Source organism: Aedes albopictus, chromosome 2, assembly GCF_035046485.1.
Source record: "Aedes albopictus strain Foshan chromosome 2, AalbF5, whole genome shotgun sequence".
Classification (NCBI taxonomy): Eukaryota; Metazoa; Arthropoda; class Insecta; order Diptera; family Culicidae; genus Aedes; species Aedes albopictus.
This window is the reverse complement of record NC_085137.1, coordinates 262,192,840-262,337,018: the sequence shown is the minus strand read 5'-3', so window position 1 is coordinate 262,337,018 and position 144,179 is coordinate 262,192,840. Positions and strand designations below refer to the sequence as shown.

The window sequence follows — 144,179 nt, the reverse complement described above, 5'->3', positions numbered from 1 at the left end:
AGCCACTCAGGAGATTATTATTAAAAAAACTCTAAATTTGAATGGACATTGGAACAGGCAAGATCTTTCGAAGAGGTCAAACGAGCTATGGGTGATGTGAAACGCTTAGGGTTCTACAAAGTCGAAGATCGTACAGCAATTATTACGGATGCTAGCCCTGTAGGACTCGGGGCATTATTGGTACAGTTCGATCAAACCGGTTCACATCGGGTCATCAGTGCAGCTTCCAAATCGTTAACGGAAACAGAACGTCGGTACTGTCAAACCGAAAAAGAAGCTCTCGCGATTGTGTGGGGTGTGGAACGTTTTCAAAATTACGTACTTGGTAAAATGTTCGACATATTTACCGATTGTAAAGCTTTAAGTTTTCTTTTCACAAAACGTTCTAAGCCTTGCGCCCGCATAGAGCGCTGGGTTCTAAGACTGCAGATGTTTGACTACAGAGTCATTCATATTTCGGGACAAGACAATGTTGCCGATAGTCTTTCGCGATTGGCTGTTTTAGAGCCTAAACCGTTTGATTCCTCCGAAGAAATTTGGATACAGGAAGTCGCTCTACAGGCGGCAAAGTCTTCTGCTCTTTCTTGGAAGAATATTGTTGAAGCTTCAAGAGAGGATCCCGATATTCAACAAGTACTGGAAATCTTATTGCAGGGAGATTTACAGAAACTTCCTTTAGAATTTCGAGTTGTTGCCAATGAACTATGCGAAGTAGAAAATGTGCTTTTGAGAGCAGACAGAATTGTCATTCCACGACAATTACGTGAAAAAGTTTTGGAAACTGCCCACGAAGGTCATCCAGGTATAACTATGATGAAAAATCATCTTCGTTCTAACGTATGGTGGCCAAAGATGGATTCGGACGTTGAAAAACTAGTGAAACATTGCCGAGGGTGTACTCTGGTGGCAGCACCTGAACGACCTGAACCAATGCTCCGCAGCGAACTACCGATGGCGCCATGGGTAACCATTGCTTTGGATTTCCTGGGACCGTTACCGGAAGGGCAATACTTGCTGGTCGTCATCGATTGTTACAGTCGTTTTATGGAAGTGTGTGAAATGACGAGCATCACAGCAAAAGACGTCATTAGAGAATTGTCTGTAATGTTCAGTCGATACGGTATTCCAAATGTGCTGAAGGCAGATAATGCCCCACAACTCAGTTCGGAATGTATTGAGTTTAAAGAATTTTGCAATGCAAATGGAACTAAACTAAGTAATACCATACCATATTGGCCACAATCGAACGGCGAAGTGGAGAGACAAAACCGGTCAATTCTTAAACGTTTACGAATCGCCCAAGAGCTAGGGCAGGATTGGAGAAAAGAGCTGTCCAGCTACTTACTAACGTATCATTCAACAAAGCATACTACGACTGGAAAATCTCCCGGTGAACTTATGTTCGGCCGAAAAATCAAGAGCAAGTTACCAACAATATCAACATTTCTCGAAGACGACAGTGTACGTGAAAAGGATCGATTAATCAAGGAGAAAGGGAAGCTGTATAGTGACAAAAGGCGAGGAGCAAAAGAAAGTGAATTGGAAGTTGGAGATCGAGTGTTGGCGAAACGAATGAAGAAGAGCAATAAACTTGATACTGATTATGCTGATGAAGATTTCATTGTGGTGAAGAAAACGGGAACGGATACGATTGTCAAATCTACGAATTCTGGCAAAGAATACCGACGGAGTTCGGCTCATTTGAAAAGAGTACTGAATCCAGAAGACTCCTCAGTTTTGACACCGTTGGAAGAAGCAGTATCAGAAGATCCAATTGAAGGGTGCAGCAGCGAGACAAGATTCAAACAATCTACGAGGACAAGACAAGCACCAGTTAAATTTAAAGATTTTGTATCGCACTAACTTAGAATACAAGTAATTAGAAATAAATGTATATTATATGGGGTTTTATTTCTTTTAAATGTAAAAGGGGGATTGTAGCATTGTGCTATAAAATATTGAGAAGAGATTGTCTTGGTTATGCTCGACTAAACGAACGCAACCAATCACTAAGTAGGCTATGGGTTTGGGTGAGGTGAACGGAGGCAGAAAGTGTACGACGACTGTCGAGGACGGACGCGAGTTACAGCTGCTCGGAGATACTACATTCATAATGCAACTCATTTGAGTTGCATTATAAACATTATGCATAAAATGGGTTGCATTATGAAAAAATCATTGCATAAAATTTTGTATGGAACTCTTTGCAAAACTCGATTTTTTTCAGCACTCTTCGTATTTATCTAACTCGGCAAGCCTCGTTGGATAAATGTTCGACTCGTGCTGAAAAAATCAACTTTTTGCAACTCGGCGAAACTACTGGGGGTGCCGGGGGTGCCAGGCACCCCCTGGAATTTGAATGCATTGCTGTGAGATATGAGACGGTGAATGATGAATGGATGAACTAATGAATATTGATTTGTAGTGCACCCCCTGACAAAAAACCGTAGTTTCGCCCATGCTCGTTACATAAATAACTATAAACGTATCATAGAGAAAGAGAGAGCTTAAAACTCTGATGTTGCCTACCTACTTTGTTTTTAGTTTGTAATATTTTTGAATGATCTCAATGAATGTCTCTTTCCCCTACTCCACAGTGGTGCAGGAAGCGGTCTGATCCGACGATGCCAACATCCTCGCCACTGCTCTGGAGGTCTTCGAAATGCAGTACCTCATCCGGTACCTAAGTGTTCAACGTCTGGCAGCTGCTGCAGCAGGACACGCCAGACTTCTACACGTTGAGATGAAGTGGAAATTCACGAACTAGGCACCGTTGATGTTTCGTCAAACGTATAGATCGACAACCACGCTACTGTAATTCAATAACAATACCTGGAAGCACGGAAACAGGAGCTGAGTTTGTAAAGGTCAGTCGAAGTCTGCTACCCTGATCGAGATCGATCACGATATTTACCGGCGAGATGTCGATAGAGCATATGCGAAACATCGAATCGCAAGACATCAATGGAATTACACCGTTGAAGCAATCGGTGGCTCTACGGTTGCAGTCTCTCATGATCTGTAACCACATCGACATGGACAAGATAAGTTTTGAACGAAAAAAAAAAACCCCGGATTCTGGGGATGGCATAGCGAGAAGGTCGAGAACATCAACGGGTACGATTGTAAGGTGTACGAACTACGAAGCGAGCAATATGGTATTTCATAGCCCGAATTCATAACCCGTACGAGCAACGAACACTTAAATGGGGGAAAAGTCCGCATATAGAGATCGCATACATCGCTGCAGCTTTTCCTAACAGTGACCAAAGAGGATTATGACCATGTGGGATTCAACGTCCTCAAAGATTATGGTGCGTCGCCTTGGTTGGGTAAGGATAACGATCAGAATAAGTAGTTCCAAAAATGGCCCTGTACATGTACCCAGCGTTGCGTAATACTACTCGCCGGGAGTGGATCTCTAGGACCGAAATGTTGGAAAACCGGAACCGATATCCGCCAAACTGTAGCGCTTCAAGCAAACATCTAGTTAAGCGAACAGTTCCCCATCAAGCTTCAGGAACAGGTGCTGGCCATTTCGGACCTGATGTCCGCAAGTTTCCACAATGAAGGCCATGACAATCACCATGTAGCTTTCTGCATGATTTCCTGTCAAGATCGGTAAGCATGCAGACTTATTTTATCCTTATGATAAATATGATACCAGATTTTTGATCGCCCATTTGTCCCCCATTTTAGAGATTCCGCTCTTCCACGTGCTGAACACGATGGTAACACTTCGACATGTTGATGATGGAAGCGCCGTTGACAAACGTGAGCATTCTGCAGGGGAGCCTTAGACCGCACCACGTACATATCGACAATAATAATTGCGACGTGCAAGCCGAGTACGTGCAAAATATGACAACGATGCCTAGGAAGAATAAATTATGCTATTTTATGTGCAAACATGTATATTGTGAAAAGGAAATAAATATTTCAAACCTTGTACACATTTTCATCCATTTACCATCGACTTGTCCTCAATGGCTGAATAAATTGGTTTTTATCCTTTTTCGACTGGAATTTAGTATAGTTCTAGTGTTTTCTACAACTATACGGAATTCTGAGCGAAAAATGGCAAAAACACAATTTAATCAACCATTCGGGGAGCTCTGGGCAATAGCTTTTATTTTACATCGCTTCCATTACATCATGAAAAGTACGTCATATTTATTACATTGCGATAATTACATCGGATCTGTTTATTACATCAACAGCCGTCGAGTACATCGGGCTGTGTAATATTAATCAATCGATGTAACGACCTGGTTGCAGCGATTTCGATGTAATATTCAACAACTTTTTTTGCTGTGTGGCGTCGCGGACAACAAATTTGAATTTATTTGTTCTAGCTGTCACGTCGGTTCGTCGGTGTTACTAGTGTGCACCTTAGCTAAAACTGTTTTGCAGCCGCCGGGTGGAGCTGTCAGCCGCCGTGTACGAATCAAACGAGCGCAATCTTATGGCGGCTGACTCAGATCAGCAGGATCTGAGTGATTAAGCTAGGATGAGGTCATTTGAATAAACCTAACCTCAAACTGCAAAAACGTTCCCGGAACAAAGGGGTATTTTTACCCATTTTCTATTTCAAGACCAAGTGTAATAAATACCCATTTTTTTTAAGTTCGAGACGAATACTCATTTTAGGGTAAACGGCAAATACCCATTAAATGGGTTAAGCTTTTAGTTCGAGTACCCATTAATGGGTATTTCTGAACTAACGTGTGGATGTGGAGCGCTTTCAAATTGGGTTTTTGTTTACCTCTGTCGTCAGCATCTATCAACTAGTGCAACCAAAATCTTCGCTTGGAAAAGTGTTTAATTTAATTAATACTCTCGTTGTTTATCTGAAATATATAACTAACACGATGGCTACGCTAGAAGATAAAATTCTCGGTGAAAAACTAGAGTATTATTGCAGTAGCAGTGAAGGTGAAAGTGACAATGAAGACGCTGACTCCAAAGATGCACCCAAGGGTGGTAAATCTGGCTCCGATCTGAAATTTACACCAGAGAGCCAAATCATGGAGCAATCGCACTGGTCCGGAAGCACCACAAACACCGGGCCGAAGGGCGTAATCAAGGATTGGCAACGCTTCAAGCAGCTCGAAACAGAAAAACGGGAAACTCAGGAGCGCGAAAAGTTGAACCTCATTAAAAAGCTCAGCATCACCGCACGCACCACCGCGGAAGATGAGAAAGCCAAAGAGCAGGAACAGTTAGACGAAGAACTAGCAGAGCTAATGAGCGATGATTTTCTGATGCAGTACCAGAAAAAACGTATGGCAGAGATGCTGGCTTTAGCGGGCAAATTGCCAACTTTCGGTACCCTGGTGGACATCCAGAACGGAGATGACTTTTTGAAATCGGTTGATGAGGAACAAAAGACGGTCACGGTCATTATCCACATCTATGATCGTTTCGATACGGCTTGCAAAAACATGAACAAATCCCTCGGAGAGCTCGCTCTGGAGTACAAGAACGTTAAGTTTTGCAAGTTTATGAGTTCTATGGCCGGCTTGAGCAGCTTTTTCAAATCGAACGGAGTTCCTGCTCTGCTGGTGTACAAGGGAGGCCAAATGATTGGCAACTTCGTGCGGGTTACCGACGATCTCAGCGACGAATTCGACAGCTCCGACGTGGAAGGTTTCCTGATCGAGGCTGGAATGCTACCGGATAAATCATGTGTTCCTGCAATAGTGACTGGGGTAGCTGGAATTGCAAACTAATATTCTTAATTAAGCATTGCGTTCGAAAATAAGGTATTTTTAAGTTATATAGTACATCTATGTCTAGCTTAATGTGGAATTATTATAAAGATTTTTATATCCTTCCAAGTTTTGTTTTCTTAGAGTTAGGTGATATGATTCATCCTTAATCTCACATTAAAAAAACTGCAATCAGTGATGGGAAATGTTGCGGAATTCCGCCATTGCCGATGTGAATTTCCATCCGTGTGCGTCATCTATTCAAAATAAGTAATGGAAAATTAATTATGACGTCTAATAATAGTGAGAAGCAAAAAATAGCTTATCAAACCGTCAAACTGGTATCCTAATGAACAAAATCAACAAACCTTGACGATTACGGCATAAGTAAAGATAAGTATTGTATTCGTTTCAAACATATTTTTACCTATAAGTTTCCAAATATTCTAAGCGTATTTGTAACTTTGCAAAATAATTAACTGCTTTTTAAGGAAACTAGGAGACGATTTTTCCAACGTTGTCCTCAGCTCATTCAAAAACATCGCGAGTTAGGTCGCGTCGCGACTTGATTGTGCGACGTTCGATTTGGTGGCGGCCCGACAATATTAGATTAAAATTTAAAGAGACTTTGTTGCAAAGTGGCGAGGTTTGTTGAATCAAAAAAGAAAATATTTTTTTTTTGTTTTCAATATTGCAGCATGCATATTGCCAATATGAGCAAGGTGATTCAGTTTTACCTTCAGATTTTCAAGGGCAGATTTGGTCGTGAACGTTAACTCGCTATCAGTATAGCATATAGAGCTTGCTGACGTTTATTCACCTTTCTCTTTCAAACATGCACGCGGAATAGGATTTGTTGTCATCAGGAAAGGTTTCCCGATGAAAACAAATCCTATCCCGCCTGCAAGCTTGAAAGAGAGAGGTGAATAAACGTCAGCAAGCTCTATTAGCAGTATCCGTGTTCGATTCTCGCCTGCCTTTTACCCTTTTCACACCCATAAGAAGGGTTTAAATACCGCTTGGAAAACCGAATCCTTGTGTGTGTGTGTGTGTGTGTGTGTGTGTGTGTGTGTGTGTGTGTGTGTGTGTGTGTGTGTGTGTGTGTGTGTGTGTGTGTGTGTGTGTTTTGACGTAAACTACGTCTATGGGGAAGGTACGGTACTGTACCACGGCACCGGGTGTAAAATGAAAATCTAAATTTTGCGACCGTCACGAAATTATGAAAGATTTTGCACGCTAATAACTCAGCCATTTATTGACCGATTTTTAAAATTTTGCCATCAAACAATCGCAAAACTATGTCCCTTTCATGTCAAATAGAGAAAACTATTGATTTTCAACAGTAAACTATTGAAAATTGCAGAAAAGTGAACCTATGTTTTAATTTAATCCAGCCAATCAGGAGCGAGCACATTTTTTGGGGTTTCTCGCTTGGTATATAAGTTATTGTCTTCTTCTCATCTTCCATCATTCTTCCGCGACACCTCGAGGGGGACGCATCGGAGGACTGCTAGCCAGTTTCTCCGCTTGCTTCTCACTTCAGTATGCTTTGGCTAGCCGAGCGTGGTGGTCGTCGGCTGTTGCCACTTGCTTTACCAGTCGTCGTCGCGTCGCCGTGCGCGGTACCAGTGGGGCCGCCAACCAGACCGGATCGGATCTGCGAAAACTTTCTTCATTCTGGCTTCATCGGGCGTCCGGGCAGCACAAGCCAACATCGGAATCAACAAAATTATGGAACGCGCTTGCATTAATACTGCAAGTAAATTAAAACAGCCCTTGAAAGGGCTACGAAAATGTCCCACGGCAGTGAACCGAATAATTTCAGTATGTTTTGTCTAGGCGTGCGCGGTGGTCGTCGGCTGGGCTGATGCTAGTCGTCATGGCAACGCCGTGCGCGGTACCAGTGGGGCCGCCAGCCAGTTCACACCGGATCGGATCTCTGCTAAAATTTTCTTCATCGGGCGTCCGGGCAGCACAAGCCAACATCGGAATTAACAAAATCATGAAACGCCATTGTAAAAGCTACGAAAATGTCCTACGGGAGTGAACCAAATAATTAATTCTCAGGAGGAAAGCCCGGGACACATTAGTGTCAATCACTATGAGCGCTGTGTGAAAATTGAACTGAGATATTCAATTCAAAATTTAATGTGCGAAAACTGTGCTAGTTGTTTGGCAATTGGTAAACATTTTCTTCAACTCAGATGATGAAGAAATTTTCATCTTGATGAAATGTATTACTCAGTGTTGCCATATTTCAATATGTGTAGGTCTTCGCAAAATTCTTAAATGTTATTTACAATTTTGCCGAAAAATTTGCATGATTTATAGAAATTATTTGTTAAACATTATAATTGTGCTGATCGATTTGCAAAAGTTCAATGAGATAATTATAATTCGAAAGCAATTGGTATGCATTGTGCAAAAATCTGTATGGCATCACTAATTTTCACCCCTCTTTCATCTAACCAATCACGTGCGAGAGGGGAATTTGAACCTCTTTGCCGTACAGCCGTCTAGTATATAAGTTATTGTCTTCTTCTCATCTTCCACCATTCTTTCGTGAAACCTCGAGGGGAACGCATCGGAGGACAGCTAGCCAGTTTCTCCGTTTGCTTTTCCCTTCAGTATGCTTTGGCAAGCCAAGCGCGGTGGTTGTCGGTCTGTGAGGGCTTGCTGTCCCGTCACGCAAAGCAAACGCTGCCGTTCTGGATTTGATTGTCATAACTACCGGATTTTACCTCATGTACGCAATAATTGAACAATTATTGTTCAGCGTAAGCATATAGATTTAAACAGCCCTTCTAAGGGCTTCGAAAATATTTTCCACAAGAGAGAACCGAATAATTTTCCAAGAAAGACGCCGGGTCACACAAACTTCTTCTTATCTTTCATCATTCTTTCACACCTCGAGGGGAACGCATCGGAGGACTGCTAGCCAGTTTCTCCGTTTGCTTCCCCCTTCAGTATGCTTCAGCTAGCCGGGCGCGGTGGTTGTTGGCTGTTGCTAGTCGTCTTCGCATCGCTGTACGCTGTACCAGTGGGACTGCTAACCAGTTCACACCGGATCAGATCTCTGGTGCGGTAGGAGCGGCAAACTTTCTTCATGCTGGCTTCATCGGGCGTCTGGGCAGCTTTGCAGAAGCCAACAAAATTACACCGCTGAATCGCGCTTGTAGTAAAACAGCCCTTGTAAGGGCTACGAAAATGTCCCACAGGAGTGAAAGAATAATTTTCTTAGGACGAAATCCCGGGACACAAGTGTCAATCACTATGAGCGCTGTGTGAAAATTGAATAGTGTTCCGTCGCAACCATGAGATATTCAATACAAATTTGTTAAAACTGTGCTAGTTGATTGGCAATTTCGAAAACATTTTCTTCTTTTCAGATGATGAAGAAAATTTCATTTTGATGAAATGTATTACTTAGTGTTGCCATATTTCAGTGTGTGTAAGTCTTCGCAAAATTCGTAAATCTGAAGAAGAAAGTTGCTACCGCCAAGAATTTGAAACCAACTACATCAAAAGCATTCTGTGAAAATCAAACCGCATCTTGTCGCAGAAAAGGTAACATTGCTCTAGTGCGCCCTTTGCACTATTGCATTCCTTTTCATCATAACAAGTGTTTGAAAATTGAGACTATCAAACCAATTATTCTTACAAAGCCAATCATTGTTGCTGTTCTGACATTTGCTGGCAGAACAACGAAATTATTGATGACACATGCAATATTTTTAACAAATTCTTGTTCAAACAGCCCTTTTGAGAGCAGTTTCAAAAAAGAGTAAACGGTAGATTTTCTGACAAAGTGACGCTGGTCACATAAGTGTCAAAACCGCCGAATTTCGAAAACTACTCCTAAACTAAATGCAACAGCTTGTCTTATCATCTGGTCGTGTCACCGAATCTGGCGAGTACGCTTTCTTCTTGTGTGTACAGTGTATAGCTATAAAGGAATTTCTTCAGGCTTTGCTTATGTTTTAAACTTTGTTATAAATATTTCCAACACAAATCCCCAGAATCCACCAAAATCTTGTAGAATTTATATTGTTAAAATTAACGATTTTCAAAACCATTAGCCACTACAAATTCGATTATTGATCCAAACAAATTGCATACACACTAAGATCAGCTCGGTATTTTCCCCATCTTTTTACTGAGTTCTCAACAGCAGATTTAACTCGGTACGCTCGGTTATTTATTTTGCGGATATTCTGTTAATGAGTTACCGAGCTCAGCTCACAAACTGTCAAAAGTTACTGAAGCACGGTAAATATCGTTACTGGTGAACGGTAAATACGATTACCGAGTGTACCGAAATAAATCTGCTGTTGAAAACTCAGTAAAAATATGGAAAAAATACTGAACTCAGTGAAAAAATTACTGAGCTGGAACATCTGAATCTTAGTGTGTAGTAGTCCTTTGTCGTTCATAACAAACTGCTTTACGTAGTTTACGTCATGCGGTTGTGTCTTGTACACACCCCTCTGATTTTTTTTTTTCGTTCCCGTGACGGAATGTGCGGTGGTGTTATACATCATAAGGTAGTGAAGCAAATCCGTTATCCAGTCACGATTCATTGAATGACTGATCTTGAGCCGCTTCAAAAGGGAACTGTTTTGTCTTTCGACTTCACCATTCGCCTGCGGCCAGTATGGAGCTGTGTGGTTCAAGGATATATTTCTTGAATGACAATATTCTGTAGCCTCTCGGCTGCTCAGTGGGGGAAAATGTAGGAGGGAAATTTCATAGAGCATGCACGGAAAAATATTAAAACCCAAAGAATAAGTTTTAAAAACTCAAATTTGGCTAAACTGCTTTTAGTTTTAACTCAAAGTTGGGTTGTTTTCTCCCTCGCCCCACCGCAATGTTGTCGAAAACAAAGAGAGAAGCACCGACGCATCCGCTGCTCTTCCGTGGAAGAAGCCAAATTTGAGTTTTCTTGAGTTAACCCAAATTTGCGTCATTTGAGGCCTCCGTTGGATGAAAATAACTTACCAGTGGGTTAATTTTTTTGCCGCTCTCAAACGAGAACTACTCACTCACCACTTTCGCTGTTTGACGCAAATTTGAGTTATTCCACGGAAGACCGGGATAAGGCAATCCATGACGACTTTTCGCGATGGGGGTGACAGCCAAAAATGTAAACATAGTGTGAGTACAACTTAACAAAGTTTCGTTAAGTGTCGTCGGTGCTTAACAAAAGCCTTTGTGTTCAACTGTCACCCCGATCATCGGATGTCAAATATACATGATAAACCAAAAAATCAGCTGATCGCATCTGTCTCATGGATTGCCTTATTGCGTCAAAACAACTTAAATTTGGGTTGATTTGTAGTTCCGTGTGGGGTCGTTTACTATGATTAACACCGCCGCGAATACTAACAGCACTCCTTCGCCACTCACCTAAACGGGAGATGGATTTGTTTGCCAATGGATCATTGAAACCGACTTTTCCGCTACTCACCGCATCAAAACAACAGTGCCACCGTATATGGACGGTAACACAGTGACAGCAGTCGAGTTACGTCAAACACACAAGGCTACGGTGCCGCTATCTGTTCATTTCATAGCGGTCGTTTTAGTTATTTCAGTGATCCATTATCAGATCCGGGGTACTTCAATACTCAAGGTCAGGGATGCCAGGTGAAATTTTCGAATGTCTTCGCAAGGCACGTTGAAATGTCTTCACATGTCTTCACACACCATATTGTGGCTTTGGTATAAAACTAATGTTAAAAATCAAAATTTATGATATGTTCTCACTGCGCTCTATATTAAGTAATAATGCGTGATGACCTTAATGATGACTTCTTATATCAAGAAAGGCGTTGTAATTCCTCCAAGAGTCTGAAATCCTTTCAAGAGTTTCTTCTGGGATTCCTCCAGTTTTTTTTTGTGATTCCTGACAAATTTATTAAGTTCACCGGGAAGTCTCTTCAGACATTCCAACAGAAGTACCTCGGGAATTACTTTCCAAGTATCCAGATATACTTTTCCAGGAGTCTTCGAGAAATTCTCCAGGAGTTTCTCGGGAATTCTTCCATGGCTTCCCCAAGAATACCATGCAAATTCCTTAAGAACCTTCGAAAAATTCTTGCAGCATTTGGGGTAGAATTCCTCCAGGATTACGCAGGGAATTTCACCATGATTTTACTGAAAATATTAACATAAATTATTCGAAAATTCCCTCCTGAACTTCCATGAAATTTACTTCGAGTTTCCCAAGAAGTCTTCCAGCAATAATGCATGGTTTCCTCTGGATTTCCCTCGAATATTTCAAGGATTTTCCAAAAAATCCTCAAGAAGTTCCTCGGATTTATTTCTACAAAAAATCCTTCACAATATCCTCGCGAATTCATCCATGAATCACTTGGAAATTTCTCCAAGAGTTCCTTGGAAATTCCACCATCAGTTCTTTAGAAATTCCTGCAAAAAATTCCAGGTAATTTCTATAAAAGTCCCAGAGAGTGTAGTGTATCTTGGAACTCCAAAGAAATTCCTTAATGAGTTTCATGGAAATTTCTCCACGAGTCTTAGAGAATTTCTCCAGGAATTTCCCGGAAATCCCTTCATGAATTCCCCAAGAATATTACGGAAATCCCCTTAGAAGCAATCGAAGTATTGCTGCAGTAATTGTGGTAGAGTCCCTCCGGGATTTCCCAGGGAATTTCTCAACGATTTTTTTTATTAACTACATAAATTATCCGGAAATTTCATCTACAACTTCCACGAAATTTACTTCAGAAGTCTTCCGAATACTCCTCCAGCAATAATGCATGATTCCTCGGATTTATATCCAAGAGTCCGGAAATTCTTCCAGAAGATCCTCGGGAATTCATTCTTGAGCTCATAAGAAATTCCTCAAAGAGTTCTTCGGGAATTCCTCCAGAAGATAATTGAGAATTTCTGTAACCGGCGGTTCCAATTGCTACTTGCAGCTCCACCGCAAGGTATTTTCCTCCTCCCGCAAGCCCACCGTGTCTACCACTCACCTATGCGGGCGGGTGTTTTCCTCTTGTCGGCATAAAGAGTGAGTACCGATTGGGTCTCAACACCAATACGCTACAGAGTCGCACTTTATTTGCAGTAGTGTGAGCGCGAGCAAAAAAATAAAAGCTCGCCAGACGTTCATCATGTGCCCATGGATGAATCATGGTGGAAGTGTTGCCAAACTGGAAGAGCATTACTATGTTCGGTTTTTTTCGTGCTCGGTCGGACCATTTAGATTATTAAAAAACCTCAGCTATCGGCGCGAAGAGATTATTCTGTCCGAAACACTAGTCGGAATAGCAGTGCGCGTCGGAAAAGTAATAGTTAAATTTTTTGTAAGTTGTGAAAAATTGTTAGTGGTGAAGATTTCTAATTTTAGTTTAATCTTTTCAGAATCGCATGCATAGTTAAGTAAAAAAAATACGGCATGCAAGGTTAGAAGAAGTTAGTGGTGAAAAAATTATTGTATAAGGTTAGTGGGAAGAAGAAAATGGAAATTAGGTGTGAAGAAGAATTATTAAAAGGGTTATTGTTTCTATTGTACTTGAATAGGTATTGTTAAACTTTTTGTTAATTTGTGAGAAGCAGATTTCGTGTGAAGAAAATTGTGAAGAAAAAGGTAATTAAGCGGTTACATTGAGCCTTTTGGTAAAAACGTGAAAGTGACGTCACTAGAGATTAATGATGGGGTAGGTCCTTCTGGTGGGCCTTTTTCTTTTCTATTACTTCTTGGCGGAGCAAGAGCGCCGTTTTCTTCGACAGGATCCCCTCGGCCATTTTCCCGAAAGAGCGCACCGAAAAGTGACCCGACACGCCAGTTTTAGGACAGAATTGGGGAAAGCGCCCGACACGTGGCTCGCCGGCCGTGTATTCCATTGTTCGGCCACTGTGGAGAGCCGAATCACCACCATCCTGTCGACCCTTCGCATATCCTGCCAAGTTGCCTCGCTCCCCGCCAACTACGCCCCGCCATTATCATCGACCATTGTCCGGTCGATCGAGAAACCACACCAACCAAGCAGTTCTCCTACGAATATCCTGTGATCCGATTGGGACCATTGGATTCACGCTGGAACTCGCGGATTCAGCCTCTAAAGAAACACCAGCCAACTGTCAGTCACCGTCATCCGCCCGACGGCGGTTTCCAGAAGTGCCTCTAGTGTTAACTGCCCCGACGGCGGCCACCGAGAGCTCGCCTCCCCCAAGCGGCGGTTTCCAGAAGTGCCTCTAGTGTTAACTGCCCCGACGGCGGCCACCGAGAGCTCGCCCCCCCCCCCCAAGCGGCGGTTTCCAGAAGTGATCTGCAGCCTCGACTTTCATCCCGCACCAACGGCGGCCACCAAGAGCTTCCATCTACGCCCCGCTGTCGGTGGACACGCCAGCGACCATCAGAAACCCACCACCACCGCTACCTCCGCCATTCACCGCCATTCCAGAACCGGCAAGTACCCCATTCATACGTTGTGACGTCACTCAAAATGCCATAATTGGCCAATAAATAGCATGTAAACTAAATTGATTTGTAGGTAGCACATTCCGTTCAAGATTCAACTGTCCATTAGATTTCTCCACCACTTTTTCCCTTTGTTTCGCCAAATCGGACTCAAAAGGGAGTCATCAGGCCTCGCCTACTGTGTTTCGGTAAAACATCTTTTCTTCCGCCAGCTTTTGAGCCCCCCCTAGGTACGGCACTGTTTGGCAATTCATTCCACCTTGTCTCATTGGTGGGCACGTGTCGCGCAACACACGTGCATGTGTAGCTCCTACTACAGGTGAGTACCTCTGCGAGCGTGTAGTGTTGAGATCTAAGGTAAACGACCCTGTAATTGTCACCTTTTCCTAGCCTCGGTGAGCTAGCGGGTAACAACCCGAATAAAAAATACAGTAGAAAAACCGAATGTTGTATTGTAACAGTACTATTTAGAACCATATTGTTACAATAAACACCACTGTAAAAATAAAAAATACAAAAACAATAAGATGTAATGTAGACACCATACAGTGAATTGTAAATAAGATTTTTACAATATACTATACGGGTTGTTAAGTATCGTAACAATATAAAAAAATATTTTTCTCCATATATATTTTTTTACAAAACCATACATTTTATTGTAAATGAATTGTCTGAAATACTGATACGTGGGCTTTAATATACCGTACATTGTATGGTACACGTATGGTTTCAAACAATAAAATGTACCGTAAATATATTGTTTTTAATTGTAATTTCACTACTGGTTATAAATTTAATCATGGTTTTGGAATGATTCTCTTTTGTTATGTTGTATTGTTTTACATTAGGCAGCGTCCATTTATTACGTAACGCTAAAATCGAACTTTTTCGACCCCCCTCCCCCCTCCGTAACGCTTTTTTGTATGAAACCCCGAAAATTTTTGTATGGGCCGTAACGCTTGGCCGTACTCCCCCCCTCCCCCTAGAGCGTTACGTAATTTGTGGACGGCGCCTTAGATAAACCATATAATGTTATATTATCTCGTCAAGTTCCTTCGATAATGGCAGTTCTAGCCAAACTAACCTAAACTTGTCTAAGTCTGAGTAGCCTCTGATTGCATTAACAGTTGAAGCTTAGGCTCCCATGTCCCACCAGCCAGATAACTGGGTTTTGCAAACTAAGCATTATTTGTGGCTACACTTTGAGCGGCATAATGGAACTATGCCTAGCGCGCTAAGTGTTATTAGACCACTAATGTAGTTGCGTTTAGTGGGTGACGAGGTACATAAGTATCATTACAGCGTGCTTAACCGTTATTGCAATATTGAGGCTCCAGTTTGACTGAACTATGAAATATGTACATAACAACTCATGAGAAAACTGTCAAGTTCGATTCAACTATAAGTTAGGTTAAAAAGCGAAGACGAACTTATATCACAAGTCGTTTCAGTGTCCAGTCCAGTCCTTATGTTAAAAATGTCAAAGATAAATCGCATTTAATTCGGTTGTTGTACAAGGCAATTTCACATGAGAGAAGAAGAGAAAGAATAGTGTTGAACTCATCCACTGATTTACGGTAATCTGGCCTGCGTCTTTCTGGGTTGACCTACATTCGTATTCCTCTCATCGCACTCTACATACCTAGCCCACCATATCTCTTGGATATGCAGTCCTTAGGACACCTGGCTTACCACTTTATTTAAACATTTTATTGACTTTAAATAGATGTTTCAACTTATTCACTTTTTCCTCTTTCATTTCCTTTGCAACAAAAATGTCACGAACATCAACAAAACAAAGCACGGAATAAATCATAAACTGAATAAATAATTAAAAATGCGCGGAAAAAGATTGTTTCAGAATAGTGAATGGTTCAAACGTAAGAAAAACAGTATAATATATTGTTACATAAAGATCGGATGTAAATGTATAGTAGCTACCAATGTGCAAAGCTTTTAGCGAACCATTCCATTACAATACACTATATTGTAGCTGGTACACTGTATGGTACAGGAATGGTTTTCACCAAATACCCTATGGTTAGTTTTTATCCGGGAATTTGGCGCCCAACTAAAATTTAAAATTTCCTACATTACCACCCCCTCCAGTAGGGGCAGTAAAACAGTGCCCTGTTTTAGTTTTCACCTTCGTCCTCCAAACGAAGAGTTTGGGTTGGTTGAGAACTGTTGAATCGTCCGGAATCGCAAGATGGACGTGGAATTTGATTTACTTTATCAGAATTTATCGCTGCATCATCTCGAGCGAGAAGAACTAGAACATGAACTTCTCATTCGAGGTCTGCCATTCACGGAGACAGAAACGCGCGCGGCTTTAATGAGACGGTTAAAGGACCTTTTCAAGACCGATTGGAGTGCGAAGATTGATATCGCTCAGTGTGACTTGGTGGTCGACACTGAGATAAGAAGAATTGATTTAAAGGTCAAAGAAATTCGAGATTTCCTTACGCACAGAAACAAATACGAAGGAATACGAGAGAGTCTCAAAACGCGGCTCGCTCACTATTTCAAGCGCGCGAAACGGTTAACAGAAATTACGGAAAAAGATGAAGATCTTTCGGATATCGACGGTTTGATTGCGAGTATTCGGGGAACTTTTAATAACAATTTTTCAATGTACGCACCACTGGGACAACGCGATATTATGGAGAAACTGAATCAATCGATCTCGAATCTGATAATTAACAATCAAAACGCGTCGGGTACCGAGCAACATCAGAACAAAACTTCCACTCCAAATGAAGAAGAAGTAGATTTGGCAGAAGCTGCGACGAACTCACGTACGCGTCGGTTAAAATCGGTAGTAGATCAAAGAGAGCCAACTAACATGCCGGATTTGGGATCCAATATCATGCCACTGCTTTTTCAACAGTGGGTAATGCGTGATCCACAAATGCGGAACTGGGTTCAGCAGATGGTGAGAGATCAAGCTTCCGAGTATTTTGAAAATGTAGTCCGATCGAATTCGCGTACCGTTCACCAAGAATCTGTTAAAGTTACGGGAGATCAGAGAAAAGTGTCGCGTCAACCGACTAATCGTATTCGTCGGTCAATCTCAAGGTCAAGCTCTGAATCACGAAAGTCCTCTAGTACGGAAGCTGGGTGGTCTTCGGGGGAACCACGGAATTCTTCGCGCGGTAGCAAACGGTCCCACAAGTCGAGCAAACGGCGACCAGTTTCAGATTGGAAGCTGAAATACGACGGGTCGGATAATGGGTTAGCGTTGATGATATTCCTCCGTGAGGTAGAATTTTATGCGAAGTCGGAGAAGATGTCGAATAAGGATTTATTTCAGTCCGCGATTCACCTGTTTAACGGCGCCGCGAAAACATGGTTCATGACAGGCTTTGATAACGAGGACTTCACCTCGTGGGAAGAGCTAAAAGAGGAGCTTAAGAAGGAATTCTTAAGCCCCGACCACGATCATTCCACTGAAATACGGGCGATCGCAAGAAAGCAGGGACCCCGCGAGACATTCCATGATTATTTCTTAGAATTGCAAAAAATCTTTAACTCATTAACCAAACCAATGACAGAGCGACGGAAATTTGAAATCGTATTCCGGAACATGCGCGCGGACTACAAAGGCCACGCGGTGTCCTCAGAAATTGATAATTTGGCCGATTTGAAAAAGTTCGGCAGGCGTTTGGATGCGACATATTGGTTCAAATACCAAAACTCGTCGAACGATTCCACTAACACGCGCGGAAAACCTTCTCAAGTGAATGAAATCGCTGCGGGCGCGAAGCAAAAACCGAAAACGAAAAATGAACCCGGGAAGCAGAGATCGCGAACATTTCACAATTCGTCATTCCCTGCTCGTGGGTCGGATAATGACGAGAAACCCGATGAGAAACCGCCGCGAAAAACCGCTGAAACCGGGGCGCGACCGAAAGAACGAGGTGGTTCTCCAACTCCTCCTCAGCATAATCAAGCTCCTCCCAAGTATTGTTTGAATTGTCGCGCCAAAGGACATCACGCACGGGATTGTGATCGTCCGAGACAAAAATGTTGTCAGAAGTGTGGTTTCTACAACGTGGACACAGCCTCATGCCCAAATTGTGCAAAAAACGAATTGAAAACTGTCGCAGAGGGCCGACAGTTCAACCAAAACTGAAGTCCCTTAGCAACCTAGTCGATGTTCCGGATGCCCTTCGAAGTAAAGGGTATGATAGGGTGTCACCATCTGAATATGTCCATACGCACCACTACCAGGTGAATGAAACTATAATTAGCCTGGAAAATGACGATAGACCATATGTTAAAATTTCCGTTTTCGAAACTCCTCTCCTAGGCTTGTTGGACAGTGGAGCCCATCTAAGCATATTGGGAATGGGAGCCCTAAATTTCATACGCAAGTGTGGCCTGACAATCTTTCCCACAGATGTGACTCTCCGAACCGCGAGCGGAGAAGATTTGGGAGTCACTGGCCTAGTCTACCTGCCAATTACTTTTAATAGGACTACTAAAATTATTGACACATTAGTGGTTCCTTCGCTAAAAAGGAGAATTCTGTTAGGAATCAACTTTTGGCGGGCTTTTGAAATCCATCCCACAGTGGGTGAATTTCAAGTGGAAGAAGTAATATCCGAAGATAGGGAGACGTTAGATCCTCCTACCCTCGAGGAAATAGAATTGGAGTTAACCGAGGAGCAGTTAGCTCGCTTGGATATTGTTAAATCCCAATTTAAGGCAGCCACTGATGGAATTCTAGACACCACATCCTGGATTAGCCATCGAATTGAGCTCACGGAGGAGGCCAAGAAACTTTCACCGGCGAGGGTTAATCCATTTCCTATTTCGCCAAAGAAGCAAGAGCAGATCAACGAAGAGTTGGACAGAATGTTGGAGGCGAAAATTATTGAAAAATCCTACAGTGACTGGGCTTTACGTCTAGTCCCGGTAGAGAAAACGGACGGGTCGGTACGCCTTTGCCTAGATGCCCGAAAACTAAACGAACGTACGGTAAGGGACTCCTATCCCCTCCCACACGCGGACCGTATCTTAAGCAGACTAGGACATGCGAACTTCATATCCACTATAGACCTCTCAAAAGCTTTCTTACAAGTCCCTCTGCACCCTAGATCTCGAAAATATACGGCGTTCTCCGTGTTGGGCAGGGGATTGTTCCAGTTCACCCGCATGCCCTTCGGCCTGGTCAACAGCCCAGCGACTCTATCGCGATTGATGGATCGTGTGTTGGGTGCGGGTGAGCTGGAACCAAATGTATTCGTCTATCTTGACGATATAATTGTCGTTAGCAAAACATTTGAGGAGCACTTGGCCCTTCTTCAGGAGGTGGCTGCCCGGCTTAGAGCGGCTAATCTGTCGATCAACATAGATAAATCCCATTTCTGTGTGCCCGAGGTAACTTACCTAGGCTACATTCTAGGCCGCAACGGTCTAAGACCAAATCCAGATCGGGTGGCCGCGATCGTAAACTATGAACGCCCATCTTCATTGCGGGCTCTTCGCAGGTTTCTGGGAATGTGTAACTATTATAGAAGGTTTCTGGCCAACTATAGCGCTTACACTCAGCCCTTGACGGATTTGCTTAGGAATAAGCCAAAGACCGTAAACTGGAACGACAAAGCAGACGTGGCGTTCAGAAGGATCAAGGAACTTCTCATAAGCGCCCCAATTTTAACAAATCCGGACTTTAACCTCCCCTTTTCGATTCACTGCGACGCCAGCGATGCGGCGATCGCCGGCGTGCTGACGCAGACGCAGGAGGGGGTCGAGAAGCCTATAGCATACTACTCGCAAAAACTATCAACCACCCAACAACGGTATTGCGCAACCGAGAAGGAGGGCCTTGCGGTCCTCAATTCGATTGAAAAATTCCGCTGTTATGTGGAGGGAAGTAAATTTACAGTCTATACGGATGCATCTGCACTAACGTACATCATGCGTAGTAGCTGGCGTACCTCTTCGCGTCTATGCCGTTGGAGTATTGAATTGCAAAAGTTCGAAATGACGATTCTACACCGCCGAGGAGTAGATAACGTGATTGCCGATGCCCTGTCTAGATCGGTGGAGGAGATACAGATCACCTCCGAAGGCAACGACTGGTATGCTAATCTCAAAAGAAAGGTTCATTCCGATCCGGAAAACTACAAAGATTTCAGGATCGATCATGGTATCCTCAAGACGCTTGTTTCAACACAAGACGACCTTCTAGATTACCGATTCTCGTGGAAAACATGTGTTCCAGAATCGCTTCGAGAGTCTATATTGGTCCAAGAGCACGACGACAAGTTGCATTTGGGAGCCGAAAAGACCTTGGCCTTAACCCTTTATAAGGCCTAGAAAACTAGAAGAGTTGTCAACGCATACTATTATGGAAATGATTATATACATGGTTACATGTACAAAACAATTTTTGTTTGAAAGAAACTCTCAAAAATCTAGGTGGCAATATAGTTGCCACTGCCCGGTTAGGCCAAAAACGCTGGTGGCAATATAGTTGCCACTGCCCGTTAACCCCAAAAACGAGCTTTTGAGGTGGCAATATAGTTGCCACTGCCCGTTTAGGCCACCAGCGCTGGTGGCAATATTCTTGCCACTGCCCGTTTAGGGTACTTTTCTTCTTTTGACTTCGACAAAAAGTCGGGAAAGAGATTTTAAAGTGGATTAGGGGTTAACCCATAATATAAACTGCGTAGTTCAGCTCATGTCAACCCATAATTTAATTATTTCTTAAAATATTTACCAAATCTATAATTTTACAATAAGTTTGAGCTAATTTTCTTCACGCGGTCAAATTTAACCATTTTTGAAACTACAAATGGCTCCCAAATTGTTGTAAAAGCTTTGTTTAGTACCAAAAAAAATTCCAGGCGTTGTTACTAATCCCAATTTCAAGTAAACCAAAAAAAAAAGTTCGAAATAAATTGTCATAAAACAGAAAAAAATACAAACAAAAGGTGGCAATATAGTTGCCACTGCCTTATAAAGGGTTAATAAAGAAGAAGTACTTCTGGCCTAAAATGCTCGAAGATGTTAGAAATTACGTCAGAAAGTGTTCCATTTGCCGACAGAATAAACCAGCAAACAGGTCTCAAATACCAGAGCCAGGTCGCCAAAGATTGACCAATAAGCCCTTCCAAATAGTGGCATTAGATTTTATTCAATCCCTCCCCCGTAGTAAGAAAGGAAATTCTCACCTGCTGGTCATAATGGACCTCTTCTCCAAGTGGTGTATACTTACCCCGGTGAAGAAAATCTCTGCTCCGCTGGTTACAAGAACTCTGGAAGAATCCTGGTTCCGAAGGTATTCGGTGCCAGAATTCATAATTACGGATAATGCTTCAACTTTCCTAAGCTCAGAATTCAAGGCTCTGTTGGAAAAATACCAGGTCCAGCATTGGAGGAATGCCCGGCATCATAGCCAAGCAAACCCGGTCGAGCGCTTAAATCGCACAATTAATTCGTGCATTAGATCCTACGTTAAGGACAACCAGAAGCTTTGGGACACCAAAGTTTCCGAAATTGAATACTGCCTCAATACAACCCCCCATACTGCGACAGGGTTTTCACCCTATCGAGTGCTTTTCGGACACGAAATAGTCGGGACTGGGGAAGAACACAGGATGGATAGGGAAAAGGATGATGTTTCAGAGGAAGGACGGGTGGAAAGGAAGGGAGCAATCGACCAGTGTATTTATTCCACCGTTCAGAAAAATCTGAGAAAGATGCATGACAAAAATGTAAAAAATTACAATCTTCGTTCTAGTCACTCTGCTCCGGTTTACGCTGTCGGCGAGAGAGTATTTCGTCGGAACTTCCGCCAGTCATCTGCCGCGAACTTCTACAACTCTAAATTGGATGCGCTTTACATTCCATGCACCGTGCTGGCCCGAGTGGGAACGAGCTCATATGAGCTAGCAGACGAATCAGGCCGATCCATAGGCATCTTTTCCGTCTGCGACTTGAAGCCCGAAGCCTAAACAAAAATATATTCACTTTTTGATAAATTTCTTCAGGTGGGTCGTTGTATTTGAGAACCACTTACCACTCATAACTTGTCCGGACAATTTTTCTCGATTGATCACCGAGATCCTAAAATATAAGTACATTAAACGTTAAACATCAAGGTCAAGTTCGAGGTCGATGATTTACCACCAAAACAACAGAACAATACCGTGCGAATCTTTGAAATTATCTCCTCCAGAAGCTTTTTCTCTCCCTCAGCTGATCCACGAAACGTCCAGTGAAACGTTGACCGGTAATTGAAATTTAGATCGCTGAATATCGCGCGTTCCGAGAATCTGCTCTTAGATGACAATAATTTTAGGAAAACGTCGGGAAACTCGCGGAAAACGTAAGAAAATCGCGGCGAAACAAACACTGCATGCGTAACGAGTCTGGAATAACACCAATACGCTACAGAGTCGCACTTTATTTGCAGTAGTGTGAGCGCGAGCAAAAAAATAAAAGCTCGCCAGACGTTCATCATGTGCCCATTAGAAATCCTCTACATAGAGATAAGCGGAAGTTACATATGTCGATTCGGCAACACTGTTCATTTTGTTTACATCAGCTGCCAACACTTGCTGCAAAGCTAGATGTTCAAACTTTGTGCGTGACTTCGTAGTGGTTCAAGTTGTTTTGTTTACATTTTCTAATTATAATAGATTTTTTTTTTAAATTTTGAAAAAAAAATAGCGGAGCAATCGATGAAATCTGAAATTTATTGTAAAGTGTTAAGCTAAACATATCGGCAGAACTGAAGCAAGAAGCAGCAATGAAAGTTTTTTCGAGAAGTGCAGCAACAAAAGTTTCGTCATAAGCTTGAGCTTTTGAAAGCAGAATTAATTAAATTCTATCTTTTTACTAAACTTACATATACCGTCAATTTCTCGATATTAAAAATAAATAATTTTAATTTATTTAGCTCGGATTGCAATACCGTTCAATCGACGCCTTCTTACGAACGATCAGCCTGTTCATTTGGCTCACACTTTGACAGTTCTTTCTGCACGATTGGCTTACAATGGCCGCCTCCGCAGATCTCTATAATGTAGGATTACTAGTGCCCATGGATGAATCATGGTGGAAGTGTTGCCAAACTGGAAGAGCATTACTATGTTCGGTTTTTTTCGTGCTCGGTCGGACCATTTAGATTATTAAAAAACCTCAGCTATCGGCGCGAAGAGATTATTCTGTCCGAAACACTAGTCGGAATAGCAGTGCGCGTCGGAAAAGTAATAGTTAAATTTTTTGTAAGTTGTGAAAAATTGTTAGTGGTGAAGATTTCTAATTTTAGTTTAATCTTTTCAGAATCGCATGCATAGTTAAGTAAAAAAAATACGGCATGCAAGGTTAGAAGAAGTTAGTGGTGAAAAAATTATTGTATAAGGTTAGTGGGAAGAAGAAAATGGAAATTAGGTGTGAAGAAGAATTATTAAAAGGGTTATTGTTTCTATTGTACTTGAATAGGTATTGTTAAACTTTTTGTTAATTTGTGAGAAGCAGATTTCGTGTGAAGAAAATTGTGAAGAAAAAGGTAATTAAGCGGTTACATTGAGCCTTTTGGTAAAAACGTGAAAGTGACGTCACTAGAGATTAATGATGGGGTAGGTCCTTCTGGTGGGCCTTTTTCTTTTCTATTACTTCTTGGCGGAGCAAGAGCGCCGTTTTCTTCGACAGGATCCCCTCGGCCATTTTCCCGAAAGAGCGCACCGAAAAGTGACCCGACACGCCAGTTTTAGGACAGAATTGGGGAAAGCGCCCGACACGTGGCTCGCCGGCCGTGTATTCCATTGTTCGGCCACTGTGGAGAGCCGAATCACCACCATCCTGTCGACCCTTCGCATATCCTGCCAAGTTGCCTCGCTCCCCGCCAACTACGCCCCGCCATTATCATCGACCATTGTCCGGTCGATCGAGAAACCACACCAACCAAGCAGTTCTCCTACGAATATCCTGTGATCCGATTGGGACCATTGGATTCACGCTGGAACTCGCGGATTCAGCCTCTAAAGAAACACCAGCCAACTGTCAGTCACCGTCATCCGCCCGACGGCGGTTTCCAGAAGTGCCTCTAGTGTTAACTGCCCCGACGGCGGCCACCGAGAGCTCGCCTCCCCCAAGCGGCGGTTTCCAGAAGTGCCTCTAGTGTTAACTGCCCCGACGGCGGCCACCGAGAGCTCGCCCCCCCCAAGCGGCGGTTTCCAGAAGTGATCTGCAGCCTCGACTTTCATCCCGCACCAACGGCGGCCACCAAGAGCTTCCATCTACGCCCCGCTGTCGGTGGACACGCCAGCGACCATCAGAAACCCACCACCACCGCTACCTCCGCCATTCACCGCCATTCCAGAACCGGCAAGTACCCCATTCATACGTTGTGACGTCACTCAAAATGCCATAATTGGCCAATAAATAGCATGTAAACTAAATTGATTTGTAGGTAGCACATTCCGTTCAAGATTCAACTGTCCATTAGATTTCTCCACCACTTTTTCCCTTTGTTTCGCCAAATCGGACTCAAAAGGGAGTCATCAGGCCTCGCCTACTGTGTTTCGGTAAAACATCTTTTCTTCCGCCAGCTTTTGAGCCCCCCCTAGGTACGGCACTGTTTGGCAATTCATTCCACCTTGTCTCATTGGTGGGCACGTGTCGCGCAACACACGTGCATGTGTAGCTCCTACTACAGGTGAGTACCTCTGCGAGCGTGTAGTGTTGAGATCTAAGGTAAACGACCCTGTAATTGTCACCTTTTCCTAGCCTCGGTGAGCTAGCGGGTAACATTTCTGCAATAGGTTTTCGGATATTCCTTTAGAAGTTCCTCGGGAATTCCTCCAGCAGTCTCTCGGGATTTCTGGGGAATTCATCAGGAAATTTTCGCGAATTCTTCCACAATTTCTTCTTGAATTCTTCCAGGAGTTTTACGGGAGCTCTTCCAGAAGTATTTCGGGAATTCCTCCAGGAGTTCTTTGGGAATTCCTCCAAGAGTTCTTCGGGAATTCCTCCAGAAGTTCCTCGGACTTACCTCTAGGAGTTCTTCGGGAATTCCGCCATGAGTTCTTCGGAAAATTTATCCAGGAAATCCACGGGGAGTTTCAGGAGTTTCATGGAAATTTCTCCAAGAGTCCCCGAGAATTTCTTCAGGAATTTCTCAGGAAATTCCCTCCAGAATTTCCATGAAATTTACTTCAGAAATTCATCAAGAACTGCTCCAGCAATTATGCATGATTCTCTCCAGGTGTTCCCTAGTACTTTTCGTGGTTTTTCTCGAAAGTTCCTAAAGAAGTTTCTCGTATCTATTACCACGAATTCTACAAAGAAATCCGAAAAATCATCCAGGAGTTGCACGGGTATTCCTCCCGGAATCTCTCGAAAATTCCTCCAGTATATCCTCGGAAATACCTCCAGAAGATCCTCGGGAAATCATTCTGAAGTTCATCGGAAAATCCTCCAGGAGTTATTCAAGAATTCTTCCAGGAGGTCCTCGGGAATTCATGCAGGAGATCCTCGAGAATTATTCAAGAAGATCTTCGGGTAATCCTTCAAGAAGATCTTCGGGTAATTCTTCAGAAGATCCTTGGGGATTCCTCCTGGAAATCGTCAATAGTTCCTCCAGGATTTCCTCAGAAATTCCTCCAGAAATTCCTCGGGAACTCCACTTCGGGAATTCCTCCATAAGTTTCCAAAAATTTCTCCAGGAGTTCCTCAGAAATTTCGTCAGGAGTAACTGGAGGTATCCATAGGAACATCCAGTTGAACTTCTGATAAACTCCTGAAAGTCCTCCTCCGTGTAAGTTTCCCCATGAAAATGCTAGAGGGATTCTCGAGGATCTCCTGGAGAAATTCCCAAGTAGCTCCTGGAGAAATTCCCAAGGAGCTCTTGGAGGAATTCCTAAGGAGCTGTTGGAGGATCCCAAGGATATTCTTTAGGAAGTCTCGAGAAACTCCTGGAGATCAACCCGTGAATCTTCTGGAGAGATTCCCGAAGAACTCCTGGAAGAAATCGCGAGGAACTCGTTGAGAATTCCCGAGTATCTCGTAAAGGAGTTCTGAGAGGAATTCCCGAGTGTTTCGTAAAGGAGATCTTAGAGGAATTCCCAGGTAATCTCTGAAGGAATTTGTAAGTATTGGGTAGACAGTCGGGAGTACTACAGAGACTCCCCGACTCAATGGCCTCAGGGTCGGCACGTTCACTATACAAATTAACTCGCGGGCAGGTAACTTCCGTACAAAATGGAGGAAAACCACAGCACTTTTACACTTTCTACACCAGTTTATTGCTTCAACAACGCTTCATTCCTAGGCTATTCCTGGCACTTTCTACTCCCACTTTCTTAATTCTATCTGACCTTTTCTGTTGCGGGGCCCCTTCTCCTTCTGCTCCACCACCTCTCCTTCCTTGTCTCCAACGGCGACTCGCGTACGGGCGTGGAACCTCGGCTCGCTATCCACGGTTCCAGGGGGTGGCTTATTCGGACTCGCGCTGCTCCGAATTCCGGCCTGCTACTCGTCCGCGTCCTACCGATATTATAACGGATCGGTCTTCGGCTTTTGCCGGAATGGCTCACGGACTCACGGGCTTCGTAGGGCGCTGCACGGGGTTTTAAACCAAAAAAACGGCGGGGTTCTGATGTCCTCTTCGCCTCCTTTCCACCTCTTCACACTCCTTCTGTAACTTTTCACTTTTCAAGCTATCGCTTCTAATATCACCAACTTTTCCAATTCCAAACGTTCTCAACTTTTAAACTATCCTGATCAACGGACTTCAGATAAGTGAGCCTGAAACATGGAGTCATCGACCGCTTCGAGGTTCATGACCTCGTACCTCGGTCATCGCCCCTAATCCCATTTTATATTTCTTAATGGCCCCGTTACGCCACCCCTCATGGCCGCCCAAGGATGGTAACCGTCCATCTGGCGGTGGGTTTTGGTACTTCGGTGGGTGGATGATGGCGATCATCTCGTAGGGTGGTGGAGCCTGATCCTAGCTAACCCTATCGCTGTCGGGAGTTAAGCTGGGAAAAACCTACATTCATGACGAATACTACCTGCTTTTTTAAACATTCACGGTTTTCACAAAATCACACAAAATTCTCGGTAGTACATACGACACGAATTATACAACACTTACACTCTCCCCCAGCTCGGGTAAAAAATATTTACGTAGTAAATATTTTTTAATCCCACAAATCATATTAGTCTTCACCGACTACACCTAACTCTGAACCTGCACAACACGAAAAATCATCACTAGACCGTATTAACTTCCTTGACAGTAGACCACGCAACATTTCACTCATGACGTACTAGATTAAACATAGACCAATTAACAGTAAAAATGTGAATTTGGCATTAAATTATGATGAGTATCGGGGTCATAAGTTATCATCATTGACTTTTTGTCAACTCCACTCAGTTTCATGACATTTTGCCACTAATGACCATCAGCGTCATAGACTCCGGTCTCCTGCGATCAAATACCGTGAGATTTTACCCCGGTAACCTCTGAAAAAATAAGCCATTGATTCACCGGTTGATTGGAAAACACATTAAAACAAATTACAATACTACTTTTCATCATCTTCAATAAAACATGCAATAAAATAAAATAATGAACTAATTTTGAATTTGGAGCGTTTTTGTGTAATCATCAAGTCATGTGAAGCTCTAGTGAAATATTTCACCGGCTTGTCGGAGTTGCATTCTAGTACGTTGCATCAGGCAACATTATCGTTCTTCATGTGTGTGCGTGGATTGGATCTGAATAAACAACATCTAATCATGCCGAAAAGATGCGGAAAAAATGTGGTAAGTACCGATGAGGTTTTAATAAGGAATTTTAATGATTTGCCGGCTAGGAAAAATCTTAATCGTGGTTTCAATTGCTCGGACTAGTATTGAGCATATTGAACAATCATTAGGTTTTGATTTTTCGCTAAATAATTCATATGAAATTCCTTAATAGAAGTTCATCTTATCTCTATTATTGAACGCGTAAGTATGGCGGGTATGCTTCACCAAGTGATGGATAAATGGATCTATTGAGGCTAAGTGACTTCTAAAAACGACAAATTTAGTGACAAAGTGCTGATTTATTGGACAATGGACTTGACTAATCATTTCTACTATCTGTCTACCCGTATGATCTTACACAGACACATGGACATTCTGTTTTATATATCTGCATTATTGCTTCTGATGCAACTTGTGTGCAACTTTGTATTCAAGATCGAAACTAGGTCAATCTTATGAGATGCATTTCTGCATTTCATTCTTTTTTCACACGCTTCCTAAACAAATTAAAATGACAAATACTAATAAAATCTAATTAAAACATGCGATAAAAACAACTTTTAAAAATATTTCAGGCAAACATGCGGCTTTTTAATGACTACTACGAATAAACTACATACTACGATGCGACGTCGACTACTTGACCATGGACATAAATATTTACAGGACGAGACCAAATGCACTTGCAGATGACTCTTCATCGATCTACTTCTTTTACTTGTTTTACCCCGGGGCTACTATACCATGGCGCGACCGATTCTAACGAAATGAACAGGCTAAGTACTTGAAACGACGTTTTTATCAAAACCTTTTCTGTTATTCATTTCTGATTAACTTATCGGACTTGCTGAATGGTGTAATGAATCCATACAATAATGGTACCTATACTTTTAGATCCGCTGCTGAAAAAATCCCTAACGATTTACCCTGCAAATCCGACACCTCGTACGAACTGGTGCCGAGTTTTCGCAGGATGACACAGGGTGTGTACTGCGGTCCTAGTTTGGCGTTGAACTGATCGCCTGCCGATGACTGTCGGAAACTACGTTTAAATACGCGCTGACCCACGTCAAACGACGGTGAGTACCGTTTATGTCGGAGATCGTACCGTTTCTTAGTTTCTTCATGAGCTTTTCGCAAGTGCTCTCCTACCAATTCACTTATTCTCTTGCTTACTCCTCTCAGCTTTTCTACTCTTTGCTCTTCTGTTTGATCGCTATCCTCTTCTAATTTATGATCCGAACCTTTACTTACTATCTCGTGACCGAAAATCACGCAATGTGGACTGAATCTCGTTGTGGAATGGATTGTGTTGTTAAGAACAAATTCCATTTCCGAAATTTTCGTATCCCATAGCTTTTGGTCATGTTTAACGTAGGAGCGTATCATAGAGTTGATAGTGCGGTTCAGTCGCTCAGCTGGGTTAGCTTGACTTCTATGTCGAGCGTTAGCCCAGTGCTGAACTTCATACTTTTCAAGTAGATGCTGAAAGTCTTTAGACATAAACGTAGTTGCATTGTCTGTTATTACGATCTGTGGCGTGGAGAATCTTCTAAACCACTGCTCTTCTAATAATTTGCATAGGGAGGTACTAGCAATCTTCTTCACAGGACTAAGCAGGCAATACTTAGAAAACAGGTCCATGACCACCAATAAGTGAGCGTTGCCCTGCTTGCTTCTGGGGAGGGATTGTATGTAATCCATACAAATTATTTGGAAGGGTCGCGTAGAGATTCTCTGCTTGCCCATTTCTGGAGCTGTCGACACAGTTGAGTGCTTATTTTCTTTGCACGGCTCGCATTTGGCGATGTACTTTTTAATGTCACCGCTCATGCGTGGCCAGTAATATCGCTTCTTAATTTGCTCGACACATTTGGCAAAGCCAATGTGGAGATTATTGTCATGCTCTTGCTCCAGGATTCGGGTACGTATGGAAGCAGGTACGCACTGTTTCCATTCGAAGCGATAATCGAGAAGGTCGGATCGTGCTGCTACAAACTTGTAGAGCAATCCGTCTACAATTTTAAAATCGGGGTAGGTTTCAGGATCGTTTTCAACCGCAGAAAGAAGGTTTTTATACCAACTATCTTCGGGTTCCTCGTCGAGAGATTCCATCGATCGGGAGAGCGCATCTGGAACGATGTTCTCTTTACCCTTTCGGTGGCGAATCTCCATGTCATATTGCTGGAGTTCGAGACTCCAACGACTCAACCGAGAGGACGATCGCCATTTCGCTCTCATAATGAAGGTCAGAGCGGAGGAGTCCGTGACCAGGGTGAACTTTGTCCCTTCTAAATAGCCACGGAACTTTTCTATGCAGCGAAGTGCAGCAAGTCCTTCCTTTTCTGCCGCATGGTAGTTCAACTCTGCTCCTTTAAGTTTCTCGGAGTGGAAAGCTATTACCTTTTCTAGCCCATTGTGAACCTGTGTAAGTACGCCTGCGATAGCGTTGTCGCTTGCGTCCGTCTGGACCGTGAAGGGAAGCGTAAAGTTGGGATTCGCCATCACAGGAGCGGAAATTAGCTTCTCCTTGATGACGTTGAATGCATTATCAGCTGCCGTGTTCCAGTGCACCCTCTTTGGCTTGTTTTTCAACAAGTCAGTGAGAGGGGCAGTGATTTCACTGTAGTTTGCGATGAACCTACGGTAATAATTAATCATACCGAGGAATCGACGAAGTTGTCTAACCGATTTAGGAACCATATATCCAAGAATCGCTTGTACGCGATCCGGATTAGGCCGTAACCCATCTTGGGACAGGATGTACCCAAGATACGGCAATTCCTGGCAGCAAAATTTTGATTTTTTGATATTAATGCACAAGTTTGCTTCCCGCAAACGCTTTGCAAGGTCTCGTAACTTTTCCACATGTTCTTCAAAGGTTTGGCTGACTATAACAATATCGTCAAGATAGACAAATATTGCCGGTTCTAGGGCACCGTGACTCAATACTCTATCCATTAGTTTGCTCAGTGTAGCAGGACTATTGACCAACCCAAACGGAAGCCGTGTAAATTGGAATAGCCCTCTACCTGGAATCGAAAAAGCTGTCAATTTTCTTGAGTCCGGGCTTAAAGGAATTTGCAAGAATGCTTGCGACAAATCGATGGTGGTAATATACTTTACTGTCCCTAAGTGACTTAGAATCCTATTCTGATGGGGCAACGGATAAGCGTCTCTCTTCGTTCTCTCATTTAGTTTTCTCGCGTCTAAGCACAGTCTAATCTCTTCGCTATCTCTCTTTTTGATTGGAACTACTGGGAGTGCCCAGTCCGAATTAGATTCCTCCACTATTCCGTCTCGAAGCATGTTATCTAACGCTATGTGAATTTTTCTTTGGATTTCAGGGCTCCACGGATAAGGATTCTTCCTTATTGGGTCCGCTCCCCTGAACTCCTCTTTGATTTCTATAAAATGCTCTATTAGACCTGTTTTGTTGAACTCTCCTGGTTGGGCAACTAAAAACTCTCTCTTCACGCATTCTATCTGCTCTTTCTGATCTGCGGTAAGCTCTTCCTCTTTCCCTAACTCATCACACACACCATCATCAAGCACTTCGATAGAGTCATTCTGGATCGTTGGCTGTATGCCGAACTTTACCCAGAAATCGTACCCTAGCACACATCTGCGCTTCAGTCTCGGAGCGATTATTACTGGCAAGATTTTCGTTGTGCCATTGAAAGTTATTGGTATGTTTGCACAACCTAAAACTTCCAAATCATCTCCGGTCGCTGTCTGTAAAGTGACAAAAGTGGGTTCAAGTTTCAAATTAAGCTGTTTTATAATTTTTGTAGCTCCGATGCCTAGAACCGTCCGTGCGGCACCACTGTCTAGAAGACCGATCAGTTCAATCCCCATCAATTCGATTTTCGTGAATGGTCTGGTGTCCCCGCTAAGCTTGACGAGCAACGTAGCAATCTCTTCGTGCTTTTTGGGCTTACCTTCCACCCTTGAATATCCCAATTGGTGAAGAATGACTGTAGGTTCTTCTGACAATTCAGCCTGAGGACTTTCGGAGACTATTAGACTGCTTTGCCTCACTGAGCAGTCTTTTCCAAGTTTTTTGATTGGCAGAATGGGCAAAGGTTTGTGAGAAAGCCTGGAAATCCGCATTTCTCGCAGAAATCACGTTTTTCTTCAGGACAGTCCCGGAAATTATGCCCCTCATCATGGCAATTCAAACATAAACCACGCTTGATAGGGGTGTATGCTTTAACAATTCTCTGAAGAGCACTAGTACCACTTGAAGAAGGTTTCGGATCATCTTGCCTCTTGTTTTGCGACTGACTATTTCCCTGGCTAGTTCTTGGTTTCGATTGAAATTTTTGGTGATTACTCGTTTCCTCTTTTCTGTGTGTTGTGGGTTCATATTGGTTGGGAGGTTTTTTGTAATTGGGATTGTAATTTCGACCTTGGTATCCCCCTGGCTTGAAACCAGACTGGAACCTATTAACCGACTCATTACGACCTCGAAACTGTGACTGCTGACTGATCTCCTCAATATTATGCTTGGGTTTCTCAAATCTACTCTCCTTTCTCACGTAGAACTGCCAATTGATAGAATCAAATTTTTTACCGAACTCTCTCATTCTAGGAATGGAATTCACGTTTGCTGCAAGCATCGCAGTTCTACAGTCTGCTCTCGTGTTGCGGAAAAGCACGTTAAACTTCCTATCTGTTGGAATAGTGTAGTGGCAGCCCCCTGGTAAGATGACAATGACAGATGCTCGTGAGTGTCCATGAATGTGTGCGTATGAGTTTGACAGCTGACGAAGCATAAATGCTGATGTGTGTTATGAGTGAATGTTGTTTATAAACATACTTGTTAGTCCGTACTAGTCCGTAGATGTAAATAGATGTGTAAAAACGTAGTCCGTGGAATTCCTTTCTTCCGTATCACGAGAATCCCGGGACGGGTAATTTGTCCGGTTGAGATAATCACTGCGCTGGGATTTCATCAGGTTATGGCCCAGGTTTCGTGAAGAAAGTGAATTAAAAATGCACTCTGTTCGAAGAGGCATTTAATGAACGTTTTGTGAAAGAAGTTTGCTTGCCCCCGGAGGGTACACCCGAGTACTGCTGTCGAATAGCAGATTTGGAAACAAGTTTGAAAGAAAGTGTATCGGAAAAGTGCTGTTGGAGTTATTTTGGACGGCCACTGAGCGGAATAAATCGATTACGGACGGTACGGGGCGAAAATATTTCGAAGAGGAGCGATTGCAACCGTTGCGCCGATGGTGTTTCGACAGGACAGATTGAAAAAGTGACACCATTGTTTTGAAGAAAAACGATAGCGGAGTGTTGCACAGTGGTTCAGAGTGGTGATTTTGTTAGTGCAAAATAGCGACTAATTAGAAAAATGACTGAAACGAGAATAACTTTCGACCGGTTAAACGACTCCAACTGGAGTACATGGCGGTTCAGGATGGAGTTATTGCTGATGAGGGAGGAGTTGTGGTCGATCGTGAAGAAATCCAAGCCACAAACAGAGAACATAACGACAGAATGGATAAGGAAAGACGAAAAGGCTAGAGCAATAATAGGATTGGCACTGGAGGATAACCAGTTGAGCCACATCATGGGAGCGGCTAGTGCGAATGAAATGTGGGATATTCTCAAAGGATATCACGAACGAGGGTCACTTTCCAACAAGGTCCATATTTTGCGGAAACTGTGTTCGATGCGCCTGACCGAAGAAGCTAGTATGTCTTGTCATCTAATGGAAGCTGCAGAGCTAGTTCACCGTTTAGCGAGGATGGGGGAAGTATTAAAGGAGCATCTAGTGGTGTCGATTCTTTTGTCCAGTCTACCCGAGTCATACAACCCTCTCGTCACCGCACTTGAAGGTCGTCCGGAGGAAGATTTGAAGCTAGAGTATGTGAAGGGGAAGCTTCTGGATGAATGGCGGAGAAAATGTGAAGATAAAAGCCAAAAGATTGTTCCAGAGAGAGCCATGGTGACCACAACGCTGCCCGAAAAACGAAGAAATGTGAGGATGTGTTATCATTGCAATGCGAAAGGCCATCTGTGGAGAAATTGTTCTGTATTGCAAGAGGAAGTACAAGCTAAGATGAATACACAAGAGGATAGAGTAACGTCGAAGGTCTTTCGGCGCCCAGATCCAGGAGGAGTGTGTTTTACGACGACGACGACTGGAGCAGACGTGTTGACTAGTCCGAAGTGGATTTTGGATACCGGTTGTACAAAGCATATGACTGGTTCGGAGGAAAGTTTTGTGAGAAAATCTTTGTGGAAAGAGAAGGTAACATTGGCGGATGGCAGAACAGTGAAGGCCAAAGGAAGAGGCCAAGGAAGAATTATAGGACGTGGACTAGAGGGGGCATCCATAGACATGAAGCTGAAGGAGCTGCTGTATGTGCCTGAATTGTCCGGTAATGTATTGTCTGTCAGCCGTATCACCGACGAGGGGTATTCAGTGGTGTTTGGACCAACAAGTTGCCGAATCCTGGATGGTAATAAGGTCATTGCTATTGGTGAGAAAAATGAAGGGTTGTACTACCTGAAGCAGTAAGTGCGCCCTAAGGTCTCGGCTTTGAGCCAGGAGGAGTATATTCGTGTACTTGAGGGGCTGCACTAAGGAGGAGTGTTGGAATAGTGTAGTGGCAGCCCCCTGGTAAGATGACAATGACAGATGCTCGTGAGTGTCCATGAATGTGTGCGTATGAGTTTGACAGCTGACGAAGCATAAATGCTGATGTGTGTTATGAGTGAATGTTGTTTATAAACATACTTGTTAGTCCGTACTAGTCCGTAGATGTAAATAGATGTGTAAAAACGTAGTCCGTGGAATTCCTTTCTTCCGTATCACGAGAATCCCGGGACGGGTAATTTGTCCGGTTGAGATAATCACTGCGCTGGGATTTCATCACTATCATCATCCCATTGCCTGGACATACTACGAAAAATCCGTACCATGTCAAGATAGTAGTCCTGGAATTTCTCCCTCGGACCCTGTCGCCGTGCGTTGGCTAGACGTTCATATTGGAAATCGATATCAACAGGTAGGAACTCACTTTTCAGTTCTCTCACGAGATTCCCCCACGTATGCAACTCATTATTCCCGTTAACCTCCATGAACCACGACCTAGCCTTACGCGTAAAAAGGTGATGCGCCGACACGAACAGCTCTGCTTCTGAAAAACCTTCCGATCTCGCGTTGAATTCTACCTCTTTGAGAAATTCGTTTAACCTTCTCCCGTTATCCATCCCATCGTACCTAACCGACCATTTATGTACTGGTAATCGACTGGTTTTCGGTCTATCTACGTCTATCTCTCTAACTCTCTGGATCTCTTGATGGGATGACTGTGGAAGTTTACTTCTCTCAGCTACGCTCTCTATGGAACCGTATTTTGATTTAACCCATTCATAAAAATCCTGCTCATTATGAACTCTCCCACACGCATCATCCTCACTTTGAATCGATCTACGTTCTACCGGTGTACTGATCTTTGGTTCTACCACGCGCGGCTTTGGAACCGACGAAGTTTCCAAAGCGTGAATCCGCTGAATCAGCTGATTCACAAACTCCTTCAATTTCGCATTTTCTTCTGCAAGTTCCGTCACTTTTTCCTTCTCGCTACTACTAACACCTCCTACCGCGCCTTCTGGTTCTATATCACCATTCTCATTCTCCTGCTCTCTATTCGGCTCATTATTCTCATATTCATTCGTCTCACCGGTCGCGATCTGGGCTAACGGATTACCTAAATCTTGTCCACCTATTTGCTCACGCATCTGTCTTAAGCTTTCGTTTAAAATTTTCAGTTCCGCCTCTCTCACTTCTGTGAGAGGTGATGTAATAGAGTAAAATTTAGCTAGCAATCTGATACACTCTCCTGCTATCATTGCTACACTGTTAAAATCTTCTTCCGCTTCAAAGTACGACTTCAACCGTTTAGTTCTTAACAAAATGTGGATGAGCTTCGATTTGAATTTTTGATCGGGTGCTTTTTGCACCTTTCTCCCCTCTAAAATACATTTCATTGCCTGTAGCTTTCCATCACACCATTTCAACTCGTCGTTTAAGTCAATTTCGTCGTATTTGTAAGTAATCTTTTCTTTATTCTCTTTTTCAGCTTTCAACAACGTCCTCAAAGCTCTCTCCTGCTTGCTACGCGATTCGTTTCTCATGTCGACATCCCGAATCAACAATTCGTGGTCCAACTCATCATCGGCCAGATGAGCGGCATTCAACGCAAAGTACTGTGCCTGCAACTGAGACAAATCCATCATCCAACGTTGTCGTACGAATGAAGCAGCAAAAAAATGAAAATTTGAATGAAACTATGTACGCTTGAGCGGTTTTGCACGCAGAAAAAAAAAAATTGAAAAATTTAAAAAGTTCTACCTAAATCCACTGTAAGCGGTTTTTCACGCTGAAAAAAGAAAATTTAAAAATCCTAAGTAATTGAAAAACCTAACAATTTAAAAATCCTAGTAATTTGAAAATCCTAAAAATTTGAAATTCTAGTTTTAAGAGATCAGAAATAAACCACGTTTCTCTTTGGTGTTTCACTCACACAATCCGAAATCGCACCACACACGGATGAATAGTCTGCTCCGCTTTTTAATTCAATGAACTACTGGTTCGTTTTCCAATCAATCGCTTTTTACTCCTTTTCGGACTATCAAAACCCCTCCGAATACAATGAAAAATTTTACGATCTATGCCAGGAATTCACCTCCAAATACGTTCCAATAACTTTCTTCCGCGAAGGCCTGGATGTTTTCCCAGAGACTTCAGTCCTAGTCAGCTAGTACAAACGTGATTTTACACTTAATCAAGTGAGTTTAAGCAGCTGCAGCCTACAAGAAACTGATAGTAAATCAATTTTATGTTGGGCGCCAAAGTGTAAGTATTGGGTAGACAGTCGGGAGTACTACAGAGACTCCCCGACTCAATGGCCTCAGGGTCGGCACGTTCACTATACAAATTAACTCGCGGGCAGGTAACTTCCGTACAAAATGGAGGAAAACCACAGCACTTTTACACTTTCTACACCAGTTTATTGCTTCAACAACGCTTCATTCCTAGGCTATTCCTGGCACTTTCTACTCCCACTTTCTTAATTCTATCTGACCTTTTCTGTTGCGGGGCCCCTTCTCCTTCTGCTCCACCACCTCTCCTTCCTTGTCTCCAACGGCGACTCGCGTACGGGCGTGGAACCTCGGCTCGCTATCCACGGTTCCAGGGGGTGGCTTATTCGGACTCGCGCTGCTCCGAATTCCGGCCTGCTACTCGTCCGCGTCCTACCGATATTATAACGGATCGGTCTTCGGCTTTTGCCGGAATGGCTCACGGACTCACGGGCTTCGTAGGGCGCTGCACGGGGTTTTAAACCAAAAAAACGGCGGGGTTCTGATGTCCTCTTCGCCTCCTTTCCACCTCTTCACACTCCTTCTGTAACTTTTCACTTTTCAAGCTATCGCTTCTAATATCACCAACTTTTCCAATTCCAAACGTTCTCAACTTTTAAACTATCCTGATCAACGGACTTCAGATAAGTGAGCCTGAAACATGGAGTCATCGACCGCTTCGAGGTTCATGACCTCGTACCTCGGTCATCGCCCCTAATCCCATTTTATATTTCTTAATGGCCCCGTTACGCCACCCCTCATGGCCGCCCAAGGATGGTAACCGTCCATCTGGCGGTGGGTTTTGGTACTTCGGTGGGTGGATGATGGCGATCATCTCGTAGGGTGGTGGAGCCTGATCCTAGCTAACCCTATCGCTGTCGGGAGTTAAGCTGGGAAAAACCTACATTCATGACGAATACTACCTGCTTTTTTAAACATTCACGGTTTTCACAAAATCACACAAAATTCTCGGTAGTACATACGACACGAATTATACAACACTTACAAATTCCCGAAGAACTTCGGAAGAAATTCTCGGCAAACTCCTGAAGCAATTCCTGAGTAACTCCTGGAAGATTTTTTGGGAAATTTATGGAAGAATTCCCGAGGAACTCCTGAAAGAATTCCTGAGGAACTCCGGGAAGAATTTCGATGAACCCCTAGAGGAATTCCTGAGGAACTCCTAAAGGAGTTTTCGACGAATTTCTGAAGGGGTTCCTGTGGATCTCCTTGAGAAATTCCTGAAGAACTCCTAGAGAAATTCCCGAGGAACTCCAGGAGGAATTTTCTAGAGGGACTTCTAGAGGTATAGCCGAAAATCTCTTGAAGAGGTTCCCGAGGAACTCCTGGAAGAATCACCATGGAACTAGTGGAGAAATTCTTGAGGAACTGCTGGAAGAATACCTGAGGAACTCCTGGAAGAAGAACTCCTGGATGAATTCTTGAAAAACTCCTGGAGGAATTCCCTAGGAACTTCTAGAGGAACTCCTGGAGAAATTCTCGAGGAGCTTCTGGAGGAATTGCGCGGAATACATGGAACAATTCCCGAGGAACTCCTGAAGAAGTTCTCGGTAAACTCCTGGAGGAATTCCCGAGGAATTCATGGAGGAATTTGCGAGGAGCTCCTAGAAGTATTCGCGAGAAGTTCATGAAGGGATTTACAAGTAACCCCTGAGGTACTCCTGTAGGAATTCCCGAAGAACTTCTGGAGCAATTCCTGAGCAACTCCAGGAGGAATTCCCGAGGAACTTTTTCTCCTCCATCCGAGGAATACATGAAGGAATTTCCTAGGAACTACAAGAGGAGTTCCCAAGGCACTTGTGAAGAAATTCTCGGCAAACTCCTGGAGAAATTCCCGAGAAACTCTAGGAATCTGTTTTTATCAACAAAAATTGAAACGCATTTCAACTGAAATTGTTCCAAGATTTGAATTATTGGGGTGGATCAAAAATATAAATACTATTTTTAAGCTTTCAAAAGTCTTCAAAAGTCTTCACATAATTTGAAATGTCTTCAATATGTCTTCACAAAAATAAATGTCTTCACAGAAGTTCAAATGTCTTCACATTGAAGACATGTCTTCACATCTGGCATCCCTGCTCAAGGTGGATTAGAATCGAGGTAGAAATCTTCATTCAGCGGACCAGTCTGAAAAAGGCCCCTTTTAGGGCACGGAAAACTAATGGAAATTTAAATGTATATCCAAAGTAGGGCTTGCGTGTTGAAATAAAGGCCAACTACTATAAAATTTTGCTTACATTTCTAAGGTTTTATTTGCCCTCACAGGAGCATTCTACGACATTAACAATTTGACGTGCACAACATTTACATAAGGTGTACTTGCGGTTTGTTTGGGGGGGGGTTCGTTGGCGGTTGGCGTAGCACGGGGAATGATCGTCGCCCTTCCTGGCGAAATCGACGCCCTTCCTGGCGGAGGTGCCGGGCGGTATGGAGGGACCTTGGCGGTTCGCCAGATCAACACTCTCCGTTGAATGGGCCAGGCGGTATGGAGGGACCAGGCGGTTGCCGGATCGATGCTCTCCGTTTGACGGGCCGGGCTTGATGGAGGGACCAGACGGTTGCCGGATCGATGCTCTCCACTAGAGGGGCCGGGCGTGATGGAGGGACCAGGCGGTTGCCGGATCGATGCTCTCCAATAGAGGGGCCGGGCTTGATGGAGGGACCAGGCGGCTGCCGGTTCGGTGATCTCCGATAGAGGGGCCGGGCTTGATGGAGGGACCAGGCGGTTGCCGGATCGATGCTCTCCAATAGAGGGGCCGGGCTTGATGGAGGGACCAGGCGGCTACCGGTTCGGTGATCTCCGATAGAGGGGCCGGGCTTGATGGAGGGACCAGGCGGTTGCCGGATCGATGCTCTCCAATAGAGGGGCCGGGCTTGATGGAGGGACCAGGCGGTTTGCCGGTTTGCATGCACGGCGTGTTTCCTGGTTCACTACCCGAAGGTGAGCGTAGGCTATCTCCCAAAATGGCGCCGGAAGGTACGCGTGGTACGGCCTTTGTCGTCCTTTTGTCCTCCGAGGCGTCTCAAAATGGCGGTGATGACGGCGTTCTTGATAGGTTTCAATTACCGGTTGGAAGTCCGACGTTGATGTCTAGAAGACAATATCTTTCCGGACGGTTGCTCCGGTGATAGAAAAAGAAGAAAAGGCCCGTTTTTGGACCTATGACGCATTATTGAACATGTCTCCTCCTGGTTATTCCCACCCCCCAATTACCACACAAGTGCACCATACTTCTTTGCACAGTTCTTTTAAAAATTACCTTTTCTTTTATAATTAATTGCACTTTTACTTTAATATAGCAATGTACAAAACACTAGGTTTAGTTAAATATCGTTTTTAGTGACGCGCACTTCCTATATCGGCGGTGGTTGCTGATGGACAGAGACTTTCTCCTTGTCTTCTAACCACTTTACCCAGCATAGGTAGATGATTTTAGTAATCCCGGAGTTTGACAACTGGCATTCTATCCCTTTAAAAAGTTGGCTACCCTTACGGTTAGATCAACTAGTTACTCAAACCGCTCCCAGCACGGAGGAAGTTAGGCGTTCGACAATGTTAGGCATTTGTTAGTTATGTTGCTCATCGAAAATTTTTGGAGAGCATAAATCATAACCCCGAATTTATGCTGAATGTTCGATTTTTTCGCGCATCATTGACAGTTGAGCAAATGGCAGTGGAAAAACACTTTGTTAGTTGCGGCAGCTTAAAAATCGCGTTCGTCGGTCGAGAAAAAGAAAAAATTGCTCGTCTCAAATAGTTAAACCCGTAGGAACCACTTCCGTCGTTGCGTTGTCCAAACCGTCAGTTAATCGTCGCTGCTCCTGGCCACGAAGTCCGTTTCGTTCGCGTCGTACCGTCGCCGGAACCAGTTATCTCCAAAACAGTGACCGATTCCGTTAAGTTTGGCTCCATCGTGTCGGTGAGTCATTTTATTTTTAATATGATTTATTTTTCATTTAATTTCAATTAAATTTTAATTAAATTTTAAATAAATTTTAATTAAATTTTAATTAAATTTTAATTAAATTTTAATTAAATTTTAATTAAATTTTAATTAAATTTTAATTAAATTTTAATTAAATTTTAATTAAATTTTGATCAAATTTTAATTAAATTTTAATTAAATTTTAATCAAATTTTAATTAAAATTAAATTACTTAAATTGAATTAAAATTAAAATTAAAATTAAAATTAAAATTAAAATTAAAATTAAAATTAAAATTAAAATTAAAATTAAAATTAAAATTAAAATTAAAATTAAAATTAAAATTAAAATTAAAATTAAAATTAAAATTAAAATTAAAATTAAAATTAAAATTAAAATTAAAATTAAAATTAAAATTAAAATTAAAATTAAAATTAAAATTAAAATTAAAATTAAAATTAAAATTAAAATTAAAATTAAAATTAAAATTAAAATTAAAATTAAAATTAAAATTAAAATTAAAATTAAAATTAAAATTAAAATTAAAATTAAAATTAAAATTAAAATTAAAATTAAAATTAAAATTAAAATTAAAATTAAAATTAAAATTAAAATTAAAATTAAAATTAAAATTAAAATTAAAATTAAAATTAAAATTAAAATTAAAATTAAAATTAAAATTAAAATTAAAATTAAAATTAAAATTAAAATTAAAATTAAAATTAAAATTAAAATTAAAATTAAAATTAAAATTAAAATTAAAATTAAAATTAAAATTAAAATTAAAATTAAAATTAAAATTAAAATTAAAATTAAAATTAAAATTAAAATTAAAATTAAAATTAAAATTAAAATTAAAATTAAAATTAAAATTAAAATTAAAATTAAAATTAAAATTAAAATTAAAATTAAAATTAAAATTAAAATTAAAATTAAAATTAAAATTAAAATTAAAATTAAAATTAAAATTAAAATTAAAATTAAAATTAAAATTAAAATTAAAATTAAAATTAAAATTAAAATTAAAATTAAAATTAAAATTAAAATTAAAATTAAAATTAAAATTAAAATTAAAATTAAAATTAAAATTAAAATTAAAATTAAAATTAAAATTAAAATTAAAATTAAAATTAAAATTAAAATTAAAATTAAAATTAAAATTAAAATTAAAATTAAAATTAAAATTAAAATTAAAATTAAAATTAAAATTAAAATTAAAATTAAAATTAAAATTAAAATTAAAATTAAAATTAAAATTAAAATTAAAATTAAAATTAAAATTAAAATTAAAATTAAAATTAAAATTAAAATTAAAATTAAAATTAAAATTAAAATTAAAATTAAAATTAAAATTAAAATTAAAATTAAAATTAAAATTAAAATTAAAATTAAAATTAAAATTAAAATTAAAATTAAAATTAAAATTAAAATTAAAATTAAAATTAAAATTAAAATTAAAATTAAAATTAAAATTAAAATTAAAATTAAAATTAAAATTAAAATTAAAATTAAAATTAGAATTAGAATTAGAATTAGAATTAGAATTAGAATTAGAATTAGAATTAGAATTAGAATTAGAATTAGAATTAGAATTAGAATTAGAATTAGAATTAGAATTAGAATTAGAATTAGAATTAGAATTAGAATTAAAATTAAAATTAAAATTAAAATTAAAATTAAAATTAAAATTAAAATTAAAATTAAAATTAAAATTAAAATTAAAACTAAAATTAAAATTAAAAATAAAATTAAAATTAAAACGGGCTCCGAGTTTTTTATCAAATATGTTTCGTCCAGCTTTCATTCGAGGCAAGAGTACGGTTGTAGTAGTGAACGCCGATAAAAGTTCACTACTACAATCACACTTCTTGCTCGGATGACAGCTGGAATGAAAACAAGCAGCATAAAATCTATGCCTAACATTCGTCTAACAGCCCATACTAAAACATGTCTAACGTTAGTCTAATGTTAGACTAACAAACATGTTTCGAATTTGCAACATGTCTAACAAAAGTGTGTCATATCTGTCTAATTTTAGACTAACATTAGGCAAAAGTGAGACAAAAAGTTAGCCTAACATGCTGGCCAGTTAGTCTCACATTAGGCTAATGTTAGGCTAACCCTCCGTACTGGGCTATCACCGAGTGTGAGTGTGAGCACCCGAAACTAGAGTCCCTATAATTAGAGTCTGGCGGACTGTCACTTTCGACCGGAGCCAATCGAGCATGACGTCATAGTGTCCTCACCGATAAATGCTACACCGTGACGTCATGCTCGATTGGCTCCGATAGAAAGTGACAGTCCGCCAGACTCTAACTAGACTGACTCTACCCGAAACGAGTGCTATTCAAATAAGCGAAAGGCTCCCTTTGACAGCTAAGGATGGCACCACCAGTAAGGCTGTCAGTTCGTATATCAGGGCCGGATTAAGGCTTTAGGGGCTTACTGGCAGGTCATGGAAATAAGGAGGAAGCTTGTGGAGGAGCCTACAAGCTACAAATGTGGAACCAGCGGTTACAATTCCTCGAACTCTGTACTTATAAATTGACGACCATTGTCCAGAGTGATCGTCCTCGGATAACCCAGTCGGACGAAAATTGGCTCTATCTTCTTGATGGTCTCTTCTGATGTTATTTTCTTCATGATGCAGACCTCTTTGTACCGACTATAGTAATCCACGATCACTAGGAGGTACTCGTGTGATGGTAAAGGTCCTAGAATATCCATCGCAACGTCTACCCAAGGTTCTTTTGGCATTAGACGGCGGCGCATCGGTTCGGGTGCTGAGGGCCTGCTTACCAAACGACAACCTTCGCAGCTTCTGACCGTCTTTCTTACATCTTCATCCATGCCTGGCCACCAAACCCTGTCACGTAGTCGCGATATCATCAGTGTCTCCCCTGGGTGGCCTTCGTGAGCCAGCTGCAGCATTCTACCACGTAGATCTTGAGGAATGACGATTCTGCATCCACGAACCACGTAGCCTTCGAGGAGAGTTAGGTCGTTTTGAAAGGGTATGTACTTCTTGGCACCGCTTCTAACAGCATCATCAGCCCAACCCGAAGTCAACAAAGCATCCTTGACGAGAAGTAGCTCAGGGTCTGTTTCTAGTGCATTCTTGATCTCCGAAACATCTACAGCTACAGATTCCGTGATAGCGCTTATGTACAGTTGATCGTCGCATTTGTCTACGTCTTCGTTATCTGCCGTCAGAGAGAGACGAGATAGTGGATCTGCTATATTCTGCTTTCCGGGCCTATATACAATCCTAAATTTGAAAGGTTGTAGTCTAAGCACCCATTGAAATTCCACGTCTGCTTTTTTTTTTTTCCTCCCAACCTCCCAAGCAGAGAAAACCGATTGGAAAAACTCTGCTACACCTTGACGCCTCGATCCCCCTGGTACCACTGATATGCGACTGCTTCAGGGGGGGCAATGCGCTCTTCTGCTATTGTGCTCATGCACTTTTTGTCGCTTCTAAATTTGTTATTCTAGTCATTCTCGTTTTCGTACCTAACCTATCGCCATTCAGCGACACAGTTAGTACAAACATACACCAAATTTGTTATTCTAAAATTAAATTTGTTATTCTAGTCGTTCTCGTGTTCGTACCTAACCTATCGCCATTCAGCGACACAGTTAGCACAAACACACACCAAATTTGTTATTCTAATACCACCAGCAAGTACTTCGGATCATACTGAGTTTCTCCGAGGAACGGTGCCGTTTTAGCACTCCAGTTTTTCGCGCACGACTCGGATAGTCCCCGACGGTGGATCTACCCTACGCCGACAAAGACTTCCCCGGCAGTGGAACATCTTCCGAAACCGTTTCTTCCCGGACAGGTGCCGAGGTCTCTCCTGCGATTCCGGTTGGAGACTGGCTTCCGGTTCACAGGCGCCCCGACGACCAAGTTCCGGTGCTTCTCCGCGATATACTCGGTCTAGTCCCCGGCGGTGGACGGTGTAGGGTTTGTACTGGCATGCACTCTCTATGTTTACATTGAGTGTGTAGATGATGCGAATTGAGCAGTTACGAATGAGCGTATACAGTGACAGTTGCGATAAAAGTGGAGCGTCGGCGGACGACGGACAGCGAACCTGTGGGAAGTCTGGTGAATCCGAACGACCGGAGAAAGCACTGAGAAAGCTTCTGAACTGGAGAGCTGGAGTTTGCCGTTGCGAGAGTTGCTTGCGGAAGTGGACCCTACAGACGGACCTAGCCTACTCCGACAGAGAAAGACCCCGACGGTGGAAGTTCTCTCGACACCGATGTTTTCATCCCGACCAGTAAGGTGCCGAAGTCGACCCGGCGATTCCGGTTGGTGGTAGACTTCCGGTTCACCGGCGCTCCGACTACCAAAAACCGGTACTACGCAACGGACGACTCAGTCATGTCCCCGGCGGTGGATCAAGCCTACTCCGATCGCGTTCCGGCGCTCTCTGGTCTTCGCGCCACTTCCTTTGCAGCGCGGACAGCATCCTCGTTACTGCTCTGTCGACAGCGTTCCACGTAGCTCCGTCGCGACACATTTCTTCGACAATGTTGTCGACTGTCAGGCCGCGCATATCCCTGCGCATCTCCGAGAACCTAGGGCATTCGAAGACGACGTGCGCCGGTGTTTCCTCCACGTTCACACACTCCGGACACAGAGGGGAAGACGCGTGACCGAATCGAAACAGGTACTTCCGGAAACAGCCGTGCCCGGACAGAAACTGCGTCAGATGGAAGTTCATTTCCCCATGCTTCCTGTTCACCCACGCCGACACATTTGGGATCAGTCGGTGGGTCCACCTTCCGTTCGCCGCATTGTCCCACTCTTGTTGCCACTTCACCAGCGAGTCCATTCTAGCAGCTGCTCTCGCATTCCTTACGTTACCCCGCCGATAGCACTCGACGTCTTCCTCTAGGGTGATACAGATGGGCATCATCCCAGCGATAACGCATACAGCCTCCGACGAGATTGTTCTGTAGGCACTCGCGACTCTCATAGCCATGAGCCGGAACACACTGCCCAGCCTTCCACGGTTTCTCTTTGTTTTTAGCGCCGGAGCCCAGGCTGGCACTCCATACCTAAGTATTGAGGTTGCAACATTTGCCAAGAGGCGCCTCCTACTGCTTCTTGGACCGCCCGCGTTTGGCATAATCCTCGCTACTGTGTTAACCGCCTTCGCCGCCTTTTCGCAGGCGTAGTCAACGTGCGCGTTAAAGTTTAAGCGGTCGTCGACCATCACGCCCATGTGCTTCAACGCGCGCTGCGATGAAATTCTCTCCTCTCCGATCGTGATCTCCAACCTTTGCACTGCTTTGCGGTTACTGACTACGAGCACTTCTGTCTTGTGATGGGCTATCTGCAGCTTCACTCCATTCATCCATCTTTCCACTGTGTCGATTGCCTCCTGTGGTATTGTGCACTAATTAATTAGAAACTACTGGATTAATCAATTGAAGTTATTTATTGTACTACTTGAAAGTGACAGTATGCATCCACAAACGGACCACGCGTATGCGTGCATCCACAAACGGACTCTCTGCTAGACTGCTCCTCTGAACGTTAGGCCTACTATGATTACTCGGAATCACCACATCTCCCTTTTTCTTCCAGTTGATTGACGAAGTAATCTCGGTGCCAGGATGGTCGAGTCATCTGACGAGGTAGACGACGGCTTGATTGTTCCTGACCTTGGTCGTTCATTAGGTTGCTGCTTGGGTTGCTGGTCGTATTATCTGTAGCGGATGGCGACGTTTCCTCATTGGATGTTGTCTGCGGACTGATTTTCTTGAGGTGGGCTACATTTCTTTCAAACACGCTTCTTGAAACAGGATCAATAATTTTCACACAGCTTCCTCTTCTCTCCATCACCTGATATTCTATTCCGTTGAATGTTGGAGTTAGTTTCCCGGTTGATACAAGGTTTTGTACCAATACACGATCTCCTACTTGAATGTCCGAGGGTTTTGCATGACGCCGGGCGTCTTCCCTTTCTTTTCCCCTGTGCTTCAGAATTCTGTCTCTGTCTTGAACTTCAGTAGTTATAGGTGGTGCTGTTTCTATGTCGCTTATTGATGGAATCTTGGAACGAATCAGACGGTTCTGTAACAAAACCGATGGTGCCTTTCCCGTGACGGAATGTGCGGTGGTGTTATACATCATAAGGTAGTGAAGCAAATCCGTTTTCCAGTCACGATTCATTGAATGACTGATCTTGAGCCGCTTCAAAAGGGAACTGTTTTGTCTTTCGACTTCACCATTCGCCTGCGGCCAGTATGGAGCTGTGTGGTTCAAGGATATATTTCTTGAATGACAATATTCCTCGAACTCTGTACTTATAAATTGACGACCATTGTCCAGAGTGATCGTCCTCGGATAACCCAGTCGGACGAAAATTGGCTCTATCTTCTTGATGGTCTCTTCTGATGTTATTTTCTTCATGATGCAGACCTCTTTGTACCGACTATAGTAGTCCACGATCACTAGGAGGTACTCGTGTGATGGTAAAGGTCCTAGAAAATCCATCGCAACGTCTACCCAAGGTTCTTTTGGCATTAGACGGCGGCGCATCGGTTCGGGTGCTGAGGGCCTGCTTACCAAACGACAACCTTCGCAGCTTCTGACCGTCTTTCTTGCATCTTCATCCATGCCTGGCCACCAAACCCTGTCACGTAGTCGCGATATCATCAGTGTCTCCCCTGGGTGGCCTTCGTGAGCCAGCTGCAGCATTCTACCACGTAGATCTTGAGGAATGACGATTCTGCATCCACGAACCACGTAGCCTTCGAGGAGAGTTAGGTCGTTTTGAAAGGGTATGTACTTCTTGGCACCGCTTCTAACAGCATCATCAGCCCAACCCGAAGTCAACAAAGCATCCTTGACGAGAAGTAGCTCAGGGTCTGTTTCTAGTGCATTCTTGATCTCCGAAACATCTACAGCTACAGATTCCGTGATAGCGCTTATGTACAGTTGATCGTCGCATTTGTCTACGTCTTCGTTATCTGCCGTCAGAGAGAGACGAGATAGTGGATCTGCTATATTCTGCTTTCCGGGCCTATATACAATCCTAAATTTGAAAGGTTGTAGTCTAAGCACCCATTGAAATTCCACGTCTGCTCATCAATGATGTTGTACTTGCTGCCTGAATCGATCATCATTTCGACGAGTATGTTTCCCACCCTGCACCACACCATCTCGTCATGGTTATCGCTAATTGCATAGACGAAAGATCCTTGAACTTCTGGACGCGTTTCTGGCTTCATGGCATGTGGAGTCTGTACGACTGGAGTCTCAATCTCGTCTACAGCGTTAACCTTTGGTGTTTTGGGACCACGGCTGTATTGATTTTCAGATGAAGACTTGCGCTTCCATGTGCCTTTGTTAGAACCAAAATGACACTTTTTGGCGAAATGACCAATACGGTTGCAGTGGTGGCATTTATTGTCTTTGGCTGGGCATTTCACTTCAGGCTTATGAGCTTTGAACCCACAGCGATCACAATCCACAGCGGAACGTTTGTTCGCCGAACGTGACCTGTCACTATCCGTAGATATTTTGTTGACGAACGTATTCGCACGGTTCGCTAGCTGCAATGTTCCTGTACCTGACACATGTTGACCAAGCTCGCGTATCTGGTGCTGTACGGATAAGTGGGTATTGACGAGGGTGGTGAGATCATCCAAGTTGATATTGGGCTTTTCCAAAATCTTTCGCCGGAGCTCAGGGGGCGCCAGCATAACAATCTTGTCGATAACTGCTGCATCTCTGCTTTCTTTCTCCGATGATCCGAATCGACATTTATTGGCCATGACTTTGGCACGCAGCAGGAACTTATCCAGTGTTTCTCCAACGACCGGTTTTTGAGTCCAGAACGTATGCCTCTCGAAGGTGTCATGCTGTTTGGGAGCAAAGTAATTGTCGAGCCTGCGAATCATGCGATCGAACTCGTCTTCTTCTTCCTCACTGATTCCTTGGTTATCCTCGGGCAGGCTCTCATACACTCGCTGGAGTTCACGCCCAGCAACAGCAAGGAATATATTTTTCAGCTTCTTCTTTTTCTTTCTGCCCAGAGCGGCAGCGATGTATTCGAACTGCTTCTTGTAGTCGAACCATTTGTTCCTGAGCTCCGTAATTGGGACACTTTCACATTCGAACGGGGGTAGCAAGAACAGTTGTTCTTCCATTTCTGAAGAATTATTAAATAATTATATCGACAATTTCATTCAAACAGTATTTCTTACAAATTTTGGGAAATCTTCAAATTTGTCGTTGTTGTTGTTTGTTGTTTATCATCTGATTGATACCCTTAGTAACAATGTTTATTATTTGTCTAACCACAGAAAAGGGTTGCTATGGACCCATTATCGAGTTGCTATGGACTACCCACAATCGCCTGACTCAACGAAAACCGTTCCTGAGGCAGTCCAGCTTTAGCGTGAACTTAGAAATCTTGTCGCCTAACGCAACGGACAGAATCCGTTCCCGAGGCAGTCCACCTTGGCGTGGACTTGGAAATTTTATCGCCTAACACAACGGACAGAATCCGTTCCCGAGGCAGTCCACCATTAAGGTGGGCTTCATATTTTTCGCCTAACACAACGGACATAATCCGTTCCCGAGGCAGTCCACCATTGAGGAGGGCTTCATATTTTTCGCCTAACGCGACGGATAAATCCGCCCCTGAGGCAGTTCATCTTTAAGATTGAACTTGAATACTTTTTCGCCTGACTCAACGGATGAAATCCGTTCCTGAGGCAGTCCCTTATGAAGGAACTTGTTTGTATTTTTTTCCAATTCAGCGGACCACGTTCGTTGCCTAGGCAACTACTTGTTTGGCTTGATTTTTTTCACGTATGATGTCCCAACATTTGTAAAAAAAATGTTAGATTGTACTTACTGAATACTTCCAAAACGCTGCTGGTTCGTCTCGTCGCCAAATATGTGGTATTGTGCACTAATTAATTAGAAACTACTGGATTAATCAATTGAAGTTATTTATTGTACTACTTGAAAGTGACAGTATGCATCCACAAACGGACCACGCGTATGCGTGCATCCACAAACGGACTCTCTGCTAGACTGCTCCTCTGAACGTTAGGCCTACTATGATTACTCGGAATCACCACACCTCCGATACCAGCACTTCGACTTCATCGATTGATTCGCCAGATACCGCTAATACAACGTCGTCTGCGAACCCCACGATAATGACACCTGCCGGAAGCTTCAGTGTTAACACACCGTTGTACATTGCGTTCCAGAGCGTAGGGCCAAGTATTGACCCTTGTGGAACACCTGCTAAACGACCTCTGCCCTACGTTGGTTTCGTACACAAGGACTCTATTCTGGAAGTAGTTCCTTATAATCCTACACAGATAGTCGGGGACCCGCATATTATGCAGGGCTACGGCGATAGCTTCCCAACTGGCGCTGTTAAACGCGTTTTTAACGTCTATCGTTACCACGGCGCAGTAGCGATCTCCTCTCCGCTTTTGTAAGGATGCCCTTTCCGCCATCTCAACGACGGTCCGAATTGCGTCAACCGTCGATTTTCCCTTGCGGAAGCCGAACTGCATCGTGGACAGCCCTCTAACACTTTCGGTATACTCGGTCAGCCTGTTAAGGATAATCCTCTCCAGGAGTTTTCCGAGCGTATCCAACAGACAGATCGGCCTGTACGATGCTGGATCTCCCGGCTGCTTTCCTGGTTTTGGCAGCAGCACTAGTTTTTGGACCTTCCATATATCCGGAAAGATGCCTTCCTCCAGGCATTTCTGCAACACTGACCTGAACATATCGGGATACTCCAGGATCGCTGCTTTCAACGCCACGTTGGGGATTCCATCCGGACCGGGAGCCTTCTTCACCTTCAATGCTTTCGCCACGGCAAAGAGCTCGTCGTTGGAGACCAGTCGGTTTACGTCAAATTCCGCATCGCCCTCGCTGTACGGCGTAGGTGGCCACGTTGTTGTATCGTGTTTTGGAAACAAACCCTCCACGATACCCTTCAGTTTGTCTGGGCACATTTCGACTGGCGTCATTGGGCCCTTCAGCTTTGCCATTATGATGCGGTAGGCATTTCCCCAGGGGTTAGCGTCGGCTTCCTGACATAGCTCCTTGTAACAGTTCGCCTTGCTCTGCTTGATAGCTCGTTTGAAGGCAGCTCTAGCTTCACGGAACGCAACCTTGCGCTCCTCTCTATCGGCCGCAGTTCTTGCCCTCTGAACTCGTCTCCTAGCTCGGAGGCAAGTCGCACGAAGGGTGCTGAGCGTCGCATTCCACCAGTACGCTGGGCGTCTAGCGTTCCTAGGTTCAATCTTCCTCGGCATTGCTGCATCACATGCCGTTGCTAGCGCTTCCGTCAACCACCCTGGGTCGAGGTTTGCCGCATCGCTATTTGGCCGAAGTGCCTCGATAAAAGTCTCCTTGTCGAAGTCCTTCGTCTTCCACTTCCGCTCATAAGTTCTAGTTCTCTGTATGGACGTAGGAGCTCTCTGGCCTATCTTGTAGAGGATCGCCTGGTGGTCGCTGTGGGAGTACTCCTCACTCACCCTCCAGTCCATGTCTTCCATCAACGATGGACTACAAAATGTAATGTCGATGATGGATTCACGACCGTCTTTGCGGAATGTGCTGACTGTTCGTACATTGCACAGCTTTACGTCCAGCTTCGCCAGAGCTTCAAGTAGACTATATCCTCTTGCATTGGTTTGCCGGCTGCCCCACTCAACGGCCCAGGCGTTGAAATCGCCGCCGATGACTACTGGCCTACGCGCTACCAGCGTGTCAGTGAGTGCATCCAACATCCGTTTGTATTGCTCCTCGGTCCATCTTGGAGGCGCATAGCAGCTACATACGAAGACACCGTTAACTTTGGCGATCACGAAACCTTCGTAAGAGTTTTCCACCACTTCCTCTATAGGGAATCTGCCCATAACTTGTATAGCTGCCAATCCTGCTATATCCGCTACCCAATTGCCGTTCTCAGGAGGAACCCGATACGGCTCTGCGATGATCGCAACATCGCACTTCGTCTCTGTTGTCGACTGCCACAACAGTTGCTGTGCGATGTCGCAATGATTCAGATTAATTTGCGTTATCTGCATCATTGTTGGCCTGCCTTCGCCTTTTTGTAGGCCGGGCATTTATAGCCTCCCGTCCGGTGGCCATTTCCTTCCTCCGACTTGCACAGCATGCACTTGGGTTGCTTCGTGCAGTCTCGAGCAACGTGTCCGTTTTCGCCGCAGTTCCAGCACCGTTTGGACCTATCTGGGCCCTTGCAGTGTCTTGACTGGTGACCAAATTCCATGCACCTGAAACACCTCTCCATTTTTTTGGTGACTCGGGGAGCCAGTCGCAGCGGGCACACCGCCCATCCGACCTTGATCTTGTCGGCTACCGCAATCTTGTTGGCCGCATCTACTGGTAGTCGGATTGCCGCCGTCTGGGTACCTGCAAACGATCTCCTGATTCGGATTGTCACCGGTACTTCCAAGTTACACTGCTCGGTCAATGCGACTCTCAGCTCTTCCTCAGTTGTGACCTCGTCCAAATCCTTGACCTCGAGCACTGCCTCCTGTGAAAGTGCTCTCACGGTGGCCTCGCTGCCTACGGATTTCGCAATGAGCTCCCGGTACTCTGAGCTCTTAATCGCCGGATCTTTCTTGAGCTCGAACAGCATCTCTCCTTTCTGGGTGCGCCTGGTCTTTACCACGTTTTCACCTAACTCTTTTAGCTCCGGGTCCTCCCTCACTTTCCTGAGGAGCGCAGCGTACGTCGTCTTGTCCTTCGCCTCGACGATCAGTGCATCACCCTTCTTCCTCTGCCTAGGGGGCCGGCGATTTTCTTTGTTCTCCTGTTTCTTCCTCTTTTCTTCCTTTTTCTGTTCTTCCTTCTCCTTTCGCTTCTTCTTCTTCGCCTGCTGACTCTCCACAGTGCGCCATCCATCATCTCTCCGATTGCTGGCGCGCTCCCGTTCACTTCTTTGTTTCTTCGGGACTTCCTCTTCTCCTGGCATATCTCTGCCTCTTTTCTCCGAGCGAGTATTCCGATGGTTCTTCGGCGTCTCCATATTTTCGACCATGGCTCATTGCTGCTGCCGCCGCGTAGCTGCTGCAAGATCGTGTTTAGTCGCTGCTAATGCGCTCTCTGCCTCATCCGCTCTCTGCATCACGCTGTGCCATTCTTTCACAGCAGCTCCGAGAGCCCTCCTAATCTTCAACACCAAGTCCTTGATGTCCTTGTGCACGTTGTGCTTTTTGTCGACGAACTCGTGTAGGTCATCCGTCAAGTTCTTCGCCGCAACTACCTTCGGCTGTTGTTGAGGCACGCTCCATCCACTATTCGTCGGCAGCTGCTGCTGCTCCGAGGGTACCGCACTTTGTTGTAAAGCCGCTTCTTGCCGCGGTTCTGCACCTTCTGTTTGCTGAGGCGGAGACCTCAGCAATCCTCCTCTGGCGAACGGATGCGCCACCTTTCCGCTGTTACTTCCGTTTTCTCCTTCCATGTTATTGGGTCCCCCCTCCGGGCCGCTATCTCCACCCGCTGTACGTAGTCGCTTTCGTGATCTCTTGGTTGTCTATGAAACAGGGAGGCCAAGCGAGGGTTGAACACGAACCTTCATGGGGTTCGTGTCCAGAGCCAGATCAGCGTAAGTCGGGAATTTTACATCCGAGCCTAGTACCCATCAAAATTGACGGACAAGTGAAGAACGTTTCCGAAGGTCTGCCAAGGTTTTACCGGGACGGAGGCAGACGCACCATTAGCCCACTCGCCGTTTCAAGAAGGTGTCACCCTTCTTTACTCAGGAAGCAGAATGGCACGAATGTCAGCCCATCGTCGTCATCCGATCCGTAGTCCGTAGTCCGTTGTCGTTTGCGTTGACCAGTATACCATAATCAGGATGTTACTGGCATCAATCCTGATGTGCCGGTTGGCACTCCGGGTGTTTGGGCTAAGGCACTTTGAAAGCGGTACCAGGTCGCTTGTACGGAGTTGCTTGCAGATGTGTGGCTTTTTATAAGGATCCAACAGAGCCCACTGTTGAACCCCCGCCACATCCTAGGCATCCTCCTCTTGAGCTGTCTGGAGACCAGAAGCCCGGTCACTCCCCGAAGGAAGCGCCAAAGGTGGTAATTCACACGGGTGTGTGAACGGTTTTCGCTTCGGGAAGACTCCCAAGCTTCCACCCGACTCGCAGAAGGGGGGGTTCGTCAGGCCCCTGGACTCCTGTCCCTGCTGCCCCTGTGTGTGTGTGTGTGTGTGTGTGTGTGTGTGTGTGTGTGTGTGTGTGTGTGTGTGTGTGTGTGTGTGTGTGTGTGTGTGTGTGTGTGTGTGTGTGTGTGTGTGTGTGTGTGTGTGTGTGTGTGTGTGTGCGTGTGTGTGTGTGTGTGTGTGTGTGTGTGTGTGTGTGTGTGTGTGTGTGTGTGTGTGTGTGTGTGTGTGTGTGTGTGTGTGTGTGTGTGTGTGTGTGTCTGTGTGTGTGTGTGTGTGTGTGTGTGTGTGTGTGTGTGTGTGTGTGTGTGTGTGTGTGTGTGTTTTTCATTCTAAACCATAGGGGGATAATCTGCTCAACAGACACCGTCTTCTACAACAAAAGTAAAATCCAGGACTACTCTCTCCTCGTACCCACTAAACCATTCCTATGGTCGCCAAACCCTACGTCTCTCCGGAACCACCAAGAAGGTATTGCTTCAGAGAGGGGCTAGTGCACATCGCACCCACAAGGTTAGCTGCGTAGCCTGCAGCAACGAACATCGATGACTCGCTTTGGAGAGTCCATCACGGTAGCATGCTGGCGCTTAGCCAGTTTCCCCAGTGGTCCTCGCCACTCCCTTTGTCCTCGGAAGGCGGGCAGGGTCAACCCCGCCCGCGCCCTACTGCTGAGCGGACATCAAGAACTGATGCCCACGTGCAACCCGATCTGACCTGCCCGTAAGGAAGGGTTTCACTACCCTTCAGGCCCTATCAGATGCACCCGTAGGTTGCAGACAGCAGGATCTCACATACCCCGACCCTTGCCGGGGACCCCTTTCCAACCGCGGGCTCGGATCCAACCCAGTAGACCGACGCCACGACAGCACCGCTACCGGGACTTCCTCTCCGCGGCCACTTAATCATTGTAAGGGTCGATCTCGACCGCAGGGCACCGGTATGACCTACGAAGCCGACTCCGAACCCCTGGACCACCTCTTGTACTGCATCTGGACTAGCCATTCTCCGAGTCCACGCGCCACCTCCTCTGTAGCTCCCAGACGATGTGGGTAATAGCCGTTGAAACGGCGTTCCAGCTAAACTCATCCCTACACATCCTCTGGACCAAGTTGTCCGGAGTTGTGTCCTCCCCGCATGTGGCAAGCATGCGGTCACGCATTGTGCGAAAACGCGGGCACACGAACAAAACGTGTTCCGCCGTTTCCTCTAAACCATTGCACACTGGGCATTCGGGAGAATCCACATGCCCGAAACGGTGTAGATACTGTCGGAAGCAACCATGACCTGTAAGGACCTGTGTCAGGTGGAATGTGACTTCCCCATGGCGCCTATTAATCCAACTATCTATACCCTCGGTATCAATCTATAGGTCCACCTTCCTTTGGTGGAACTGTCCCACGCGCGCTGCCATTTGACCATAGAGGCCATCCTGACAGTCCTGCGTATGCCTCTTGTGCCGCGCATTTCGAAGCACTCCATGTCCTCACTGATAAGAATGCTGATAGGCACCATACCTGTAAGCCTGTAAGTACTTTTCAGCTTCCGTCGGTAGCATTCAGTACTTAGCGCGGTATCCCACGCCGGGCCGCCATACCTAAGTATGGACGTTGCAACACTAGCCAGAAGCTTGCGCTTACTGGCGTACACCGCTGAGCTATTGGACATCATCCGGGACAGTGCCGCAATAGCTGTGGAGGCTCTTTTACAGGCATAATCGACGTGGCTACCGAAGGTAAGCTTATCGTCGATCATCACGCCCATGTGCTTGACAGAGCGCTTCGACAGGATAGTGCACTCTCTTACACTGATCTCCGTCTGCTGCGCCGACTGCATGTTGTTAACAACCGTCACCTCTGTCTTGTGGTGAGCCAGCTCCAGTTTCCTGGACCGCATCCACGCCTCCACAACCTTGATCGAGTGGTCGGTAGTCAACTTCACCTCCTCGATCGTTTCACCGTAGACTTCGAGCGTAATATCGTCGGCAAATCCGACAATCACCACTCCCACTGGGTACTCTAACCTCAACACCTCGTCGTACATGACATTCCATAACACCGGACCCAGGATGGAACCTTGCGGGACTCCTGAGGTTATGTGAAAGCACTTCCGACCCACCTCCGTGTCGTAAACTAGTACGCGATTCTGGAAGTAGCTTCCGAGAATCTTGTACAAGTACTCTGGTATCCCCAGACGCAAGAGCGCATCGGCAATAGCAGCCCAACTGGCACTATTAAATGCATTCCTTACATCCAGAGTCACTACCCCGCAGAAGCGAATTCCCCTCCTCTTAGGCTCGAGTGCTTTCTCGGCGGTTTTTGTAACCGACAAGATAGCGTCTACGGTGGACCTCCCCTTCCGGAAGCCATACTGGTTGCATTTACGCCCTCAGTGAACCTCAACATTCTATTGAGGATGATCTTTTCGAGCACCTTCCCCGCCGTGTCAATCAAGCATATTGGTCTATATGCCGACGGGTCTCCGGGTGGTTTCCCCGCCTTTGGCAATAGTACCAGGCTCTGCCTCTTCCAAGCTTCTGGGAAAACTCCCTCGTCCAGGCATTTCTGCATAGCAGACCTGAACATCTCGGGAGCTTCTGCAATAGCTACTTTTAAGGCCAGGTTCGGAACTCCGTCCGGACCTGGGGCCTTACCTACGCTAAGGGACTTAGCTATCCCCGCAAGTTCCACATCGGTGACCCTTTCCTCATCGCCAGCCCCAGTCCCCGGCTGTCCTACGAAAGGAGGCCAAGGACTAGGATCATGACGCGGAAAAAGTCCTCCAATGATCCCCTCCAACATCTCTGTAGGAGCCATCACACCTCTCGTCTTGGCCATAACGATCCTGTAGGCGTCACCCTACGGGTTCGTATTGGCACTCTGACAGAGACCCTCAAAGCAGGCCTTTTTGCTTGCTCTTATCTCGGTCTTGAGCGCGGCTTTTGCAGCGGCGAACACCACCCGCCGTTCGTTTCGCTCTTCCTCTGATCGTGCTCGCTGCATCCGCCGCCTAGCCCGTAGGCAGGCGCGGCGCAGGTCCGCAATCGCGTCGGTCCACCAGTAAGCCGGTGGCCTCCCATTTCTAGGGTGGACTCGCCTAGGCATGGTCGCATCACACGCACGTGAGAGCACCGCTACCAGCTCGTCGCCGTCTAAACCGATTAAGTTTCGCTCACGGCGGAGCGCTTCCCTAAATACCTCTTCGTCGAAGTATGATGTCTTCCACCTACGAGGGCTTGGCCTTGGCCTAGCCGCCTCTTCTTCTATCCGCTGTCTGCTGTTGTTGTAGTCGATACTGTAGCGAACCGCCAGGTGGTCGCTGTGAGTGTAGCCATCATCTACTCTCCAGTTCGAACTACTTGTTAAGCCAGGACTACAAAAGGTTACGTCAATAATTGACTCCGCTCCGTTTCGACTATAGGTACTCTTGGTACCGACGTTAGCCAAGTCGACATCTAAGATGGCCAGTGTTTCTAGCAGGATCTGACCCCGCGCCAGGACTACAAAAGGTCACGTCAATAATTGACTCCGCTCCGTTTCGACTATAGGTACTCTTGGTACCGACGTTAGCCAAGTCGACATCTAAGATGGCCAGTGTTTCTAGCAGGATCTGACCCCGCTGGTTCGTGAAACGGCTTCCCCATTCCACAGCCCAGGCATTGAAGTCACCCGCTATTACCACCGGACTTTGCCCTGTTAGCACGGTCGTTAAGCGGTCCAGCATTTGCGTGAACCGCTCGATCGGCCACCGCGGAGGCGCCCAGAAACAATTATCCATAACCTTCCCCTCCTTAATTATCAAACCCCGTCACACAATGTATCAGAACAATCCACAAAACAAGACTCTGTGTTCAGCAGCTACCTTCAACCTTCTTGCATCTTTGCATGCCGGCCCACATGCTCCCCAACATCAACGTGATGTGACGTGGCTCAACTATTTTCGAATAACTTTTGGCTTTTCAAACCTTTTCCAATTCTAATTCCAACCATCCGCGTACAGATAGCTAGCCAAACTTCAACAACCAAGTTTCAGTAACCCTTAGTACTTATAATCAACAATCCATTCTTGAATCCAGCATCCGGGTCAGTAAACAAAACATGTCTCGCTTTCCCTTCCACTCCATGCACAAACCTAAAACAACACACGTTCGCTTGATGTAGGGGAATTGTGACAACTGTTGCATCAAATCCATCGAACTACGAAAACCCTGTTCCCCTCTTCCAAGACAGAATCAATGGATCAATGAAGCAAACTAGTGTTCACCGCATGTAAACAAAGGCGCCAGGATATATGGGCATTAACATTTTGACAGTAGTGTAGTTACGTCAAACACACAAGGCTACAGTGGCACCTTCTGTTTGCTTCATAGCGTTTTAGTTATTTTAGTGATCCATTACATATACAGTGACGATTCGTTCGTTGAGAGCTCGTTAGATGGGCTGTCTCGATGGTTGAATGTTCATTGGTTGGGGCAAAACCCAACTAAAAAGCACTGTCAATGTCAAAATAGATGTCAAAACGAGTTTGACGTCTGACCGCCGTCGCATCACAGCTCCTGTATACAGAACGTTTGCGCAAGTATGTGAGTGTTTTTTGACATATTTCTCGTCACTTGCGTGTGTCTAGAGCATTTTGATCAGTTGTCAGTTGCCTCAACGAACGAACACGATTCGCTAATCGGGGCGCAGTCGTGACCCAACCAGCGAATCCAGAATGTATACATGTATTACCCATTACAAGTACTTTCAAACCATGGAATGCAATGATTCACGCCCGCACATCTCTCACAAGAACTATCAGGCGATAATACGATTTGCTTCTAGTACTCTCAAAGTTTTTTTTTATTAATGTGTATTTTAACTTAAATGCTAATTCTACACTCATGCTCTCAAAGTCTGAAGTGCAGCTTGGAATCTCTAAGTCGGACCAATCTTCCTAGAGGCATCCTCAAGCCATGGAAACACTACACTGCTTTCAAACACAACATGCAAGGCATCGCTTCTCCATCATCCAGCCAATCATCACACTGTTCCCAATCAATGGATCCACTAATATTGCAGACTACATCCCAAATTGGACTATCACACTTTTTTTGGTACGCCTAAAAAGTGTGATAAAAGTGCACATTTGCCTCGGATCGTCTCGACGTCTTCGGTGCACTTATTCTTCCATTTACAAGGAATAAGTGCACCGAAGACCCCGCATAAAAAATACAGTAGAAAAACCGAATGTTGTATTGTAACAGTACTATTTAGAACCATATTGTTACAATAAACAACACTGTAAAAATAAAAAATACAAAAACAATAAGATGTAATGTAGACACCCATACAGTGAATTGTAAATAAGATTTTTACAATATACTATACGGGTTGTTAAGTATCGTAACAATATAAAAAAAAAATTTCTCCATATATATTTTTTTACAAAACCATACATTTTATTGTAAATTAATTGTTCGAAATACTGATACGTGAGCTTTAATATACCATACATTGTATGGTACACGTATGGTTTCAAACAATTAAATGTACCGTAAATATATTGTTTTTAATTGTAATTTCCCTACTGGTTATAAATTTAATCATGGTTTTGGAATGGTTCTCTTTTGTTATGTTGTATTGTTTTACATTAGATAAACCATATAATGTTATATTATCTCGTCATGTTCCTTCGATAATGGCAGTTCTAGCCAAACTAACCTAAACTCGTCTAAGTCTGAGTAGCCTCTGATTACATTACCAGTTGACGCTTAGGCTCCCATGTCCCACCAGCCAGATAACTGGGTTTTGCAAACTAAGCATTATTTGTGGCAACACTTTGAGCGGCATGATGGAACTATGCCTAGCGCGCTAAGTGTTATTAGACCACTAATGTTGTTGCATGAAGTGAGTGACGAGGTACATAAGTATCATTACAGCGTGCTTAACCGTTATTGCAATATTGAGGCTCCAGTTTGACTGAACTATGAAATATGTACATAACAACTCATGAGAAAACTGTCAAGTTCGATTCAACTATAAGTTAGGTTAAAAAGCGAAAACGAACTTATGTCAGAAGTCGTTTCAGTGTCCAGTCCAGTCCTTATGTTAAAAATGTCAAAGATAAATCGCATTTAATTCGGTTGTTGTACAAGGCAATTTCACATGAGAGAAGAGGAGAAAGAATAGTGTTGAACTCATCCACTGATTTACGGTAATCTGGCCTGCGTCTTTCCGGGTTGACCTACATTCGTATTCCTCTCATCGCACTCTACATACTTAGCCCACCATATCTCTTGGATATGCAGTCCTTAGGACACCTGGTTTATCACTTTATTTAAACATTTTATTGACTTTGAATAGATGTTTCAACTTATTCACTTTTTTCTCCTTCATTTCCTTTGCAATAAAAAAGTCACGAACATCAACAAAACAAAGCACGGAAAAAATCATAAACTAAAATAAATAATTAAAAATGCACGGAAAAAGATTGTTTCGGAATAGTGAATGGTTCAAACGTAAGAAAAACAGTATACTATATTGTTACATAAAGATCGGATGTAAATGTATAGTAGCTACCAATGTGCAAAGCTTTTAGCGAACCATTCCATTACAATACACTATATTGTAGCTGGTACACTGTATGGTACAGGAATGGTTTTCACCAAATACCCTATGGTTAGTTTTTATCCGGGACTTCAACTCGATCCGACGTGGCCCTGCGCTGCAATCACACTTTGAAGGTGTGTGCACACTATTGTGTCAGTCCAATTTGGGGTGCAGTCAGTAATATACCCTGGTTTTCTTCAAGATGTAATGGAAGCACTTCCCAATTCCCAAGCACCCTACCTGAAGCAAGGAGCTTCTGAAGCAAATTACTTTATTTCCATGCGCCCCCCAGCCATGGGAATGTTACCATGTTGTGGTTACAGGAACTGCCAAAACCACTACCAACTACTATTGTGTATTCAACGCACCCTTAAGTCATGACAACACAACACCTCGATGTTACCTGATTGCAGGAATTTACGGATCCTTTTCCGGGCGCCCCCAAGCCATGTAATCACTACCTTGCTCCCAAGCACCCTTGCAGGGACTTTCAGGGTTAATCATTCTCTTCGATCGGCAACCCGCAACGATCAAATGTTTCTTTCGACCGGCAACCCGCCACGGCCTCGATTATAACCGGCACCCGCAACGGTTAAATTCCTTTCGACCGGCACCCGCCACGGTCTCAATTGTCCTTTCAACCGGCACCCGCAACAGTTAAATTTGCTTCGACCGGCACCCGCCACGGTCTCATATTTTCTTTTAACCGGCACCCGCCACGGTTAAAATTTTCTTCATCCGGCAACCCGCCACGGTTGAAAAAAAAATGTTCAGATAAATACCGATTGTAACACTTCTCACTGAAATATCATACAGGCATTTACAAAACACTGTGTCATCAATTCCGTGCAAATAATTACACTTCCACTTTTAATTTAATGCCGAATTGGGTTCTTTAGCGGTGTTGGGATAATTCCATATTCTGAATCTGCATGTCAAACTGTTCCGAAATCCAAATTTTCATCAATTTTGGTGCCTGGGAACCTATTTAAATATCAATTTGAAGTTTGTATGGGAGCGATTTGTCGAATCACCCCTCGTTGCATTTTGAACTGGGCGGAGCTGTCAAACAGTTGCCTAGCTGTCAAAAGGTGATTTCGAAAAATCTCTTTGAAATTGATTTTAGGTATCAAAATAAAGTTCTAAAAATCTAAAAATATCATAGTGGCTCAGAAAAAGGTGCTCTTTTATATAAAATCAAAAAATGAATACTTTTTTCAAAATTTAAAAACCCAATTGTTGCACCGTTTCTCCCATCATCACGACACCAACCAACCTGCCAGATATCCATCTGAAAACAAACACGTTCAAGGGGCCAAAAAACATTCACCGTATGCGAGGCCTTCCATCCCATCCTCGTCGCCATTATTGTAGGGTCCACTTCCGGAAGCAACTCTCGCAACGGCAAACTTCAGCTCTTCAGTTCAGAAACTCCGGTCGTTCGGATTCACCAGACTTCCCACAGGTTCCCTGACCGTCGTCCGCCGACGCTCCACTTTTCGCAACTGTCACTCTACACGCTCATTCGTTACTGCTCAATTCGCACCATCTACACACTCAATGTAAACATAGAGAGTGCATGCCAGTACAAACCCTACACTGCGATTCCGGTTGGCGACTGGCTTCCGGTTCACAGGCGCCCCGACGACCAAATTCCGGTGCTTCTTCGCGATAGACTCGGTCTATCGGTGGTGGCCCTAGCCTACTCCGACGGAGAAAAACCCCGGCGGTGGAAGTTCTCCCGATACCGATGTTTCTATCCCGACCAGTAAGGTGCCGAAGTCGGTCCGGCGATTCTGGTTGGTGGTGTACTTCCGGATCACCGGCGCTTCGACGACCAAAAACCGGTGCCACGTTACGGACGACTCAGTCATGTCTCCGGCGGTGGATCATGCCTACCCGGATTGCGTTCCGCCGCTCTCTGGTCTTCGCGCCACTTCCTCTGCAGCCCGGACAGCACCCTCGTTACTGCTCTGTCGACAGCGTTCCACGTGTTTTCATCGCGACACATCTCTTCGACAATGTTGTCGACTGTCACACGGTGTCAAAATCTTGATTATTATCGAACTTTCATGTACCTCGTATTTTTCTTCAAAAATGATCAATATTTGGGCTATATATTCATATTCGGAAGACTAGAAAATATTTCATCGGCGAAAAATTTTCCATACATTTTGTATGGGACATATTTTAGGGTAAAACAGTATTTATTGAATTTTAGTATGGAAAAAAGCCAAAATCTCAGCTAAATCAAAATTTCCCCGATGGAATATTTTCAAACTTTCCATTCATACTTTTTAGCCAAAGTTCTGACATTCTATGAAGAAAAATCCGAGGTACATGAAAGTTCGATAATAATCAAAATTTTGACACCGTGTGTCACTCCGCGCAGCAAGACGCGAATTTCTTCGAACCTGGGGCATTCGAAAACGACATGTTCTGGTGTCTCCTCCACGTTAACACACTCCGGGCAAAAGGGCGAAAGAGCGTGCCCAAACCGGTGCAGGTACTTCCTGAAGCAGCCATGGCCGGACAGGAACTGCGTCAGATGGAAGTTCACCTCCCCATGCTTCCTATTCCCAAGCTGATACGCTAGGGATAAGCCGGTGAGTCCACCTGCCATTCGCCGAATTGTCCCACTCTTGCTGCCACTTAGCTAACGAGTTCGCTCTGATGATATCTCTTACGCTCCTGGTACTTCTGCATTGCACTAAGGGCCAGAATCGCAATCTAGCGGAACAAAATTAATTACTCCAAAACAAAGCATTTCCGACACATGGTATCTTCGACAAAGTTGCTTGACATCAGCAGGGGCATCTATTGATAAGAACGTAGTAGTTCACAACTCGTCCGCATAGGTGGCGCCACCATCTAACTTCTTTGTTTTACATTCTAGAGACTTGGCGTCTTCGGCAAAGTTGTTCATTTTGGCAAAATAAACAACTCTTTCTCAGACGTCAAAATTCCACAGCCTACTGTTTTCGAGTTATTTTAAAAATAAAATACATTCAATGAAAAACCAGTTTTTAAGCTTATTTTGACATTTTTACTAGAAACCATGTGAGTTTATTTTTTTCCCAATGCAAATATGTTAAACCAAACACATTCTATGGAAATATATTCAATATTATCATAAAAAAATTGAAATTAAAATACAAATTCGAAAAAATAGTGTGAATTTCAAGCCTTAATATCTCATAAAGCGCAAAAAATCGCAACTTCAAATTTTCAGCAAATACGAAGCAATACTAGGTGAACATACTGTCAAAAATTTGGAGAGGTATTTTTTGGTGTTTTTGAGATAAAAGCTTTTTAGTAACACCATAAATATAAGTAGTGCCAGCGTGTAACTTTTTACTGTTACACATTAGAGAGTTTATGTCTTCGAGAAAGTTGTTCATTTTGACTAAATAAACAATTGTTTCTTAGACGTCAAAATTCGACGTCTGAGAGAGTGTTGTTTGTTTTGCCAAAATGAACAACTTTGCCGAAGATGCCAAGTCTCTAGGACGTAAAACAAAGAAGTTAGATGGTGGCGCCACCTATGCGGACGATTCGCGAACTACTACGTTCTTAGCAATAGATGCCCCTGCTGATGTCAAGCAACTTTGTCGAAGATTTCATGTGCCGGAAATGCTTCGTTTTGGAGTAATTAATTTTGTTCCGCTAGATTGCGATTCTGGCCCTTAGTGCATTGGTAGTGCAAAGACCTAAATATTCCCACGCCTTCCGATATTCAAAGTCAATTCAACTGAAACAAAAATGCATTTTCACCCCACATTCCCAACAGCTGCCCGGGGGATTTTAGATTCAATTTTCATCGTAGGGTCTACCTACCTCACGCGCGGCATATTGGAAGCAACGAAAATCGCACCATTCGTTACTGACCTAGTTTTTATAACCCACCATCGGCCGGTGGTGGCCGGGTGCGATCGTGTTGCACCGCGTTAGGTCCGGTCGGTGTGATGCAATTTCAATGACGCTTGGGACAACGATGGGTAATAAACCCGAAAGAATGATATAGAACCGCGACATCATATTGATCGCGCTGGAACAAAGATTGTTTATTTTTGTTTCGAAATCAAGGCGCCGAATTGGCCGGGTAAGGTTCTGAACTCAGGTGAACCTTAGCTGGAATGTTCTGAAATTGAGACACCGTATTGGCAGCATACGGCGCCGGACTTGTTTTGCACTCGATTTGTTTTGACTTCGAGTAAACTGAAAGAAAAGAATGTGGGGGTATAATTTCAACCAACATCCGCGGCCGGGGGCCGGCTAGGGTTCACTGTGCCCAAGTAAGGTACACTTCAATAACAAAGCGGGTGCTTTGTTTTGGAGAATTTGGTGCCAAATTCCAAAGACGATGAGGATGATGATGGTGACGATGATGATGATGGGGAGAATGATAATGACGTCGATGGTTGGTTCAATTCTTTCACACACCCAAGCCTTGTATACGCTCAAGTGAGGCGGGGCTAGAAGATGTAGGCCTTGGTGTAAAGATTCTCAGTAGGTTTTGTGCGAACACGCCCGAATCAGGCGTGGTTAGGAGATTTAAGTTTTTCGTTGGTATTAATATTCTTGGTAGGGCTTGGGATACGCCGAAGATAGAAGAGTCGTGATGTTTTCAAGAAGAGAAGGATTTTAATCACGATGAGGACAAGTAGGATAGGTAGAGGTCTAGGTTTTGGACTTATTAGTATTTTCATTTGGTAGGGTTTTGGATATGCCCAAGTTGGTTCGGGCATTGTTAGGAATTATCATGACATCTTCGGCAAGACGAGAATGATCGTAGGAATTTTAGACACGCCCAAGCTGGTTCGGGTATTGCTAGGAAATTTAGGCTATAAATACGGAGGCTTTGGCTTCAGTCGGGGAGTCAGTGAAGACAGTTCGTAGAGAACAGTCAGTTGTCGAGAGTTCGGTGACAACGTTAACGCAGGCAGCACATCGGATAAGTCTTGAGCTCCCATGTGGGACACCTCTAGATACTGTCCAAATAAAAGCTGTAGGTAGGACGTAGTAGTCGGGTCAAGAAGAAGCTGGAAGTGTCTCTAGTAGTTCGGTGAAGAAATACAGATAATGTTAAGATGATATAAGAAAAAGTGAACCGTTGTAATATAAGATAAGTGATGGTTTGTGATACTTCAATATAGTTTATTAAAACTGTGTCGGACTGTAATGAAATGAAAGATATCACATTCCGTGTAGTGTTTAATGCAACCCCAAGTAACGGGACGCTTCAATATGGTGACAGCGAAAAACTGTTCGACAATTAGAACAGCGGGACGCCAATTTTCTGACTGGAAGAAGAAATCAGTGTCAGAATCAGTGCAAACCATAAACATTGAACAGTTTTGAACAATTGAGAAGAAAACAATGTTACAGACGGGATGGAAAAGATGAAATTCGTGGCAGCGCAAGTGATAGTGGAATACAACATAGCACCGAATTGGAAATAGCAACGCAACAACCTGTGTATGGAACCGAGTGTCTGGACCAATGGACAACATTCAGCCTGCATTATTTGATGGTATCGTGAGTATTAAACTTTTAAATGATTAAGTGTTTTGAGATGGTTTAAATTTTTTTTGTGAGTTGGTTTGAAATGATGAAAAATTATTACGATATAAACAAAAACATTTTAATTGAAATACTGTTGTGGGAAAAATAAAGAAGTTATTCAAAAATTTATAAAAAAAAAGGAAATCATAGTGATTTTCAATAAATAATGGAAAAACATAACAAGAATAATAATTTCAAGAAGAACAAGTAGATGAAAAATACGAACAAATAACACTATTTAACAAAATCAAAGGAAAGTCGCGGACTTCTGTTAACGATTAAAATTATTGATGCATAATTACGTGCTGATTTTGAGACCATTTTTAAAAATAAGAAAACTAAGAAGTACAGTTGTTTTTATTATACGAGACAATCGCAACCAAGTTTTTTTAGAATTTACTAAAATTCAAATAGCTCAAGTTACAATTCACCAAATTTAAATATCTTTTTTGCAATAATAGGAAGCTGAATGTAATATGTTTTGAAAATCTGATTATTGTTTTTTTCTTCTCGTCAGATTAGATATTGATGAGTGTTGGGAACAATCTCCTTAAATTTTAGTAAAACATTCAATAAATAAACAAGATTTGTATTTTTCTTAAAAAAAAAATCTTTATCAGTTGTAGCAATGTTGATTCAAAATCGCCAGCTTTGTACGGAATATCGAAAATATTTTCAGCTCTACTGTATTTTTTTTCCCTTATGCTTTCGAACTTGCATAATTTTACACTAAACATGATTTTCAGATGTAAACTAGCATTACAATGGAATGGAATCAATCAAAAGTTGAAAAAAAATAATAATTTTGTAACTATGCAGCAGACCGGCGATAATAAGGTCGTGTTAATTTGAATTAAAAAAAAAAATCAGTAAAAATATCAACATAAAAATGGCCACGAAGACAATGGATGAAATAGGCAACAATAGTGGAGCGAACAACGCTAGATTTGAATTTCCAATAGGTTTTGCTATACAGTGTATTCCAGAATTTTATGGTAGTGCCTGAGTATCGCGGACTGACTCAATATGCTCTCTCTGCGGGAGCCAAACATTGGGAGCCAAACATTGAAGATAGAGGTTATGTTAAACCTTGTTGTACCTGTGTGCTTGATTGAAGAGTATTGTTATCTAGGTGCTGCGGATATAATCAAAACTGTAGTCACAATATCTCCATTTGCCGCTGTCAATCCGTTGGAAAGCGAGGAGAAGGATAAACATTGTTTTGAACCCTTTTCAGCTAATTTTGTAATAACTATCCATCAAAATTTCCATCGCGAATGGAAAATAATAAACTTTGCACACGAAAACAAAACTGGAATAATGGTGGATTGATCATGTTTACCATTTCCGAACAGCGTCGCGACGGCATGTTTGACAACTGCGCTGAGAGAGGTGTTTGCAAGAAAATTGAACGCTCGTGCGTGTTTACAAGCTGTGTGCCGGGAGTGTGTTGGTGTGTGTTAGCTAGCTTGAAAAATAAAACCGTTTCTATTCGCAGCACCTAGGGTAGTGCGTGTGAATTGGATGCTTTCATATATCAAATAAATTGTTTTTTTAAACCCATAAAACGGATAACTGATGCTAGTGAAAGGAAAAATGCAGAAACCGTACTCATTCAAATTGCACTGTCTAAACTTAAAGGCCCAGCAGCGTTAAAATTTAAAAACATTCTTGCAAATAATTGGGATAAAGTGAAAGATAATCTCCAAAAAGAATTCGGAATTAGTTTACAATTGGAAGAACTGTTTAATAAAATAGAGACCCTTGAACAAGACAAGTGTGAAAGTTTTAAAAACTACAAAGATCGCGTTCTTCAACTTAAGAGGAATATTGATGAATTCGAAAAAGATTATATTAAAGATCCTACAATTGAGTCATACGCTCAAAGGCATTTAAGAATACATTTTCTAGCGGGATTGGAAGATATAAATTTGAAAATTTTTGCAAAAACGAAAAAAGAAGACTCATTGGAAGATTTGGTAGATTACCTACAAGAAGAATGCATCGATGTGGAACAACAAGAACGCATCGAGCAGAGATTGAGGGATTCCCACACTGCAGAATTTTACAGGCAACAAAATGAAAAACAGAAATTCAGTAATCCACAATGTATTGATCACAACTTCCATTACGATAAAAGTAGATTCAACCAGAGCGAAATAGGTTATGAAAAAGATTTTAACAATTATAGATATCTAGGACAACAAGAAATTTATCGTGGTGATTACCAGATGCCTTATTGGACCAACAGAAATTTTGATGAACGCAACATGGGAATTCAAAACAATAACATTTGCTATGATGAGCGAAAAAACTAAATAACCGGAGGTTCGTTAATTGCGTCCGATCACTCCGTCAATCAGAAAATAGTTTAGAAAGGCGCTTATATGCTGCAAGTAATAAGAAAATGATGCCCATGAACATAAATAAGAGTTATAACATACCACAAAAACAAATGGTTCAATTTGATAAATGCATTCCAGCACAAGAAAAAGTATTTATACATTGGACGGGCAATAATCAATTTATGTTAAATATACCCACTGTAGAAAGACCATACACAAAAATCAATTACATGATAGACACAGGCTCACAACTAAACATATTAAGATGGGATGCAGCCCCTAGAATCGGAGCAACAGACATAGATTATTCTGAATCTGAAAAGTTTTTGATTTCGGGATTCAATGGAAGTCAAACAAGAACGCTCGGATCTACTGAAGTTAGTTTAATAATTGGGAAGTCTAAGTATAAGATAAAATTTTATTTAGTTCACCACTTAAATGTACATGGTATCATAGGAGCAGAATTTTTGAAACAGCATACATTATATATTAGCCAGAAGTTTGATTACATAGCCCTACGCAAGCCAGATAGTGTAGAATATAATATTAACAATATTACAACAACAAAGTACGTAATGGTATCAGATAAATCCTGTCAGACTGATCTACAAGATAATAGTAATTGTATACAATATGATAACAATGACAAAAGCTGTCAAGTAAATTTTGATATTGATGAAGTCATACATGATGAAATAGTTACACAGCCAATCGTACCGAAAAAAGATTATTCATGCAATATGTGCCTTTATGAGAAGTATTATGAAGACGAGGAATGCATAAATCAACATTTTGATGAAGAATATTATAATAATGGATGTTACAATAAGAATGTAGAGGCCGGGAATCAATATACGCCGGAGGATTTAGATTCAAACCAAGATCTAAGTTTGATAGATAATTTGAATTATGAACAAATACAAGGTAAAAATCGTATCGAAAAATTGCTAGATACAATTGATTTGAAGCATTTGAAAAGCGCTAATTACGACGCAATGGAAAATATAATGGCAAGATATTGTGATGTATTTTATTTGAAAGGGGATCACCTGACAGTAACAGATGCAGCAGTACATGAAATTGAAACAACGACTAATGTGCCAATAAATAAAAGGCAGTATAGGTTCCCTGAATCAACAAAGAAACAAATTAATGAGGAAATTGAAGAAATGCGTCGGCAAGGGATTATTAGGCCCAGTAAAAGTCCTTGGAATGCACCTGTTTTATGCATACCAAAGAAAGATTTAGACGAAGAAGGAAACAAAAAGCATAGAATTGTGGTAGATTTTAGGGCATTGAATTTGATAACTAAACCATTTGTATATCCGATTCCACAAATAAATGAAATATTGGATAGCCTAGGCGATAGCAAATACTTTTCAACAATTGATCTGAAATCCGGATTTTATCAAGTTCCTATAGACCCAAGAGATGCTGCAAAAACTGCATTTTCTACACCCAAAGGTCATTTTGAATTCACGAGAATGCCTATGGGGCTTAGAAACAGTCCCTCGACTTTTCAAAGACTGATGAACACAGTTTTATTTGAAATTGAAGATGTTAAAGCAATCGTTTATTTGGATGATATCATTGTTTTTGGAAGAACAATTCAAGAGCATAACGAGAATCTGATTAAAGTTTTGAAAGCTCTTCGTAAACATAATTTAAAAATTGAACCAACAAAATGCCAAATTTTGAAAACCGAATTGAAATTTTTAGGACATACAGTTGATAAAAATGGTATTCGTCCGCTTGATGGTAATATTAAGGCTATACGAGAAATGGCAATACCAAAAACTGTAAAAGGAGTGCGATCATTCCTAGGAACAGTAAACTTTTATGGTAAGTTTATACCAGGAATTGCAGAAAAACGAAAACCTCTGAATGATCTATTGAAGAAAAATGTAAAATTTAACTGGACCTCAGAGTGCCAGAAAGCATTTGAAGAGTTGAAAAACTTTTTAACGTCTGACTCTTTGCTAGTGAGACCAAATTACAAGGACACATTTGTTTTAACGACAGATGCCAGTGAATACGCTATTGGAGCAGTTTTATCGAATGAAAAATCAATTGACAGACCCATAGCTTACGCTAGAAGGGGACTTATTGGAGCAGAACGAAAATATTATACAATTGAGAAAGAATTACTGGCCATAGTATGGGCAGTGATTTATTTCCGCCATTATATCTACAATCAGAGGTTTAGTGTTTACACAGATCATAGACCATTGATCTCAATATGGCATCTAAAAGAAACTTCATCAGTCCTCACACGTTTGCGTTTGAAATTGCAAGGATTGGAATGCGATATTCGATACAAACAAGGAAAGGATAACGTTGTAGCGGATTTTCTCTCTAGGCTAAATCCAGACAATGAATCAGAAGAGCAGAGTAATCCAGCCGATGAAATTAAAACCGCAAGGTCGAAATTAATTGCTTAATTTAAATCATTAAAAATGGGAACAAATTTGAAAAAGTCCACAATAATAGGTTAAAAAAGTATAATGATTGATTAGCTATGCGTAGTCGTCAATGTATAAATTGATGTAAATATTGAAAAACCAATTTTTTCCTTATTACGAATGATTTTTTGTAAATATTAGTTACTAAATATGTTGTTAAAAAAAATACCATAGGAATAATATGTTAGGATAGAGGCTTGCGTAGGATAGCTAGGAATATTAATTGAATTATTATATTAAATAAACAATTATCACATATAACTGTAGTAAGGTTCACAACAAAACGGTTATCGATTGGAGAGCATACGAATTACCTTAATTGAAATTATATCGTAACAACTCAAAAGGAATTGATAAAAAAATGAAATAAAAAAAATAATGATAATAGCAATAAATAAATAAATAAATTTTATGAGAATATGAAGAGACATAAAGAAATGATAATGATGAATGAATCAGGATAATGAAAATAAGTTTTCGGGAAATTTTGTACAGCTGAATTATAACAAAAATGCGTCCATCAATTCGGCATGAGTTTGAATGCAAGAACGATTTGAATGTACCGAAGAGCTGAAAAGGGGTAATTTGGGAGGAGTAAACATAACTAAGCAAAATGATTAATTGAAAAGGGTATATAGAAATTGGGAATGAAGAATTGATATATTGGGAATAATATGATGGGAAATAAAAAGTAATCTTGAAAGGGGAAATATCATTGGGGTATATCGGGTAACAATAGCGGGGAATGTATAAGAAGAAAAATAATAACTTGAGAGATTCTTGAATAAAGAAGCAGCTCTATTTAACGTTAATACATATGGAATACATAATAAATGAGGTTTGAGCAGACAAACAAAAGACATAAATTGTTGATTGAGAGTATTAATAATAAAAAGAATCAATGACAACAAACGAACGATTATTCTCTGAAACGATAAAGCAAAACGGATTAAACAAAAAAAACAATTTAGAAACAATTTAGACCCTAATGAAACTACGGAGGACGCTCCTATATAATATGGTCATGTCACATAACAATTTTGAAAGTATATACGAGATCGGATGAAAATTGAATGATGAGGACAAGGGAGGGCCCCCCAGGATGCTTGTGAATGTTGAGTGTGAATGGTGAATGAATAACTAATTTGAAAAAAAAAGAAAAATAATAATATGTGAATGAAAAATGAAGTAATATTTATAGATTCGGAATCATTAGGTTGCGTCAAGAAGCAAAAACTAGAAATAAACAGAAATGTATTTATATTTTATCAAATCATGAATTAAACACAAGATCTAAGTCTCGTTACAGGTATCCATCCAAAAACCTTATTCGGTAAGGGGGAGAAGTCGTAGCAATGAGGCGATCAAGCCGAGCCTGCGAAAGGAAACGGAGCAAACAGGAATTGAAAAAAAAAAACACACTGGAGAGAATTCTGTAGTGAGATTTTTTGGAATTGGTAATACAGATGTTTATAGTGACCCTACAGAAGCTTTCCATTGCTACAACTCACATTTTAATATTTTACGGGTTTTTGAGTAAAAAAAAAAATAACAGTTTATGACTATTAAGGAAAGTAACGGTAACAGAGCATGATTAATATAATGGTGCAGTTTTTTATAAATACTATTGTAAAGGTTATATTTTGCACATACAAGAAACACAAATAATAATAACATGAAGACTAAAAGTTCAGTTTGCCATGGTAGATCAATATTTTATAAATCGATGGTTTCGATAGAATTTAAATACAACTTCCTCGAGAGATGACGCGGGAGGACAAGACGAGAAGGCAACACCTGGCGAGAGCAATCAGAGGAGCAGTTCAACGGTACCTCTATGAAAACGTACCACAGCCAATTGGTACGAAGACGAGAAATAACAGATCGGATGGAAAGTTGAAGGTCAAAGGTGCTGGTATGGCGGGGGAGAGGATTCAGCGAACATAATTTTTCACCGGAGACGATTCAAGGTCAACTCGGGTGGCACATCGAGACATATATTATTGTACATCTGAGAATCTGCTAATATGAACCAACACAATGCAGAGCATCGGGAAAAACTACAACAACAACGACAACAACAACAAAACAACAAAAACAACAACAACAACAACAATTCATACAGACATATGATGAGAGAAGGACGTCTTCAAAGTTTCCCAAATTAACCGACATAATGTAATGTTCACCAACCGCATTACATTCACCATTGAGAAAGCACTTACTCCGTGCTTCTTACAACAACAATTAACAGTAACCATAACCCGGAATGCAACATTTCGACATCATCAAAAGGTTTGGAATTTAAGCCAACTAATTACAAACTCTTTAAAGAATGTGCAACAGTTCCACAATTTGCACCAGGTCAAAGACAACAATATTCGCATCACTATTGAGATTGATCCAATACCAACAAAATTCAGAAGGCGGGCGATAAGTAATCAACCATAACACCGTAAATGACAATGATAAACAATCCAGTTCGGAAGGCAACTTATGACACTATTTCGAGAAACAACAGAAAGCAACAGTAAAACTAATTCTTCTGTCTGCAAACGACAGCGCGGGAATTCCAAGCAGGGAAATACGATTCAACCGAGGTAATATCCGGATACCAAAGCTTCATGGTCACGTTCCCACAGGAGACGACATCAACTGAATCAACTACATCATCTTCAAGATGTACAAACCAGTACAACAGAGAAGCAACGATACCACTCATCTGAGACCTGATACTAACCAATTGATCTGGGCATTGAACAAGAAGAGGCACATATCAAAGGCAGACGAACAACACCTACGACGAATCAAGAGGAGCAGCAGCGAGTACCAATGAAGTCAATCTCTTGAGGAAGAATGTAAGAGGGTTAATACAAAATTTAATGTTTATTTGGGAGATTTAGATCAGCTAACTGTATTGGAAAACATTTTGAGACACTTTACAGGAAAAATGGAGAATAGTATAGCAGTTTCAGTTTATATATTAACAATCATCGTTAGCATCATCATTTAAATGCTGAGTTTTTTTTTTCGGGGGATACATTTTACCCACATACTTACATTTGAACTTGATTTTATACACGTTCAAACTCCGCTAAGTGGGAGGGCATGCAAAGACCTAAATATTCCCACGCCTTCCGATATTCAAAGTCAATTCAACTGAAACAAAAATGCATTTTCACCCCACATTCCCAACAGCTGCCCGGGGGATTTTAGATTCAATTTTCATCGTAGGGTCTACCTACCTCACGCGCGGCATATTGGAAGCAACGAAAATCGCACCATTCGTTACTGACCTAGTTTTTATAACCCACCATCGGCCGGTGGTGGCCGGGTGCGATCGTGTTGCACCGCGTTAGGTCCGGTCGGTGTGATGCAATTTCAATGACGCTTGGGACAACGATGGGTAATAAACCCGAAAGAATGATATAGAACCGCGACATCATATTGATCGCGCTGGAACAAAGATTGTTTATTTTTGTTTCGAAATCAAGGCGCCGAATTGGCCGGGTAAGGTTCTGAACTCAGGTGTGTTGAGCAGAGGTGGACACAACCTACGCAGCACAACGGGTCTCCGAAGCGGAACGCGGAACCGGGATTTCGGGAAGAAATAAAACGCTCAAATTTCGCTACTGTACACTTTAATCACGTCTTGACTGGTCAAGCAACACACAACTTCTGATTCCTTTATCTCTTTTCTTCTCTATCGTTGGCGCTCTCGCAGGCGCCCTATTCGCACATCATATTTACAGTGCGGCCAACATTGCTGCAATGCGCACAATATTGCTACAGTCCAACACTCCTCCTCAATGTTGTACGCATTGTCTCTACTTTAAAATACTTCAGGTATTCTCCTCCTGTCTTACGCGCCCACTACGTAATCGCCCAACCGGCCTGGTCGAACACCACGGTTGCTCCTCCTGGATCGCCTGACTTCTCTCCAGTCGTCATCCGGATCCGAACTCGTCGTCTTCTCCAACGGACTCTCTTCTTCGCTTGAAGTATCTACGTCGTAAAACTCGTCTTCCTCTTCACGCTCGTCAGCTCGTCTCGACTTCTCCGAATACCAGCTCACCTCGCTGACTGGTTTTCCTCGTTCAACAACTTTCTTCTCGCTTGACTTCGGTGGTCGGGATTCCACCTTCTTCACCACCTTCGCCAACTTTAGTCGATACAACTGTCCCGCTTTTTCACCTACGACCACTTTCTTCCCAGATGTATCGCGGATATCACATCCATTTCTCACAAAGTTCACCGAAAAACCTTTCGACGTTAGTCTATTCACCGACACTAGACCACTCGCCAACGACGGAACGTACAGGACATCGATTAGTTTCACCTCCACACGATTCCCGTTTCCATCTTCTCCAAACACTATACCTTCGCCGCATCCAGCAGCGGTAACCCTTTTACCGTTTGCCAACACTACACTTGGCCCGCTACTGTTCCTCAACGACTTGAAAAAACTTTTGTCACTCGTCATGTGACGACTCGCCCCACTGTCAATATACCAGTTCTTCTGCTGATCCACCCCAGCCATGAAGCACACACTGGCATTGCTGCCATCAAGGTCACCACAGTCATCGTCGTTCACGTGCTTCGCACTTGGCGGACCACGCACTCTGTCGTTCGGCTTATTCCTCTTTTCTTCACTCTCTCGTTCGAGCTCCTGCTTTGCCATCAAATACGAACGACACTCTCGACGCACGTGACCGGGCTTGCCACAAAAGAAGCAAACTCTTGTCGTCGCTCCCCTTTGCACTCTACCCACACTTTGCATTTCACTTAGCACTATTTCGCTTTTCATCGCCTTGCCGGAACGTTCCCTCCGACGCTCGAACTCGTCCAACAGCTTCGACTTCACCAGCTGCATCGTGATGTCTGCATCCGCTCTGCTCTCCAACGCCGTAACCAAACCACCATACGAATCGGGCAAGCTGCGCAGGATCATCGCAATCCGCAGCGATTCCTCCAGCTCCTGACCTGCATTCGCCAGACGATCGAACAAATCGTCCAACACCACCAGATGATTTTCCAGATCACCACTTTCCGCGAGATTTACCGAGCACAATCTTTTCAATAACGAGACACGTGATGTCACCGTGTTCTTCTCGTGATAGCCACGCAAGTGATCCCAAAAATCTTTTGCACTTTCCGCGTCTTTCACCAGTCCGAACTGGTTGTCGTCTATGCACAACCCAATCGTGGCCCGAGCTTTACGATCATCTTTCGTCCACTGATTGGTCACTACCGCCGGCTTCACATCACTGATCACGTACCACAGCTCCTCTCTGGTCAGGAGCATTTCCATGCGGAACTTCCATATTTGCCAATTCTGATTGTTCAGTCTCGCAAACGTAAATTTATTCACATCCGCCATTTTGTTCTCTAACACACACACCGCTGCAGCAATTCCACAAAATTCCACACACGGCGCAAACGAACGAACTTTTCTTCGCGTACCGGAACCCTTCCGTCGGCACTCCTGGGCCCATAACCTGTTGGGCAGAGGTGGACACAACCTACGCAGCACAACGGGTCTCCGAAGCGGAACGCGGAACCGGGATTTCGGGAAGAAATAAAACGCTCAAATTTCGCTACTGTACACTTTAATCACGTCTTGACTGGTCAAGCAACACACAACTTCTGATTCCTTTATCTCTTTTCTTCTCTATCGTTGGCGCTCTCGCAGGCGCCCTATTCGCACATCATATTTACAGTGCGGCCAACATTGCTGCAATGCGCACAATATTGCTACAGTCCAACAAGGTGAACCTTAGCTGGAATGTTCTGAAATTGAGACACCGTATTGGCAGCATACGGCGCCGGACTTGTTTTGCACTCGATTTGTTTTGACTTCGAGTAAACTGAAAGAAAAGAATGTGGGGGTATAATTTCAACCAACATCCGCGGCCGGGGGCCGGCTAGGGTTCACTGTGCCCAAGTAAGGTACACTTCAATAACAAAGCGGGTGCTTTGTTTTGGAGAATTTGGTGCCAAATTCCAAAGACGATGAGGATGATGATGGTGACGATGATGATGATGGGGAGAATGATAATGACGTCGATGGTTGGTTCAATTCTTTCACACACCCAAGCCTTGTATACGCTCAAGTGAGGCGGGGCTAGAAGATGTAGGCCTTGGTGTAAAGATTCTCAGTAGGTTTTGTGCGAACACGCCCAAGTCAGGCGTGGTTAGGAGATTTAAGTTTTTCGTTGGTATTAATATTCTTGGTAGGGCTTGGGATACGCCGAAGATAGAAGAGTCGTGATGTTTTCAAGAAGAGAAGGATTTTAATCACGATGAGGACAAGTAGGATAGGTAGAGGTCTAGGTTTTGGACTTATTAGTATTTTCATTTGGTAGGGTTTTGGATATGCCCAAGTTGGTTCGGGCATTGTTAGGAATTATCATGACATCTTCGGCAAGACGAGAATGATCGTAGGAATTTTAGACACGCCCAAGCTGGTTCGGGTATTGCTAGGAAATTTAGGCTATAAATACGGAGGCTTTGGCTTCAGTCGGGGAGTCAGTGAAGACAGTTCGTAGAGAACAGTCAGTTGTCGAGAGTTCGGTGACAACGTTAACGCAGGCAGCACATCGGATAAGTCTTGAGCTCCCATGTGGGACACCTCTAGATACTGTCCAAATAAAAGCTGTAGGTAGGACGTAGTAGTCGGGTCAAGAAGAAGCTGGAAGTGTCTCTAGTAGTTCGGTGAAGAAATACAGATAATGTTAAGATGATATAAGAAAAAGTGAACCGTTGTAATATAAGATAAGTGATGGTTTGTGATACTTCAATATAGTTTATTAAAACTGTGTCGGACTGTAATGAAATGAAAGATATCACATTCCGTGTAGTGTTTAATGCAACCCCAAGTAACGGGACGCTTCAGTAGCATTCCACGTCTTCGGCGATGGTGATGCAAATGGGCATCATTCCCGCGATAACACATACTGCTTCCGTCGAAATGGTTCTGTACGCGCTGGCGACCCGAGTGGCCATGAGTCGGAATGCGCTGTCTAGCGCTCTTCGATTGCGCTTCGTACTCAGTGCTTCAGCCCATGCTGGGGCACCATACCTGAGTATTGAGCTAGCTACGCTCGCCAGAAGACGCCTCTTACTTCTTCGTGGTCCCCCGATGTTCGGCATGATCGTCGCTATAGCATTGACAGCCTTCGCCGCCTTTCCGCAGGCGTAGTCGACGTGCTCCTTGAAGTTAAGTCGATCATCGACCATCACTCCTAGATGCTTCAAAGCTCGTTTCGATGTGATAACATGCTCTCCGACTACGATCTCCATCGTTTGGACTGCTTTACAGTTGCTGACCAGAAGCACCTCCGTTTTGTGATGGGCAATCTGTAGCTTGACCCCAGTCATCCATCTTTCAACAGTGGACATTGATTCCGTCGCCAGCATTCCAACTTCTTCAAGAGTCTCTCCCATTACCGTCAACACGACGTCGTCTGCGAAGCCCACAATGACGACTCCTTTGGGAAGTTTTAACGACAGTACGCTGTTGTACATGGCATTCCAGAGCGTTGGGCCTAGTATGGACCCTTGTGGAACACCTGCCGTTACTTCTATAGATCTCTGCCCTTCGTTGGTCTCATACACTAGTACCCTGTTCTGGAAGTAGCTCCGTAAAATCTGGTACAGATAATCGGGAACCCGCATACTGTGTAGCGCTACGGCGATAGCCTCCCAGCTGGCACTGTTAAACGCATTTTTGATGTCTATCTTTACCACAGCGCAGAATCGATCACCTCTCCGTTTTATCTTGGACGCCTTCTGGGCATTCTCGATGACTACCCGAATCGCATCCACCGTCGATTTTCCCTTACGGAATCCGAATTGCATCGCTGACAGTCCCCTCTCACTTTCGGCGTATTCTGTCAACCTGTTAAGGATGAGCTTCTCTAACAGTTTTCCTTGATACCCTAGGAAGGCAGATCGGTCTATACGATCCTGGGTCCCCCGGCGGCTTTCCTGGTTTCGGTAGAAGCACCAACTTTTGAACCTTCCAACCGTCTGGGAAGTAGCCTTCATCCAGGCATTTTTGGAGCACCATTCTGATCATGTCCGGAAACGCCAATATCGCCGTTCTAACTGCTACGTTCGGGATCCCATCCGGACCGGGAGCTTTCCCGATCTTGAGCCCCTTCGCAATTACCAGCAACTCTGCATTGGATATCCGAGCATCTTCGTTGGGTTCTTCTGCATTCTCTGCGTATGGTGTGGGTGGCCAAAACTTTGGGCCATGGTGCGGGACAAGACCTTGCGCCGACAGCCCATGCGCCGGGTTATGCGCCATACAAAATGTAAATAAACAATTGTCAAAATGGTTCGCGCCAAGAGCTGTATCTCTCTTATGGTTCGGATTCATTTTTGTTTAAATCAATGAACTTCCTTGTGTCTGGAAATAATGTACAACCTAGTGTACAACAAAGATATTATCGCAGACAGACGTTCAAGTTTGACTAAGCAGCTTGTGTAATAAACATGGCCGCCACAAATTGCCAAGTGGCAATCAGCGAACAGATGGCGTTAGCGACGTTCATATTCAATCGCTGCCTCACATGTGCGTTGCGACCAACAACTGTCACCACGGTCGTCTTCCAGCCGGATGGCGGGAAGACCGCACGTGTTGCACGCTAATAATGTTTCCACATAATTTGTGCAGAGTAAATGACTTTTATTTAATGTCTAAAATCTTTTGCACAAATTAGCGCAGGACTCTTGTAAAATATTGTACACATTATTATTTTTGTTTTACATAGATTTGCTTGAATAAAACTGCATATGGATGAACTTCATTCGCATTGGGTAAAGACACTATTGTCAGATTTCTTGAAACGTAAACACCGCGCGGCCGTTGAAATGTTTCAAAAAGGGGCTTTGCACAAAAGTTCACGCGGTCTATCGTTTTCGAAAGGAACAGCCGCACCGTAGGAAACGCCGCAATGTTATTTCCCATAAGGATGAAGTAAACAGGGAGTGAAAACCGCGGCTGTACCTTTCGGAAGCGATAGGCCGCGTGCACTTTTGTGCAAATCCCTCAATATATGCAAAGACACGAAATGTTCCAATTGGAATTCCAAATTTGCTGTCAATGTCGTTCCAATCGAGCAGGAGACCTGTCAAACGCGCTTTAAAAGCATTGCTCGACAGCATCATCGTCATGACGCGACAATCATCATCAACAGCAACAATCATCAGATTTCGTGTCTTTCATCATCAACAGCAACAATCATCAGATTTCGTGTCTTTAGCATACAGTGTCTTTAGCATTGGGAAATCTTTGTGAATGTGACGCAGATGTAGGAATGATTTTGACAGTGTTTGTTTCTCAAACTGTCAACTGCACGTGACTGCACTGTGGCAATCGGTTGCCTAGGTGTCGCTAGTGAAAATTTACATAGAAAATTTGAATAAATTTGTTCGAGCTAGAACGTCTGTCTGCGATATTATTGACAGTAACAACGCTTTTCCTTCATTAAACCACAGAGAACAGACATCCAGGCTAGAACAAATTCCATTCGGAAGGTTGTATAAGGATTTGAATCTTTACTTGAGTAAGGTTGCCAACCAATACACGATGACAACACTAACGCCACCAAACACCATATTGCCACAGTCAGTGGTGAATTGAAACATTTCAAGTGGTGAATTAAATTAGTATGGGAAATTAACCGATCGCAGCGCCACGCTATTGCCACTTGTGTTGCCGATTTCAAATGGTCGTTAAATTCCTTACACAGTTTCGGAACTGGACTTGGATGTCTGTTCTCTGTGATTAAACCACTGATTATAATAGTGATTTGGCTAGTGAAAAACTTGGCGCATAGGCAATCGGCGCGCAAATTGTGCGCTGGTGTGTGGATTTGAGTTAATCGTCGCAAAGTGCCCAACACACATTATACCATGGCGCGCAACCTAGAGATCGAAGAGAAACTTGTCGAAATGCTAAAAATTCTCGAGAAGCTCAATACGCCAATGCGCAACAAAATGCATCAATGCGTATTGTCATTATTCTCCGTACGCAGTTGAAACCCGGAATTTTCGACTAGCGAAGTTGGATTTTTCTGTAAATCCGTGCGTCGGACCTAACATCGGAAGTGATGCGCTGTATAGCGGACCAGGTTTACTAAATATACAGCGCACCACTTCCGAAGTTAGGTCCGAAGCACGGATTTGGAGAAAAATCCAACTTCGCTAGTTGAAAACTCCGATTTTCAACTAAATTGAGAATACTCAAGACTGAATCGAAAATGCGCTAGTGACAAGGCTAGTGATCTTCCCCTCGGGCAGAAGGCAGCGGAAGTATTGTCTATCCGGTTGGAATCAAGACCGACATTCAATCAAAAATTGTCGTTTTCTTGATCCACAATTGTCGCAACTGTTTCGCATCTAGTGCGCTGTGTTGCTGACAACAAGGGGAAGGATGCGCACTGCTTTTGACATGATTAAAAAACGTCGCGAGTTGGGTCGCGTCGCGACTTGATTGTGCGAAGTCCGGTTTGGTGGCGGCCCGACAATAAATATGATTTTTTTTTTTTTGAAACCAATATAGTGGTAAAGTCACAATATTTTTCGATCACTCCTGGAGCGCGATTTGAATAGGTCGTATGTACATTTGTCGATATAAAATTCGATCAGTTTATTTTAGTTATTGTAGCAATAGGGAAGATATTTTGGAAACTTTTAATGATGGAACGGAAAGCTTGTCTTGTGATGATTCTGCTGTATGTATCAACTTTGTTTAATTTCAACGGTTTTTGCTATAATAAGCGAATCCAACTGATCGAATTTTTAATCGACAAAAGCACATACGACCTTTTCAAATCGAGCTCCAGACTCGACTCGCTGTGATGCGAGCTGATTGCTTGAAAGTGTAAACGTAGCTGAACATTTATTCGAAAGTCCCCGATTTTCTGGCAACAATCCGACTCTTGCGCAAAGATTGTCTCACTTCGTTCCAGTAAATCAGAAAGTGTAGTTGACGCCGCAGTGAAAAAACGTTGGAAAAGTGTTAATTACTGTCTCGAACAAGGTGATTTCTGTGTGCCTCTGTAGATTAAACTTTACTTGTTTGTTAATTGCTGTAAACGGGAGCATTGGAACGGCAGGTGTCCGGAAAAATCCGCTTGAAATTGTGTCACAGTTTGGTCGAAAATTCGGAGAGCAAAGGGCGTATACCTGAACCATCATGTAAAAGAGAGAAAGTGAAAAAGCGTGTGGGAGAGCAAGATCGAATGAGAGTTGAATGTGTGTTTCTGTGTGTGTGTGCGCGCGTTGACCATTATTTACTGAGGGTGTGTGCGTGGTGGTGGTGCAAACTCGGACGAACAAGAAGAGAAATTTTGGGGCCGACTTTTTTCCAGCCCGAGTGTGGTGTTATCAGGTGTTTGATTTTTGCTCAATAATATAGTAAATATTGGTTTCTTATAAATCAGATATCATTCTTGGTGAGTATGTAATATTTCTTTTCATTTAATAGTTTATTTAATCAATTACGCGGTACATAATGCACTTGCAATTTGTGATGAACATTCATACATTTTTGTTTGTTTTAGATAACAATAATTAATCGATGTTTTTGAGCCTAGCAAGTGGGGCATCACAATTAAGTTGGAAGTTGGGATTATAATTTGATATCTACAACCTGTTTCTGCTAACGCTTGAAGCATGCACTTGTACGGCAATTGTAATTTTTTATTGAACATACGTAAACCTGTAGGTAGTACCCTTTTTTCAGGTCAAGGAAAAACAACATTTTGAGTTAACATTAGGAGTGCAATAGTTACAGTTATAGTTTTGTTCAAAGCTTTTTTTTCTTGCAATTTGAATTAAATGTAATAAAATAATCTACGAGTATATAAATTACTCTTGTCTGTTCTCACAAATTCTGCTCCAAAAGTTTTGATGTGGGAAATATGATTTTCGTTCTAAAATAAACTGAAATATGGGGGGCTGCATTCATTTTTGATCTTCAGTGATTGGACTTTCACCTTATGGTCACCTCAATCACCACATAAAATCACTAATGTCATTTAAAGCCGCCTTCAAAAGATTAGTTCAAAAAGTTAAGTCGATTTCATGTTTTGTTTACACCATGCAATATTTAATTTCTTGAGTTTTGTATAATTTTGAATATTTTTTGTTAATGTAGTTTAAATTTTATTACCTTCCAATGTATTAAGTTTCTACTATAAGTTTCCTTGACCCGATTCAAAGTGTATACACTAAACGGTTATCGTTAATAATAAAGCTAAATTACAAATTAAAAAAAAAATTACAAATTACTATAGTTTGCACAGGAATATGCAATCCGATTTAATGTTGACGGGGTGAGCTGAGGCCAACAAATTTAGCTATAATAATTGATTGCTTAACTGCCGTTTTACGCCCAATCGGCCGCGGGGCAAGATGGGTCACCTTCACCGTATTTTTGGAGTATTCAAAAGTTATTTATTTTTTTATTACAAGACTATCTCATAAATGACTTCAATCAAGCGGAATAAACGCTCAAAATTATAACATAAAATTATGATAATTTTTTAGTAAAAACGTCGATTTTCAAGTCGCCGCAGTACCACTCAAATCGTAAAGTTTTTTATATTCCAAATAAATTTATAAAATGTTTACTAGTAGCTCTTGTTTACTCAGTATGGATATGGAGCATATTTGAATGCGGAACAAATCTTATATTTTGACGTTTTTCGTTGAGAAAATGTTAATTACTTAAAAGGTGACCCATCTTGCCCCGCACTTTTTTCACGGCACAAAATCGATCACTTTTTAAAACTGCCTGTTTAACATCATATTTTGTATTTAACGAACTTTTTATCGACTTTTAGCATAGCTAACTAGTGTACATATTAAAGAGTAGCGGACGAATGCAAACCAATCCGATTTGTATTTACGAAGTTAAGTGATCCATCCTCATGCGACCCATCTTGCCCCGCCCCACCCTAATATGGGAATCCCAGACAGGTATAATTATGCGTAGAACGGCAGTTTTGTTTTTATCAGTTTTTCACACGAACAAGTAGTTATCAATTTTTGTAATGATTTTTTATATATAAACTATTAGTCTCGCTCGAGTTGCTTGTAATCCTTATCGTTAGGTGTGGTAGTTGAGCGTGATCAAGTAGGCAACGCACAAGATTCAGAACACTTCTAGTTCAACTGTTAGAAAGCGAAGCACGCAACTACGCAACCCACCACATTAGGTATCACAAGTTATAAGTTATCTAATATGAAATATGTGTTATGTTTCCCTTGCCTTTGAAATCAGTTTTGTGCAATAATTTGCGGATGGGGTAAATTTTCTTACTCGGATCGGACGTCGGTTGACTTTGACTTGTCCAATATTCCTTCCAAGAATATTTCCCAATACAGAATCTGCAACTTTTACATGGCTTCCGTATTCTATATTGCTGAATATTGGAGTGAGTATTCTGGATGATATGTAGGTATGAGGTTTTCTATGTAATAGGAAGGTGAATTCATTCAGTGTTTATGATTAGGGGTTTTAAGAGAGAGGGTGCTTATAGCCTTCACATTCATTGGTATTTTAATGTTAGCAATTATTTGGGGACATTAACTCCCTCTTGCTGTGTCAAATGTGTAAGTAAAACTGTTCATTGGATCAGAAATAGCTTGGTTCCGTACGTAAATTACCTATAATTCTAGGAATAGGCATTGGCTTACTTTGGTATTCATTTCGGCTCGTTGACTCCGTTGATGTTTTTTCAAGACTCAACTAATGTTCTGTATTTACGGTATTTACTTTTAGCGACCTTTGAAGAATTTCGGGTACAAGCTTTGCAAAATGGTATATTGAAGCCGATAGGTTATCCTTATCACGCGAAAGATATTGCAAGTTGTCGAAACTTTTCGAACTAATTTTAAACTACCTATCAAAAATATGGAAATTTTTAACCAAGGAGCGTTCACGTCATATACTAAGGGTCTGTTCCAATGGACTACCCGCTTGGCGCACACCCACAGTTGATACATACATACATTTATTTGTTCAACATCATTAAGACAAGACATAATCCCTGGGCTTGGATTATATCTTCCAGGAAGCTTTGATTTCAGGCATGTGGTCGATGGCCTTTGCAGTAATGACTGGAATAGCTGAATGTATAATCAATGGCAAACAATTCTGTAAGAATCAGATCTTCAAGTCATCTGATATAGTTATACTGATCATGATGCTGCATAGTATATCGAACATTTGTCGAAGTCATTTATGTGCCGGGAAAATATAATTCCAAGTTGGAGAGAATATTACAAACTGAGGGAGGGTAATAGGCCCAGTCAGACCCCTGAATGGGCAATGTGGGTTAGTTTATGGGAATGCCATTGAAAGTTTGTAATATTCTCCGAGGCTTTCGAAATCCAACAGGGCGCGTCCCCGGGTTGCGGATAGGGGGAAAAAGGAGATTTTTCACATTTGTACTGTAATCAGCCAATGTGGTATTATCTCCTATAGTGTTGTAGTGCGAATGAATGATCTCATTCTATGGGAATTCGAACCTTGTAATGTATTGTTTATCAACTTCAATTTTCTAAGCTTGATAAGGTTTTGAAGACAAACATGAGATGGAGAGAATTGCCTAATAGGAAAGTCACATCAGCAAAGCTTTTACATATGCAAATGCTATCCATGGGGTCATGTATAGCATTTAATATGTATGGCAATGACTGATTCTTACCTAGCAGGGGTACTACAAGACCATGCGGACAATTCGATTAAAGGCTTAATTGGGGATAATATATTTTCCAGAACTGAAAGGACATTTTTTCCGGGGTGACTGGCGAGTCGGAGAGGGTAGAAGTTTCCGTTTGTTATAATTGACAAAATAAACAATCGGGCACTTTTTCTTTCTATGACTTGCTTGGTATTTTGTGAATTATTGTTTTTTGGTTTTGGAAGGTATGCGATTCACTATTGAGCCTTAAAATTATTTTGCATCTGAAAAGCATTGATATCGTCAAGTCTACACCAACACCCTAATCCCACACCAAAATACCCATTTCCTATCCCATGGCGTTTATGTGGTCAGCAAAGACTATTCAGCCATTACCCCTCCTTATCATCGGCTTTGGACTGACTTGCGCTCTCACTGCCCCACCAAATGCTGCAAAATGGAAACATCATTAACCGTAGTGTGGCCAGCAAAAAAAACACGCGTAGAAGGCCGGCAGGGTACCCGGGTACCCACGAAATGGAAATGATTATATCTCAGCGATTTTTCCACCGATTTTAAAAGTTTTTGCCTCATTCAACTCAGAAACTCATTATCTATCGAGATCGTATTTGGTTGGACCGGTCCGATCTCCATGGGTACCGGAAAATTCGGATTTACGGATCCATGTTTTTATACAATGCAATATACGGGATTTTCGGTAGGTTAGTAGCAATTTCGGTGCCAAGCATCGTAAAATTGCTTTGGCATATTGTATCTGACTGGCCTGGAATCATAAAACGTGTTGACTTTGAAACTGTGATTTCGGAACACGCTTCTCGTGGGGCCATGGTTGACCATAAACATCCTAGTCTTAACAATGTGGGTTTCAATATGGTATAAGGACATGCTCCCAAAAATATGGATTTTCCGAAAACCACGGTGATTAGATCGGTCTAACCAAATATTTTCCCGATAGATGATGAGTTTCTGAGTTGAATGAGCTAAAAATTTCCAAAATCTATGCAAAATTGACGGAGATATGATCATTTCAATTTCGTGGGTACCCGGGTACCCTGCCGGCCTTCCACGTAATAAAAAAATGCAGGAGCCCCTCCCCCTGCCCCTGCTTACTTTAAAATTCGGTCAACCCCATTAATAGATGTATATTAGTGTAGGTCATCGGAACCGTTTTCTCAGATCAAAGCTTTTTTGGTTCCGTTTCGGGTTCTGAGTATCTGTGCAAAATTTGAGCACTATCGGTCGCGTGTACACTTTGCGCATTGCAATTGAAATTTGTATGGGATTTTGTATGGGAAAACATACTTTTTTGCATTTTAGCCATAAGTTGAAAAAGTTTGTCTGAAACTTTTTAACCGATACAGTAAAATGATAGCCTAGGATGTTCTGAAAAACTTTGTTGAAGACCGCAAAGCGATCCGATGCTTGTGAAAATAGTTATAACCAACGAACCGGATGCATGTGTTTATGTTTTAACATGTAAAGGAATAACAATAGCAACAAAATCATGCTGTTTCGTCAATCAATGCCAACGCTATAACTTTTTCATAAGCATCAGATCACTTCGCGGTCTTTGATAAAGTTTTTCAGGACACCCTAGGCTATGTTTCCACTTTATCGGTTACACGGTTTTAGAAAAATTCGAGCTTGTTATGAAAGAAATGCAAAAAAGTGTGTTTTCTTATGTAAAACCCCATACAAACTTCAAACGCGATGCGCAAAACGTAGACATAACCGATCGTGCCCAAATTTTGCACTCTTATTTGGGTCTTGAAATGGGATCAAAAAAGCTTTGATCTGATGGGATACAATTGAATTTTTCGTTTTTTCATATAAACGATGACCCACTTTAATGTATATTCACGAGTTCTAAGATCTAACAGAGTTCCAACATCCTAGTTTCAACAACCATTAAAATGTCGAGATTTGAAATTGAAAAAGGTACCCGGGTACCCTGCCGGCCACATAAGTGTTAAGGCCCCTTAGCGTGTCAGCTCAAATTTTGCTCTTCTTATTTGATTCTTATTCCAAACAATCATCAAGCACGTTAGTAGTTGTGTAGCCTTTCTATACCAATTCCATAAACAAACAAACAAAAATAGCACCTCTTTGTCTCGGTACCTCCAATGTAAACATTTCGAGAATATGAATCATTTGAAAGTAACTCAAGCAGTAAACTACTCTACTTCAATGAATACCAAGGAAACATATCCAAATGTCACGAAAAATGTTAGATTTTATGTGTAACAAGCTAGAAATGATCGAATTATTTTGGTACGCTCTCTCACTGTTTATGTTTGCTGCAACAGCAGTGCTGGCGGACCGCTTGGTGAAGATTTCGTAAATTATAATGCTTTGCTTATTTCATTAACAATTGTGGTAAAAAAGTTAAAAAATAATCACCCCACAAATTGTTTTTTTATTTTATGACGCATAACCAATGTGTTTGACTGGATTTTTTAATTGATTTGGATCAATTTCATTGATGCTTTGGCCAGCAGGATCGACATCACTGCGTGCAATGATCGATGATTGTGCGCGCCAAAAGACATCACCGCGCTGCCGCCTTCGTCGTTGGTACTGGCTGCCGGTGGACGCATAAATGTCCCATGTGCAAAAACAGACAATCGAGAAAATCGCGTCCGAAGTTCGAAAAAAGTAAATTGTCTCAACTATGAAGTATAAGTGCTGAATCGTGTTCTAACATCAACCAATTTTTAATTTGAGCACTATTTTTTGTTTTAGAGCTATTTTATAGTTCCATAGGATTTCCAATGAAACGTGACGCTTATGCGTCCACTTTTAAGAATGTTACAAATCGGCCATGCATTTTTTCAACAATTTTCGGAACAAACTACCTATTTTTATTTCCCCATATGATAGTACCCCACGATACATGGTCATGGGCTGCAAAATCTCAATATTGCCAAAAATACACATGGGACAATTATGCTTCCACCGGCAGTGCGGTGAGTGGTAAACACTGCCAACAACATTTCAGGCCGAACATTTCAATAGGTCCTATCTGCATTTGAGAGACTCTCTTTGTTTACTTTCTCTTTCAATTACTGCAATTTAATGGTATACTTTTCTACTATTTTTGCAGTACAAATCGAAAGGCGATTGTTTTGACCATCGTTCAATGCAAGGAGGCAATCAAAATACAAATTAATAGCTGAGATACTAACGGAAGAGAGAGAAACCAAAGAGAGCCTCTCTTCTGCAGATAGGACCTTTAGACATGTTTGGCCTGATTTTAGTGCGGTCGAAACAAATCGTTAAAAATTTCTACTTTCGAGTGAACTAATGCTTAGTAATCGTGATTACTTGGAAAGAGGCTTGTATTTGAAGTAGTGTGAATACATTTTTATGCTGAATATCTCGCGTGAAATTGATTATTTTAAAGAATAAGATAAGTGTCGATTTTTTACAAACATGTATTGGTGCAATGTTGTGTAAAGTTGATTTCGGTCAATGATTTTGAAGAAGCCATTTTGCGATGACACGCTAAGGGGCCTTAAGACAAGACATAATCAACAATAGTACGCCACAATACTCGGTTTGTGGCTGCCGCTCTCCATCCTCGGTCGCGCCCAATGCTCGCCAAGTCACGCTCCACCTGGTCCGCACATCATGCTCTCTGCGCTCCACGCCTTCTTGTGCCAACCGGATCCGTTGCAAACACCAGCTTTGCAGGGTTGTTGTCCGGCATTCTTGCAACATGCCCTGCCCACCGTATCCTTCCGGCTTTGGCCACCTTCTGGATGCTGGGTTCGCCGTAAAGTGCAGCGAGCTCGTGGTTCATCCTTCTCCGCCACACACCGTTCTCCTGCACACCGCCGAAGATCGTTCTTAGCAGGCGTCAATCGAAAACTCCGAGTGCTTGTAGGTCCTCCTCGAGCATGGTCCATGTCTCGTGCCCGTAGAGGATCACCGGTCTTATTAGCATTTTGTACATGGTGCATTTGGTGCGTGGGTGAATCTTTTTCGACCGCAGTTTCTTCTGGAGCCCGTAGTAGGCCCGACTTCCACTGATGATGCGCCTCCGAATTTCACGGCTCACGTTGTTGTCAGCCGTCAGTAAGGATCCGAGGTAGACGAATTCTTCCACCACCTCGAAAGTATCCCCGTCTATCGTAACATTACTACCCAGACGGATCCGGTCGTGTTCGGTTCCGCCTATCAGCATGTACTTTGTTTTTGAGGCATTCACCGCCAGTCCGACCTTTGCTGCTTCGCGTTTCAAACGGGTGTACAGTTCTGCCACCGTTCCAAATGTTCTAGCGATAATGTCCATGTCGTCCGCAAAGCACACAAATTGATCGGATTTTGTGAAAATCGTTCCCCGGCTGTTGAGCCCGGCTCGTCGCATCACACCTTCCAGCGCGATGTTGAAGAGTAGACATGAGAGTCCGTCACCTTGTCGCAGTTCCCGGCGAGATACGAATGAACTGGATAGTTCACCCGAAACCCTTACGCAGTTTTGGACACCGTCCATCGTTGCTTTAATCAGTCTAGTCAGCTTCCCAGGAAAGCCGTTTTCGTCCATGATTCTCCATAGCTCTGCGCGGTCGATACTATCGTATGCCGCTTTGAAGTCGATGAACAGATGGTGCGTTGGGACCTGGTATTCACGGCATTTCTGGAGGATTTGCCGTACGGTAAAGATCTGGTCCGTTGTCGACCGGCCGTCGATGAAGCCGGTTTGATAACATCCCACGAACTCATTTGTTTTAGGTGACAGACGACGGAAGATGATCTGGGATAGCACTTTGTAGGCAGCATTCAAAATAGTGATCGCCCTGAAGTTCTCACATTCCAAATGGTCGCCTTTCTTGTGTATGGGGCAGATTACCCCTTCCTTCCACTCCTCCGGTAGCTGTTCGGTTTCCCAGATCCTGACTATCAGCCGATGCAGACAGGTGGCCAACTTTTCTGGGCCCATCTTGATGAGTTCAGCTGCGATACCATCATAGACTAATTTCAAGACCTCGATGTACCAAAGCAAACGATCAAATTTTCGGTGACCAGTCCGGTACCCAATAAATATTCATCGCCGTGTATTTTTTTCCGTGTAAATTGCCTTTTGTGTAAATTTTATTTAGCGTGTTACACTGATCTGACAGCTCTGACAGTAAGGGACTAAACATAAATTACGTAAAGTGAGTACCGAGGATTGTTCACAATCTGCGAACTTGACTGCGGAAAGAATTGCGACCATGACGCCGCTGATACCATCCTTACCAGCTGCTTTGTTGGTTTTGAGCTGGTGAATGGCATCCTTAACTTCCCTCAGCGTGGGAGTTGGTTCATTTCCGTCCTCCGCTGCACTGGCGTCGTCGTTCCTTCCGTTGCCGTGGGCTCCCGTGCCTACGTTCTCCACGCCGTTCAGGTGCTGATCGAAGTGCTGCTTCCACCTTTCGATCACCTCACGTCCGTCCGTCAAGAGGCCTCCGTCTTTATCCCCTGCATATTTCGGCTCGCGGCACGAAGCCGTTGCGGGATGCGTTGAGCTTCTGATAGAACTTCCGTGTTTCTTGGGAACGGCACAGCAGTTCCATTTCTTCACACTCCGCTTCTTCCAGGCGGCGCTTTTTCTCCCGAAAGAGGCGGGTCTGCTGTTTCCACTTCTGTTTGTAACGTTCCACGTTCTGTCGAGTCCCTTGCTGCAGCATTACCGCCCTCGCTGCGTTCTTCTCCTCCAAAACCGCTCTGCACTCTTCGTCGAACCATTCGTTCCGTCGATTCCGTTCCACGTACCCGATGGTGCTCTTGGCTGCGTCGTTGATGGCTGCTTTCCAGCTGTACTCCAGCAGTCCTCTAGAGGGGCCTCATCGAGCTCGCCCTCGTCTGGCAACGCGGCTTCGAGATTCTGCGCGTATGCTGAGGCGACATCCGGTTGCTTCAGTCGCTTTAGGTTGTACCGTGGCGGTCGCCGGTACCGTACATTGTTGATAACGGAGAGTTTTGGGCGCAGTTTGACCATCACCAGATAGTGGTCGGAGTCGATGTTGGCGCCACGATAGGTCCTGACGTCGTTAATGTCGGAGAAGTGCCGTCCGTCAATCAGAACGTGGTCGATTTGAGATTCCGTCTGCTGTGGTGATCTCCAGGTGTAACGATAAGGGAGGCTGTGTTGGAAAAAGGTGCTACGTATGACCATATTTTTGGAGGCGGCGAAATCAATGAGTCGTAGGCCGTTTTCGTTCGTTTGCTGGTGGGCGCTAAACTTACCAATCGTCGGTCTGAATTCCTCCTCCTGGCCTACCTGAGCGTTCAAATCTCCTATGATGATCTTGACGTCGTGGCTTGGGCAGCGATCGTATTCGCGTTCGAGCTGCGCGTAAAATGCGTCCTTGTCATCATCAGTACATCCGGAGTGTGGGCTGTGCACGGAGTGTGGGCTGTGCTGAAGTTGAAGAATCGGCCCTTGATCCTCAACCTGCACATTCTTTCGTCGATCGGCCACCAACCGATCACGCGCCTCTGCATATCACCCATCACGATGAAAGCTGTTCCCAGCTCGCGTGTGTTGCCGCAGCTCTGGTAGATGGTATGATTACCTCTAAACGTTCGCACCATGGATCCTGTCCAACACACCTCCTGCAGCGCTACGATGCCGAACCCGCGGTCCTTCAGTAGATCGGCGAGTATGCGGGTGCTCCCAATGAAGTTGAGAGATCGGCAGTTTCACCCACAGTTGATCAGCAGGAGTAAATCCATTTTATTTTGTATGGTGAAAAGCATCTAAACTTGAATTACTTGAAATAGAAAGCTTTTATTGAAAAAATATTTGGTAGGCTTAAGGTGAAACATCAAGAAATCCCATTGAAATTTTGCATACAAACTTTAGAGGCACAAATCTGATGAACGAAGCGTCAAATAAAGCCGTCCTTGATTATTCTGGCTTTGCTCACTTGCAAAAAGAGGCAGCTTTTCCAAATCGACCGCATTTGTTAACGAGTTTTTATGATTTGTGCTCTTGAAAACGTGAGTAGGTGTCCCAGTCGGCCATTGTGGCAGCCATATTGGTACTCTTTGAAGTTTCTCCTTAATAGTAGTCACCATTGTGCACAACCACTACCAAATATTTTTTCGAATAATGTATTCCACTTCGATAAATTTGCCTTTAGATGCTATTCGCCATACAATATTTTTGCGATTTACTTTTAGCGATTTTTTCGCGCATAGAAGCTAGCGCCACATTGGTCGATGCGGAGAGTAGGAAAACAGCCGATGTAGTTAATTCATTGGAGAATTAAAATTAATTTTCACTTAAATTTGACAGTTCGATAATCATTTCCTTAGGAGAACCACAGACAAACAGACGTAACACCTTGAACGATTTTCATGGAAATCCATCGCCCAGCTCACACTACCATCACCTGGTGGAAAAGTTGCACGAATCACTGTGTTGTGCCATATCGTCAACAGAAGGCGCTAGTGTGAAACGTCAAACGCATAGAAAAACGATGCGCGCTCCTCTGGTTGTGAAAGCCACAACTATGGAAATTTAAAATGATCGTCAAAAGCGTGGTCGATGGAAATTTCACAAGTGTTACGTCTGTTTGTCTGTGGGAGAACTGTCATGTTTAAGTGTCGAACTGTCAAATGCAAGTAAAAATTAATTTTAATTCGCCAATTGGGACAGACCCTAAGTACACAGACCTTCAAAAATGCACGCTCGTGGTGCACAGCTTGAGCGTGGTGTCGCTGAAGGTGGTCGATAACGCGACTACTGCTCGAGGGTCAAGTTGAGTGTGATTTTGACAAAAAAACATAAACGATTTGTCTTCAAATATACACAATCTACGACGAAAAATGTGATCTTTCATATAAAACTAAAAAATCAATACATTTTTCAAAATTTAAAAACCCAATTGGTTTCTTTAACGGTGTTAAGATAATACGATATTCTGAATCTGCATGTCAAGCTAAGCCGAAATCCAAATTTTCATGAATTTTGGAGTCCGGGAACTTATTTAAAAATCAATTTGAAGTTTGTATGGGAGCGATTTGTCGAATCACCCCTCGTCGCAGTTTGTACTGGGCGGAGCTGTCAAACAGTTTCCCAGCTGTAAAAAGGTGATTTCAAAAAATATCTTTGAAATTGATTTAAGGTAGCAAAACAGAGTTCTAAAAATCTGAAAAAAATCATAGTGACTCAGAAAAAGGTGCTCTTTCGTATAAAACCAAAAAAAATCAACTTTTTTTAATTTAAAAACTCAATTGTTGATTCAGTGTTATTATGAAATTTATGTTAAACTGAAAATGAAATGAAAATACTAAATAAATGTATGCTGCCTAACGTCGGAAGTCATGCGCTGTTTAGCGGACATGATGATCTAATACACGCCGCACCATTTCCGAATTTAGGCCCGATGCATGGATTTGGAGAAAAATCGAATTTCGGTTGTACCAAATTCCGGGCTTCGACTGGATGACTGGATTGATAATAATTTAACCATGGATTCGGTAGCTTACACACCAATTTCCTCATGTTCGGTAGTGTCCTATATTATCTACATCTGCCACCCCTCGTGAGTATGTCGCTTCGCATAGACGAAATTTTACATTTTGAAGTTATCATCTTTATTTGCTTGCGCTACTGTTATCGCACGTATTAAAAGCAAAAAAATACCATTGATTAAATCGAAGCAAGTGTCACAGTCATTATTAACGGAGAGTGAGTAGGTAACAATTGTTTTTGGACAATATTTTTTATACAATCTACGTAAATATTGAGGTCTGCTTCCTGCCGTTTGAACTTTTTTATAATCTCCGCCCAGTTTAGTAATGTGATTATCTAATAAAAAAAACCTTCCTAATTACTTTGCTACATTTTAATAAGGACGAATAGCGGAAAATGCTATAACAATATTAATTAATACTAAATTTGTGTTTGCTTCCTTGGGAGAATATCTGTTTTGACGAATTCGTCATGTACTGTGGTGTTTATGTTTATTAGATAAATTTATTCTAACTTGAGAGATCACGCTAGTCCGAGACTTGATCTTTTTTTTTTCATTCTGAAGATTAGTTCAAAAGAAAACAAGAGGACAGATAAATACAAGTTTTGGAATGTTGCCACTTGAGAAAAAAAACAACACTCACAAACAGTATAATTAGGCCCAAGGAGAAATCATTAGATCGTGTTTCACAAATTGGGTTGGATTTTATGCGTAAGGTGTCGTCGTTTAACCTAACGCTCAACGACTAAAGAAAAATGTTAAGAACCACTGATAAAACACCACCAGAATCTTGTTTGACAGAAATTCCAAATCTTCACTTGCATTGATTGGTGGGTCGAACACTTTCATCTAAGCCTTTGCATTTACATGCGACGTGATGTCGTCGGCTCTCTGTTTCGACGGCGGACGGATGCACACATAAATTTGAGCGAAAAGGTGATGATGTCATCGCCAAGTATATACATGCGGCGACTGATACTATACCGTATTATACCGTCCGTGGCTGCACGTTCTTCATAATACAAACACATGAACCATACCACGCTGCTTATTCAGTTGAAATAACGGGGGAGAGCGCAGTGTATGATGTATCCGGACGCTAGTCACCACCACCAAATCAATTGGTGATTACGGCGAGCATAATAAAATCGTTTAATAGTTCATGGTGGGACCGATCTCTCCGAGAAATGAACATTCTGAGGTATGGAAGGTAGCATGAGGTAATAGAATCATGGAGAAGAAGTATGTCTGCTGACTTCACCGGGGTCACAGGTTGTATTTTTTTCAACATCTGACGGACACAAAGACATCTTGTCCAGAACAGTTCCTTATGTCATAGGGTAACGGTCGCATTTTGGACCCCTAGAGGACATAATTTTAAATTTAAGTCTAAATCAAACAGGTTCAAAGGGCGTTACACATAATGATCATGTTAGTATGATCTTAACCGTAGTGTGGCCAGCAAAAAAAAAACACCCGGTAAAAGGCCGGCAGGGTACCCGGGTACCCACGAAATGGAAATAATCATATCTCAGCTATTTTTCCACCGATTTTAAAAGTTTTTGCCTTATTCAACTCAGAAACTCATTATCTATCGAGATCGTATTTGGTTGGACCGGTCCAATCACCATAGGTACTGAAAAATCCGGATTTCCGAATCCAGGTTTTTATACAATACAATATACGGGATTTTCGGTAGGTTAGTAGCAATTTCGGTACCAAGCATCGTATAATTGCTTTGGCATATTGTATCTGACCGGCCTGGAATCATAAAACGTGTTGACTTTGAAACTGTGTTTTCGGAACACGCTTTCCGTGGGGCCATGGTTGACCATAAACACTTTAAGATATCCTAGCCTCAACAATGTGGGTTTCAATATGGTATAAGGACATGCTCCCAAAAATATGGATTTTCTGAAAACCACGGTGATTAGATCGGTCTAACCAAATATTTTTCCGATAGATGATGAGTTTCTGAGTTGAATGAGCTAAAAAATTTCCAAAATCGATGAAAAATTGACGGAGACATGATCATTTCAATTTCGTGGGTACCCGTGTACCCTGCCGGCCTTCCACGTAATAAAAAAATGCAGGAGCCTCTCCCCCTGCCCCTCCTCACTTTAAAATTCGGTCAACCCCATTAATAGATGTATATTCACGAGTTCTAAGATCTAACAGAGTTCCAACATCCTAGTCTCAATAACCATAAAAATATCGAGATTTGAAATTGAAAAAGGTACCCGGGTACCTTGCCGGCCACATAAGTGTTAAAAGCATCTACTATTTAATCACAGTGGCTGAAAATTTGAAGAAAATACCTGATTTCTGGAGCATTAGTTTTTACTGTTTTGGACACCTTAAAACATTTTGGCCCTCTTACAAAAAAAAAAGACACGGACACGTTCAATGCTACCAGTAAACTTTCGCTCTTTGAAGGAAGCGCCCGGTATCTTAAAAGTTATTATACATGGTTTGCTAAATGTTTAAAAAAATACTAAAAAAACTAAATATTTAAGATAACAGCAATACGAAATCAAATATCTTAAGATAAACTGATATCTAAATGTGATATCAATAGGCAAATCTAACGGAAGCTAACGATCCCTCCGCATCTGGTGGCAGGGATAAGAACCCTATGAAAAACGTGAATCCGCCAAAATTTGCCATGGTGCAGCATAGGCAAAGTGAACTTTATTCAATTTTTCATATCGAATTCCGCATCGTAGAGAAACAAACGAGCACTTTTTGGAAAGAAAATTTAATTCTCTTTCAGATGCGCTTAGATCCCTTAGGTACTTACAAACAATTTATGTGATTAATTTGAGGAGCTCTTGCTATGCCTCCGGCGGGCAATCTTCAGAATTTTTTGTTAGCTGGCCAATCCGGTGTCCGTCGGCATGGGCATCGAGAATGATGATATTAGATGCCATTGCAAATGGAGAGCAAAAAATGAGTAAAATTTGACGACAAAAAATTGACTTTTTTTATGTAAACAAACGATTTTCTCCTTATCTCTCCAAGCGCCTCTACAAATGGGGGTCATCTGAATAAGCCTATATGGTGCTATCCATTTATTACGTAAGGGGATTTTTGCGATTTTTCGTGTAAAAGATACACATACTCTACATGTGTACGTTTTTAAAAATATTGCTTCGTTATTTTTTAAAAAATCAGAAACTGAAAAAAATGAGGAAATAATTCCAGTTTCGCCTTAAGGCCTTTTCTTGTGTCATCACAAAATGGCTTCTTCAGAATCATCATCCAAATTCAACTTTATACAGTATTGCACTAATACATTTACGTAAGAAAATCGGCGCTTACCTTTTCTCTAAAATTCTCCACTTCACGCAAGATATTTTGAGAAGAAATATAGAACACACTATTCTAATTAAAATTCTCTTTCGAACTATCTATACCATAAACAAATATTTTCACTCAAACTTGAAAATTATTCAAATTTGTCTCAACCGCACCAAGAGTTCGATGGCAATGTTTACCACCTACCCCAGTACAACGACGACGCCAGCAGCGCGACGCGACGCTGCCGTCCGGCGCACAATCATCGATCATTGAACGCAGTGATGTCGATCTTGCGGGCCAATTCATCAATAAAATCAATCAAAATCATTGAAATGGTCAACTCAAATTTATCGATTATACGTCGTAAAATCAAAAACTATTCTTCGAATGATTATTGTTGTACTTTGAATCACATATGATAATAATAAAAGCAAATAATTTTTATTTGTGAAATCTCCTCCGCACTGTCCGCCAACACTGCTGCTGCTTGCAAACATCAACAGCGGAAGAACAGACTAAGAGTATTCGATCATTTTTAGCTTATTACACATAAAATTCGGTGTTTTTCGTAATATTGAGACATATTTCATTGTTGTTTAGCGGAACAGAGTAGTCTACTGCTTGAATTGCTTTTAAATGATTAATAATCTTGAAATGTTTACATTGGTGAAAGCGAGACAAAGAAGTGCTATTTTTGTTTGTTTGTTTATAAAACAAATGTAAAAAGGCAACACCACTACTGTTGCGCTCGATGATTGTTAGAAATAAGAAACGAAAAAGAAGTGCTGAAATAGAAGTGATACAGGGAGTCACCTTAACCCTTTCTTTCCCACAAGGTGTTTTGACAATTAAAAATAGATTAATAGGTTTCTAAACAAATCACCAGAACAAAAGATGTATAGTTTTACTCCAAAATATCGTTAGAAATGAGAAAAATGATTTTCGGGGTGGATCACCTGTGATCCATTGGGAAGATGGATGCACTGAAGGCACATATACAAATTTTGTTTTTTATTTGTATATTATTTTTTTTTTCAAAAACTTTATATTTATAAATCTCGGACTTCTTGCAGTTACCATAAGTAGTTGTTATTCGGTTCGCTTCGAATCTATGAATTCTCTTCTCGTACCATATAAACCCTCCTAGATTCATCTGCGACTTATTGCCGGCGCTAAATAGATTACATTATATGGAATAATGACATTTTTACATGAAACACTGTTAATAATGGCAAATGTCTTGGATGTAAACAAACATTTTAACCAGGAACAGGTTAGATCAGGAAGGATAAAAATGTCGTTATGTTCCCAATGGATCACTGATGATCCACATGTTTGTTCATTAAATTAGTGTTTTATCGTCAACTTGTTTATAAAACGGTATTTTATTCTGCTAATATACATACTACATGGCATGCTAGTATTTTTTCCGTTTAAAATAATGTTCAGTTTTCGGAATATTGAACATTCAAATATTGTTTGAATTAAAATAGAAAAAAATACCGACTTTCACTGAATCATTTAGCTCTAGAACAAAAACTAGCAGAGAAATTTTGACCAAACTTGGCATAATAGTTCATTTAACATATACAAACATCTGATGAAAAAATGGAAATGATCTAATTTATGCTGTATTTGTATGAACAGTGCAAAGTAGTGGATCACCTGTGCTACCATGGGAAAGAGAGGGTTAATACAGTCAGGTCTTTTTTACGCGGTTTTCATTTACGCGGCCGCGTAAATGAAAACTCCATACAAAATTTTTTTTTCATCGACTTATTTTTGCATGATTCGTCGAGAAACGGTGAGACTTTTTTTACGCGGTTTTTCGAATTTTGAACTGAGTTTTATTTTTACGCGGTACGTATCCCCCGCGTAAAAAAAAACCTGACTGTACACAAATCAACTGATTCCGGGCAACTTTCACCGGGGAAATATCAATTACATTGCTGCACAGAAGTTGTTGGAAAACGGATTGTCCAGTGGCCACAAAAATCAGTTATTTTAACTATTTAATCAATGTAAACGCTCTAAAGGGTCCATTATAGGCACATTCAGGCACTGCACCGTCGACAGCGAGGAATTATATGAATATAACATGGAAATAAAAGGGGAGGTCTACTATAGGGGCATAGATATTTGTTAATAATTAAGCTGTGTACGGCAAGTGAGCCTTTAATAAACGATTTGAAAAACAAAAATGTTCATAATCCTATAATGAACCCCAGCGCGGCAACGTCGATTTATTTATTTGTGTTTACGTCAACAGACTATCTGTAGCCCAAATGTCATTAAAGACTTAAAACTAAATAACATGTCTTATATTCTTCAAAAGAAGAATAGGTAGACAAAATAAATCATACCAAGACATTTAGGCAGCATCCATTTATTACGTAACGCTAAAATTGATATTTGTTGACAGTTCGTTCCTCGTCATGTGAAAGTCAAAGATTGATGCCACACATTTTTAACCGTGTGGTATCTGTAATGCTAGTACATATAACACTTCTTATCCCTTAATCGTTACGACGGAGTGGAAGCCTCAGCATCGAGCTGTTCCGCAGCAGCCGTGGTTGAACATTGATGTTCATTTAATGTATTGTAGTATAGAATCACAATCAGCGCTGTTATTGGTCGTGAGGGTCGTGAGCTTCCTTTGACGATGAACAAGTAGACTCTTTCATCGTCACAAGACAAAACGAGCATTCACGCACTTCGTCATGTCATTTTGCAATGATCAAGCGTCATGACGAAAATTTTCATATTGTTTTTAAATTAAAATTTTCACCTGGTCCAAGCAAATTTAGGCTAGCCGTTGTATTTAACAGATAGAGAGGACATTCATTCATGCTTTAATGGATTTAAACAACGACATAATTCATGAATGTTGTAGTAATTGCCTTGTTTACAACCATGTCACGCTCCGTCGTGACCGAAAAATGAGCAAATATTGTTAGACTCTCTTGGCCATTGTCTCCCGATTCGATGACATTGAGAGAGGCACTTCTGTAAAATTCGCGCGACGACCCGTGTTGACGCTGACGCTTTCTAAGCCTGATCACAATTTTTCGTCCTTGCAGAGTATCGATCATGGTCAAGGCTCTGTAAACTGCAACTTCGTATACACAGGGGTTGCAAGTAAATCAACTGACACCGCCTCTCGTAACTCGGCAGGCGAAGTGTCCTCGTCCGACGTTGAATTGATTCGATTTGCTCAGCGACGTTGTTGTAGTTAGGACTCCAGACTGTAGAGCGAGGTGGACCACGACGGACTGGTCGTGCAGCGGAATCTATACCGACGACGGAACAAGGGAACCGATCCGGGGAACTTTCGGTATAACGCGTAATCAGTGGCAAACAACGAACGTACGATTCAGCGATGTGTATTGCACGGACTCTTACAGTGAACTGTATTATGCAAACCTATTGTCAAGTGTCTCTCTTATTGCCGCCCATAGATGGGGAGACAGATGTCGCACTCCCAACACAGACTGCTGATCCGTATTCCAGTGTTGATTTGACGAGGGAACAGTAAAGCGTTTTGTTAAAGTTTCTCGAGTTGGATAAAAATCGATAATTAATTGATGAGACGTCCGATTTGAATGTGGTCTTCGGCAAAATCGTGACTGATGGAATCACAATTTTTAAAATTTGTGATCTCCTAACTCGTTATCCAGGGTGGCCACCGAACCGGGAAAAACGGGAAAACCGGGAAAAAGACGGGAATTCGGAACGACCGGGAAAAAAGCGGGAAAAAGCCTGGAATTTGGAATGATAACCGGGAAAATTGCTGTTAAGAGTAACTTGATGTGCATATTTGAATGTTTACACCTCATCGAAAATCTGCAAAATCAAAGCCAAACCAAAATACTCCTGGGATACTTCTACGAAATCCCAAGAAATTCGCCTGTGCAATCACTTGGAATTTCCCTTAAACAGAACTTGGGATTCTTCAAGAAGTTTCTTCTAGAATTCCTCTATGATTTTGTACCGCTTGATTATCTCTTGGAATTCGATGAGATTTTTTCGAGGAAAGAGTTTCCTACATCTGAGATTTTTTCAAAAGTTTCTTTTTGGATTAACCCGTGTCCTTTCTCAAATTTATTCTAGTTTTTTTTCAGGGACTCTTTCAGAAATTTCATCAGGAGTCTTAACAGATAAGAAAATCATAACCACTAAACTGGGTTTTAATCAAGACAACCTATTGCAATTTATTCAAGAGTTCCTTTTAAGATTCATCCAAATTTTCCTTCCGCAATTGTAACAGGAGTTGCTCCAATCTTCAAAATTTCCTACGGGAATTTTTCCCAGATTATTTTTTGAAATCCCTCCAGAAAATTTTTCCTTTTTTTCCTGGAGCTTCCTCTGGGGTTTCCCTAGAATTTTCTTCTTGAATTCCTCCGAAAGCTTTTTTTAGAAATCAATCGGAGTTATTTCTGGGATTCTTTACAGAGTTTCTTCTGGTGTTTCTCCAGGATATCATTCTGTTTCTCATCCATCTCCACGAGTTCTTTGCATGATTTCTGCAGGAGTGCCTTCTGAAACTTTGATTTTGAAAACTTCCAAGAGATTTTGCTGAATTTTATCTTTATTTAATATTTGCTTTTGTAATTTCTCCAGTGTTTTTACTGCGTTTCCTTCAAGAATTCTTCTTGGGCACCCTCCAGGAGTTTGTTCAAAGAAACCTCCAGGAGTTGCTTATGAAAGTTGCTTTTGGAGTTGCTCCAGGAGTTGCTTTTGGACATCCTTCAGAAGCTCCCTCTGCAAATCACCCAGGAGTTCCTTCTGGATGATCTCCCAAAATTTCTTACAAAAACTTTACGATAGCTATTCCTGGAAATACTCCAGAATCCTGAAAATCAAACTACTGCGGCAGTTTTGTAATCAAGAACTCTTCCAAGAGTTCCTTGGGAAACCTTCTAGACATGTGGGAGATTCTTTTGGGAATCCTTCAGGAGTTCTAGGAGAAATCCCTAGATCGAATTCATGATCCCAGACCAAAAGTTCTATTCCCTAATTGCCAACAGACTGACTAAAATCCTAAATTCCCTAAAGGAACCTCTTCCAGAATAAATCCATTAACCCTCGAGCGATTGCGCTGTTGTGTTTTGTACAACACGTTGAAAAATTCTCGCTTTTTGTGTTCAGTATTAGCGTGGTGCTGGCGGTGGTGGCCAACCGCGCTAGTTATGGACGATTAAGGAATCTAGAGGAATCCACAAAAGATATACAAGGTGGAATCGCTAACAGAAGTTACTGAAGAAATCCAGATGTAAGTTTTTGGGGGAAAACTCAGTTGGACATCCTGGAGGAATCCCCGGAAACAACACCAATGAAGTTGCGTTAGGGCACCTACGCTAATGAATAAAATTAAAAAAAGAATGGTTTGATTATCCTCCATGTCCCGGATAATCGAGTGCAACCTTTGCTGATTTTATATGCACATCTTAAATATTATAGATCTGTCATAGTTAGCTACCACTTCTACACTTGTTTTTTATAAGTACAAGAAAATAAGTAAAATAATGAGTGAGGGAAAGCTTGAATTATGCACTATTTGGAGCTGAATGAAAATATGTTGTAAGTAATTCTGTAGCATACGCCTTTTATGTCATCATTGGTAGTTATGTACTTCTATTTTTTCCATATATGCATTACGTCAAGAATAATATTAAACTATACATATCTAGTATACATAGTATTCACAGGATTGCAAGTGCATTTTTACATGGTACTTATCATCCATATGATACGAAAATTGGGCGTTACCTACTAAAAAAATGCATTTTAAAAACCGGGAAAATTTCAGAAATCGTACCGGGAAAACCGGGAAAAAGACGGGAATTTCAAAACTGACATTTAGTGGCCACCCTGGTTATCAATAATTTAGCAATAAAATCTTCTACAGCACTTCTTATATGCTGGACCACTTGTTAGAAAATAAATCGGATCTAAGTAATATGATTGATGAAATGCTTTAAAGCCAGTCTATTTTCCCAGTGTGACTGTATTGCGGTTATATTGGCCAATGAGACAAAATGACTGGGTATTTTTATCATAAATCCTAGAACAAATTTGTAAATTTTAGCCAGGTAGTGATAGTGGAAAGTACTTGTGATTTTATTTTGATCCTCGATATTAACTCAATGCCAGCTAAATATGCAAATGTTACAAATATGCAGTTATGGGCAGTGCGAGTTTGCGGTTGTAGAGATATTGCAATTCTTGTAACAGTCAGATTAAATTAATTGTTGTTATATTCTTAATGATGAAGCCACTAGACTCTACGATTAGACATCTTACCCCACAGTATTCTAAAAGTTTTCCATGGTCAATCAGTTATTTTGTTCAATGCTTCCTTTACAAAAATGTAATGTCGTGTCTGCGTCTAATTCTTATATTTTCATGTCCTAATTATAACCATTATATTTCAGGAAAGATAAAATGGCGGAAACAGAGACAGCACCACATACAAACGGCATTGATACTATAGCAGAAGAAGAAGAATGCAACAAAACGCGGCCGGCAGATATCGAAGCAGATATGCGCGAAATGGAGCGCCGCAAACGGGTGGAGGTAATGATGAGCTCTCGTCTTTTCCGTGAGGAACTTGAGCGAATTGTGGACAGTCAGATGCGCGATGGAGGATCACACAATATCCTTCAGCAGTTGTCTGATATAATGGGGATGCCCGCTGCTCGTGTTGGCAGTGTATTCAAGAGTTCCAACTGTGTTGTTCCCATTAATGATATTCGTGGTATGGAGGCCATGGGATACGAAAAAGGCGAAAAAATCCTTCGCTGTAAACTGGCCGCTGCCTTCCGGCTGGTTGATTTGTACGGCTGGGCTCAGGGCATTAATAGTTTGATAACAGCTCGACTCAATGCCGACCAGGAGCTGTTCTTGGTCAATCCATTCGGTGTCCTGAACCATGAAATCACAGCATCTTCGCTAAACAAAGTGAACATGCAAGGACAAATTGTCGAGCAGGGGACAACCAACTTCGGCGTGAACACTAGTCGTACGTTTGAACTGATGAGTCTCAATTATTACTGAAATTACAATGATGGATTTTATTTTTACAGAATTTACACTGCACTCCGTGATTCACGCTGCAAGACCTGATATTAGATGTGCAATATACGTCGGTTGCAACGCAGTAGTTGCAATTTCTGCTTTGAAACAAGGACTGCTTCCGTTAACTAAGGATAGCGCTTTGCTCGGAGAAATCTCCGTGCATACGTATACCGGAGGTAAATAGCCAATGAATTTTCGGTATTTCGATAATAACGGGTGATTTATTTTTATTTAGCGCTTAATGAACCGGAAGAAAAGGATAAATTGTTGCGCAGCCTTGGGCCAGTATCGAAGGTCTTGTTGCTATCAAATCATGGCGCCATTTGCTGTGGAGAAACCGTCGAGGAAGCTTTTTATGCTGTCACTCACATTGTGGCAGCGTGCGAAGCGCAGCTAAAACTATTGCCAGTGGGTTTGGATAATCTGGTTGTAATTCCCGAAGAAACACGCAAGGCGATCTACGACGCTTCGCGGAAACCCCCAGAGGGCGTTGCATCGAGTGCCGTATCCGCGGATAATAAGGAGCGTTCACAGGTAGGAAATTTCTGCAAGAAAGTAGGCAGTTGTTTTGAAGGAATACATTTTTTACCTTAGACGTCTGACAGTGTTATTAACATTCCTTTCTTTTAAAAGAGTTTGCACAACAACCAAATTAGACCCTGCCCTATTGGCGATTAAAAGTAGAGGTTATATCGCCACAGTGGTCCAGATATCAAAATACCTGGCAAAAATTGCCAAATCATAGTAGTCTGCTAGTTTTAGCCCATATGAATGTATTGGAATATGAGTTAGCGCTAAATTTCATTTTAAAGGCATTTTCATTTTTTGTCGATTTCTTCGAACAAAATTGATATTTTTCATACAATTTTACTATACACATTTCATCATGGCGATATTGTTTTGGCAGCTCTTGGCAGTTGCATTTTTCTTTAATCGATTCTGCATACATAAACGAGCATTTGAACGGAATCTTCCCGCGGGGAGTAGCGGGGAGCGATTTGTAAGACACTTTGAAGACGAACTGTAAGAATTTCTCGTACTAATGACAAGTAATGTCAGTTTTGAAGCCAAAAGTGTTATTTTGATCTCTTGGTCCGTTGCAGATGTCTGATATACACAAGAACTTACAAATAAACTTTTGAAAGCAATTGTATTACTTATATCAATTGACTTTTGTAGTGGTTGAACTTGTTTGTATTTTTATCAAAAATTCAGCATTTTTTTCCATCAGCAGCTATTCAGTGCTGTAACAAGATACAAAATCAATATTCTAATTTTTTTTTATGTCAGTTAGTGCTCCTGGTATCAGGCAGCATCCATTTATTACGTAACGCTAAAATCGCCATTTTTCGACCCCCCCTCCCCCTCCGTAACGCTTTTTTGTATGAAAATCCTAAAATTATTGTATGGATCGTAACGCTCGGTCGTACTCCCCCCCCTCCCCCTAGAGCGTTACGTAATTTGTGGACGGCGCCTTATGGATGAATGCTCAATATACTGTATCTCATATTAAACATAATCAAAAATAGAGTTTCTGCCAGCTTTTCTCAAAATTGGACCTCTGTGTATCGTGAAAATTTGGAAGTTTTCATGGGAAATACCAATTCCCTATAAGCCTAATCATTTTTTTAGTAAATTTTCCGGTAAATATTTTTTACCCAAGTAGAGTTTTCACAAAAAAAGATTTTATCACTAAAATACGAAATGGAATTTCACAAAACATAACCAAGGGGGGCAATTTTAGTCTAATGTGTTTTTTTTTCAGGCTCCGAAATGGCGAGTGGGTGGTGCCGAATTTGAAGCATTAATGCGGATGTTGGACAATGCCGGTTTCAGAACCGGATATATCTACAGAAACCCATTGGTGAAGAATGATCTTCCCAAACCGAAAAATGACGTAGAAGTGCCGCCAGCCGTCTCCTCGTTAGGCTATTTGATCGAAGAGGAGGAGTTGTTTAAGCAAGGGTAAGTGGATTCTCAATCATCGTTTATGAGCTTAGAGCAATTCTTGTAATACTTCATGTTTTTCCCCAGCATCTGGAAGAAAGGCGATTTTCGCAAAGGTGGCGATCGTTCAAGGTGGTTAAATTCACCGAACGTCTATCAAAAGGTCGAAGTTCTGGAAACCGGCACACCAGACCCGAAGAAGATCACAAAGGTAGAAATCATAAAATTCGAAGATAATTAATCACATCTCTGCATTACTGAGCTATATACCAACAGAAGATATTCTATATAACATTATATTTACATAAAGCACAAGCACGTATGAGCTTGATTCAAGATTCAGAATATTAGTTGCCATCCTATTGCCACATAAAAGATATTCTTCTTTAGTATCACTTGAACAGACATAATGGGAGTAACATTGTACTGAAAAACTTGTAGCTTGTTTTGCTTTACAACTTTGACATCTTTATCGATACTCCATTTGTAGTTTATTCTTCTACATATGCCATTTTCAAAATCACTTCTGTAACGAAGTTCGGGGGGTAACATTTACCAGGGCCTTCTGGATTTTGAGTTAGGAACGGCATCCGGCAATGATGTGTTATCTGTGTTATCATCTCATTTCCCTGCTGCAGTTGTTCCCCGACATTTCCAATGATAAGAATGTTCAAACTCCATGTATTCCGAATATATTGGGCGACTATCTGGAGCGTTCTTTTCAAGATTGTCACATTGTTAGCAACGTATAAAAGCTGGTCGGATGTATAGAAATTCATAACTGGTGTGTAGGCGTTTGCCCTATTTATACACGTCTCTTCTAAAGCAATTTGGTATATGAGCAAGACCAGTGCCTTTTCGTGATCCTAAAGAGTCAGATAACATAATTAATAACTTCACAAAAACTGAACTCCGGTAACTCCGGGAATCCGAAGTGGTCGATTTTACTAGACATCGTCCGTTTATAGTTCTTCGTATAGTGCTTCTCTATCAGAAGTAAAATATGTGATATTGAATAATAACTAGGAAATCCTACACCTCCGTTTCCAATGCACTATCTAGATAAGAAATTAAAATAACTGTCGAAGCAAGTTTATCGTTAGTTAGTACAAAATTCTGTCCGAGGCAGTTTCAAAGATCAAATATTTTCCTATCTTCAAAAAGCTGCTTCGGAACAATTGGTACAGAATACCCCTGCTTAGGGATCTGTGTCATTTGGCATAAAGTCATTTGGCATAAGGTCGTTTGGCATAAGGTCACTTGGCATAAAGCCATTTGGCATAACGGTCATTTGGCATAATGGACACTTGCATAATAAAGTAGGGTGCATTTCGATTATGCCAAATGTCCATTATGCCAAATGACCGTTATCCCAAATGGCTTTATGCCAAGTGACATTATGCCAAATGACTTTATGCCAAATGTCCCGCTCCCCCTGTTTAGTATGTCTGTTCAGTGGTGCAGCAACAATACAGTTTTAATTCATCGTGTATATGCGTTTTAGATCATGTTTTCAGCATATTATTGTAATTTAGACATTCCGATCTGCATAATGTTTGCTGGTTCTGTGTAAACAAACAAATAACCGCGATCGCACAAATAACATTTTTGCCTCGTTATTGTTTGGCTTTTCCTAACTGCTTATATCTAATAAAATCCAACAGTAATATTTAGCTTACCGATGCTTATCATATAAAATGTTGGTCTGTCTTTCATTCAAACACTGAAAACAAATACAAAGAGTGTCACTCAAAAAATACTTCATGCTGCAACTCAGTAAATTTTATACTAATTGTCTTAATTTGTCATACACGATCACAACGATATACGTATAGTACCTAGCCGTGGACAAAGTGTTAAGTCAATTGGTCAATTGAAATTGACTGTTATAGCGTAAAGGGTCCTAAATGGAGGTCGTACCCGAGCCCCAGCCTAACTGATCGCACACCTTAGTTGATCATGCTTCTGGTTGCTAGCGTTTGGAACACTTTCGCTAAGAACAACTGATCAATTAGTAATCTATTTACATTCTGAGGAGCAGTGCTGAAAATGTCATTTCGACATACACTTCTTATTCCATTGGCGGTATAATTTTTCGTAGCTAAGTCAATGATGGACCTAAAAAAAGCTCATTTTAGAAGCTGAACCTGAGAATATGGTACCCTCAGCGTACCAATAGCCGCTCGTGTTTCAATAGCCGCTCACGAGCTTAGAAATGAAGTTTACTTGCAAAAATACAATGTTTTTTTTATCACGGTCAGTGAAGATAATTGTCAGACAAAAGAAGCACAAAACAAGCAACAAAGAAGGCGCACCGATTACTCTTTATCCCCACTGGTAACAGATAATGACATGATCTCGAAAATTTTTGTTGCCGACAAAACAGGAGCTGAATTTGTTGCGTACTTTTCAACTCGTGAATAATCAATTATTACAAACCCAAAGTCGAAACTGTTTGATGATAGATCTTCAACAGAGTTGCAGTGTTTACCTACTCGAAGTTACCGTTCGAAAATCGCAATGCAAGGCTGAAAAATTTCTAAATTCGTGGTGTACGATGTTTATCCTATTATTTTCAAGTTGGGACAATCTTATGTCGCATTGGGTGGATTGTCGCAACAAATACAGGTTGCGACATTGTCATTATTGTTGCGCGATGGTTGAATTTTGATTTACTGATCACGGTTATTTAAAATATGCGTGCCGAATCACAGTTACACGGAGAGGATTGCACATATTCATGTCAATAAACATCCGATTCATGACGGTGAGCGGCTACTGGTACATTTACGGTATATGAAATACTTGTGCGTATGTACCAGTTCTACAAGAAAATCACGGAAACCCCGCTCTTTTCCGAATATTTAAGGATTGTGTCGTGGACAACCTTCGGAAAATGCCAATTGATATTCATGGTAAATTTTGATTGGCATTATTCGAAGATAGTCGATGACATTTACCTCAAAAATTCGAAATACAGCGGGTTTTCCATACATGTCTTGTAGAACTTGGTCTTAGCCGCACAAGTTTTCACTTACCATATTCTCAGGTTCAGCTTCTGAAATAAGCTGTAGGTGGTTGAATAGGCTGCGACGAATCACCCGTCATCGCATTTTGTACAGGGTGGAGCTGTCAAGCAGTACACTACAGTTGCCGAAAGATGATTTCAAAGCAGTTGCCTAGTTGCCAAAAGATGATTTCGAAAAATCACTTTGAAATTAATTTTAGGTACTAACCAAAATAAAGTTATAAACATCTGAAAAAAATCATAGTGGCTCAGAAAAGATGCTCTTTTGTATAAAATCAAAAATTCAATAAATTTTCCAAAATTGAATAACGCAATTTAGATCTGTCGAAATTACATTTTCACCATTGCTGAGGAGCATAACTGCTGACTAATAAGAGTACACCCGATTCACGATTTGCACGGTTTTTTTGTAGGTGCAAAAAATTCAAACTCTTGTTTTTGCATGATTCGTCGAGAAATCATGTTACTTTTTTTGCACGGTTTTTCGAATTTTGAACCCAAAACTTTTTTGCACGGTACGCATCCCCCGTGTAAAAAAAGAATTGGGTGTACTAGTTTGAGCTGTGTGTCGATTTGCTATTGTTTTTTTGGTGAGGGTATCGTTTTGATACATGCAGTAGTCTCCCTTTTTTGTTTCTTTTAATTGTTTTATATACGCACAAAAAGCAACAATGAAGCTTCTTGTTTTGTTCCATAAGAAAAATATATGTTTGTTTGTTTGTTTATTTTCGACACTTGACACCAGGGTGCATTCGTGTCGCGAGAAAAATATAACTATCGATCATGTTTTAACATCATTCCTACTTGTGTAAGTTTATTGTTCAAAAAACCTGATATATTTGACTGTCAGCTTAAACAAAACGTCAAAGGTTTGCTAGCGTATATTTTTATTGTTCGAAATAGCTTACATAACTTACAGAAAGCTTGTAAGTATAACTAGGTACTAGAATCGATACTGTTCTAACATTAACCCTCTCATACATGCTATACTTCCTTTTTATGTCATTGTTCCATGTTGATACTCCCAATAGTTGGCTAATCCAAATGCCCGCGTGGTAGTGATTTGTTCACATTTGTTAAGAAGGTATGAGAACTGTCAAAATCCTTTGTTGTCCCGTATAAGGCTATCTGACGTTTGATCATCTTTCTCTGTTTCGCTGCCGAGGAGGGTAGGTTTGTTTTCATACGGAAACGTTTCCCTATGAAAATATTAAACACAAAATTGCTATCTTCTGTCGCTGCTTGAGAGAGAAGGGTGATGAACGCTAGATTGCCTTATATGAATTTCTTGAGCCTTTTGAACTTAATGAGGTTCCAATGCATTCAATTAGAAATCACATATAGACGTTATGTCGTGAACATTGAGAAAATTGTTTTTAATTGATTGTAAAATTTATGGATAAAGTTAATTTGACTACCCGGGTCTCTTGAAAAAGATTATCTGAAATGCTAAAATTTACGATTTTTGATTTCTTCCCCGAGCAAAGTCTGATAGCAAATTGGAAACTAATTTTGATGTTGTGATATTGCAAATATGATAACTCAGTTTGTTTAACCGTTTAACGGTTAAAACATCAACAACGAGAGCAGAAAAATATTCCTGTGACAGCAAATTGAAAACTATTCCTGCTATCGATGACAGCATATTGATAACTGTTTCTGTTATCAGCACAAAAAAAAATAAAAATCGTCAAATGTAGAGTTTTTCGGCTGATACCAAATCATAAATTCAACAATGCAATTGCACTAATGATATATCCCTAGAATAACTTTACTTAGTTTACTAAAAGATTTAAATCTATTCTAACACTAAATATTTACATTAATTTAAAATGACAGCAACCCGAATTCCAAATTTGAAATTAAATTGAGTAAGGATAAACTGATATCAAAATTTTATATCAATTTGTTGCTGAATACAAATCATGTTTTCGATTTGCTGTAATTTTGTTGTTGGACTTTGCTCGGGTCTCGTAACGCACGTGTTACACGTGACTTACAGTAAGTCAATATCAAAAACAATAGTTTAGTCTCTTTGTCGAAGCCAATAAGAACTTCATTTGTAATATTCTTCCGATAACTGTGTAGGAAACTACATTTTATCGTTATTGCAAATAGTGGCATTTACTCACTTGCCACACACTTTTTTGTTTATCGCGAAGTACTCAAACGTAAGGTGATTGTAATTAAAGCTCTATCCTTAACGGTCTCATGGAACAATGTATCATAAAAACGAGTTTTTTTTTGTTCGCTTATCGCTTGAAAATCAAAAACGACTGTAGTCTACAGTCAGAGCATTATAATTTATGAAATTAATACACTATCAATTATTGTTAGAAATGATTCAGTTAAGTATGAAGATTATAAGTGAATTTGAATGTATGGAATATTACTAGTCGCAATAAAGCATATTTACTCAACGTCGAAGAAAAACAAAGAACTAATGATGCCGACAGAGTCCCAATCTTTGTTATGTGAAAGGCCGTTCCGTGTGTTTTTCCTACTCATAATTTGTTTGACTTCATTTCATCAGTTCACTTATGTTTACATTTAACAACATCTTTCTTTCTCCTTATTTTGTTTTAGTGGATTGATGCAAACGTTGATGAGGTAACACGAGATCATTTTTCTTCCAAGTATATTCAAGTTTAAATCAAAAATGTTATTTTAGTTCTTCTAAGTTTAATTACTAGCTACTTTTCATACCATCATCTCTTGGTTTATTCCACTTTTTTCTAACTAACATTGTTTCTGAACGACTTGTTGCTTTGGGATTTAAGGTTCTGCGATTGTTGTTTCACTGACCAATTCCGCACTTGCCGCTACCGTTGAAAGAAAAAATAATTTAGCGACAAATATTTCTACACAACACATAACACTAACATTCGGTACAGGAAACTAAAAAGGCATACTGTTTTTTTTTCGCTCTTACAACAATAAAACTAACTGAACACTACACACTCTCTATAAACTATACAGGAATAAGATACCATGGTCAGGTTTTTGGTGTAGATATGTCATACAAAATAATTTATGAATCCCACTGGTCAACAAATGACATGCATAATTGTATGCTTTTTACAAAATCTCGTAACTAGCTCAGATAGAACCATTTATCAGTAAATAGTTGACTCATACACAAAACATGCTTTTGACAAATTTGGTTGATGCCATTTATGTAAAAACTAATGAAATTATGTGGTCAAAAGTGCGTTAAGTTTCAACTTTTGTTGAACAATGTCTATATCGAAACATAATTAAGGAAATCTGTAGACGTACAGAATTATTCTAACAGTCTTGGCTTTCTATGTTAAGATATTTGTCGCTCATAATTATTTTCTTTCTATTTTTTTTTCTTTCTTCGGTAGTGGGTTGCGGAAGCTTCGCCAACGCATTCTTCAACGCCGGTTAAGATCGATAGCGCGATGCAATTCGTCCCTCCTAATACCAATCCGAAAGAGTTTAAGCGAATTCAACAACAGGTAAGATAAATCTTCATAAATCCCGAGCAATGTGAAACACATGATCGTTAATAGCCGTCCAATTAAATATAGTACGATATCACATCAAATTTTGTATTGCTGTTGTAGTATTTGCCTGCTTTATTATGAAATTCATGGCAGTATTTCATACCTTAACCCTGTGTACTGGGATCTTAAAGAGTCTGGTGGATTGACTGATGCAGCTGCTCGCCTCACGCAGAAGTTCGACCGCAATTTCGTCCTTAAGTACATATATTCAAATCAATGGTGATTCTCTAATATAAAATCTAGGTACCTACACATTCAGAAGTGCTTAATTTGTGAATTCTTGATTTTTTTACCCTCTACTTCCCATGTTTGCTCTAGAGCACCATCGATTTTCGACAAAAATTCGAAACGATCGGAATTACATAGATGCATGTGATACAATAGTTTTTACACAGAGAAAGTTTTTAGAATATGATTGTCTCATCAGGTAAATCCAACAGCCAAATACTTGTTTCAATAGTAAACTATTGATAAACAATGAAAATACTATCAATTTACAATTAGGGGTAGGCGGGGCAGTATGGACGACACCCTCAATATTTTCATACATTCGAATTCTTTTGCACTTTCAATGCAGGGAGCATATACACCATTTATTCGCAATGTAGTATCAGCAGAGGATCATTAGAAGTTAGAACTATATCTGACTTTTCACAAAAAAGTTGTGTCCTCCGTTTTTTTGGTGAAAATTATTAGTTTCATACCATTAAAAATATGGTTTTATGAGAAATTAATTTCAAATCGATTGAAAACTGAAATCTCTATAACATGTTTGATTAATTTAGCTGTATTTACATACTTAACCTGTTTATATTTACTTATTTTAAAAATAAAAAAAAATGATTTACTTATTTTATCGGGGCAGAATGGACACTCATCTATGAGGGAGAAACGGTAAATGGGAAACGTAATCTAAATCACAAACAAACCAAATTCTTGGATTTGAGTATGTTTTTGGACGAATGTTTGCTGTAGTAGACATAGGACGAAAAAAATTAGACAAAAAACGCGAACAGTGGGATATCATCCCGAGCAGGGAATGAGACCTAATTGAAAACAAATTGAGTTATTTAGATATCACGAATTTTGATAACAAAGTGAGTTTTCATTTTGTATGACTTAAGTGTTAACATAACAAAATATGAAAACAAAATAGTGTACTGGAATATCTAATTAAAAACAGAATGCGTTCTGATTGATAACAAATCGATATCTCATTTTGTTATCCACATTTTACGACTTGATATCATACGCAGTTCTCAAGGAGTTATCATATCTATAGGGTTAAAACTAAAAATTAATAACAAATTTAGTATTCATTTTAATATTTTATTGGGCATTAATTTACATAAATAAGTAAAAATTTAAATAAGATTTTATTTTGAATTCAGAAGAATTTCGTGATTAAAAACTTGTTTTGCTTGGATACGATATCATCAGAATATGGCCCCTATTAATGGCGTAGTATTATCGATTGTAACATTAACATTTCATAAACAGTCATTTCTAACTTGGAGCCTACGCGAAGAAAAATTGTATGGAAATCGGATATGATATCCTCATAGATATGCAGCGTAGCTATACCATTATTCAACTGATGGACATTGAAGTGACAAAGAAAAGTAAATTTGGATATAAGTATAATATATAATATATAATAAGTGAAATGTCATTCATCATTTTCATGTATGATAAATATCAGTGTAATTTTCAAAACTGTATCAAACTTCACGGGATTCATCATTTTGGTACGGATAATGAATTCTTCCTTCGCGGGAAAACTTTATAAAGGTAAAATTTGTGAATTACTTTGGTTGGCCATATCCAACTTCATTTGTCTTTAATTTAAAATTATGCCAAATAAACATTATGCCAAACGACTGTTATGCCCAACGACTATTATGCCAAATGACTTTATACCAAACGACCTAAAATATGAGAAAATTTATAGTAGGGTGGGGCGGGGCAAGATGGGTCGCATAAGGATGGATCACCATAACTTCGTAAATACAAATCGGATTGGTTTGCATTCGTCCGCTACTCTTTAATACACTAGTTAGCTATGCTAAAAGTCGATAAAAAGTTCATTAAATACAAAATATGATGTTAAACAAGCAGTTTTAAAAAGTGATCGAGTTTGTGCCGTGAAAAAAGTGCGGGGCAAGATGGGTCACCTTTTAAGTAATTAACATTTTCTCAACGAAAAACGTCAAAATATAAGATTTGTTCCGCATTCAAATATGCTCCATATCCATACTGAGTAAACAAGAGCTACTAGTAAACATTTTATAAATTTATTTGGAATATAAAAAACTTTACGATTTGAGTGGTCCTGAGACGACTTGAAAATCGATGTTTTTACTAAAAAATTATCATAATTTTATGTTATAATTTTGAGCGTTTATTCCGCTTGATTGAAGTCATTTATGAGGTAGTCTTGTAATAAAAAATAAATAACTTTTGAATGCTCCAAAAATACGTTCAAAGTTGAAGGTGACCCATCTTGCCCCGCGGACGTTTATATGGAGATTATATGGAATGTATCGCATAAGAAAAATGGCTAAAAACCATTTTATTTTTTATTTTCAATGAGAGTGAATAATTTTTCAATCAATGCCCTAAACTTTTGTATATTCATGTTGGTCATCTAACAAAATTATTAACATAATCAAAACATGAGTAATGCGCCCGAAAATGGCACTGACCCATCTTGCCCCGCGACCCATCTTGCCCCGCCCCACCCTACTGTGGAACTCTCGTTATTATCTTACGAAAGTGCGAATAGTTCAAATTTCAAAATATTTGGCAATATGTTTAGATTAAGACTGTTTTGATTAACTTATAGGGGGACTTTTGTATTCTGGGCAGTTTTGTTCTTTTCGTCATGGAAAGTTTTTTGAAAACTGTTGATTTCAACGTTGATCTCAAATCTTTCCCAACCAAGCTGAGCTTTACGACCAAGTTTCAGGTAATTTGGCCGATGAAAAACCCCTCAACGAAAAGAACAACCCTGCCAATAATAACCAGTCACCCTAAAAAGACTTATTAAAGTTCAAGCCAATTTAAATCCAAGCTATTGATTACCCAGAATCATAAATTAAAAATTCTGTGTCAACATGTAAGTACAATACTCAGGTAGATTAAACAAGCATTTTGTGAATATAATTAATGTTAATAAAGCACATTATACCTATTTTGGATATTTGAAATCAAATTTTGTTATCATTGAGTTTTTGAAATGATAACAAAATGATATCTCAATTTGATATTAAATAAAAACAATTCGGAACGAAAACTTGTTTTGATTTCATTTTGTTATCAATAACAAAATGAGTTATCAATTTGTTATAGGTTTGTTCTCATTCCCTGCTCGGGATGTGTTACATGCGAACAAAAACACAACTTTATTCAAAACAGTACGAATTGAAATTTACTGCACATAATTGACCTAGTTTTGTGTATTATTCATCCGGAAAAGCTGTTTTGCTACAGAAAACTGTTATATGTATAAAACATGTAACTATTCACAAAAGTCCATACTGTCCCATAGGGGTGTCCATTCTGCCCTGCATATCTGATGACGGGACTACTACGAAAGGCCGAAAGCACGAAAGGCCGAAGGTAACGAAAGGCCGAAAGTAACGAAAGGCCGAATTACAAAAGTAGCCATTTTATTACTTAACCCTTTTTTTTCCATTACTTTTACCATACATATTTCTTTTTAAATAAATAAATGCAAATACATACACTACCCGTCATAAGTACGGACTCACAAAAATTATTGTAACAATATTGCATCACCCTGACTCACATCGATATCTCTAAAACCAGAACACCTACAAAAATGCCGCCTTCAGAAAAGTTGTTGCTTTTGGTCTTCTGAATAACTTTCTTGGAGACAGCATCTTTGAAGTCCTCAGGTTTTGGAGATATCGAGGTGAGTCAGGGTGATGCAATATTGTTGCAATACTTTTTGTGAGTCCGTACTTATGACGGGTAGTGTATTGTTCAACATGAATTAATTTTACTCAAATCTTTTTGGAAGTTTGAAATGTTGTCTACAAATGTGACATGTAATAGTGATAATTATACATAACATGGCATAATAAGCTTATAGGCAAATCTGACGGAAGCTAACAATCCCTCCGCACCTGGTGACAGGAATGAGAACCCTACGAAAAACGTGACTCCGCCAAAAAGTGCCATGGCGCAGCATAGGCAAAGAGCACTTTTTTCACTTTTTCGTATCGAATTCCGCATCGTAGACAAACAAACGAGCACTTTTTGGAAAGAAAATTTAATTCTCTTTCAGATGCGCGTAGATCCGGTAGGTACTTACGAACAATTTATGTGATTAATTTGAGGAGCTCTTGCTATGCCTCCGGCAGGCGATCTTCCGGATTTTTTGTTAGCTGGCCAATCCGGTATTAAAAAAAGATAACAACTTCTGTTCGCATTATGCCTAACATACTATTGGAATTGTTGTTTTCCTAGGATGTGAGTCGATGCAATTGCGGTGCATCGGATATCTGATACTTCGGCGGCCTTCAACCGCCTCAGTTCCTCAATCCTCCATGAGGCTACGCCGCATGATTCACATTCATGTGCATTTTACGAAGGAGTTGGGCTTTTTTTAACTATTCAATTTGAGGTTATAATAGTAGTTTACGCAACAAGGTGCAGAATGATGATTTTTACAGCACAAGCCGTACATTTATCCAACGAGGCTTGCCGAGTTGGATAATTACGATGAGTGCTGTAAAAATCGAGTTCTGCACCGAGTTGCGTACAACGTTTTTTGCAACTTCATAAATTACCACTTGAGGATAGTTTTTAACATAACTTTTTCATCAGACTGCACACTGATGTTTATAGTCATGATAAAGGAAGTCTGATTATAGCAGGTTATACTGTGCAGCTGTGCAGTTGTCATAATTTTTCAAACCTGCGTCCAGAAAGCATCAATAAGTTGATCAAAACTGAAAACAGTGCTGTAATGGTTCATTACGCAACGCAAACCAGTGCTGTAATGAACCATTACAGCACTGTTAATTTTGTGTGGGAAAGTAGGCCTTTTCCTGTCAGATTTGCGTGAGGTAAAATGGCCTATTACGATGAGAAGTTGAAAAAAATATTTAAACAACCCTTACAAACATTCTTTTAATTAATAGAGTATTTAACTAAACGGAAACCGGATTTATATGCGTCTTCCGTTATTCGGCCTTTTGTTACATTCGACCTTTCGTTACCTTCGGCCTTTCATTACATTCGGCCTTTCGTGTTTCGGCCTTTTGTGGTAGTTATACTGGTTTCGGCCTTTTGTGTTAATCCCCTGACGACGGCCATGAAAAGTTAACATTTTTGGAAACCTTAGGGTGTCCATATTGCCCCGCCTACCCCTATTTCTTATTGATTTCGAAAAAAATGGCCAATTTGCAATAACTTTTGTTTAATCATTTTTTTTTTCGGAAACGCTTTCTTGGCATAGAAATACTCGTTCAAATTCGTGGGAAGAAAAGGGTTAAATAAGGTTACACTCATTACGCGATTTTGATTTACGAGGTTTTTGACGCGGATTTTTGATTTAACGCGGTTTACGCGAATTTTTGGATTAACGCTGTTTTCATTCACGCGGATTTTTCAATTCACGTGGTTTTCATTAACGCGGTTTTTCGGTGAAATTTTTTGATATGATAACAAACGCGCATATTTTGCCATAATGAGTTTGGTGATTAATCCACCTAAAAGTAACATCGAAAAAGTAATTTTGCAAAAAATAAAATAAGAGTCTAAGGTCTGAAGTACACAGGGTCAAATATTTGTCAAGGAAAGAACTCAAGAAACAACATCAGTAATGAACATTCGATCGAGTCAAACAAGATGTTTGAAGATTGGTTTATTTTCGGACAAATATTTGACCCTGTGTATTAACAGCTTAAGTTTCTTCAGAAAAGTTGTAACTTGTGTTATTAGTTATTTATGTAACGAGTTGCAAAAAGTTTTTTCAGCACGAGTCGTACATTTATCCAACGAGGCTTGCCGAGTTGGATACATACGAAGAGTGCTGAAAAAATCGAGTTTTGCAACGAGTTCCATACAAAATTTTATGCAATGATTTTTTTCATAATGCAACCCATTTGAGTTGCATAATGTTCATAATGCAACTCAAATGGATCCAGTTTCGCCTTAATGGACTTCATGTAAAATTTCTCAATCATGCGACTAAGTGAATCTCGTAACGTTCAATGTTCACATTTGCTCGGGATGTTGGTTGTGGTTGAATGTAATTAACTTCATTGAAAACGAAAAAATCAACGCAGATCAAGGATTATCGACGGGCAGATAAGATTTCTGCTGGTCCACAATCGCACATTCTGGAAGGTGTTTCCTGGGATGAAGCAAACCGACTGAAAGATGCTAACGTATCTGCAACTGGTGATCACGTTGTCCTCATGGGTGCCGCCTCAAAGGGCATTATTCAGCGGGGCTACCAACACAACGCAACAGTATATAAAGCGCCGTATGCTAAGAATCCGTTCGACTCCGTTACTGACGATGAGCTGAATGAATACAAGAAAACCGTCGAGAAGAAGCGACAAGGTGACTGTGAGTGTCCTTGATATGTGATCAAAACACTTCTCATAGAATAATGGTTTACCTATATTATTCACAGATACCGACACAGATTTCTCCGAATCCGAGGCATTAAGTTCTTTCCAAATTTCGGAAAAGACCAAGAACCAAACCATGAGTCCTCCCAGCCAGTCAGAGCCTGAAGACACTGGTAGCTATTCGTTTGTATACTTTAATTGCGGTGACTAATATTACCTCTATTTTGACAGCCGCAGAACATCAGGTGCTTAGAATAGAGACAAAGCAAGCTCCCAAGCCTAGTCAGCCAGAAGTTGTACTAAGTGACGGTAAGTGTTAGAAGGTTCAAATTTATTTTCCATTCGTAGGTTGTGTTAACCCATCGTAGCAAATTGGTAGTTCTATAGAATCTTTATAATTTTGAATTGGCTTAGTAACTTTTATTTTTTTATTAACACAAGTTCTACATTAACACTGGTATTCTTTTTCTATATACTACTACAATGCTATTTTCTGTGTATGTTTAAGTTCAACTTATTACAGTGAATTTTCATAATGATCGATGGTGAGTCAAGTCCCCTCAATCAACCTTACTGCACAACAACAAACTAGACCATTGCAACGTTCAGTAATAGGGCTAGAATAGTACCTTTGTAAAACATGTCAATTTTTTCATAGTGCTCATCCAAGTTAGTGTAACACATCAATATTTTAACATGATAGTAATCATCATTCATTATCAGATTTCACTGAATATCCACCATAATGCTGTGAATCGCAAGTTTACCTCATCAAACGTTCATGTTGAGAAAATATAGTATGAAGCTTTCCATCGCGTCTTCTACGAAAAAATCCAGTGCTTGTTTATCGATATCGTTTGCAAAACCTAGGAGCATGTGATAGCATATGACAATGGTATCGCTCCTTTATTTATTTTATAATTCCAATACATAATAGCATATTTTGTTATAGATCAAAAAATGATATTGATTGGATTCAAACAAGATGTAAAACGACTGAAAATGGTATCAAAAATTTACTTCTGGAGCATCGTCATCATATCATATTTGATTCTTGTACGATGACAGCTGAATAACAGCTTGTTCAGCGATTCGCGTTTGTCAGACAGTAACATGAGCGAAAGGTTCGCATCATTTTGTACGATGGAGCCCTAAGGTACTCCTGCGGTGATGTTGGAGCTCCTCTCGCCTTCCACGGTGCCATAGAGATTAGCACCCTATTCTGGAAGTATCCCTTCGTGGCTTTTTTGGAAACTGGATGAACAGTTGGCAAGAAACTATTTTCAGATCATATTTGGGACAATCGGTACTGTCCCGGAAGCGGTTCCGGGTGACCGGAAGTAGTAAAATGATTAATTTAACAAAATCTTTTCATGCGATACATCAAATAGCAGCGTTTTTGATTATCCAATGAACGATTGATAAGAAAATCGTCTCAGACTATATTTGGGACAATCCGTAATGTTCCTGAACCAATTCTGGGTGCTTCGCCGGGAGTGGCTTAGCTTAACATAAATGTAATCATTTAAAACTCTCTGTAGTGTTTCAGAATCGGTTTCGAGTGTCCCGCCGAAAGGTGACAAATATAAAGAAAACTCAGACCACATTAGAGACTACCGGTAGTGTTTCAGAACCGGCTTTGGATGCTGGTGTAATATGTGTAAGACAACAAAATACTTTTCTGCTCTGCCTATACGTTGAACGTTGAACACAACGTCGGAGTTTCCAAATTTTATGATGGCTTTGATACAATTCTTGCTCTTCTAAATAAAGTATTCTCAGGATTCAGGAACAATTCGACTTACGTCACTATCATCACTAGGTGGATTAATCTTGTTTTTTTTTTCATTTCTCGTTTTGCGTCATACACAGTACAATATTAAATATATATATTTTTTTGGAATCGGTTGAGAACTGTTTCCGCAATCGTAGTCGCCGCATCGACGTTTTTGTTTCCGAGATAATCGCGCTTAATGTTTCAAGTAGATATACGCTACGTGCCTGTAAGGGAGCGAGGTGCAAAACGCTATATCTATGCTTCTACTGCTTGGATCTCTATAAAAATTTGACATATTATTCCTAAGAACCTATAAAGAACAAAAAAAATGTTTTTTTTTTGTCCGACCTCAACATATACAACCCCTTAAGCCTTAACTCTTCATAAGGCAGTGGCAACAAAAGCAAATTGTGTATTTTCGACAGTTTTGTCCTGTTCGCCATGAGTTTTTTTTTATAGCTGTTAAACTCAGAGTTGGCCTCAAATCCTTCCCAACCAATCTGAATTATACGACAAAGTTTCAGGAAATTTGGCTGACAAAAACCCTCATGACGAAGAGAAGAAACCTGCTGATAGTACTCAACGTCGCCCTATATTGATACTCACATTTTTTTTGCTTGATAACAACTTCTTCTTCTTTATGGCTCTACGCCCCAACTTGAACTTGGCCTGCCTCGCTTCAACTTAGTGTTCTTTGAGCACTTCCACAGTTATTTCTTTGCCTGCCATTGCATGAATTTGTATATTGTGAGGCAAGTACAATGATACACTATGCCCAGGGAGTCGAGAAAATTTTCCCGACCGGACCGGAAATCGAACCCGCCGTCTCTGGATTGGCGATCCATAGCCTTAACCACTAGGCTAACTGGAGACCCTTATAACAACTTATATCGTAATTCTTTTTCTGTTCACTCATACCTATGGTTATTAACAAGGCATAGTATTTTTTTTTTGGCCATGGACTAAGCTTCAGTTACAATTTAGGAGCTGTTTGTCGACTAAAAAATGGCAAAATTTGACTGCTTGAAGACAATAAGCTCAAACTTATTGTAAAACCGATTATTTTGTAAATATTTCAGGAAATATCAATCAAATGACATGTTTAAATGAGCTGAATTACGCAGTATATATTATGGGTTTAGCATATCTCCACTTCAAAATCTTTTTTCAGGCTGTTTGTCGCAGTCTTGAGAAGAAAAGTACCCCAAACGGGCAGTGGCAAGAATAGCGCCACCAGACCAATGCTGGTGGCCTCAACTGGTAGTGGAAACTATAAACCACCTAAAAAAGTATGCCAAACGGGCAGTGGCAACTATTAGCCTGTGCATGCCGGCAGGATCGACATACAAATGACACTAATGAATAAGTAGTGGAGCTTTTTTGTCGACCATTTAAAGCTTTCGACAGTGTTCGACATTCGATGAGAAAATTTTACTTACCTTACCGATCAGGCTAAGGTCGGGGTGGCCTCTGCTGTACATAGTAGTTGTCTCCAGTTCCGCACTCTGCGTAGCGTCCGCAGATCGTCCTCCACTTGGTCGACCAACCTAGCTCCCTGCGCTCCACGTCTTCTTGTACCGGTCGGATGACTCTCGAGAACCATTTTAGCCGGGTTGCTATCCGACATCGTGATGACGTGACCCGCCCACCGTAGCTTCCCGATTTTCGCGGTACCGTCTAGCCCCGTTGGTTTGAACGACACCTCATGCAAACCAACGAGGTTCATTTTTTAATTTGAACTTCTAGTTACCCTGTGGGCATCGAAAAACATACTGATGGTAACCCTTTTTGCTGTTTTGTTTTGATTCTGCGTTCCGTTTTATCCCGTTCCATGAGCAGAATGACGTTTGAATTATTTTTAGTTTGAACGATGTGCAGATTAACGGGGGTCAAATTAAAAAGTGTTCAGATTGGATGCGGTCAAACCAACGGGAGTGGACGGTATGGACAATGGTTGGTTCTCTCAGCAGCTGATGCAGCTCGTGGTTCATTTGCCTGCTCCAAGTCCCGTCTTCCCTCTGCACTCCACCTTAGATGGTACGCAACACCTTCCGTTCGAAAACTCCAAGGGCGCGTTGGTCCTCTGCATGTAGAGTCCATGTTTCGTGCCCATAGAAGACGACCGGTCTAATCAGCGTTTAGTAGATAGTTAACTTCGTGTTACGGCGAACTTTATTCGATCGTAGAGTTCTGCGGCGTCCAAAGTAAGCACGATTTCCTGCCACAATGCGCCTCTGAATTTCTCTGCTGGTATCCTTGTCGGAGGTCACCAGTGAGCCCCAGTGTTGGTAAAATCACACTCAAAGCAGACTCATGAACCGCTCCTGCGTGAGCAAAATCGCGCACGATTTTGAATCATTTTCTCATGCGCGAGATTTTCATGCAAAATCTCGCACTCACGAGTCAAGCGCCGAAATCTCGTTCGCTTGTAAAACGAATTCAAATCAATTTGAACGGCATTCAATGTTATTGTACGCTAGATTTGCTTTTGTTTTGTTTACAGTGACCCCACAATTTATGAATCGGCAAAAATGACCACAGTTTATGGATCACTCCATTTGATCAACATGGTGATTCATAAATAGTGTACAAAATTAAGGAGATTCATCGGTGTGGGGTCACTGTATATAATCCTAAAAGCTTTGATGTAAATAATAAGAACACCAAGAAATAAAGCAATGAGTGAAATCGCAAATCATCTCATGCATGACTTTTTTGGCGGTGAGTTTGGCGAGTCAAGAATCGCGCGTGAAACAACTCAACCATGAGATTTGAGAATTTGTGTTTTTACCAACCCAAGTACACGAATTCTTCAACCGCCTCGATTTCATCACCGTCGATATAAATTCGGGGTAGCGGACGCGGACATTCCTCCCTGGAGCCCTTTGCCATCATGTACTTTGTCTGCGACACATTAATGACTAATCCGATTCGCCTGGCTTCACTCTCTAGTCGGATGTACGTTTCCGCCATCGTCTCAAATTTGCGAGCTATAATATCAATTCCATCAGCGAAACCAAGCAGCTGAACGGACTTCGTTAAAATCGTTCCACTCGTGTTTATCCCTGCTCTCCTAATGGGGCACGTTCGGTGTAGTACTAGATTTGTAGTAATGAGCTGAATTTTAGTATGGTGAGAAGGTCAATTCTCCGTTTCTGCAATGAAATGGTGCAAAAAGCGTGGGTATTATGATTCCTTTCCTAATTTGATGCTGTTTGAGCAAAACTTTGGATAACTATGTTGCAAGAAATGGAGAAAACAACAACACTGTTGCCCAAAGTTTTGCTCAAACAGCATCAAACTAGGCTAGGAATCATAATACCCACGTTTTTTTGAACCATTTCATTGCAGAAACGGAGAATTGACCTTCTCACCACAATAAAATTCAGCTCATTACTACAAATCTAGTACTTCTCCGATCTGTCCTATTACATCCTCTAAGGCAATGTTGAACAGCAAACACGAAAGACCATGACCTTGCCGTAACCCTCTGCGGGATTCAAGGGACTCGAGAGTTTCCCTGATACTCGAATTACGCACATCACTTGATCCATCGTCGCCCTCATCAATCGTATCAGTTTATCCGGGAATCCGTATTCGTGCATAATCTACCCTAGCTGTTCTCGATCGATTGTATCATACGTCGATTTGAAATCGATGAACAAGTGATGTGTAGGCACGTTGTATTCGCGGCATTTCTGCAACACCTGGCGGATGGCGAACATCTGGTCCGTTGTAGCGCGTTCACCCATGAATCTAGCCTGATATTGCCCCACGAACTTTCTTGCAATCGGTAATAGACGGCGGCATAAAATTTGAGAGAGTATCTTGTAGGTTACGCTCAGTAGTGTGATCGTGCGGTAGTTCCCGCAATCCAACTTGTCGCCCTTTTTGTAGATGGGACACACGATACCTTCCATCCATTCCTCCGGTAATACTTCCTCCTCCCAAATCATTATTGTACAGTCCGCCACTGAAAGGTGCTGGCCACAGTATTCTGTTTTTCAAATTGTTTCAGTATTGTTTTCCTTAATAAGTCACAATTGGTTTCGGCACAAAATTATGTCTCAATATTTCGTGTCCATAGTATCAAAAGCAAGTAACATTATATATTGGTTCACCAGTTCTCTTAATTGCGAGGTGACGCAAGATATCTTTGGTTTCATAATGCTTTCTCTAAATTCCTGTTAAGCATTTTCAAGGTCTCACCATTCCTCCAAACTGTGAGGTGGCACAATTCTGTGAATATATGTTTTGTGTACGCTCATGGTTCCATAGATTGCAATGCTTACCAAAGTGAATCCTGATTTATGTAACTACCAATCTCTTCCAACTCCTTCCCGTGATAACTGTGGAGGGCACAGTAGTATATACTGTTGGACCGAACCGACCGAGTACCCAACGATATGCAGCGGAGAAGTTCCCAACCGGCGGACACAAAGAACCGGACCAAGACCGAGGGACTTTCGGGAACTTGCGTAACGTGATTGGAAAGATTAAAGCAACGCACGTACGATCAAACACGTCCTTTATTGACTACGAGTTAGTGGTGAACTTTAAAAAAAAAAATACACTACACCGTCTTCAGCCTCAGGCTGCACAGACTGAAAATTTCACTAACACGAGAATTTTCCGTTTGACGAAAAGTTTTCTCCGACTGGCGTGGGAATCGAACCCGCACCCGAGGCTTACGAAATGCCTAGGCGACTAACGCCGCTAACCGCACGGCCACGAAGCCCACTAACTGAACGCACACTGCGTTTGGGAATTCAATGCTTTCTTCTTCTGTCTCCTACTTCTCTCGCATGGTAGCTGTTAGGGTGGCTCATTAGTATATGTACACTGAAAAATATTGCTCATCACAACATATACAACCTCTAGTAGCAACGGTTGTCCAACTAACATTCCTTCCCTTCCCCGGTTGATCGTAAGAACGTGGCCGGCGCCGTTACTGACCTATTAAAATTTGAGTTCTCGGAACGTGTACAAAGAAGGTGTGCTAAATCCCAAGCCCCATCTATTGGTTCTCTGAGCAATTCCGCTAGCTCTAGTCATTCACGGAGTAGCAACTACGAAGTGTACGGTCACCAATTCTCATGCTCATGCTTGGACCCCTTATTGACTGAAATTCGATTCAACCGTTATTTTAATTTGATTTTAATTTTCAGATTATAATAATCTCACATAACGCAAAAAATCGCAACCTCAAATTTTTAGCAAATAGGGTATGAGTGCCATCAGTAATCTCACGCTCATATTCATCCTTTTCGAAAACAAGCGATTACGGCACCGATTGATTCCGTTCTTTTTGTTTTCATGCGTGCTCACTTTCTAGGTAGTTTGTAGTTTTGCATTTAGGGAATTGGTTCCCTTATTAAGCATGTGGCTCCCATTTTCATCCTACGAAAAACAAAGGATTGCAGCGCTGTTTGTTTTGTTTCTTATTGTTGTATTTTTTGTTGGAAGTGAGCACCCATGAAAACAAAAAAAACGGAATCAATCGGTGCCGTAATCGCTTGTTTTCGAATAGGATGAATATAGGAGCGTGAGATTACTGATAGCACACATACCCTATTTAACGACAAGATATACCGTGAGGTCGCCATTCACCGCTCATTTAACGGCATTTTCGTAAAGTATATGACATTTAAAATCGACGTTTGCGAATTTTGTACTTTATTTTCGTTAACAACTCAACAATGAATTCTTCTAGAAATCCGGGGTCCCCTATTTTTAATTTCAAAATAACGGTTGAATTGAATTTCAGCCAATGAGGGTTCAATGGGAAAAGCTCCAATCTGGAGCAACATTTGAAAAGGGCCCAAGAGGTCTTGTGTCTTTTTTCTAAAACGTTCCGTAGGGCATAACAGCAGCCCGCCCACGCAAACGAACACTGTTATCCGAAAGATCAATGTTTGCTCTATCTGATAACGGTCTTAGTTTTTGAGAAAAAGCTGAGGGGGGCTCAGGAGCGACGTGTGAAGTCATTGTTTACCAATGCTTGTATGCCCTTTTCAAATGTTGCTCCAGCAATAAGATTTTCTCATCGAATGTCGAACACTGTTGAAGGCTTTAAATGGTTGGCAAAAAATCTCCACTCATTAGTGTCATTCGTATGTCGATCCTGCCGGCATGCACAGGCTAATATTGCCACCAGTGTTTTTGAGCTAAACTGGCAAACTTTATTGCCACCTAAATTTTAGAGTGTTTCTTTTACACAAAAATGGTTTTGTACATGTAATTATGCATATACTCATTTACATAATAGTATGCGTTGACACCTCGTTTTCTCGGCCTTATAAAGGGTTAGGGCATAGACAAACAGACGTAACACCTTGAACGATTTTCATTGAAATCCATCGCCCAGGGCACACTACCATCACCTGGTGGAAAAGTTGCACGAATCACTGTGTTGTGCAATATCGTCAACAGAAGGCGCTAGTGTGAAACGTCAAACGCATAGGAAAACAATGCGCGCACCTCTGGTTGGGAAAGCCACAACTATGAAAATTTAAAATGATCGTTAAAAGCGTGGTCGATGGAAATTTCGCAAGTGTTACGTCTGTTTGTCTGTGGTTAAGGTAACAACCGTTGAGGTAACATAAAGACAAATAATATGTTTGAGAGTTTCGCCTCAGAGTAATACCTAGTAGTTAAGAAATGCAAAAAAAAAAACACATGTTTAGTTATCCTTTTTAATTATGTAGCATTTTACTTTGTTTTTAATATATTATTTGTTATTTGTAATTTTATTATATTTTATTTGTGTAGAAGTAGAAAGCATTTGCAAAGAGAAAAAAAAACAAAGCATTACACGCTGAATGGCTTTATATTCACATACGTTAATCGCATCAAACACTCAACTTAGTTTTGGCATAAGGTGAAGCCAAACGACGATGTTCACAGTTGCACTTTTTCATTCCAATCAATTTTGTTCGTATGGACCGCATTCTGATAGTATCAAAATATTTAAATTAATCATGTGGCTACTCAAAATAAAAATGCAGGCTTTTTTTCTTGTTGCAAATGGTAAATGTTGTTTGTGCGAATGTTATTGCATGTGTACCTTTGTTATCATTTTCACTAACACCTTTTCGCAAATCTAGACCTAGAAAATGTCAGTGCCAACGAGAATGACATCTACGGCTGTTTCGTCAAAGGACTAAATGACACTCAACGCTCGTTTGACTCTTCGATTATCGATCTTTTCAATGTGAGTGCCGCGTCAAACAGCAGTGTGTCTCATCAGAACAACACAAGCGGATGGTCGATCGAAACACCCGACTTCTCCGAACCGGCTTTATTGCAGTCGAGAACAGTTTTTCCAACCCAATCATTCCTGTACCTGACAACGTACGAGGCTTCGCAACCTTATCGCACCAACTCATTTTTCGGTTTTCGATCACCGAGAAAAATTCCGATTGTTACACATTTCCACATTCCAAGCATGTCGCCGTCATACTTGGGTCGCAGCTGTTCGACTTCGCTAAGTAATGTGTTTGGTACAGAGCGGTATCTGTACATGTCGAACACCAGTCTTAAGCGTATCATCAAGAAGAAGCTGGACTTCGAGCAGTCGCCACCATATCTTACCGCTCGACAGCGGTACTACAACGATTTAGAAATCGATTTTGAGCGGCTGGATGATTCAGACTGCACCAGTAGCAACGGAAACTTTGGGCGCATCTCAGAGGTATGCGAAGCGCGACTGCGTGATGTGCGAACCAGGAACGACGAAGACGGAAGTAGTTTTCTTGAGAAACTTGGAAACATGCATTACTCAAGGCCACATACCCCGGAGAGTGTGTTTACTGCAACAGGTAATTATTAAAGTTGGATAGAATGACCTGTGGTATTTTCGGTAGTTGCAATGTATTCGTCAAACGGAAAGGGTGGAATTTCTAAGCCCCATTAAAATTGGCATAAAAATATTACATACTATAGGATGCATATTAGGCCGTCCCTTATTTGGCAAAAAAATGGAAATTTTGTAAGTTCTACATTGGGAAATCATGATTTTAGCCAGTACTAGATCATGTCAAAATTTAATGTCCATGTCTATAAGCTAAGGAGTCTCTCAAGGGACCTAAAAAACCAAAAAATTGGAAAAATTTTCCCTGGAACAGGTATTTGTTAACCTTAAGTTATTCCATGAGTGTTTTGTTCAACATTTAATTATGAACTTAGTAGGTTTGATTTAGGGCGGACGATTCAAAGAACCACCCATGATGCGAGTCACATATACGGTATAATGTTATGTTTTATCATTTTGATTTAAACCAAGGCTTAAACATATAGAAATCAACTAATCATATTCATCATACATAACATATACAATAAGCAAAAATGAAAAAAAAAAACACTTTTAAATTCATTTTTACGGGGCTGTCTGAAATAAAGAGCATTTCTAAAGTCACGGTATCAATACATGTCACGGTACAGAAAAATTAAAAAAAAATATCGATGCTCGTGGAAAAATGTTAAACACTGTGTGAAATTGTTCAAAATAATGGCATTTTTGTGTTATTTTTTTTATTAGGCAGGATTGTTCCATAGGTGGAAACTGTTTGAATCGTGCGAAAATATTTCTTTCTACTTCAAGGTTAAACTACAAATCAATTTATTTGCATCGCTATTATTTTGAACAACTTCACATTGTGTTTCACCTTTTTCCATGTGCTTCGAAAATTTCATTGGTATAACAATATTCACCATATTTGTAGTTCGCTGTCTTAAATGGTCTTCGAATTTCCAGAGAGCGATTCTACGAAGATTTCTTTTATGAACTCCACCATATATTTTCCATGGGATTTAAGCCGGCCTTCACATCTGGAATTCTAAAAAAAAATAATAAGAAATAGGAAAATAGCTAGAGATTAGCTCAAGAATTTTACTTGGCTCTGCTAATATCCCAGAGAGTCTCCTGTATCAATATCTTTGGGGCTGTCCATAAACCACGTGGTCATTTTTTTGGGACTTCTCAACCCCCCCCCCCGCGTGGTCATTAGTCCATACAAAAATTTTTATTCGTCCATACAAAATTCTCATTAGCCGATACCCCCCCCCCCCCTCCCCCCCCCCCCCCCTCATGACCACGTGGTTTCTACTTCCTATTTGTCTTTTGAAGAAACATTATCCCAGGTTTAAAAGACCACATTAACAATTCAAAGTAAACAAATTTCATATTTTACAGTCGAAATTGCCGAGGTGCGCAGTGAGAGTTCCTTCCTCAACCGCACTCGTGAGCTGTTCAGCGATGAGGCCGCTTCATCCAAGTGGGATGCAACGGATCTCCGAATTTTGGAAAAAATCGACAACCATTCCAGACGCTACGGAACTGTGCCTGTGTTGTATCACAAAATCGGAGAACAAATTCTGAATCGCAAAGATTACGAAAGCATAGACACAGATTCGCCGAAAGCCTCGTGTGCCACACAAACGGACGAAGTTCCGAACGACAAGGACGATTCAGAGAAAACTAATCATGAAGCTGAAACACAAACCACCTTTCCATGCGAAGAAAATCAAGTACTGGAACGCTCATCTTCTCTAAAAACGGCCAAAAATCGACGCAATCGCAATTTTGTCTTGGAAAACATTCAAAAGGTGACGTCCAAGCAAACTTTGTCCAGCAGCCATAGATCGAACAGCAAATTCTCTATAAAATCGTCCGAACTTACTGCTCAAAGAATGACACCATCCACGATCAAAGTCGTAAAAACAGTTCGCAGAAATCGCAAGCAGCTAAAACGGCGGAGTCTGCAGTTCAGTACGGATGATGAAAATGATGATTCAACTGCTCCTGACACAACAGCTCATTCAGTGGAGAAATCCGAGCTCCTGAAGAAGATGTGCGAGGATCAATCGGAATGTATCACTAAAATGGGCGATACGTTGAAGAAAATCAAAAATGACGTGGTCGAAATCGTACAACTACAAGACGAAATCGATACAGTTTGGCTGAATCGCTCCGAGATAATGAGTTTGCAAGCAGCAGAAGACTGTCGACGAGTCAACGGTGGAACACCGTCGATGGCAGAGGGAGATCACTAACAATGTTATATACGAACGACATTCAAACATTTACATTTGTTCTTTTTACTTGCTTGATTGCTTTCTTGTATAAGTGAAATTTGCTTGCACTACACTTTGCTTGAAAAATGATCTTAATACTCTAGTGTTTGTCTCATAAGAATTGTTTTGTCCCGTAATGGATTGCTTTTTCACGAATTGACACACAATAAAAGTTAACATTCCACACATTTATTTCGATAAAATATAAGAACACTAAGATTTGAAAAATAAACAATTAATTGATTCTGAGCAGTTAAAAATTAATTACTTGTATTGTAGGTGAACATGTACAAAATGGTGACCACTCGGATACTCATATGAGCACGTTTTCACACAGCAGCAAAGAGGTAATGATTGTATTTTTATTTATCCCATAATAGATAAGACTCTACTTTCCATGTTTTTAACCATTTCCTTCCAAGACTTTTAACGACTACAGCTCGATAACTGGGTTTTGACGACAGTTCAGTTAGCGAGCACCGCTTGCTAACTGGACTGAACTCCCGGAGCCGGAGGCTAATGTGTGTTTTTTTTACTGATTTACAAAGTGTAAGGCTAAAATTCGATCGAGCGATCGCGCTGTTGTATTTTGTACAACACGTTGAAAAAACTCGCTTTTTGTACTCAGCATTAGCGTGGTGCTGCTGGGGGTGGCCAACCGCGTAACTGCCGGAAGATTAAAAGCGCTCTAACAAAAGTAGTTGGCACAGGCCTCTCGTGATCCGTAGTGCTGACTGTTCACTTGAGTCCCGGTTAACCAGGGAAAGATTTTCAGTGTCGATCGATATGAAACGATGGCGAACTCTATCGACAGATAAAGAACCATGAAGATATTCCTAATCTGGTTCATAGGGGTTTTCTTCCAATAGAACGGAATCAGTGAAGTACTAGATTGGTAGTAATGGGCTGAAATGGGTGAATTCTCCCTTTCTGCAAGGAAATGATAAAAAAGCGTGGGTAGGCTCAGATTGTTTAATTTTTTCCTACTATTCAACAGGGGGCTTCTGCCCCCATTATACTCCAAACAAGGGACTAATGAATATAAAAACCGAAGGATTACTAATGGCACTATGACGCTATACGAGCTGCTCTTTAAATTGGTCAAAAATTAAAACAACATTAAAATTTTACGTGCGATCTTGTATTTGTATATACTGTTAAACTAATTACTCTTGTCACTGTTTTTACCAGGATGTGTCTACCGAAGGTTCTCCCAAGAAGGATAAAAAGAAGAAGAAGGGCTTACGGACACCTTCATTTTTGAAGAAGAAGAAGGACAAGAAGCGAATCGAGGCCTAAATCACAACATAAACAGCACTCAGCGACGATTTTTTTACAAAAAAAAACAATTTTGATTAAACTATATTATGTCTTTTTCCTGAAACATAAAGTAAAGAACGAAAAAATACGGTAAAAGTATCCGCATATAAAGGAAAATCTTTATTATAAAAATATGTCACTTTGAGATAAAGCGATATTCCTATTAGTAGCGGTAAACACTCTAATAAGGCACGCGGGCACAATAAAAGCATTTGCTGAAGCAGTCACGTCACGTCGTATGATGAAGAAAGAATGAATTCGGATCACGAAAAAAGATGTAACTCCCCTCATTAGATGTAGGAGATGAATGTTATTGTAAATCTTTTTGCCACAAACATCAATCAAGTGCATTTTGTTGGTAGGTATGTGACAACCACGCAAGTTAGAACAAAGTTAGAAATCCAGCTTGATTATAATTATAAAAGAGAGGAATATTAAGCGGAAAACGATGTTGAAGCGACTAGATGATTAGAAATAAAATGTGAAAGTGAAGCTAAATTGCGCATATATTTTTGGGTTACCTATTTGAAAATTATTGTTTATTTATTATCTTTACATATAAAAAAAAACGGAAAAATGCGTCATTTTGCAGTTGCAGCTGATGTTGAACGACGTTGAATATAGTAAGGCACTGTCGCTGTTTATCACTCGATCATGAAAAATCATACAAGAGTCATTCTAGCTGGAGCCGTACCGCTGTTTGCATAAAAATACAAAATAAGCACAGATTCAGGTTGTTCTTCACATTTCGTGATATTTGCAAAGTTAAAAAGGTATTTTTTATTCATCCAAGCTAATCGTGTATTGTTGTCAATTAACATCAAAAATTGGTTTCTTAAATACAGAGGGTGGTCAAAATGTTTGGAATAGGCAACTTTTTTTCTCTCACAAAAAAGTTCAACATGCTGTAACTTTTTATAAACTGCACCCACTCGCATAACTGTCCCATATGGATAGGAATCCCAGCAAAGATGGGACTGTTATGCGAGTGGGGACAGTAAAGTGCATCAAAAATTCTCAAATTTTGACTGCTTGTCAACCTATTATATGTGCATCACTGGTTAATATTTGGGCTCGATTGGTTAATCCTTTACCAAGCTAGAACCGTTCTCATGAAATACTATTTTTAGGTAACTAATTTTTTAACTGCCATATCTCGGAAACCAGTGATCCGAATTGAATGAAATTTTAAACGTTTATCAACAATATACATATTGATAATCAATTCGACGTTATATAATTTAATATTTTCTGACGACGAATAAAGTTATAGTGGTTTGACATTTTCACTCATATAGAGGAAAATAACTCAAATTTACAATATCACACAAAAAATGCTAAATGTGTTCTTCCTTCAATCCAAATTGGCTCTAAATATAACTTATTATAGATATTTTGAGAACAGAAGTAGAAAATCTTTGGATCGAAACTAAAAATTAATCACATTGATGTAAAAAAAATACGATTTTTCGAGAAAAATCCAAAAAGTGTCAATCCATTACAACTTTTTTCAACGTTTTGAAAGTACCTATGTTTTGAAGTCTTTTTAAGCATTAGTATTTTGTTGATAAACGTTCAAAAAATTATTTAATTCGGTTCACTGGTTTCCGAGATATAGCAGTTCAAAAATAAGTTCTCTAAAATAGTGTTTTACGAGAACGGTTCTAGCTTCGCTAAAGATTAACCATTCAAGCTCAAATTTGTACCAATGATGCACATATGATAGTTTGACAAACAGCCAAAATTTGAGAATTTTTGATGCACTCAATGAAAAGTTACAGCATGTTGATTTTTTTGAGCGAAGAAAGAGTTGCCTATCCCAAATATTTTGGCCACCTGTATGTATAATATTTAGCACAGACAGTACTCGTGGCTAATAGAAGATTGATAGAACACACACAACGGAGTTTTTATCGCTTCCTGCATCATAAATTTATGCAGTTGTTTTTCATGTTCGGGTCATATCTACACCCGATTCTTTTTCGCACGGGTCGTTTTTCTTCCATAACTAGTCAATTTTGAACCTGTTGAGTTGATTTTTCGTATACGTATAGTACTAACCGTGTCTCACAGTGTACAAATTTTCATTTGAATCAGTTAAAAACTGACTAAGTTATGACTAAAATTTGCCCCGTGCAAAAAAGGATCGAGTGTATTTGTTTATTCTACCCTGAATATACGTTTATAATGAACAATTGTTCTCTATTCAACAATGTCTAACTTTCAAAACTGAATGTAATTTGGAAATTTATTAAAAAAAAAAACGAATAAAACGTCACATTAGACATTAAAATTTGGATAACAACCTGTTATTATGTAGCCCTAAGTCATTCGTTTCATTAGGTTATCATAGTTTGATCGAAATTACGTAAAAATGCATACATACGTAGTTACAAGTGATTAATTTAAATAGTGTATTGCAAACAGCGACACTGACACGCAGAATGACTCTTATACAAATCACACGCATCACGGCTTTTACATCGCTTGTTTTTTTAAGCGGCTCCATTACGTTGCTTTTTGTACGCAAAGATGCTCATGTCCCACAGTCTACCAGTGTTCATTAACGAAGGAAAACAGAAATCTAAAGAAACATTAATAATACATATAAGAGACATGCTGCCCCTATGCGACTAAATATACATAAAATGCATGAAGTGACATGACATTCGAAACTAGTGTGAGATTCGAGACGACAGGTAGAGGACAGCATCAGTTTCCATCCAAAAAAGGCAGTTTTTAGATTTGTATCAGCATAAACCGGGATAAAACATCTGCCTCTCTGCAACGAGTAAAACAACTTCGATTACATGCTTCAAAGTGTTCAAGTAAATAAAAAAAATCAATGAATATGAAATAAAGCGATAATATGCTGATTGACCCTACATTTGGTATTGAATGTTATAAATATCACATCATTCCTTTAAGGTTAAACATCAAGCAATCCAATTTGACGAACAAAGTATTGAAGCTAATTGTATTTGTTTATCAGGCGCATTTGCTTACGAATTGATTCTCTTGAAAACGTGAGTGGGATTTCAAGTCGGCCATTGCACAGTGGGCCAGGACCCAGATTTACGAGAAAAGATGCATTTAGGCTCTGTCTCAATTGGGATATTAAACATAATTTTTATTAAATTTGACAGTTCGAAAATTATTTTAAAGTTCGAAAATCAATGTGCTGTAATTTTTTTCCGGTCCAATTTAAACACGTCAATCGATGTTGACAATAATGCCTTAAGCCCAGTTTCGTGTTTGAAAGGAATCGCTCAAGAAGCCTTGAGCGATTCCTGGCAGAAATTTTCAACGGTGACTGCCATTTGAACTGTCATTTCTTCACAACTGCGTACTGCGATCAAAGAAAAAACGGTTTCTTGAACGATTCAGGCAAGGTATTTCCCATGCATCAAAATAGGCTGAGAAATTCCTTCTGAACTGCAAACACCCCACACTGGGGCAGGATTGAAAATACATGGAAAAAACCTCTAGCTCGTCGAGATGTCGAGATCCTCATGTGGTGTCTTCAGAGAAAATATTTCTATGGACATGGTCGATATTCTGAGCGGTAGGTTATTTTTCTTGCGTTATTCGCATAAAAGTCCTATAAGTCATTTTGGCCATATTGCATTTTAGCGATATGGTGTCTTCGGCAAAGTTGTTCGGCTATTTATGCTGAAAAAGTTTGCTGAAGACGTCAAATTTCCAAAGCCTACTATTCTTGAGATATTGACCGATTTATAAAATACCTACCTAAAATCGATTTTTTTCATTAAAATACGTTTTTAAACAAATTTAATGTCCGTTTTCGAGTTATTATAATGAAAAATACTAAAATAAAACATATCGAGGAAATTAGTTGAAAAAAATAAAATATTCATTGATTTTATATAGAAAGTTCCCGAAAATCACTCAAAATGTATATAGGACGTTCTTGCGGTCGGGCAAGTTCGGGCAAGTTTTTTCATCGGCAATCACATAAAAAATACATTAGCTTTCATGTAAAAAAAAAATCACAGCCATGATATTTAATGATTTTTTCTAAATTGGGTTTAAAGTTTACTATTTTGGGTAAATTAGTACAAAATTTATGCTCATAAAATACTACGTTTTAAGAACCATGAAAAGTATAGATGCAATTCAGTCACAGGTTTAGTTATTTCTAATCTCGAAACAAATTGTAAAACACAAAAATGTTCCAAACGCCAATGAAAGCATGCTTTGGTTTTATCAATCACGTGTGAATAAATCATTAACGAATGATAAAATCAAAGCATGCGTTCATTGGCGTTTGGGACATTTTTGTGTTTTACAATTTATTTGGAGATTAGAAACAACTAAACCTGCGACTGAATTGCATCTATACTTTTCATGGTTCACTTGGCATCTTAAAACGTAGTATTTTATGAGCATAAATTTTGTACTAATTTACCCAAAATAGTAAACTTTAAACCCAATTTAGAAAAAATCATTAAATATCATGGCTGTGATTTTTTTTTAGATGAAAGCTAATGTATTTTTTAGGTGATTGCCGATGAAAAAACATGCCCGAACTTGCCCGACTGCAAGAGCGTCCTATATACATTTTGAGTGATTTTTGGGAACTTTCTATATAAAATCAATGCATATTTTATTTTTTTTTCAACTAATTTCCTCGATATATGTTTTATTTTAGTATTTTTCATTATTATAACTCGAAAACGGACATTAAATTTGTTTAAAAACGTATTTTAATGAAAAAAATCGATTTTAGGTAGGTATTTTATAAATCGGTTAATATCTCAAGAATAGTAGGCTTTGGAAATTTGACGTCTTCAGCAAACTTTTTCAGCATAAATAGCCGAACAACTTTGCCGAAGACACCATATCGCTAAAATACAATATGGCCAAAATGACTTATAGGACTTTTATGCGAATAACGCAAGAAAAATTACCTACCGCTCAGAATATTGACCATGTCCATAAAAATATTTTCTCTGAAGACACCAAATGAGGATCTCGACATCTCGACGAGCTAGAGGTTTTTTCCATGTATTTTCAATCCTGCCCCAGTGTGCACCCCTTTACCAAAAATGTTTCTGTTCAGGAACGAAAACTTCTCGCAAAATTGAACTAATTTTGCCTTGAAATTTCTTCGATGCTTTCCTCATTTATTCCTCCAGGTTGCCTCTCACTAGAAATTCTCACTGATGTTTCTTCCGTTGCACAATTTCTCCAGCATGTGACTCTTGAGGGAGATTCCTGGAGAAACTTCCGGGAAAATATAGAAAAAATTTGAGAGGAATTCCTGACAAAACTGGGTGTCAATATTCTGGGGGAACTTCCGGAGGAGTTCCTAACAAAACCCTAAAGAAGGTCATGCAAAAACTTCCAGAGAAATTCAGGAACTCTTGGAGCAATACGGGAAGAACTTCCGGAAGTGCTGCAGATGAGAAATTCCTTGAGGAATTGTTCCATTTATTTTCAATCCCTGGAGGAACTTTAGGAGGGATTCCTGGACATGTTTATAGGAAGTGCGAAGGGAAATTTCGGAGAGGAATTTGCACCAGACACTCTGGAGGAACCCCTGAGAAATGACTTGATTCCTCTAGGGGAATTTTTGGAGGAATCAATAAACCGAATACGAACAGAATTCACAGGAAACTTTCCGAGGAGCTAAAAAAAATCCGCAATAAACATTTAAAGGAACTTCTAATGAATTTTTGGAAGGTCTTCTGAAGAAGTTTTTGGATATCACGAGAAGGTCTTGTTTTACATTTCCTTTCTTCCTTCGCTGCACTTCCTTATGTTGACTCCACATACACAAAAAGGTAATCAAGAGGTAGCGTGCATTCGTATTCATGGTGGCTGTGTTTATAAACAGAAAAAGTTACGAAAATCAACACATAAGTTAGAAAATTGCTTAAACACTGATTTTTTTTATGAGCTGGGAAGAAAATCAACACGATTGAAATGAAACTAATCTAGTGCGGCGCAGCAATGACCTCAACAGTTGTCAAACCACCACATCTTGGCAAGACAAAGTTTATTAGGGGATTCTGGGGTAATATGCACCAGTTAAGAAAGATGCGTCCAAATGCATATAAAAGGGCAATAACTTATTGTTTTAATGCATGCATTCTTGGCAAATACTTGCATTCTAAGCGATATCGAACAAAATTTCACCCTTAATATACACTGAACCCACACGTATGAATCATCTAAGGGTTTTTGCAACATAAAAAAATCAATGCAGAAGAAAATAATTCATATATTTCAATGTAGTCAAAACCAAATAGTGTGGTTGTGTCTATACTTCAAATTCACGAACACTTTGCTCGTTGAATATAATGCAAAATGTTAAAATTTTGACTCTCCAGAAGAATGCGGGAAACCACAATTTATGAATCAGCAGGATACTTCGCGAGGCAAATTGTTAGAAAGAGAGGGAAGATAGGAAAAATAACACGTCGTCCCGTATCACCTTAAAAAGTTTTTATGTTGCTCGTGTCCGTATCCTTCGGCACGGTAAAGGCTGGGTATGCTGCGCAACCCATTATGATCCACTAGCCTCTGCCCAGCAACTCCTATCCCTACCTCCACGCGGTACCGGCCGGAAACTATGAGCAACCTTAGGGAAGATCGGGTAACCAACCCCGGTGGGAACTTTGATCGTAGGCTGACAGAGAAGGGGGGGTTTGCTTCGGCAAACCTGAGCGTCTGTTCTCCAGGAAGAGCGGCTCACAACAGCGTCTGATCCCCATGTTAGAGGCGGCTGATCTACGTCCGAGTGCCAGGGAAGGACTCTAAGCTCAACTGTGCACTATGGTCCTCCGGAAAGTAGGGGGTTGGTGTCAGGCCCTACCCTACGAGCCAGCCGTAAAAAAACATTGTAGCGGAAAATCAACAACAGAATAATACGAACCGAGACCAACGGCAACTACCCCAGCGAACAAGAAGGACTTGCGATTGGAAACTCGGTACGTTGAACTGCCGATCTCTCAACTTCATTGGGAGCACCCGCATACTCGCCGATCTACTGAAGGACCGCGGGTTCGGCATCGTAGCGCTGCAGGAGGTGTGTTGGACTGGATCCATGGTGCGAACGTTTAGAGGTAATCATACCATCCACCAGAGCTGCGGCAACACACGCGAGCTGGGAACAGCTTTCATCGTGATGGGTGATATGCAGTGCAGAGGCGCGTGATCGGTTGGTGGCCGATCGACGGAAGAATGTGCAGGTTGAGGATCAAGGGCCGATTCTTCAACTTCACCATAATAAACGTGCACAGCCCACACTCCGTAAGTACTGATGATGACAAGGACGCATTTTACGCGCAGCTCGAACGCGAGTACGATCGCTGCCCAAGCCACGACGTCAAGATAGGAGATTTGAACACTCAGGTAGACCAGGAGGAGGAATTCGGACCGACGATTGGTAAGTTCAGCGCCCACCAGCAGACGAACGAAAACGGCCTACGACTCATTGATTTCGCCGCCTCCAAAAATATGGCCATACGTAGCACCTTTTTTCAACACAGCCTCCCTTATCGTTACACCTGGAGATCACCACAGCAGACGGAATCTCAAATCGACCACGTTCTGATTGACGGACGGCACTTCTCCGACATTATCGACGTCAGGACCTATCGTGGCGCCAACATCGACTCCGACCACTATCTGGTGATGGTCAAACTGCGCCCAAAACTCTCCGTCATCAACAATGTACGGTACCGGCGACCGCCACGGTACAACTTGGAGCGACTGAAGCAATCGGATGTCGCCTCAGCATACGCGCAGAATCTCGAAGCCGCGTTGCCAGACGAGGGCGAGCTTGATGAGGCCCCTCTAGAGGACTGCTGGAGTACAGTGAAAGCAGCCATCAACGACGTAGTAGAGAGCACCATCGGGTACGTGGAACGGAATCGACGGAACGAATGGTTCGACGAAGAGTGCAGAACAGTTTTGGAGGAGAAGAACGCAACGAGGGCGGTAATGCTACAGCAAGGGACTCGACAGAACGTGGAACGTTACAAACAGAAGCGGAAACAGCAGACCTGCCTCTTTCGGGAGAAAAAGCGCCGCCTGGAAGAAGCGGAGTGTGAAGAAATGGAACTGCTGTGCCGTTCCCAAGAAACACGGAAGTTCTATCAGAAGCTCAACGCATCCCGCAACGGCTTCGTGCCGCGAGCCGAAATATGCAGGGATAAAGACGGAGGCCTTTTGACGGACGGACGTGAGATGATCGAAAGGTGGAAGCAGCACTTCGATCAGCACCTGAACGGCGTGGAGAACGTAGGCACGGGAACCCACGGCAACGGAGGAAACGATGACGCCAGTGCAGCGGAGGACGGAAATGAACCAACTCCCACGCTGAGGGAAGTTAAGGATGCCATTCACCAGCTCAAAACCAACAAAGCAGCTGGTAAGGATGGTATCGCAGCTGAACTCATCAAGATGGGCCCAGAAAAGTTGGCCACCTGTCTGCATCGGCTGATAGTCAGGATCTGGGAAACCGAACAGCTACCGGAGGAGCTGCCCCATTCACAAGAAAGGCGACCATTTGGAATGTGAGAACTTCAGAGCGATCACTATTTTGAATGAGTTCGTGGGAAGTTATCAAGCTGGCTTCATCGACGGCCAGTTGACGACGGACCAGATCTTTACTGTACGGCAAATCCTCCAGAAATGCCGTGAATACCAGGTCCCAACGCATCACCTGTTCATCGACTTCAAAGCGGCATACGACAGTATCGACGGCGCAGAGCTATGGAGAATCATGGACGAAAACGGCTTTCCTGGGAAGCTGACTAGACTGATTAAAGCAACGATGGACGGTGTGCAAAACTGCGTAAGGGTTTCGGGTGAACTATCCAGTTCATTCGAATCTCGTCGGGGACTGCGACAAGGTGACGGACTTTCATGCCTACTCTTCAACATTGCTCTGGAAAGTGTGATGCGACGAGCCGGGCGGAACAGCCGGGGAACGATTTTCACAAAATCCGGTCAATTTGTGTGCTTTGCGGACGACATGGACATTATCGCTAGAACATTTAGAATGGTGGCAGAGCTGTACACCCGCCTGAAACGCGAAGCAGCAAAGGTCGGACTGGTGGTGAATGCCTCAAAAACAAAGTACATGCTGGTAGGCGGAACCGAACACGACCGGATCCGTCTGGGTAGTAATGTTACGATAGACGGGGATACTTTTGTGGTGGTGGAGGAATTCGTCTACCTCGGATCCTTACTGACGGCTGACAACAACGTGAGCCGTGAAATTCGGAGGCGCATCATCAGCGGAAGTCGGGCCTACTACGGGCTCCAGAAGAAATTGCGGTCGAAAAAGATTCACCCACGCACCAAATGCACCATGTACAAAACGCTAATAAGACCGGTGATCCTCTACGGGCACGAGACATGGACCATGCTCGAGGAGAACCTACAAGCACTCGGAGTTTTTGAGCGACGCGTGCTAAGAACGATCTTCGGCGGTGTGCAGGAGAACGGTGTGTGGCGGAGAAGGATGAACCACGAGCTCGCTGCATTTTACGGCGAACCCAGCATCCAGAAGGTGGCCAAAGCCGGAAGGATACGGTGGGCAGGGCATGTTGCTAGAATGCCGGACAACAACCCTGCAAAGCTGGTGTTTGCAACTGATCCGGTTGGCACAAGTAGGCCTGGAGCGCAGAGAGCACGATGGGCGGACCAGGTGGAGCGTGACTTGGCGAGCATTGGGCGCGACCGAGGATGGAGAGCGGCAGCCACAAACCGAGTATTGTGGCGTACTATTGTTGATTATGTCTTGTCTTAACCCACCATCAGTCGCACCAAAAAAAGTTACACGAGCGGTCGCGTCGTGTACTCAGTACACGGCATACGCTTTCAATTATGGTTTATATGCTTTACTAGATACAATGTTGGTGTCTTCGGCAAAAATGTCCAACTGGATAATGGGCGTCTGATAGTGGACATGTGGAACCGGTCAACACGATCTGGTCCTGTCCCGGGTGTCGGAATGGCCCTAGCGGGAACCTGTTTCGTGGACATTTCAGTTATGGCACCAAAACTAGGCATGCGACGGCTCTATCTTCATGATTTTTCATGTACATCATCTTAGTAACCGTGGAAAGTACCAGTGCCCTTCCTTGGCCAACTCGTGGCCACCGGAATGTGCCCTGGAGGAACCTGTTTCGAGGACATTTTGACCATGACACCAAAACTAGGCATGCGACGGCTCTATCTTCATGATTTTCCATATCAATCATCTTAGTAACCATGAAAATGACTAGTGACCTCCCTGGCCGTCACGTGGCCACCGGAATGTACCCTGGAGGAACCTGTTACAAGGACATTTTGACCATGCCGCCAGAACTAGGCATGCGACGACTTTATCTTCATGATTTTTCATATCCATCATCTTAGTAATAATGAAAATGATCAGTGACCTCCCTGGCCAACCCGTGGCCACCGCAATGTGCCCTGGAGGAACCTGTTTCGATGACATTTTGACCATGACGCCAAAACTAGGCATGCGACGGCTCTATCTTCATGATTTTCCATATCAATCATCTTAGTATCCATGAAAATGACTAGTGACCTCCCTGGCCAACCCGTGGCCACCGGAATGTGCCCTGGAGGAACCTGTTTCGAGGGCATTTTGACCATGACACCAAAACTAGGCATGCGACGGCTCTATTTTCATGATTTTCCATATATCATTTTAGTAACCATGAAAAGGACCAGTGACCTCCCTGGCCAACCCGTGGCCACCGGAATGTGCCCTGGAGGAACCTGTTTCGGCTTTGACGCCAAAACTAGGCATGCGACGACTTTATCTTCATGATTTACCATATTCATCATCTTAGTAACCATGAAAAGGATCAGTGACCTCCCTGACCATCTCGTGGCCACCGAAATGTACCCTGGAGGAACCTGTTACGTGTACATTTTGACCATGACGCCCAAACTAGGCATACGACGTCTTTATCTTCATGATTTTCCATATCCATCATCTTAGTAATAATGAAAAGGACCAGTGACCTCCCTGGCCATTCCGTGGCCATCGGAATGTACCCTGGGGGAATCTGTTTCGAAGGCATTTTGACCATGACGCCAAAACTAGGCATGCGACTACGTAATTTTTCATATCCATTGTCTTGGTTACCGTTACTGGTTCAGTGACCTTCCTGGCCAACCCGTGGTCACCGGACTTTGCCTTGAAGGAACCTGTTTTGAGAACAATTTTGACCAAGGCGCCAAAACTAGGCATGCAATGGCTCTATCTTTTTGATGTTATATATCTTGGGTAAATCGCCAATTGTTGCACACCTTGAAAACTCGCCAATTGTTGCACATCCCATAAGAAAAGCATGGAGTGTGCAACAATTAACGAGTTTTTAAGGTTTGCAATAATTGG

General features: G+C 41.4%; 3 protein-coding genes, 1 long non-coding RNA gene and 1 pseudogene across 12 annotated transcripts in view; 4 read left to right on the top strand and 1 right to left on the bottom strand.

Moving 5' to 3' along the window:
* The window catches only part of LOC115269859 (uncharacterized protein K02A2.6-like), a 3,869-nt gene extending 3,055 nt beyond the window's left edge, over nucleotides 1-814 (top strand). The window contains exon 2 of the mRNA XM_029878645.2: nucleotides 1-814. This exon is cut by the window's left edge and continues 2,186 nt beyond it. The gene's annotated coding sequence lies outside the window, so the exon portion shown is untranslated.
* Nucleotides 815-852: 38 nt separating this feature from the next.
* LOC115271115 (ankyrin repeat domain-containing protein 13D-like) lies at nucleotides 853-4,310 on the top strand (annotated as a pseudogene).
* Nucleotides 4,311-4,548: 238 nt separating this feature from the next.
* Nucleotides 4,549-5,840, top strand: LOC134288028 (phosducin-like protein). Its single transcript, XM_062851650.1, has one exon. The coding sequence runs from the start codon at nucleotides 4,872-4,874 to the stop codon at nucleotides 5,730-5,732; it is 861 nt and encodes a 286-aa protein (XP_062707634.1). The 5' UTR covers nucleotides 4,549-4,871; the 3' UTR covers nucleotides 5,733-5,840.
* A 75,985-nt stretch (nucleotides 5,841-81,825) lies between these two features.
* On the top strand, nucleotides 81,826-135,672 carry LOC134288031 (protein hu-li tai shao). 9 transcript variants are annotated; one of them, XR_009997711.1, is made up of 14 exons: nucleotides 81,826-81,982; nucleotides 103,858-104,444; nucleotides 104,509-104,676; nucleotides 104,736-105,034; nucleotides 106,266-106,465; nucleotides 106,535-106,658; nucleotides 112,062-112,085; nucleotides 112,844-112,957; nucleotides 119,326-119,611; nucleotides 119,679-119,789; nucleotides 119,848-119,925; nucleotides 120,125-120,161; nucleotides 131,747-131,814; nucleotides 132,659-132,830. XR_009997711.1 is itself a non-coding variant. In XM_062851654.1 (13 exons), the coding sequence occupies exons 2-13, from the start codon at nucleotides 103,868-103,870 to the stop codon at nucleotides 132,764-132,766; spliced, it is 2,157 nt and encodes a 718-aa protein (XP_062707638.1). In that variant the 5' UTR covers nucleotides 81,826-81,982; nucleotides 103,858-103,867; the 3' UTR covers nucleotides 132,767-135,672. The 9 variants fall into 9 exon arrangements, 8 of the variants coding, with proteins under 8 accessions (XP_062707638.1, XP_062707635.1, XP_062707640.1 ...); XM_062851654.1 differs by lacking the exon at nucleotides 120,125-120,161 and having other exon boundaries at nucleotides 132,659-135,672; XM_062851651.1 differs by lacking the exons at nucleotides 120,125-120,161; nucleotides 131,747-131,814; nucleotides 132,659-132,830 and adding exons at nucleotides 128,500-129,213; nucleotides 130,587-131,655.
* LOC134288038 (uncharacterized) lies at nucleotides 92,847-101,091 on the bottom strand. The gene is made up of 2 exons (XR_009997719.1): nucleotides 98,237-101,091; nucleotides 92,847-97,333 (listed from the first exon to the last, which is right to left on the bottom strand). It is a non-coding gene; the product is annotated as an uncharacterized LOC134288038 (long non-coding RNA).
* Nucleotides 135,673-144,179: the final 8,507 nt, after the last annotated feature.

Excerpts from the sequence above, each read along its gene's own strand:
- LOC134288028 (XM_062851650.1), top strand. The coding sequence starts at position 4,872 with ATGGCTACGCTAGAAGATAAAATTCTCGGTGAAAAACTAGAGTATTAT.
- LOC134288031 (XM_062851651.1), top strand. The coding sequence starts at position 103,868 with ATGGCGGAAACAGAGACAGCACCACATACAAACGGCATTGATACTATA. Across the intron at positions 119,790-119,847 it reads GTCAGAGCCTGAAGACACTG|CCGCAGAACATCAGGTGCTT; the intron begins GTAGCTATTCGT and ends CTATTTTGACAG. Across the intron at positions 129,214-130,586 it reads GAGTGTGTTTACTGCAACAG|TCGAAATTGCCGAGGTGCGC; the intron begins GTAATTATTAAA and ends CATATTTTACAG.